Below are 121,896 nucleotides of genomic sequence, written 5' to 3' on the forward strand. Positions count from 1 at the left end.
CTAAGTAACCTGAAGTTGCTGATGTTGCATTTATTCAGAAAGAACTACGGCACAAATGTGGTTGAGAATGATTTTATACATTTACTCTCTGCTTCTGTAAAGTTTAACATAATATACTAACAAAACAAACCAGCAGTCATGTAGCACCTTAAAGACTAACAAAATAATGTATTAGGTGATGAGCTTTCATGGGGTCTGTCCTGTGAAAGCTCATCACCTAATAAATTGTTTAGTTAGTCTTTAAGGTGCAACATGACTGCTGATTTGTTTTGTTAGAATACAGACTGATATGGCTACCGCTCTGTTACTATTCATTATTTTCTAGTAGTTTGCATTAATAAACATCTGTTTGAGAGAACAAGAAAGCAGACCAGGTGACTTATTGAGTGAAGTGAAATCCTACCTGCAATATTTTATCCAGTACTCTCTAACCATACTCTTGTTCTGTGCAATAATTAATATCTGTGCCATGGTAGCTTTCTCCTGGGTATAGCAATGTGCATCCTCATTCCCTAGCAAAACAGTATTTCAGCATCATTGAGTTAATTCTCTCATGTCCTCCTTTTGTGCCTTGTTAGTTCTACAGTTACACCATACATTTCAAGTTTTTGACCAAACTTCACTGAGTATCTCTTCTCCTCACTGTCTCCTACCCCTGAACGCTGTACTTATGCTTATGAAAAAAAGTATGTTTTGCTTTTCCTGTTGCTTGTATTTTTCCCAAGTAAAATATTCAAGATTTTCCAAAGACTGTATTAGAATCCTTAAAGCTTTCAATGCAGAACTACCCCAGTTGTACTACAGGTTGAACCTCTCTAATCCAGAACTCTCTCATCCAGCAACATCTATACTCTGTCATGATTTTAGTTAGCTGGGCAACCACTTCTCATGCATGTGGCCAAGGTTCCTGTGGTCTCAGGAAGTTTGTCTACAGCCACCCGTCGTGGCTCTCAGTGTTCTGCTCTGTTATTTAGCTGTAATTTACCCCTAAATGTTTTCTAAGAGCCCAGTAAGCAGTGGAAGTGTCTGTAAAGTGCTAGACAATATTGACCTCCCATGGTCCAGCAAATTCTCCCGTTCAGCACCAGTCAGGTCCTGAGGGTGCTGGACTGGAGAGGCTTAACCAGTAGTGAGCATTTCTCCAGTTCACAAAGCCCATGTACAGTTGATTTGTTTTTTTCTGGAGCTGGTATAAGTACATGTAGGGATTACTTTAACCATGGATCTATACTGGAGGGTTTCATTTCTTCCCTGGAAAAATATTTCTTTTCTTTCCCTTTGACACCAGTCAGAACATTCTGTTCCATTGATCCCATCCAAAAACAATTAGTGACTATTTGATTCCATTTGAAATTGGGACATAAACTGATTTACCACCAGGCAATTGTTATTCTTACAACCAATTAAAATGCCCAATGAATTGATCCCTGGTTGGAAACCAAAGGTCATTCTCACACAGATGATTCAGGCAAAGTAAACCAGTTAAGAGCAGCTCAGTCCAATTTCTTTCTTGATCGATAATGATTGGGGTTTTCACCAGGGATCTGAGACTTTCAATTGATGACAGTCTGCCTTTTCTGATATTCCACATTATCTGTCTTTCTAAACTTCAGGCACTTGCCAAATTCCCAAGCAGCCAGCCCTGTGCATAAGCTCTGTCCCACAAGAACTGTGTATTTTAATATGACATGGTTTCCTTTGTCCTGGAACCAAAAACAGCTGCCCTGCTGACAAAACATATAAGACTTAATGAGGCATTTGAGGAAAGTTAATGGGGAAGGTGGCCTTCAAGGTAGAATGTTTGGTTCTTTCTTCCCCAATGGTGGTTGTAATACAGGAGTGCATCTGTTGAACTAGATTTGATCTGCAGAGCCCAGTACTATTGAATACTCCCAAAATGAAGCTCAGCAGGGAATTAAAAGATAATCGTCATTACCACTGATCTTGTAAGGCCATATTTGTCAATTCTTGCACTGACAGACCTTATTTAATGGTCAGGAAGGATTCCAACACGGCAGTGATACTGTTCTCAAAGCTTTGTGCTGGTGTATACAGGAACTGCAAGCTACTCTGGAGAACTGCAATGCAGAGCAGTAATTCGTCTCCTCTGAATGCTTTTGAAATTAAAGTAGTGGGCTGGGGGTGGAGAAGGCTGGGTTTGCTTCCTAGATCTGGCACAGACTTTGTGCTGTCTTGGGCAAGTCACATATGCTCTCCGCGCTACCATCCTCCAGCTATAAAATGAAGGTAATTGTGCTTTCCTCTCTCATAGGAGTGCTATGCAGTGCTTTATATGTAACAAAAAAAACAAAAACCAAAAAAAACAAAGAGGTGCCGGTACTCATCCCCCAGCCCAGGGCAGCCCCAGAGCTGGGAGCAGGCTGGGGTGCAGAGCCCAGCCAGAACCCGCAGCCACAGGATCCCAGGCTGGAGCGCTCTGAAAAAAAGGTGCCTGTATGCCATACGTGCAGCCAGCACAAAAAAGCACTGGTTCCGTGTAAATCTATAAATACTATGAAAGCTCTCAGGTGTTACAGTGATGGAAGCTATATGGGTAATTATGAAACAAAGATGCTCTGGGGTAATGGTTGTATTTGTTTAAAACTCTTCTGATGCATAACTTAGTTGCCAAACTGAGCCATGCTGGGCTCCTGTCTCAGTTATACTGCAGTAAGTTTGGCATAACTCCATTGATTGTAATGGAGCAACTGAGCTCAGAGGTCAGCTGCCCCTTAACACCTTTTACAGTAGAGCTAATACAAAGGGGCACAATGAAAGGCCTGGGTCCTGTTGCATAGGAACACCAGGTGAATACACAGCTGCACACTAGAACTGCTCTTGGCTACCTGATATGTGAATTCCCAATGCACTTTTTTTTTAAGGTCTGGGCTGCTACACAGGGCGTACCCTTGTTCCCCTGACACTGACTCATTGGAAGCTTAGCCACTGACTTCAATGGGACTAATGCATAGACTGAGTTTCTAAATATGGAGTTAATGGATATCAGAGTAGAAATGACCAATGAGTCCAGGTTCATCTCTGCAAGCAGTGGGACAAGTGTGTCCACACTTCAAGGGCATAAGTCCCACGTGCCTTAGAATGGAGAGAACCTTTTGCACTGTGTCTCAGTGCTAAATTGCCCATGGCATAACTTCATTGTGGCCCATGACACAGTGATTTTAAATAGCAGTACCTCAGTGCAGAAGGATGACCGCATGTCACATCTCTCTCCTCCAGAAAGCAGTCTTTAGGACAGAATCCTTCCCCTAATAGAGTAACAAGAGGGATTCACCTTGTAACTTCAAAGACCCAACACTTACTGCATATATTCCTGCCTGTAAAGGGTTTGCTCTAAGTAGGTGCATGAAATCCTAACAAGCCTCCATTTCATTTCAAGCCACAGTCTGAGTGGGGCTCTGTTTATGGCAAGTATGGCTTTAGAAGGAGTCCGTCGGTGATTAAATGTTATGCAGTAATTTTGCATCCTGTCCACCTGGAGTATAATTTTATTAGGGAATTGGCAGGCACGTTGTCTGGCTGGTACGATCTGATGCCTGCTCTTTCGGAGGCAGTTTGGTGTTCACTGTATGTTTCATCGGTAAAACAATCAGAAAGGGGAACTCTGTGTGATGGGTTTGACCTCAGAGAACCAGGATCATTTTTAGCTTAGTCTGGAACTGTTGGCCACATCCCGTCTATTAGACCCTCACAGGCAGCATGCACCATCTCTGAAACAAGGCTAGTCTTCAGTGGCATTACTTGCATTATGACAGGATTCTTTGGAACGTGCAAAAAGAGGGGCTAAGAGGGAGCAGGAGCTAATGTGATGTAGCCTTTCTCCTCTGAGAAGTAAGCCTAAACTGTGTCTTAGGTCACAAATACAATTTTGTGGTGGTTGCTATGGCAAAGAAGAAGTGAACACTATGGAATACAAGGGGTCCTGATATATGTACAACCCAGCAGGAGCAAAAGCTGCAAAAGTGGAGCACGTTCATACAGAATGTTTCAGTCCTACAAGGTGGAATAAAAGCCATCCTTCCTCCCCTGGTGGCGGCCTGACTCGGGATAATTTAAGGAAGCCAGCTGAAGAAGGGGTCTGCCCAGGGGCACATGCTCACTCTACCAATCACTGAATGATTAGTAATAGGTGAGCCAGTCCTGAAAAAGGTAGAAGTTGTCCCATGTCCAAACACTAGATCTGAACTCCTGCTTGGGGGAACTTTGGCTCTAGGACTCAGAAAGAAGCCAGATGCCAAACTGGGATCTGGAGCAGAGTGCAGCTAAACCTTGCAGAAGCCCCAGTCAACAATGTTGTGCTTGAAGTTGACCTTTAAAATAAAAGAATCCACTCTCCTCGACTTTCCTTCCCAGAGCTTTGCCTTACCTATGTCTAGAACGGGCTCTTTTCAGAATGTTTGGGAGAGGGATGTTTCTCTCCCAGCACATGTGGCTAATGCCTGAAACCTTGGGAGAGAACCTGCTGTTTCCAGCAGAATTTTTGCAGAGGCAAAGACTCTGAATTGTGCTGAGATGTTTCAGAGGAGAACCCAAACTCAGCCTGAAATCACCCTTTAGACACTTGCTTGGCTCTTGTTAATTGTATTTGGGTGTATGCTGCTAACCAGCCCAATGGTGACCCACAGAGTAAAAGATAATTGTCACGTTTAGAACCAATGGTGACATTCATCTATTGGCAATGTCCCCTTGCAATCCCTCCCTTCTGTGGGACCCTTGCAGCATCCCTTCAAGGGAAATTCCCCCTCCACAGCACCTCAGCGAGCAGCTGCAGAGTGTGTACAACCTGCCCAGCACTCTGCAAAGCGCATGGAAAGCTCAATTATTCTCTCTGTGTGGGGGATCCAAGGATCTATTCACAAATAGTCTCCTTAAGGTATTTATAGCCTCCATCACTGTAGCATCTGATTGTGTCTTTAGTCCCCACAACACCTGTCAGGTGGGGCTAGGCTCTTTCCCCTGTTTTACAGCTGGGGAATGAAGACACCGAGAGGATAAGTGACTTGTCCGAGGTCCCACTCCTTCCAGCTCCCTTGTGCCTTAGCCATTGACCCATCGTTTCTCTCTGGAGCTTTGATCTTGTCTGGGGCTGATTGTCAGTCAGCACTGGTACACATTCGTTAGCACAGAGCTCACCATTATCTGCAAATGCCATTCAGTTAAATTACAGTCAGCCGGGATAATTTTGGGCCAGTGTTCTGACAGGACCTAAAAAGCTGATTTTTTTTAATAATGATTTTGATGATGATTGGCTTTGGCCCATCTTACAGCATGAAAAAAGGTGAGCTCATTAGATTTCATTTTTCATTTGATCTGTCACTTAGTGGTGGCACCAGGGCTCGCAACAGACTTCACCAGGTCCTAGGCAATGTGTGTGGGAAGAGCGTGGCTCTGGGCCCCCTGGAAGGGGCGAGGCCTAAGGTGGAAGGGGTGGGGAAGGGGCAGCCAGTACTCAGTGCCACCCATCCTGTGCTACACAGGGCTCTGGAAACAGCTTAAAGGGTCCAGGGATCTGGCAACCACAGTAACAGCAGCCCAGAGTCCTGGGATCTTTTAAATTGCCAGGCTCCAGGGAACCTGTCCACTTTGCCCCCACTCCCATCAGCAGCCCTGGGCAGCACACTGAATGCTAGAGCCAGAGGACACTGAACGCTTATTCTCAGTTATATTTTCATATTCCATAAGCCGTGCTTGCTTGGGAGTCTTTCCTCCCCATGCCCATAGCCATGTTCACACGGCTGTGGGGCTGGATGTGAGGTGCTGTGCAGGGAGGGGGCCTTTCATCCTGTGCACTAGCTACTGTTATTTCAACACTCAGAACATAATTCCAGCATACAAGAGTTTCACCTTGAGACTGCGTCACAACCCATTAAGGCAGAGAGGAGTACAGGCCAGTGGCCTTTTCTGCACCTGGGAATAGCCCCACTTCAGCAATAGCTGTCCTGGCTCTCGCACTGAGTGCTGAGCCCTGCGTTTAAACAAGGGTGGTTAGGAGTTTGCATTGATTCAGCTGATCAGGGTTTGCTCATTACGCAGCTTGATTACCTTATCCTCAGCTTTCCACTGTTTACCCAAAGGGGAGAACAGCAAAGCAGCAACCTGGCCACGGAGTGCAGAACTGAAGCTATTCCTGTGCCTGACCCGTCTGGTTTCTGTGTCTCTGAGTAAATATGTTCACACACGCACACTCTCTCTCTCTCTCTCTCTCTCTCCTGCTGACAGCAAAAATCTTTATGCTCAAAGGGCTTGTCTTTAAGCAACTGGACCAAAGAGAGTGGATGGTAGTCAGTATTTTAAAGCAGTGTTTCGCAACCTGGGGTACATGTACCCTTGGAGGCACACCTACATCTTCAACTCATCTGGATATTTGCCCAGTTTTACAACTGGCTATGAAAAAAAAATAACGGGAAAGTCAGTACAATCTAAAAGTTCATTCAGACAATGACTTGTTTCTACTGCTTCATAAGCCTTAGGCGGAAATATAAGTGCAATATTTCTATTGCAATTCATTTATTTGCTAATAAGGTGGTAGAAAGTCAGCACGTTTTCAGTAATAATCTTCTGGGATATTTTTACATGATTTTGAAAGTTAAGCAGTTTTGAAGTGAAGTGTAACTCGGTGGTAGGTAAAACAAAGCTGACTATTGAAAAGGGTACAGTAATTTGGAAAGTTGAATGGCACTTGATTCAAAACCTCAAATTACCTTAGGACCATATTTCTCAACCAGTGCTACACATACTCTGGGGGTACTTGTAATTTTTTTAAAAAGGGGTACTTAATAAAAAAGGTTGAGAAGCACTGTTTTAAAGCACTGGATAACAGACCTGAGAACGGAGCAGATCATCTCATGTATGAGCTTAACTATAGCATTCTTATCACTTTGCAGCAGCCACCAAGAATAAAATACTTTTATGTCAGTGCACCAAGCTGAACTTTATTTAAAATTTGTTTGTTCAGGGGCTTGTAAGATCTCCACCTTTCAAAAGCCCAGTTATGCACTGAGGAGGAATATTTTTTACCCTTGGAGTGCCCTAATTATACAGAGCATTGATTTTTACAGTGCATTCATGGATTGATTGTATGGCTATGCTCCTCCCACAGGAAGCAGCTTGCACGCTAGCGCTTTTTGATCTCTCCAAAGTATTCCCTAAGGTGAATCAGTGGCTCTTGCATCTTTTTGTCTCGTACTTAACTATAAAGGAAGCTGACGATGTCTCACCACCAAAATGAGCTGTAAGAAAAATATATGAATATGATTAATTTCATCCAAAGAAATCTCTGATTGTACAGCAAAATATATGGTCTTAAAATAATGTTTCCATACAGAGCCAACCAATTTTACTAATCAGAAAAAAACACTGGATCTTTAATAAACTAGCCTAGACAGAGACAATGATACCTTAAGAAAGAGAGTGTGTGATAAAATATTTAAAAAAAAAATTGAACCATGTAACACTGAAGGTATGAGGAGAGAGAGATGATTTAAGCGGTTTTTTTTTTTTGGCTTTGGCTTTGGCTTTGGCTTTGGCTTTGGCGCAGCTGTAAAAGAAATCTTGATTATACTGGTATAAACCAGACTAAATGCTAATTTATGCTAAAGCAGAGGGTCCTTTTTAAAGATATTAGCTCCAATTTTAGGGCAACTCTGCCAAGATGGTAATGGACTAGGCACAGATTCAACATGCAGATGCAATATGACTGCATATAATATTATGAGTGACAGCTTGGCTCCCTAAGGGCCTGATCCAAACTACATAGGAGTCAAAGGAAAGATTCGGTTCCCAACAATAATGTTTCAGCAATAAGACCCAACTAAGAGGATAGCTCCTAGGGTTATGAGGGGTGAGTGCTGACATCCGTGTTGGATTCCAGTGATTCAGTATCTGCTGGCAAGTACTTTATGCAGCGTTTTGATTCCACTGTCATTGGAAGAGAAGACATAATACATTTGTCCATTGTGTTTTTTAGCTTAGACCTGTTCAGCGTTTCAATTTGGTGTGTCTTCAGCAGTAGGGGGTTGTTGATTTCAACCAAGTCCCTGAGTTTTACAGACCCAGGCCCATACATTTGTTCCATTTGTACAGCACCTAGCACAAAGGAGTCCTGATCCATGGCTGGATCTCTTAGCTGTTCCATGTCATTCAGCTTGGAAAAGTTAAACTTCTGGCAGTGAACATCAGTAAATGTTGACTTCCCTGTGCATACGCAAACTGATAAGAAAATATTTCCATCAGCAATAGCTGAAATTTACAGAGAGGCAAAATAAGAAGGGCTACTTGAGAACTTATTCATGTTTGCTTTCGAATATTGACTTAGCATATTTTGACACACGATACAGTAAATTCTTTCTCATCTGGCATTCTGTCATTTGGAGCTCTCAAATAACCAGCATTTTAACCATACATAAATTTTAGTTACGTTTTCCAAAAGTACAGTATAGTGAAAGTAAATATAAATACAGCAAATACAGTATAAGTTTACAGTGTACAGTACTACTGTTATTGGTAAATGAAATACTCTGCCTACATTTTTGTTTGTTTCTTAATATCTAATCTTGTTTTTCTTTAGTGTTCTGCATTGCGAGGTATACTGCTCTATTTTCCAGAATATCCAGCAAACTCCCAGTCTTGGGGCTGCCCAATATAAAAGAGTTTACTGTATTCACCACTGTATTTTAACTGTTGTAAAGCTGTAACTTTTTGAATTTCAGTGTAGACTGTCATTCAATAGTTGGGGTCCTAGTCATCCATTGTCTGACCCTCCAATAATTTCCTGCAACTGTGAAAATATAACTAGATAAAAACTTAGAAAGTGTAAAATCAAGATGGATATAATCTCTCAACATTATATCTAAAAACACCAGATTCAGTCCACCCTACAAATAACAAGGAACAACCTAATATCCTGCTTCCTATGTCCCTACCCTCATCACATTCCATCCCTCTTTCCCCCTTCCCTGCCAAGCAGGAAGGGAACACCCCCACCTCTGCAGAATTTTAAAGTAGGCATGAGCATTTCCCTGTATCCACCCATTTAAAATTAGAAGCAGAGTGAAAGAGAGAGAGTGGGTGAGTGAGCTCATATCTACTCTGCATCACTTCAGCATAACTGTGAGCCTGATCCAAACCCTATTGATAGCAGTGGGAGGCTTTCTCTGGGCTACAGCAGCCTTCGGATCAGGCCCCATAACTATATCCCTGCTGCATATCTTTCTAAACTCTGCATTGCAGCATTCCATTCTTTCTCCCATCATTTTCTCCAGGCATACGCTTCGGGCACTGACTTGTGTGCATTTCCGCTCTTTCTTACGTATCTGTGTGCGTGGCTTTCTTGGAGCCAGTGAGCTAAAAACTACCCACGACTGCTGGTGCATAGGATATGTTTGGACTGGCATTATTGGGGATAGCTCAGAAGATGTAATGCAGGTGAATGAGGCGAAACTAGTCTGTTTCTTACCACAAGTGTAAATTCTCACGCCTCTGTAGTGCAGTTTACCGCTCCCCATGCCATAGGCTGAAGAAAATTATCATTAATTCACCTTACATCTTTGCTGCTAGAACTAAGGGTGTGGGGGAGGTGCTGCAGCACCCCCTGACTTGAAGGAGTTTCCATTATCTACCAGATTTACAGTTTGGTTCAATGGCTGTCATCACCCCCCCACCACACATGTAGAAATTGTTCTGGCGCTCCTGAGTATATTATTGTGAAAGGTACAGTATAGCTTTGACTCATCATTAATGTTCCCTCTAATTTTTCCATCCATGTCCAGAATAAATTTTGTTAGGTGCACCAAGCTGTGCATGGATGTGCACCACCAGGAGACACACATACTGCCAGATGAGGGTGCACTCTGTTAATCAGCTGAGAGGCATTTGAATCTGTCCTGGGTGCCTGCCCGAGTGCTCAGCTTCCAGGGAACACTGCTCCCCATTTGTGTGCTATTGGAGATTGCAATGGTAAAACTCAACAAAAGCCCATTTTCCCCCCAACAAATGAGTGCTGATACTCAGATAAGTGGAAAGCAGCATTGTTCTAGCTCTGATTATAACAAGTAGCCTGCACCAATTTAGGCTTGTCTTCTTTTACAGTTTTCCTGGCCGCAGGATGCCAAAATGAATGGCCGTTGGTCCCTGGGAAGATAATATACTTCTGTGAATTTTTGTTGCCCTGTGAATTCAGTATGTTGTGTAACACTCGTGAGAGTTCTTGCTCAGTGGTGATCGGTGGATTTAGATGTTCTGCTCTCCAGTGTTATCAGTGCTAACCACAAACCAGATCCAGCTCCCACTAAATTCAGGGGTAAGACTCCTGTGTATTTCAGTGGGAGTTGGCTCAGCCCCTATGTGACCCCAAACCAAAACTGCAGATGTTGAATACCCTTGAGCTCTATATTTGCGTGGTGATTTTTTTTTAAGCTTTGGACATTATCTTTCTATCTCTAGTACAAAGGAGAAGACTTTATGAATGAGGAAGAAATGTCAGTATAAAATATATTCAAGGAAGAGGATCTCAAAGTTAGACTCTTGAGTCTGCATTTAGGCATTTAAATCAAAAAGCCAGATTTCAAAAGTGCAAGATCTCACTGTTCTCATTGGCTTTAGTATTGATCTGAGAGCTCAACGCTAGACATCCATATTTGAAAATCTCAGCACAGGTCCCTACCCTAAGCAGGTTGTAGTCTGAATCATTTGGGTGGCTAATTAAAAGCTTATCAGTGATGGAAGGTGCAGAGGTCGGCAGTTAATACCTCTTCTGAATAGGCTGAAATGACATGGGAGGTATGTTGAGCACTCTAAGCGTAGTGGGAGGGGCTACTGGACCCAGGACCCAACTGATTTCATGGGATAACAAAAGAATAAAACAGGGTGAGGGTGCAGGCTACAGGTTCAAGACAAGGGAACCAGAGGGGGACACTGAGCAGAGAACCCCGGACAGCGCCCACTGCTCCTCAAAGCCATCTAGGGCTGCTCACAGAGAAAGAGGGAAGAACTTCTCCCTGCACCCTGGTGGGCAGAATCTAGCCCTGCCCCCTCACCTGACCAGAAGGCAGTGGGAGGGCCTACCTGTATAACAGCCACAGCCAGAAGCCCAGTTGGGCCCCAGCCACTGGAGGAGCCAAGTACTGACCCTGAGCTCCCAGGCTGGGAGGCTGACCCAGACCACTGGGCTCACAGCTGCCCCCACTGAGAAGGAGCTACCTAGTTCCAAACCTAGAGGAACTTGACCAGCTACCCAGCAATGTATGATCCGAGGGGGACTTCTGGATGTGGCCCAGGGATAGGCTGGGTCAGCAAGTTGCAGTGTGGACCCTGCTGACCCCAGGGGCAGACCACTCTTTTGCTAAGAAGACCCTGGGGCTGGGCACCTGCACCCCCCCCCCCAGCCCCTCCCCTGCCACCACTAGCCTGTGGGTGACAGTCTCCCCCTCTCGCTCTTCTAAGCACATGCCTTGGTCTGCTAGCACTCTGCCTTGTGAGGACACTACCTTGGACTGTTGCTTGTTTCTTGCCTGGCCCTGAACCAGGGCCTGGGCCTACTGACTCTACCCTGAACTCTACCCTGTTTTTGTTGCATCATCCTGAACCAGAGCGTGGACCTGATGAGACCTGAGCACTGTCCTGAGCCCTAGGACTAAGTTTTGGTGGCTGACAGGTCCCATGAACCTTATGTCTTAAGCCCTTGCATTTGGAGTTGCCCCCCCGTCCTGCCCTTGCTTCATCCAAAATGGCTGCATTGCATCTGCAGCCTCTTGTGGCTCAGTTGTTCACTAATTCACAGACAGCCTTTGCCCAAAGCCTGCTCAGACTGATGCTATCATAACAGCTTGCTCATTAGGGGGAATATAAATAGTTGAAGCATCCCCTGAGAATGGATGCAGCTGGTGGAATTTCACATATTAGAGCCGCATTAATATTTATGGCAACTCTGTGTAAGTATGCAAGATATTGGCATGCCTCCATGCAAAAGTTTACACATCTGTCATTCAGGATTCTGCCTTAATATCATACACTGGTTAGTCAGCTGGAAAGGACGGATCAGGTCCCTCCGCAAACCATGTCCATAATGACAGTTTACAGTGGCCTGCTCAGCCTCGTGTTTTTGAAAGGAGAATCAAGCTAAGCAGTATAAACCAGAGATACTGTCATTAAAACTTAGGGACCTGATTCTGATCCTACTTAGGACCTGACCCTGCAAAGCACTTCAGCACGGTGCCTTTTTTGTGTTTAAAAAAAAAAGCAGGGGTTCTACTCAGCCAACTCCCCAACCCCACCCCTCAGGCAATCCCATGGCTGGGGCAGCCGAGGTACTGGTACTCAGTACCGACAAGTACTGGCACAAAAAAATAACTGCTTAAGCATATGAACAGTCATACTGAATTTGATTTTTTACAGGCTCGGCCATTGAACTGAAGCCAATGGCCCTCTTCTCATAATTCAGTTTTCAGTACTTGCTTAAATGCTGTAGTGGATCAGGGCACTACAGGGATGGTGCAGCACTGGTTTCACGAAATTAAACTGTCCCTTTTGTTCTTCCCATCCCAGTGCTGCTCTGGGGCTGCCATTGTCTGCACTGCCATGGTTTGCACTGCACTGGGTTTGGAAAGAACATGGTGGGAACCCACATAATCGGTCATCAAAGATTGTAAGTGGCCTTGGCTAGAATTCCAGTCAAGGGTTTCCCCTCAGGTTAGAGAGAGAAAGTAATGGGGCCATAAAAGCACATTCAAGTACATCTTTAAAGTTTAAAGGGAATTTAATTGCAGGATGCTGTGCCATTAGGAATGAGAATCTGCTGCAAGGCACTTCCCCAGGAAAGGAGCAAGGAGGGTCAGTCCTGCCCTGCGGCTTCAACCTTAGATATTCCTAGGAGGGACAAACTTTTGCCAGTTTGTGCTCCAACTGCACATCAGATTTTTAACTGAAAATAGTATGAGATAGTGCAGATCCTCAGCTGGTGTAACTTAGCCCAGTCTGTTGGCTTCAGGAGCAATTTGCACCAGCTGAGGATCGGCTGCTATTAATATCCAGCATTCAGGAGCTGCTATAGAAGTTTAATCTTAGAAAAACCACACTGCATTATGAGTTTCTTGCAAGTTTATAAGCACCTTAAGGATAAAGAACTTGCATTTAAATAGCTTCTTTCATTGTGAAGGATCCCAAGGCACCTTTGAAACTAACCAATATACATAGGGACTCTGCACAGTCACAACAGCCACCACGGAAAAGAAGCCGCCTCTCACATGACACACACCATGGAAAAGAAGCTTCTTCTCAAGAGGCCAGCAAGGAAAAGAAGCCACCTCTCAAGCAACACTGCACAGTGTTTTAAGACCACAGAGACTGAATAGCTTTTTATTAAAATAAACCGCATGAGGCATGCATGTAGGCAGAATATATTATCTGTGTTCAAAACTTGCACAGCTCCATAGTTCTCTGTATCTCAGCATGCTGGTTTGTGATGAGAGACTAAATATCACCCATTTTGTATGCAGCTTATGCTGTCCCTCTCTGCGCTAAGTGGAGTGCGTTCTAATTTGCATTGCAATGTGAATGAAACAGGACACACACTGTTGAAATTGAGTGTTGAATTGTGATTTACAAGGAAAGAAGTTATGAAAGTGGTTAACAGCTCCATTAAAGGAATTGTGATATTGGCACACTGGTTTTCTTTGGTCCTTTTCATAATGTTGAGTGTTAGGAGTTCAGCATGGCCAATAGTGACTGTAGATTGGCATTTTCTAGCGCATGGGGGAACAATGTAAGAGAATGAGCCTCTAAATCCTCTTCATAGTGTCAGTTCTCACTTAAAACCCAGAGCAGTCTCTAGCAGTTTCAAAGGCTTTAATGGCAATCATAACCGGCTCTGCATGTAACCAATTCACTAATGACTGCCAAACTTAGCAGAGAGTCTGAAACAATAGCTCCGAGGTGTGAATTGTATCCTGCATCTCATTGGATAGTAACTCAGAAAGTGCCCGTGATGATGCATTAAATAATCCAAAGTGTGGACAACAAATCTTGGGGGCTGCAAAGGATTGGCTGTGAGAGATAGGAGTGAAGCATAGGTATTCAGCAACAGGTGGCAGGCCAGCGGTGACTGGCTTTATTTTTCTGATGCAGGTAATGCTGCTGCAGATGGTAGTCAAGAGTCTCAGCTGTGTTCCAGAACTTCCTTTGTGATGCTGGGGTGTTATATTATCAGAGTCCATTGCAGTGGGACAAGCTCCACTTCCATTGGTTCTGGATAGTTACAGTAGGGGCTCACACCAGGATGACTAGCTAGAGCAGTAACAGAGAGGAAGCCGTGCTAGTCTATACACTATCAAAACAAAAAGCAGTCAAGTAGCACTTTAAAGACTAGCAAAATAGTTTATTAGGTGAGCTTTCGTGGGACAGACCCACTTCTTCAGACCATAGCCAGACCAGAACAGACTCAATATTTAAGACACAGAGAACCAAAAACAGTAAGCAAGAAGGACAAATCAGAAAAAGATAATCAAGGTGAGCAAATCAGAGAGTGGAGGGGTGGGGGGGAAGGTCAAGAATTAGATTGAGCCAAGTATGCAGACGAGCCCCTGTAGTGACTCAGAAAGTTCCCATCACGATTTAAACCATGTATTAATGTGCCGAATTTGAATATAAAAGCCAGCTCGGCTGCTTCTCTTTCCAGAACGGTGCGATAATTCTTCTTCAGTAACACACATACCTTTAGGTCATTGACAGAATGCCCCATTCCATTAAAATGTTGATGAACTGGTTTGTGGATCTGGAGTGTTTTGATGTCTGTTTTATGCCCATTGACCCTTTGTCTAAGGGAGTTAGAAGTCTGTCCAATATACAAAGCATCTGGGCATTGTTGGCACATGATGGCATATATGATGTTAGCAGAGGAGCATGAGAAAGTGCCCGTGATTCTGTGAGTAACCTGGTTAGGTCCAGTGATGGTATTTCCGGAGAAGATATGTGGACAAAGCTGGCAGCGGGCTTTGTTGAAGGGAAAGGTTCCAGGACTGGTGTTCCTGGGGTATAGACTGTGGCTGTTAGTGAGGATCCTCATGAGGTTGGGAGGTTGTCTGTAGGAGAGAACAGGCATGTCACCCAGGGCCTTCTGGAGTGTAGCATCCTGATTAAGGATAGGTTGTAGGTCTTTAATAATTTGTTGCAGTGGTCTGAGTTGGGGGCTGTAGGTGATGACCAGTGGTATTCTGTTCTTGGCTTTTTTGGGCCAATCTTGGAGTAGCTGGTCTCTGGGTATTCATCTGGCCCTGTCAATTTGTTTTTTTACTTCTCCTGGTGGGTAATTAAGGTTTATAAATATTTGGTAAAGTTCTTGTAGTTTTTGGTCTCTGTCAGTTGGATCAGAGCAAATGCGATTGTACCTAAGAGCTTGACTGTAAACAATGGATCTAGTCACATGTGCAGGATGGAAACTAGAAGGGTGTAGATAAGTATAGCGATCAGTAGGTTTTTGGTAGAGTGTGGTACTGATCAGGCCATCCTTGATTAGTACTGTAGTGTCCAGGAAATGTATCTCTTGCATGTTGTAATTGAGGCATAAATTGATGGTGGGGTGTAGATTGGTAAAGTCTCTGTGGAATTCTTCTAGAGCCTCTGTACCATGGGTCCAAATCATAAAGATGTCATCAATGTATCTTAAGTAGAGGAGTGGTAATAGGGGACGAGAGCTGAGGAATCGTTCCAGGTCAGCCATAAATATATTAGCATATTGTGGGGCCATGCGGGTGCCCATAGCAGTTCCACTAATCTGGAGGTATAAATTGTCCCCAAAACAGAAATGATTGTGTGTGAGAACAAAGTTACAGAGGTCAGACACCAGATTGGCTGTGGTGGCATCAGGGATGGTATTTCTGATTGCTTGTAATCCGTCTTTATGTGGAATATTAATGTACAGAGCCTCTACATCCATTGTGGCAAGGATGGCGTTATCAGGAACTTTTCCGATGTTTGGTAATTTCCTCAGGAAGTCGGTGGTATCTCGGATATAGCTGGGAGCGTTGGTGGAGCAGCCGAGCTGGCTTTTATATTCAAATTTGGCACATTAACACATGGTTTAAATCGTGATGGGAACTTTCTGAGTCACTACAGGGGCTCGTCTGCATACTTGGCTCAATCTAATTCTTGACCTTCCCCCCCACCCCTCCACTCTCTGATTTGCTCACCTTGATTATCTTTTTCTGATTTGTCCTCCTTGCTTACTGTTTTTGGTTCTCTGTGTCTTAAATATTGAGTCTGTTGTGGTCTGGCTATGGTCTGAAGAAGTGGGTCTGTCCCATGAAAGCTCACCTAATAAACTATTTTGCTAGTCTTTAAAGTGCTACTTGACTGCTTTTTGTTTTGATAGTGTATAGACTAGCATGGCTCCCTCTCTGTTACAGGTAGACTGTGAGAGCTGAGCATTCCTCTTCCATCCAGTCAATCCAGTTGGCACACCCTGGAAATTCTGGGAGCACAAGCATACTTGGCCAAACTACCCTATCCCAGAAGACAAGCTTGGTTATGACCATTTCACAGCCCACTGAGATGGAGGAGGAATATTCATGCAGCCCATACACTAGCCTGGGTTGCCCATCACTGCCCTATATTCTCTTTTGAGAAGAGACTGAGAAGAGTGCTGCTATAAAACTCTTGATGCCCTGCTGCTGTTTTCCCTCCTGTGTCTCAGACTAAATAAATGCATCTAGGGTAAGATTCTGGGCCCTGATCCTCAGCGCTGGCTGAGGAGCTCACAACTCAGTTTGGGAGGAAGGGTTTAGTCCTCTAACTTACACCGGTTGGCAATGACCTAAGGGGCCAATACAACATCTGCAGATTAATGGAGTGTATGAGTGTCCTAGCATGACACTTATATGCCATTTCTTGGTCTCTTTTCCTATATATTGACATTTTACTTCCCGAGCTAGGAACACCATCTTTAGAAGCACTTTGAACTGGCTGACCAACACAGAGCATCCTCGATGCAACAGAGGTCCAGGGCCTGGTCTTTAAGAACATAAGAACTGCCATTACTGGGTCAGACCAAAGGTCCATCTAGCCCAGCATCCCATCTGCTGACAGTAGCCAGTGCCAGGTGCCCCAGAGGAGGTGGACCAAAGACAATGATCAAGTGATTGTCTCCTGCCATCCATCTACAGCCTCTGACAAACAGAGGCCAGGGACAGCATTCCTATCCCCTGGCTAATAGCTTTTGATAGACCTAGCCTCCAAGAATTTATCTAGCTCTTCTTTGAACTCTATTGTAGTCCCGGCCTTCAGAGCCTCCTCTGGCAAGGAGTTCCACAGGTTGACTGCGCTGTGTGAAAAAGAACTTTTTTTTATTAGTTTTAAACCTGCTACCCATTGATTTCATTTGGTGTCCTCTAGTTTTTATATTATGGGAACAAGTAAATAACTTGTCTTTACTCACCCTCTCCCCACCACTCATAATTTTATATATCTCTATCATATCCCCCCTCAGTCTCCTCTTTTCTAAACTGAAAAGACCCAGTCTCTTTAGCCTCTCATCCTATGGGACCTGTTCCAAACCCCTAATTATTTTAGCTGCCCTTTTCTGAACCTTTTCTAATGCCAAAATATCTCTTTTGTGGTGAGGAGACCACATCTGTATGCACTATTCAACATGTGGGTGTACCATAGTTTTTTAAAGGGGCAGTAAGATATTCTTTGTCTTATTTTCTATCCCTTTTTTAATATTTCCTAACATCCTATTTGGCATTTTTGTTTGGTTTTGGTTTGGGGTTTTTTTTGTTTGTTTGTTTGTTTTGTTTTGTTTTTTGACTGCTGCTGCACACTGCGTGGATGTTTTCAGAGAACTATCCACAGTAACCCCAATAGCTCTTTCCTGACTAGTTGTAGCTAATTAGCCCCCATCATATTGTATGTATATTTGGGGTTATTTTTTCCAATGTGCATTACTTTACACTTATCCACATTAAATTTCATTTGCCATTTTGTTGCCCAACCACTCGGTTTGGCAAGATCTTTCTGAAGTTCTTCACAGTCTGCTTTCATCTTGACTATTTTGAACAGTTTAGTATCATCTGCAAACTTTACCACCTTACTACTTACCCCTTTGTCTAGATCATGTATGAATAATTTGAATGGGATTGGTCCTAGGTCTGACCCTTGGGGAATACAACTTGTTACCCTTCTCCATTCAGAAAATTTACCATTTGTTCCTACCTTTTGTTTCCTGTCTTTTAACCAGTTCTCAGTCCATGAAAGGATCTTCCCTCTTATCCCATGACAGCCTCATTTACACAAGAGCCTTTGGTGAGGGACTTTGTCAAAGGCTCTCTGGAAATCTAAGTATACTATATGGACTGGATCCTCCTTGTCTGCATGTTTGTTAACCCCTTCAAAGAATTCTATTAGATTAGTAAGACATGATTTTCCTTTACAGAAACCATGTTGACTTTTGCCCAGCAAATTATGTTCTCCTGCATGTCTGACAATTTTATTCTTTACTATTGTTTCAACTAATTTGCCCTGTACTGACATTAGACTTACTTTAATATACTTTGTACAGAGCTAGCATTATGAATCACACAATGGAGAAATTAAGAGTTAGATCTTGCAACGTTCATTCAAGTCAATAGTCTTTTCTCAAGCAGGCAGTGCAATTGAAATTTAGTAGAATCGCCCCCACGAGACAGGACTATTAATGTGAATATAGTTAAAAGAACTGAGACCTAGTTCTAATCTTTGGGTTTGTTGCTTTCAGTTCACTTTTGTTCATAAGATCACTTGCAACCTGCCTTCTTGTTAGTCAGTTCCAGAGAACTGGAGAAATACTGCACCATGTAGTCTATTAATGTTTGCTGGAGGTTTTAAATGAAATTGCTTTGGATGTGATGGTAGCAGAAACTGACAAGAAAAAGAAATACATTCATGCAGTTGTATTGTACTGAAGTGACTATTTGCAGAAAGTTAATTTCACCAGGTCACATGCTGAAATGTTTACAGAAAATGAACCTTTTATTTTGCTGGCACAAGTATGACACTCCAGGTGTCATTTCACCTTCCTGCAATTACAGTTCAGAAACACTGTGTGACTTCTGACCAATCACAGCTACCCAGTGTGTTTTGAATATAGAATATTAAATACCCAGAGAATTGTTTCTGAACAATACAGTTTAACAAATATTCACAGCATATTTCCAATAATGAATACACTCAAGCAACCCCCAATTTGCCTGCAGCTCTTTCACAAGCAGAAGAAAAGCCTACATTCATTGGCTAAATTATTAGCTGCAAATATTTATTCTCTCCTACAGAAACTCTTTTTCTCTAGCACAAATAGCCTTTAAAGGACAAAAAGTCAAGGAATACCTATTTCCATAAATTCTTGTCCCCTTAGGTAGTCTAGCTAGAATTAATTGATAATACATAATAGCTCATCAATGCCTTTTTATAAAAGATAAAATATGTTTCAAAGCTAATTTAGGCCGTCAGACAAATGGCTTAAAGAAGAGCTGCTGGACTGAAAAATGTCCATGTCATTCTCCACCAAATCATAGTTTCACTGCACACAGCCTCAGCCTGACATCTGAATTATGTCTTTTATTAAACATTAGTAATGGAGAACACTTAAATCATGGTTTCTCTGTAAAAGAGAGATGTGTTCAACGCAGATCTGCACATTTTAATGCCATATTTCTTCCTTTTACTCTTCTCCTAAAATAAATTTACTTACTCCACAAAAAATGTTTGGCTGAAAATCATTCATCCTTCCATGTCCACCTTATGTACCTTGTGAATAATGAGAAATGATGCAAAAATTACAATATACCAGACGTATGGAATATTTAGACATCTCTATGTTAAAGGTTATGTATACACAGCAGTGAAATTATATTTAATGATGATCATCTTTTAGAACATTGCTGTGCTGACTGAAGGCTTTGATCAGCTGCAGCCTGATTACAGTGAAGGTACAAACAATTGTCTCCACTGTTTCCATAGTTCCAAAACCTGGCCACTCGTCATGCACATAATTTGTGGCTGTGAATACTTGTGGGCACAATTTTGCACACACAGTTCTTTGCAGGTTTAATTTAGAATATTTAAGCATCCAGGTAACTGATCTGTGGTGCTTATGTGCCCCTCATTGTAGCATCTGATCACCTGGCTCGCAATCATTAATGTATACATCCTCACAGGACCCTGGTGGGATAGAGCACTGCTGTTAAAGCCATTCTACAGATGGTGAGCACAGAAGTTAAGTGGTTTGCCCAAGGTCCTGTGGCAAGGCTGGGAATGAACAGGAATTTGAATCTGAATTCAGCTAGCCACTGAACCATCCTTCTTTTTTGAACAAAAACAGTGAGAAGACCTGTGGCACCTTATAGACTAACACATATATTGGAGTATAAGCTTTCATGGGCAAAGACCCACTTCATCAGATGCTTCTGACGAAGAGGGTCTTTGCCCACAAAAGCTTATGCTCCAAAATATATGTTAGCCTATAAGGTGCCACAGGACTTCTCATTGTTTTTGCGGATATAGACTAAAATGGCTACACCTCTGATACTTGTCACCTTCCTTTTTGGCTGCACCCAGTAAATAGGCCCAGAGGTGTTAAATGAATATAGAAATAGTGTTTGTTATTATTTGCATCCATAGGCTCAAGGCTGAAAAAAATATCCAAAAGAGGCCCAGATAAGCATAAGCAGAATATTAAACCCCCAGATTGGATAGTCTCTGTTTGATTTAATATGATTAACAGTGGTTTTACTCCAGAGGGTTTAATGCGCTCCATGCAGAAAGCACACATGAGGGCTGTGCACCACTTTGGCCTTACCTCAGCACACAGAGCGGAACTCAAGTGTCTTTTAAGTGTTTCATAGGCTTGTGCTGGCCTTCTGAATAAGGGCGGCTTTCCCAGTCTGATTGCTATTGAGGGCAATAACAAAATGCCCATTGACAACAGCTGGAACAGCATCTAATGTCCACATGGTGAAGTTATAAATGCACATGTGTGTTTTCCTTTCAGGGCATGTGCAGAACCCTCAGCATTTACGCCCACCCTGCAAGGTGACCTTTTATTCCTAGGAGGGCAGCCCAAGTATTGAATCACCATCCCTCAGCTAAGAACTCTGCATAGACACTGCATTGCAGGGTCAGCATTGGGAATGATCCCATTTAAGACTGCTACTTGAATCCACCATGACCCACTGACTCCTTGACAGGAGTGCTGCCAGCTGCATTGCATTGTCACTGATTCTTGGGTACCACAGAGCATTTGCAATATTGTTGGTACCTAGCTGAGAACTCCAATGCCTCTGTTTCTAAATGGAATTATTGCTTCAGGTGCTATTAGTTGGCAAAATGCTTGCTTTTTGTAGTGACAGAGAGGTAGCCATGTTAGTCTGTATCCTAACAAACAAAAAGCAATCGTGTAGCACTTTAAAAACTAACTTCAGATCTGAAGAAGTGGGTCCACCCCACTAAAGCTCATCGCCTAATCAATAATTTTGTTAGTCTTTGAAGTGCTGCATGACTGCTTTTTTGTTTTGGTTTTAGTAGGCAAGAGCAATCTACCATTCGTACAGCACTTTATATTTCCAGAGCATTGCACAAACACAAACTGATTAATCCTCACGCCATTAGGATTTAAACCTAATTTCCCATCCCCAAAGTTCTCCCACTTACCCTCCTGCTGGCTCTTGTAAATAACACCAAGTGGACTCTCAGGGTACGTCTTCATTACCTGAAAGATAGACCCAGTCAGTCAATCTTTTGGCTTCAATTTTACATGCCTAGTGGGCGCACACAAAATCAAACTATCAGAGGTCAACAGTCGACCCCTGTACTCCTCGATCTCTTGAGGAGTAAGGGAACTCAGTGAGAGAGTTTCGTCGACCTACCTCAGTGAGGATGGCCAGGTAAGTCGATTGCAGGTAAGTCGATTGTAGGTAAGTCAATTCCAGCTATGCAATTTCCATAGCTGGAATTGCATATCTGTAGTTGACTTTAAGGTCTATGTAGACCTCGCCTGATTTTACCAAGAGAAGCCATCTTACACACCTCCAGAAATGTACCCAACATATACCCTATGCAGAGGTGAAGCATCTGAGAAAGAGCTGCTCATGGGAAATGAGGCATTTGTCTACTACTGTTGAGTCAGTTGAGTCCTGCATTAAAAATCAGCCAACTGGAATGGACAACACAACTCAGTTTCTGCTTGACTCAAAAAGCACCATACATACTTATTAGAAGAATCAATGTTCTGTTGGAATGCTACATTTAGGAGAGATCCCGCTTCTTTCCAATACAGGGCAGAAACTAACATGGAAACCAGCAATGATGAGCTACAACCGACTAAAAGAACTTTTTCTTCAGCATGTAGGAGGTGAAGGACCAGCCTGAGGGAGGAGTGCCAGGAACAATGACAGAGCACATTCTCCCACATACTGCACTGCTAACATGGCACAATAGAGGTGTGATTGGTTTTATTTTCCTGAGAGAGGCTCAGCTTTCAAAAGTCTGGTAAACATTAGACTCCAAAGTATGTTCTTTTCATCAAGCCATGGAGAAACCATGAGAGTAACACTGAGAAGCTAACTATGTGAACCATGTCCAAAAGGGGAAACAACACTCAAGGTGGCAGGGAGCTTTCTCTGTAGAAACACCAATTATGTTCCATCCAGCTAGTTCGTCCTGAAATGCCCAACACGACTAAACCAAACTTAGGATCAGGTTCTCAGCTGAGGGAAATCGGGGTAGCTCTGCCACCTTCAATGCAGATATGTTAGTTTATACACACTGAGGCTCTGGCTTCAGTGTATAGATGAACCCAGATCTGAATTCTTATAATTTGTATTTCAACATTCCCTATATGCCCTGTTCCTGGGCCAGGACCCACTTGTGCTAGACAGTATACAGACATAGAACAGTGGGACAGTCCCTGCTCCAAGATCTTACAGGTGGCTTCTGATCTGATAAGACGACCTGCTAAACTGGAATCCTAGCCATCTACCACAACAGATAAAGCATTATCGTTACAAGAAGTTTAGCGGCCAAGAAGAGGAAGAGAGCCGGACGTCTAACTTTGGAAATCAATAGTTTGATAGCTTTGGGCTACATGAATTATGACCATACCAATGAACTCTGATTTCATTTACATGTCCTCTTGAATAGCATAAATGCTTCCAAAATGAGAAGAATACCTTTAGCACATTAGCTAATAGCACAACAAGGGAAATGACTGCTGGCTGTATTCTCGGTAGGCATCTTTACATGGGAGGATGTAAACTGACTCTGAATTATTTATTGAACCAAAGACATCAAATTGGACAATTAAGCTTGAAAACTTAATTTAAGTCCCCTGAAAGGAAGGCCCTGAACCTCCTGAAAATATGTTCACCATAAAAGGCGGAGGAGCAAAACATAACAGGATCTGACACTCTCGAAGTTCAAAACAGTTCTGGGAATTCCTGAATGTCTGTTCCAGTGAAGCTTCAGGCATAATTTGGGCCTGGATGTCAGCAAGTGGAACTGAACCTGTGACCTCAGGCACTAATGCCCCATGCTTCTACCATATGAATTAAAAGCCTGCTGGTTTTCAGCTAAGGCTGTAGAGCAGAGCCCTCACTCTTCCTCATCAGGTACCTCAGTGCCTTTAGGGTTACAGTAATTAATGTAGCACTGGAATTTGGAGGATAAGAATTATCCAAGGGTTAGGACATTAGGCGAGAATTTGGTATCTGCGGCTCAGTTCCCCACCCCACCAGAGACTTCTTGTGTAACCTTAGTATCACTGGCCCAGACCTTCAAAGGTATTTAGTCATCTAAGTCCCATTCATTTAAATGGCAATGCCCCATTCTTAAATATCTTAGCAGGTGGGAGACAGAGAGACAAAATGGGGATAGTAGCACTGCTGTATCCCACAGGTGTACCATGGGGATAAACCAGTTAATGAATGTAAGATGCTTCCAATACTGTATAATTGGGGACTGTTTAAATGCCAAAGATAGAACAAGAGATCTGTTCTGAGCTAAATGCTAAAATTTTGATGTAGTCCAAACACTCACTGATTTCAGGAGAGCTTGTCTGAGTAAGACATGAGTAAAAATGGTATTGCTTGGGGTTTGGAAGCTTAATCCAACACTCACAAAGTCAAAGGGAGTCTTTCCACTAATTTCTGCAATGTTATCCCCTGAACTTCTGCTAAATTGTGCCTTCCTAACCCCAAAAGTAGTTGGATAATGAAAACTGTTGAAGGTCTAGACAATTTATTCTGTTTCATTTCCTCCACCGAGGTGTTTTATCCTCACTAATAAAAGACTAGAACTTGATCATTTTTAAAATATTGTTCCTTCTAAATCTTTATGGCTCGAAGTGGATTGAGATCATTAAAAGTTACTTTATGTGCAGTTCAATCAGTTGCAAAAGGCTGTTTCACTCACTCTGGACCCGATAAGAGGAGGTCTTCTTTCCAGAGGTAAAAGAACACAGATTAATTACTGCCTTGCTTGTTAGATGTTTTAACACAGTTATATGGTGCTTCATCAGTTGGAGCTCTCTTCCCAGATTAAAAATGATACTTCTGTGTTATTACAGAGCATCATTTGTTTTCTTTTGTTGTGCCAGGCAGTCACATGCCACTGTGATTTTACACAAAAATATGATTGATATCACCCAGAAGTAATTAGGTTTTAAAAGTCTTGATTGCAGTAGACACAAATGTTACAGCTTTATGGTGCAACTGTGTTGCTGTCACTTTTACAGCTGTTGATTCTGCAAGTATTTCATAGATCTGTCAATCGGAATAACTTAGTTGACATTGACTGGGAATATTAACCAGCGGGAAGCCCAGTCTGAACTCTTATTTCTATGGCTACTGTTGCAACTACAGCAAAAGCCCCTTCCACCCAGCATTAGTGCATCTTGTATATCACAGGTCTTCAATATATAACTATTTAAACAGACCCCGCTTAGGAGAGATCCTGGGCTGTCTTAGTCTTCAAATAACAGGGCACTCATTATTCCTTGTTCCATCTCTTAAGGGAAGAGTGATTTGTTCTTTTATTAAGTTATTTAAATATCTAACGTTGTATGTAGAAATATTGTATGTTAATGCCTGAGCAAAATGCAGTTTAGATCATTTCATTCTTGAAAGGGCAGGGAGGGTGTTATAAAGAATGATTGATATATCGAAATTCTAGTAAGAGAGAGACGCTGCATTTGGCTTCTTAACATCTCCCTTAAGTGAAAAGTTAAAAGAAAAGACTCATGTTTTTCAGTGATTCAGTTTCACAAACCTGGATTTACATTCACACACTAGTGGTGTGGAATTAGGCCACTAACATTCAAGGCAGTTCTCCTGTAACTGAGGAACTTTGGGAGCTTTTTGCTGTACAAATCAGCACTGCAATGCATGGCAATATTGAGAGGGTGAACTCCTGGCCCCAGTGAAGTGAAAAGTGCATCTCTCTTCAATTTCATTGAGGCCAGGAATTCATCCAGAGCATCGAGCGCTGATCCACATCTGACGACAGAGCTGGAGAGAAGAGCCTGACTTTAGAAGCATTTTCTTGTAGGCTGCAGCTTGAAGCTTTGTATAAAACAATCCACCTGCACTTTTAATAAGTTACCATTCCCTTGGCTGTATGTATCACCCAAGACTGGATCATAATAACAGTGTTTAATTTTCTCATAAGAATTAGTCTCATTAGATCCCCCTGCCACAACAATTGCCATATATTTAGCACTTTTGAAATTCCCAGTGTATTCCCCCTTCTCTCTCCTGATCTCAATTTTACAGGGGGGGTAACTCCATTGATTTTAATGAATTACTTCTGATTCACACCAGTGTAAGAAAGATCAGACTCCAGCTCATACTAAACATGCCTTACCTGTTTTTCCGTGCCTTCCAATTTCCCTTAAGTAAAAAAGGGCACAATACAGCATTGACTTGCACTCTGTCTAAACCCACGTCAACAGTGTTGTAAATGTGCAGAGTTTAGCCTGGCACTGTTGTTCAGGCCCCATTCTAGCTTGACTTGTAAAATCTCTTACACTTAACACCATTCTCACATTAGCTAAGAATGAAGAGTGATATGGAAGTGTGCCAGAGTTCAGGCCAGCTCATTGGAAAATCCAAATTGCTTGTAAGCGTGGGATCCCAGGAGTCTTTCTTTCATGCCACACAGACTTTGACGGACTGGACCATTCAGACAGTGATCACCCAATCAGGATTTTATTCTGGTCTGGGAGTTTCTGAACTAGACTTAAATGTGAGGGAAAGGGGTGGAAAGGAAGGACACAAAAAATAAAGCACTGCTGGAGCGATTTTTTCAGCTCAGGATAAAGGAATTACTATGACTGTGGGAGACATTGAATCCCAAATGTCTAGAATGGCACAAAGTCAAACCAGGTTGTCTGGCCCTGCATGTACATCAGGTGATTTAACTGCACAGCTGCAGGAACTGCGCGTGCAAGGAAGACAGGCAATTACATGCATTAAGTTTTGCAGCTCTTGCTATATGGTGAGAGCATCTGATCTATTTGTATTACAGCTCACAATGTCCATGTTCGGTGGTCTAATTTCAGTTCCCCCAGGGGTAATTAGTTGGGGCAGCATCCCTCTATCAGGTTATAGGTAACCTGAGGTACACAAAGTTGCTGACGTCAGGAAATAGATCTTAGGTACCTACAGTTTGGTGTTACACAGATCTAGGTCAAGGCAGGCATAAGTCATGTCAAGGCTTTATTTGGGCATTTGTTTTGGTCTGGATGAAAGGATAAGCTCTACACAGTCTTGACAGGAATACAGCTTGGGTTCTCCCGAACCAAGGAGGAATTGTGAATTCCAGAACCTGGGCCTTTTTGCAAATCCTAGTGCAAAAGTCTAAGATGCAGCAGGTTAGTTGTCTCAACTCAGTTGCCTCTTCAGAGCTCTTTATGGACATAAATGTAATTAAGGTCTAGTAGTTCTCACCATAAAAACCGAATCCTCACTGGGGGAAGAGTGTTAGGAAAAGCAGCAATATAATGATCTTGCCACAAATGCCAGCCAGGGAAATGATTATTCCTGAGAGCAGCCTCATTGAAGACAAGGTGGTGAGCCCAAGAAGAAATCACTATGTCTAGCAGTAAATGTTTGCCTAAAAGGTTTTCCTGAAAAGAAGAGTGAAGAACTTTTATCTGTGGGAACAAATGAAGGCAAGTGAAAGACATGTGCCTTGCCCTTGGAGCGTGTGGTGGTGGGTTTGGGATGGTCCTTAGTTCCTGGGGAAGTTTATTCCATGGTCTGGGAACAAACCCCAGGAAGACTCTTACTCTTGGGGGCCTGTAGGCCAGCACAACAGAGTAGCTGAAATGAAATTGACCTTTTTTTAGAGTTTGATGCAATCCTGTAGCTATCCTGGGCCTAGCCCACGGGACACTTGGAAGACAAGGATTGCAACCAAAACGAGTTTGAACAGCCATCTGTTTTGTATGGTTTGAGACACAACAAATCCTGCATCTTTGCAATGTATTAGGTTAGGTGACCCTGGCAGGCCCTTCTACCCCAGTAGTTCAATGATCCCAGGTCAATCAAGTAGAGTTGTTTTCAGGCATACTCATCTTCTGTACTGTTGCTATAATGAAGGGGGTTCTGACTTCCTGGCAATCTGGGTGAGTCTTTGGGGTTCCACTGGCATTTTTACCAGTTGTCTGTCTTCTTTTTTTTTCTGTTGATTGACTCTGGAGAATCATTTGATTGGCTCCTGATTAAAATTAGGGGCTGGCTTGGTTTACGCTTCCTTAAAAAGAGAAATCTAGACCACAAACACAGGAAGAAAAAAATTTCAATTGCCAGCAAATACACATAATTTCACTTGACCCCTGGGCTATATGAGTCATTCCTTACACTTATCATCCATTAAAGCTTATTGGAGTTCTTCCAGCTCATGGAGATACACAATTAAGAATTTCTTTAAAACCCTGAGATTCAAGGTTTTTAGGGTTAATTTACTGTAGTGTCTGTAATTCACTGTCTGGGGACATTCCAGAGGTTAGGTGACAGAACTAGCAAAGAATCTTTCCAAAACTTGCTCTACTCTCAGACAGGACACTTTGGGGATACTTGATTTACTCGGAATTGAGCTTTGTCCAATGGCGTGGATTCAGTAAAAATATTGGGGTCTAGATCCCCCACTGAAGGAAATCAACCTCACTCTTTTGATGTCCACAGTGTGATTGTGTTCACATGCTCAGCTGGTGGAAATCAACATAGTTCTACTGAAGTCAATGAAAGTGATTGGGTTAGATCAGTGCTGAGCAACCTATGAGGCATGGGCCACATGCAGCCCACTGGGGTTTCCCCTCTCTGTCCTGCCCCCCACGTGCACTTCATGCACTGGGGCACTAGAGCCCCACACTCCCTCCTCCTCCTCCTCCTTGCTCCCAGCACTTTCACAGTTCCACAGAGCTGTTCACGATGTTCCAACTGTGGGAGGGAGAGGCTGGAGCAAATCAGCAGATCTGTGGTGCTCCAAAAGTGCTGGGGGGGAGGGAGAGGAACAAGTAAGTGTGGGGCTCCGGTGCCCCAGTGCATGAGAGTCACATGGAGAAGAGAGGCAGAGGGGGTGTGCTGGTGGCAGGTGGAGCACCAGTGGGCTAACGCAGTCCACTGAGATGGAGGACTGCTCGTGCAGCCCACTCCTATTCTTGGTTGCCCATCGCTGGGTTAGCTCTTCAGCTAAAGTAATATACTCTAGCCCCATAGACTTCAATGCACTGCACTAACTCGGGATCCAGCCCTTTTTCTTCACAGAGTCTTAAAGTCAAATCCTGACTTTGGATGCATGCTCATGGGACTCTTGTTAGCATCGGTGCAGCAGAGGGCAGATACAAAAGGCAGATATTTCTGTTGTGGTTCATTTCAGTTCTCCCCTGGGAGGATGTGGTTGGGAAGTAGAACCTGATGATGGGTTGAAAATGCACTGGCAAGCAGACAAGCTTTTCCGTCAACTTTCAGTGGGTGAGTGCACTGCTAACATTCAAGGCATGTTATAGGTTGCGAACACAGGGCCCAGCCACACAGAAAATACGGCTTGCAAATACATTCTCAGCTGTGTGCCATTTAGAAAATGGAAACAGCCTTGCAATTCAGCACTGTCGCTTGATGAATTAGCTCATTATTTCTCTTGAGCCACTTATGGTTTCAGCCCCAAAGAAGAAGCCCTTCTTTGGCAGCAGGTCCTAGTGAAATCACAATCAGTCCTGATAATCAGCAGATGTTAATAGTTTGCTTTAGTTGGATTAATTAATGACTTCATCTCACATGTCATCTCCAAGGCTAGGGGAGAGATCCCAGACAGATGTGTTTTAGAAATAAATGATTTCACTAATTTAAAGAAATCACATAAATCTACAGGAAATGCGGGATGCAATCAGATGTGAAAAGAACCATAGTTTGGATGTAAATTTTAAGGTAAGAAACTCCCAAAGCTGTCATTGCAGGAGTAGCTCCATGGCCACAAGTAGCTCAGCAAAGCGTCAAACAATAAAACAATTTCCTGGAAAAGAATGTTTGGACTTTTTGTTTTTGTTTTTCATTTGAACTAATTTTAACCAGGTTTGTCCTAAGATCCTGCAAACAAGTTACGAACACAGGATTCCATAAATTAATACAACTTCTGAGTCCACTTAGTTGGAACTTTCCAAGCATTTCTTCAGATTTAGTATTTGAAAACCTGCACATCTCCAAAATTGGGCAGGTGGGTGGATGTTACATTCAACCAGCCTCAACCCTGATTAAAATTATTTGAATTTCAAAATTTCATTGAAAATAACTGACATCTTGATTTGGAAAGAAAAGAGAAGATGATTCAATAACGTTTGTAAATATTTCCCCCGCCTGCACATTTATACCTGAAAATAATTGAGCAAATGGTTTATATTTTGGAGAGACACAAATAGATGATGAGTTACAGGCCTTGTCTACACTTACCTGCATCATCAATCTACTTCAGCTATGCAAATAGAGTAATGGAAGTTGATATACCTACCACAGCATCTTGCATGTGGTAAGGTCAGCAGGTTTCCCATTGATGCCAGCAACTCTTCTCATCCTGGTGGAGTACCAGTTTTTACAGGAGTGAGCTCAGATATCGATTTATCATGTTTACAGTAGACACGATAAATCAATGGCTGGTGGATCTATAGCTGCTGGGTTGATCCATTGTGTAGTGGAGTCAAGGCCTTAGAAAGGTCAGGAGACTGCCATAAAGCATCTTTTTGGGGACAGTAACACACTGGTTTTCCTAAAGTTACACATTTTTAAGGTCAGATGGGACTACTGCAATCATCTACTTGGACTGACTGCATTGCATAGGCCTTTAGAATTTTATCCATTAATTCTTGCACAAACCCATTAACTTCCAGCTGAACTGGTGTACACTTTAGAGAGGAATCTATATTTAAGAAACTCTGTGTTGGCAAGCATTCTTTTGCATGGAAAAGGAAATAGTGAAATATTATGACTTCTTACAAAGTTAAATCTTGGATTCTTCGGATCAGTTTTGAATTAGCTGGGGGATGTGGGGCTTAGGTGTGATACAGCTGTTGAAACATTCCTCAGTGCCAATCACACACCTTGATTACTTTCATCTGTGCGGACAGTGCCGCTAGCTTAACTGGACCCAGCTTAGAAGTCCCTTTAAATTAATTTAAAGTTCTATTGCTCTTGTTAGTGCTGCAGAAGAGAACGGTGTTCCCAAATTGAGAGCAACAGTGATCTGGTCTAATCAGAGGAATGACAGAATATCGCTATATCCTACTCCAAAAAGGTCAACTCAAAGTATGAAAATTATAGGGTGAAAATCCCAAGTTCCTGATGCATATTATGTTTTCTGTTAAGATGCCTCACTTTATGCCCAAATTACATAGTCTGGTATAAGACCTACCTAACTCGCAATATGTATCATGGTTTACAAATACAGTTAGTGTGAGAAGGAACTTACAAGCAAGGCCATAGGTTTCTCATAGTCTGGAAAAAAAGATAATAACCACAGCAACTGTGCTCCAAGGCCAAGTGCACAGGCTGTAAGACAAGTCTGAGCTGCCAGGGATAAGATACCCTCCTCCCTTTCAGTATTCTCTACAAAACGTTTCCCTAGTTCACTAACCCAGGGCCCCAGATACAAGAACAATGGGTTACTAATAAGTGATGTTTGTTATGTACTCTCACTGTTTTATTTTAACTCCTTCCAATATGGACCTGTGGATCATACCAATTGAACAAAGGCATCATTACTCCAATGGATACACGAGCAGGACTGGAAACCATGTATATGTTGTTTAAACAGATGACTAAAGAAAAAACGACCTGTGTGATGTCTGAAATGTTGCATGTAAATTATGGGCAGAGTCACTGTGTAACCTTTTAGATTATTGCCTTATTGTGCTCATCATGTCTTCGTGCCAGTACCTATCGAGGGGTTTGGGACCTCTCACCCCATCATTTCTCACTGCCCATTGATATCCTATATAATCACTTGTAACCTATTGCTTGACAGTGCTTCACTGAGCCTAGCCAGACTGGCAAGGTGGCACTTCGCCAGCACTGTGTGTAATAAACCCTCCTGTTTGATGCTACATGGTGTCCAGACTTTGTACCTACACAAATAAAAGGATTTTTGAATTGATTCCACCTCAGCAGCACAGGCTGGAGGAGAACATAGACTGGGCGCTGCTGAAAGCAGAGTATTTCGGTAGGCCCATCTCTCTTCTCTATAGCCAGGACAGAGGATGAATTTCCTGCCATTGTCCCCAGCAGAGAATTAGATTAAGAACTGTTTTGCAAAAGGAGCCCCTTTGGGTCTAGAAACTGCATCTCTTGGTAATGTCCCAATCTTATTTCCAGCACAAGCCCAGTTCCCTTATTGACTATGATTGACTGCAGCATCTCTGTCCAGCAAAGTATATTCTCTTTCTAAAATGCTTTCAGCTCTGTTGCTCTACTGGTAAAATAAATCCAACCTTGTGAAATGTGCTCTTTTTTAAACAAATAGTTTAGGAGAGAGGAACTAGTAAATCTCTAATGAACTCCAACAAACTTCATTGGTGTATAACTCACTGCATGGTTAGCAGAAAAGCTTAATCCTCCTGTCCATACTTGTAACTCCCATTCATAGCAGTGGGAGTTGGGGTTACTCACGTCTCTGAACTAGTGGGAAGGTGGGAGTGGGGGGCACCTGAGGCTTGGTCTACACTTGGCAGCTAAGTTGGCTGCAGATATGCAATTCTAGCTATGACAATTGCATAGCTGGAATTGATTTATCTGCAATCAACTTACCTGGCCCCCTTCACAGAGCAAGGTTGGCCGGAGAGTTTCTCCCTGAGAGATGGAGGAGTACAGGGTTTGACTGCCAACCCCAGATGGTTTGATTTCATGTGTTTCTACCAGGTGCATGAAATCAAACTCTGGAAAATCGACCCTGACCAAGTCAATGTTCCACACAATGTAGACATGCCCACAGACTCCACATTCTACAGGCCTCATTCTCCAGTTTCTCACACGACTGTACATTGCAGGGCAATGCAGTGAAGAGCACTGCAGCCTTGTAAAACTTGTTCAGCGGTTGGAGAGTGAGGCTTGTGAATTGCCCCAGTCCTGGGCACCATTAGGGTCACTTTGTGCCAATTCACCAAACCACAGCAGTTCAAAAGCCAGTGTGGTCAGTCACTGGAGGACCACAGCTCCATAATGGAACCCCATAGTGGCATGCAGCCAGTATAACAGCTCCTCCATCACTTTCTCCTGCTGGCAGGGTGCTGTGGCAATGTGCAAAGGGTGTGGCCATGGTGTATCTGCATCCCAGCTCCTGTAATGGTCCCTTTGGCTTCTTGACAGCTAGTGTAAATTAGTGCAGCTCTCATACCACCTCTGCTGCCCTTAAGGACCCACCTAGGGAATGCAACCTGGGCTTAAAACAACCCATTTTGTGTGGGGAGCTCCTCAGCCAGGGCCAAGGATTGGGGCTTAAAAGAAAGCAAGGAACCCCCATGTGTAATGGGTGGCAGGGTGTATTCAGATTGGAAATTGAGTCAGGCTGGACCGTTTGGTTCCAGCTCTGGATTTTGACCACTCCAAAGCTCATGACCATTTGGTTCTCATGTTCCAGCTGAGCCATTTATAAAAACTGAGTCCCTTAGCAGCATCTGTATCCTTGTTTGTGCTTCAGGCCTTCTCCAGTGTCTTCGAACAATTTAAATCCCACCCTTGTGTTCAGGTTCATCTCCTTGGCCTATTTGGTAAGTGAAGGCAACTTCAGGAAGGAAGGAGTGACCCTCCTGGGGCTGGGTGCTCAGGTAAAGTTTTCAAAATGTTGGTACTTGTCCAAAGCCTTTTGGATGCAGCACACTGAAGAAGCAGGTTCTCTCCTGGGTTTCTAAGCTTTCCTGATGATGGTGGAGCTCCTTTTCTAGACACAGGGATCAGTGTTCCCTGTACTCTGAGTGCCTGTGCGGCTTCCCAGGAGAGAGTCTAATGCTGCCCAGCTGATTAGAAGAGGGCCCCCAACTAGGTCTTGTGTTTCTGTTGGTGGTGCACATTTGCACATGCCTCAGTGCAAAACAATTTTTTTTCTGCAGATGAAGGAATACGACTACAATCGTTTTGAGAAGAAGGTGCTTTCAAAATCAGGGGGCATTTCAAAAGGCCCCCCAGCTACATGGGCAGCATGCATTTTGAAAGCAGCACTTTCGAAGCTCACATGGCCGCCATTATGCTAATGAGGTGTTGTTTATTCATAGAGCACCTCATTAGCATCTGCTCAAGTGCCTCATTACTATAGCCCCACTGAAAGGGGTCAGTCAAGGCAGTCGAGCCCTGTACTCCTCAATATCAGCCTGCAACTGATACACCAACACACTTCACCGTTTTTAACTTTAATCAGGCTTATTGAACCTCAAGGGAGGGTTTGGGCTTGGTGCAAACCAGGAAAGAAGGTTTATGCTGGTTCTCATTTTACTCATTGCACTTCCCTCTGTTTTAAGCACTGATATTCCACAGGCGATATTGTTCAAAAAGGCGTCAGGTGAAAGGACAAAGTGAAAATGCTCATGTAACCCACAAGCCCCATAGGTGTGGTTCGCTGTCCCATGTAGGGGCACCCAGACCAGTTACAAAGAGAAATAATGAGTCTCCTCTACCACCTTAGCTGAGAGCCAGCTAGCTTTTAGCTCAAACCGTAGATCAAGGGTTTGCAAAGTGGGAGGCTGGCTCCCTTGGGGGACGCGTGAAATTTCCTAACGGAGGGCACAGGATGATCAGCTGCTGGATCTCAGGCTTATCCATCTCATTAAAAATGTTGAACTGTGTCACTCTTTTTATGTATGTGTATTCATATATATATACCGATTAATAATGTTTTTACATTCCACAGACTTCTTTTCTTAAACATGCTAAAAGGATTTTTTATTTATATGAGCATACTCGAAATTTCCATCTGTTTGGATTATATTCAACAGCTTTGCAGAGGCCCTGCTAATTGCAGGGATGAAAAGCAAGGCCTGACTTGAGTTTCCTCACCCCTGCTGCCGAGGCTCATGTGCTAAGCACCCGAGGTCCCAGGTTTGAGTCTGCCACCTGACAGGTGCTCCAGAAATCCCTGCCTCTTCCCATTACAAATGCAAGAACAATCTCCTATTCTCTTGAGAATTTCATTTTTCCTCTTTACTTTCGTAACACTTTAAAACAATGGTGCACTGCAACTGAATTACAAAGCAATTTCCGCAGACTCCCCATGGCATGCACATTATTAATACCAAGTGAATCCTCCAAGATTTATGTTATCGTGGTGATTCTGCATCTCGTTTATTACCTTCAGGAGATCACTTTGCACTCTGCAGTGATTTTTAAGGTAGCATGGAAATTACCATGTGAATCGTGTCTTCTAAATCAATGCAGCCTTTTCCTGCCTGACAATAAAACCCTCCTGTGCTTTTCAGTGAGATGATATTAGTTAATGCTTAATTACTATGGAATGACAGGTGATAAGGACAATAGAGTCAAATAGGTGCATTGTGATTAAAGAGCCTTCAACTGAAATAAGCCATGACACACCTCAGGCACATGTTATGGAATACACCCAGGCCTCATAGAACCAATGGGAGTTTTGCCACTGAATTCATTGGGGGCCAGGGTTTACCCTTTGTGTGCTAAAAACAGGTGAACTAACTCAACAACATTAGGATTTTGGTTTCACTGTGTTTAGCCACGTTGTTCAGGGAACTGGAAAGATGTTGTGGGGTAAGAACATTTGGCTGGAGTCAGCAGATCATGTTGCTAGCCTGCCAAATCACAGGTACAATGACATACTGCTTTTGTGAGAGATCTATGATCAATGAAGGGATCTCAGTATTTTCTGATCTGTGAGTCTGCAGTTTTTAAGACCATAACTGCCCCAGAACACTGCTGCTGGACCTCCTAATATTGTCTGACTTATTTCTTTTGCCTACAGGACTCTCCTATTACAGTCTCATAACTGAAGACTAGTCCAATGGCCCCTCTAATCTTTGCATCCCTGTGCGTATTTTTCTATACATGTGCAGAATAAATTTTATGTGCACTGAGGGGAGTGTGAAAGTGCACCACCCATAGAAACAAAAATACTAGTTTTACAGGCACTCTAGCTGGACAGCATGTGATGCTCTCCTGAGTGGCCACACAAGTGCATAGCTTGCAGGGAACTCTGCTGACTATCATTTAACATTGATTTTTAAAATACTGAATTGTAATTTGCCCTCCAGTTTTTGCAGCAGGTTCTATGTGAGTGTATCGTGAGTGACAGAACTAGGCAAATTGGCCTGGGGTTACACAGCAGTTACTTGCCTTGCATTAAGAAAGTTGCAAGGACATCTCTGAGATCGGACTGTGAAATGTGCACACAGCCTAGACAACTTAGCCTTTGACAGAGGGAGAAGTAGGTGCTGCAGTTTGCTTGGCTATGGCTACGTCTACACGTGCCCCAAACTTCAAAACGGCCATGCAAATGGCCATTTCGAAGTTTACTAATGAAGCGCTGAAATGCATATTCAGCGCTTCATTAGCATGCGGGCGGCTGCGGCACTTCGAAATTGACGCGCCTCGCCGCTGCGCATCTCGTCCCGACGGGGCTCCTTTTCGAAAGGATGCCGCCTACTTCGAAGCCGCCTTATTCCCATCAGCTCATGGGAATAAGGGGACTTCGAAGTAGGTGGGTTCCTTTCAAAAAGGAGCCCCGTCGGGACAAGACGCGCGGCGGCAAGGCGCGTTAATTTCGAAGTGCTGCGGCCGCCCGCATGCTAATGAAGCGCTGAATATGCATTTCAGCGCTTCATTGGTAAACTTCGAAATGGCCATTTGCGTGACCGTTTCGAAGTTTGGGGCACGTGTAGACACGGCCATTATATAGGATATAGACTTTCTTCCTATGCCGTGTACCATTAACCCCTGAACACCTGAGGCTCTGCTGTCTTGTTATGTGTTTCACTGTGAGCTATCAAAGTTGATGCATGCACATACCTACAATGAGATCTTTGCAGTGCTGCAAACTCCACAGTTCCATAATCCATGAGCCAAGCCCCAAGACTGGCTTTAAAATCACGTGATTCTAAAAATCCTTGCTTGTTTTCTATTTGCCCTCTTGTGTTGGAACTTTTTAGGGTTTCTATTCTCCAGTTTTTCTCCACAAATCAGGAGAACAGAAAATGAAAGCTGAGATTCTCCCATAATCGCCTGGCTCCTGGAAAGGGGGCTTCATGGGAATCTGATTGTCATGCAATAAAATCATGAATGTTGGCAACTCTCTCCTCTCTCAGGGAGACTCTTTTTCTGTTTGTTCTTGTGTTTAATTTCTGAAGCTAAAAGCAAGGTAATTCTAGTTGGAAGGATATGTCTGCTCTTTTCTGTATGGAAACCTGTGACTTCAGCAAAATGCCTGCACATGTGCCCACTTGCCTGTGCAAAAGGTTTAGTACAGGGGCATCATTATATCAGCCTTTGAAAATGTGGCAGCAACCTTATGACTAGGTCAGTAACATTTCTTCTTTCACACTCTTCCATGCACACTACATGCTTTCATACGCTGTAAGCATTCTCTCTGTATTTGCCAGACCACAGTACAGAGTTATCCTTGAACACTTTGGGCAATCCTAAATCCTGGACAGGATTTCACATATCCAGAGTGGAGCTTCTTGCTATTTCCCACGAGTTCTACCTATGCCTTCTCTGAATATCTTGTTTGTAACTGTGCTCAACTAAAGCTAAATTACAGTGGAATATAAATGAGATTCATCAAAAGACACTAAAATGACTGTAATCCAGCAGCAATGAAGGGTCCTGTGGCACCTTATAGACTAACAGAAAAGTTTAGAGCATGAGCTTTCGTGAGTTAACTCACTTCTTCAGATGCTGTAATCCAGCAGTGGCTATGAGTACTCAATCTGCTCTCAAAGACATGATGCTTAAATATGACCGATACTGAACAGAGGATATGCTCTAATTCTTGTGTGCCTCTGATGTTGCTTTCACTTCTTAAGATGTTTTATTTTAATTTCACAAGAGTTGCATATAAAATGGACCATTTCAGCATAATCTGATAGGGTTCTCTAATAACTGATGCAGCTCTTCAGTATAATGATACATTATTAAAAACAGGTGGTACCCAACTCTGGCTGTAATTATAATATTTTTAAAAAACTAGAATTGCTACGAGCAAAATTACACTTGCAGGGCAGTAAGGATTACACAAGCATTCTGTAAGGAGGTAGCCATGTAACCAAATAAATCCTCTTTCCTTAAGCCAGCTAGTTATTGTCTGTATTACTCATAAAACACATCTCACAAAAGACCCTTACTGATAAAATAATCCATCAATCTCTCCACATTTCTATTCATTTTCCGTGTGCACTGAGAGCAAATGTCATTCAAAGCATTATAGTTCTCTCAAACTATATTAAAATACATAGTTTGATGTTATATCTTTTGGAGCTTCTCTGTTCATAAATTGTCGGTGCTGATTGGAACATAAAACATGTTTTATAACATCATAAAGTCCCAGAAGATACAAGATCACTCATGTTTGCCTTTATGGCTCAATGTGTGGGATTTCTGGAAGCAAAAGCATTGTGTATTTCATAATAGTAATGGTGTGGGGTACCTTTGGAAAGGAAGCATCAGACATTTCAATAAAATATTATTACTATATTCCTTGATGAGTGCAATGTTGTTAGTACCTAGAACCCTGAAACCTTAACTTCTAGCCTGTAAACTTGTGACTTTCCCTTATAAATCAGCTTTATTTAGGAATGTAGTTATCATTTTCAGTAGCCATTGCTACTGAAAATTGTCTCCAGGAGGTGTGTGGCTGTCAGGGCGCATTAAAAAAAACTCCCCTGAGAAAAATGGGTCCTCTGAGAAATGAAGAGGCTATTTCTGGGTATTGAAAAATCCTTAATCATAAACTGAAATGCCTTCTCTTGGATCTATGACATCAGAGAATCCAAAAATATTAAGGAGACATAAGCCACAGTCCTTCAAAGGATTTAGACACCTGCTAGGACTGTGCATGTGTTAAAAGGGACTTCTGCATTCCCTTATTTTCAGGCTGTCGTTCTGACGTCTTCCAGTATTTTTAGGCAGAACAGTTTTGGTCCATGTATTACTTGAACTAGAACAGTGCCGAGCTGTCCCTGCCGTGGACAGGACCTTATTGTGCTATATTTTATACATACATGTAGCAAGAATATGCTCTGCCCTGAAGAGCTTGCAGTCTAAAGATGGGAGGGAAAACAGGCAGAGAAGAGGAGAGGTGACTTGTCCTCAGGCACACAGGCAGATCTCTCTCCCACAAGCCTATCCTTAGATCAGAATTCATTTGCTCTTTCTATTGCCAGAGAGCCTCTCTTGAGGGTGGGGAGAAGGGGCAGAGGGAGGGTGCATACAACTCAGCTCTGGCAGAGGCTAATTGTGAGTCTGTGATTTAAAACAAATGGGGCCTCTACAGCTGCCTTGTGGGACAAATACCCCCTTCTGATTTAGTGGAATTGCCATCCAGCTTGTGTTTTTCAAATGTCTGATACTGAAGACTGTGAGAGAGCCCTTAGGCTGTGTCTACATTAGGGTATTTTGGCAAAAATTGCCCACTGTTACTACCACATCAGTTCGGCTCCACTGACAGTAGCAACTATAGAAGTTTTAGCATAGGCAAGGCTCCTCTTAGCTGCTGGGGCTTTTACCACTGTGTTGCCCAACCACTCTGGAGCAACTCTGAGTGACGTGGTTAAAACTACCAACAACTCTAGGAAGGTTTTTGCTCAGTAGCTTACCCACTAGTGCTCTCAGTGGAGCTGCACCAGGGTTAGTCCTTTGCAAAGACTCTAGTGCAGACAGGGCCTTTGAGAAACCACTAGCACCTCAACAAGAACTTAAAGAGACTCCAGCCCAGGGCTGGGCAACCACAGATTCTGAGTGGGCCACATAAGTAGCCCTCCTTCATCCCAACCCACAGAGATTCACCTGTAGCCCCATATCACCCCTCCCCACATCAGGGCACAAAACCCTCACACTTACCTGCTCTAACCCTTCCTCCCTCCCATCCACCCAGCACTTTAGAAGCACCACAAATCACCTGATTTGTGCTCTGTCCCTGTTCCTCCCCCTCTCTCCCAGAACTGGAACACCATGAACAGCTAATTCGTAGCATTCCAGCTCTGGGAAGGAAGGCGAGGAGCTGGGACAAAGTGTGCATCAGCCAATTTGCAGCTCCAAAAGCCCTGGGATGGATGGGGAGGTACACAAAGTGTGGGGCTCTGGTGCTTCAGTGCACAAGAGGTAAGTGGGTGTGGGGGAAGCCAGAGGGTCCACGGGCCACAGGTGGAGCCCCCAGTGGGTGGTATGCAGCTCGCAGGGTGCAGGTTGGCCACCACTGTTGTAGCCATCCTGGTGCACACGAACTGTGGTTGGCCTCATGCATAGAAGGTTACCCAAAGAACTGGCTCAGCTGGGTCTGGTGCAGAAACAAACTGGGTCTATTGTAACATAAAGCCATCAACAACAAACCATGTAATGTCCTTGATAAATGAGCTAGGAGTTATCAGCATGCAAATACTGTGGCAGGCCAAGGCCAGAAGCAGCTCTATAAAGCAGAACAGCTCTGACTAATCAGGTATCATCACAGCAGAGTGGTAGCAGTGGGGGAAAAGGCTGCTATAAATCAAGTAAGGGCCAGGTGATCCTACTTGAGGCTGCCCCTGGCCTTCTAAAAAGCCTTCCCCAGTAGGGAGGGGAGAGAGTGGAAGAGGTGGTGTTAGGGAAAGGAGGAAAGTGAATCAGATGAGGAGAGCGTTAGCAAGTGGCAAAGAAGATCAGCCAGTGTATCAGAGACAGCAGAGGATGTGAGGTGCTCCTGTAGGGAATATTTAGCTGGAGGCTATGAAGGGCTGGTCACTCAGCCTGGTCAGGCCAAGGGACAAGCCCAACCCTGATGAGGACAAACAGGCCCCATTCTGTAGGCTGAGCGGAGGTCTGGGGCCTAGGAGTGACACTGACCTTGTCATGATACTTTCCCTCTGGGAACAGGAGTAAAGGAGCTCTGAGAAAGCCCAATCCTGGAAAATGATCAGTGGGGTATTGAGGCAAAATCAATTTAGTTAATATCACAGGAGGCCCCAGTCTGCTAGATGCTATATGTAGGCATAGTCTCAGGGAGGTAGCAGCATTAGTGTGTATCTTTGCCAAACAAAACAAGCAGTCCTGCAGCACCTTAAAGACTAACTATATTATTTATTAGGTAATGAGCTCTTGTGGGAAAGACCCTCTGCTTTGGGTTCTGGAGCAGAAGGGAGAGAACTCAGGAATCAGCTATAAAAATGAAAAACTAGGGAGGGGACAGGGAGAAATCTCTGGGCTGCACTAAGAGGCTGTGTCTACACTAGCCCCAAACTTTGAAATGGCCACGCAAATGGCCATTTCGAAGTTTACTAATGAAGCACTGAAATGCATATTCAGCGCTTCATTCGCATGCGGGTGGCTGCGGCGCTTCGAAATTGACGCGCCTCGCCGCCATGCGGCTCCTTTTCGAAAGGACCCCACCTACTTCAAAGTCCCCTTATTCCCATGAACTGATGGGAATAAGGGGACTTCGAAGTAGGCGGGGTCCTTTCGAAAAGGAGCCCCGTGGGGACGAGCCGCGTGGCGGCGACGCGCATCAATTTTGAAGTGCCGCAGCCACCTGCATGCGAATGAAGCACTGAATATGCATTTCAGCACTTCATTAGTAAACTTCAAAACGGCCATTTGTGTGGCCATTTCGAAGTTTGGGGCTAGTGTAGACGTAGCCAGAGAGATGTTACTGTCCCAAAGTGATTGTAGTGCAATAGAAAATGCAGAAGAACACAGGGAGGGGAAATGATTTGCCTGTGGCAGGCCAGGGATAGGCCAGACCCTAGGTCTGCTAGCACCCTGCTCAATGCTCCAGCCTCCAGCATGCTGTCTCTCAGCCTGGTGACTATAGGGATAGTGCCCTTGGTGATGATGGCATTAAATTGACAGCCCTGGAAACTGAAGGGCTCCTCTGCAAATGGCAGATATGTTGGGTCACTCGATGCATGTCAGGCTTTCAGTCCAGGAGCCTTTCTCAGGAAGATACCTGTAAAACAAGAGAGCCTTTTTGCTCCCTGGAGATTCCCCAGGCCTGGCATTGCCTCCCCTGCTCTGAATAAGGCACATTATGATCTATACCTGTCCCATGCTTGCATTTCACTCCCTCTCCTTGATGCTACCTGACTCCAGCGAAGTGGCTTTGCTGGCAATTTCCTGCTTCCCCGATCTCACTGAAAATGGGTGTTTCTGAAGGAGCTTTTTCTCCTGGACGAGCCAGGCTCCCTTCCTGCACTACAGCCATTCTTGCTCCAGTGTCCTTAGATTACAAACTCCCTGGGCAGAGGCTGCATCTGCCTATATGTCTGAGCAGTGCCTGGCATTGTGGGGGCCCTGGCTCTGGGCCTCTAGGCAGCGCTGCAGAATAAATATTCAGGGCTAGATTGTGCTAACCTCAGAGGAGTAAGGTAGGGTAAAACTCAGCCCATGCAGTATTGTAAGAGGATATCTGGACCACAGGCCAGATGCTCAGCTAGTATCCCTTGAAGTCAACAGAACTATTCCATTTCATGCTGTCTATCTGAGGATCTGAGTGTTGCAGTTGCTATACAGCTCTCTGACCCCCACACCCAGAGCAGATGGATGAGGAGAGGTAGGGGATGGAAAAAGGCTGGGTGACAACCCCCAAAACACCAGCCAGCCCAGCTAAGTCTGCACAGAAGGGTGTCCTAATTGCCTGCTGATGTAAGGCAAATTACAGCAAGGGAGCAGCATGGAGGGAACCGGACTTCACCGGGGTGTCTCTGAACTAGCTCGGGGGTGGTGCAGTTCATGTCCCACCCCTTGCTCAAGGCTGGCCCTGAACAAAAATTTCTAGGACCTCACAATGCATTGCCAAGGAAACAATGGGGCCTCAGATGCATTTAGCAGTAATAGATGCCCACAGGTCTCTTTTGAGAGACATGGATTTACAGCATGGGAGTTACTAGTATTTTTTCTCTGTAGTAAAATTATTCATTATTAGTATTATGGTAGCACATGGAGCCCCAATCATAGCACCATAGGACTGGAAGAGACCTCAAGCAGTCATCTGATCCACTCCCCTGCACCCACGGCAGGACTAATTATTAGCTAGACTAGACCATCCTGGATGGGTGTTTGTCTAACCTGCTCTTAAAAATCTCCAGAGATGGAGGTTCCAAGAAATCATGGAGGAGACCCACCTTGTGCGAGATGTAGGACAAACACAGAACACAAAGCCTGTCCCTGCCTTAAAACACTTGCAATCTACATAAAAGACAACACAACACAAATATTCATGACAATAATGAACATCACAGCATATTAACAGCAGGGGGAGTTTTACATGTATAAATTAGAAAGTGAACTTAAGAAGGGGTATAAGCCCTTATGCCAAGGGGCACCAGCCAAACTTTAATGGAGGGTCAGAAGAACCTTTCCTCTTGGAATGATTATGTTTTTATCCACTCCGAAGTTTGATGGACATTTCTGTGAAGCATCTTTTATTGGGCAGTCTCAGAGATAGGATACTGGACCTCATGCCTGATGGGTCTGATTCACTATAGTACTTTCTATCTAGGTAAATATTGGGAACATGATTCTAGGAATTATGCTCATCTGGCCAACGAACAGAAAAAATACCATGTGCACTATGTGTCCAACCAAAATCAGCCATCGCAGCTCAAATGTTTGAAACTCACTCATGCAGAATCTGTGGCCCAAGAGTTATTTAGAAAAATTAATCATTGTATAGCATAAAATCTTTAACTACAGGCTGAATCTCTGTAGTCCATCACTCTCTGATCTGGTAACATCCGTGGTCCAGCATGAGTCTAGTTAGCCAGAAGTCCACCTATCATGAGTATAGCCAAGTTTCCACGGTCCCAAAAAGGCTACGTCTACACTAGCCCCAAACTTCAAAATGGCCACGCAAATGGCCATTTCAAAGTTTACTAATGAAGCGCTGAAATGCATATTCAGCGCTTCATTAGCATGCGGGCGGCCACAGTGCTTCGAAATTGACGTGGCTCGCCGCTGCACGGCTCATCCCAACAAGGCTCCTTTTCGAAAGGACCCTGCCTACTTCGAAGTCCCCTTATTCCCATCTGCTCATGAGTCCCCTTATGCCCACCTGCTTTCAAAAAGGAGCCCCGTTGGGACGAGCCGTGCGTCGGTGAGCCGCATCAATTTCGAAGCGCCGCGACCGCCCGCATGCTAATGAGGCACTGAGTATGTATTTCAGCACTTCATTAGTAAACTTCAAAATGGCCATTTGCATGGCCATTTTGAAGTTTGGGGCAAGTGTAGACATGGCCAAAGTTTGTTTAGAACCTCCAACCCTGGATCTCGGTGTTCTGCACAGTTATTTAGCTGTAATTTACCCCTAAATGTCTTTTAAGAGCCCAGTAAGCAGTGGAAGTGTTGGTAATGCTGCTACATAATATTGACCTCCTGTGAGCCAGCAAATTCTCTGGTTTGGCACCAGTCAGGTCCCCAGGGTGCTGGACTAGAGAGGGTCAACCTGTAAAAGGGGGGAAAAGTGTGAACTATAAGCAGGGGAGGCTGTATTCATTGTATTGGGACTCACCTATGCAGCTCTCACCATTATTTTTAATTCCAATAATTAAATCTCAGCTGAATTTTCCCTTTTCATTGCCCTTTAACAACACTTGAGTTGGCTATTCCATTAAGACACATTTCCATAAGCGTTTTTGCATGTGTTCTTCCTACAGCATCTACTTCTGTTCATAAGTCAGGGTTCCAGCCCAGTGTCATTCTGAATTCACCAGGCATTCATTCTAATGCCACTGATCATAATGACTTCATTTTGTATTCATGGTGCATGTACTCTTCACAGATGTCCCACTGTCCTTTAACTTTAATGATTGGAGACTTGTAATATATTCCTGGAAGTAGCTATTGCTATATTTAGCGTGGTGATTTTTAGACTGTAACACTCCCCAGACCTCAAGATGATGGCAAATCCCAGGGATATTTGAACCTCGTAGAACATTGGCTTTGATAGCCACCTTAAGAACTTGGGGTCTAATCCAAAGCTCTTGAAATCAGGAAAATCTTTCAAAAATTACATCTACCTGCACTAGAAAGGGGGTGCTGCTACCTGGGACCATTATGCTCCCCCCAGACAAGCAGGTGATTCACTCCTGGGGTGGGGGATTTAGTGGTTGTGCGGATAAGTGAATTCCCCAACCACCTTGGCTGTTTTCAGAGGTAACCATGTTAATCTATGTCAGACCGTGGTCTCCGCTGGCACCTTAAAGACTAACAAGTTTATTATGGCATGAGCTTTCATGAGTGGCCACTCTCTTCATCAGGTGTAACTCACAAAAGCTTATATCCTAATAAAATTGTCAGTCTTTGCACCAGGACTACTTGGTGTTTTGGTCTTGACTGTGTTTGTCCATTTGGGACAGCCTGTCAAACTGTCCAGGTGGAAGCTAGACAGAGTGTCATGTGTCCCCATAGCCCCAAGGTGTGTGTGTGGTCTCGTCCAACACAGGAAGCCCTGTGGTATTTCTGCCCGATTACATGACCTACAAGGGCTCCATTGAAGCCTGCATACAGCCTCAGTAGACTTTTCACAGCTGGAGCAGGCACTGGAAGCCCTTCTGTTTTTGTGAAAGATGCACCTTGCCAGTAGATTATGCTGTCACTCCATTCCCGGGGTGTCCAAAAATGGCACCTTCCATGTGCACCAACTTACTCAACGCCCCAGCTGCTCACACGATCACTTGCACTGAAAATGATGACACAGAATTCTCCTGATGATCAAGTGGGTAGCCCTGGCTCAACTCTAGTACCTCACCCTGGGGATGTTACCACCTTGTGAGTCTGCAGGTGACACCGTAGGTTTGTAAAAAGCCAGATGAAAACCTGCCCTACCATCAAAAATCCCAGTAACATTTCTATGGCAGAGCTCCAGCTAGCAAAGATTTCCCTTCAGTACTGGTCATGGGGATGCCCTCAGTGAGTAGCTCTCCAGTACCATAAATGTTGCTGAAACTCAGCCAAGGTCTGGCATGCTTCTGTTTCTCGCCATGTGCTGTGGAGCTAATGCCTTGGTATTTGTATGGTTTCCTTTTTCACAGAAATCCCTGTAGTATTTCTAACCATTTAATGGTCTAGAAGGGCCTCATCAAAGCCAGGTATCGCTTAGATTGCAGATGGCTGCTGACATGATATAATCCACCCAAACAGGCAGGCCGTTAAAGGTCAGAGTCCCACTTCACTTTTGTTATTAGCTTTGAAGTTGGTAAAATGCTGAATTCTCTCTCTCTCTCTTCTTTTCCTTTGGAAGGAGAAAAGACACTATTTACTGCCAGGCTTTTCATCAACATAATTGGTAGCTTCTTTAGGGTCTCTCCTGCTCTAAAAACTGCTGTAAATCAGCTGTACAAAGCCCAGTCTTTGAAAAAGTCAGGGGAGGAAGAAGAACACAAGCAACAGTTTTCAGGAGAGGGGCATTGTCTACTCCAGATGTGTGCGGAAGGCGGACAGGGCCAGGCTGTTCTCATTCTCTGTTCACCTATGCGTGTTACTGGATCCAGAGACGGGAGGACGCTGTTGTCGATAACAATCCTGTCGGCATCAGCAATATCTGTACTACCACCACACGAGGCTGATGAGGCCAGGAGACATCTGTGATCTGCGCTGGCAGGGAGTTCACTGCCAAGGGTAGAGCATCAGCTCTGTTTGTTGCTTTCATTAGTAGGGCTGTAGCAATTCCAGACTCTTCCTCTGGCGGAAGCAATGGCCGGGATGCTGCCCCTGTATGTGAAGTGAGTGTGCCTGGTGGCTTTCCCAGGAGCCATCAAACCCTGGGGCTTGAATTATTAAAATACGACACACAAGAGACCCCAGGGCAATCTGAAAGCAAAATGAGTTCAAATTACCTCCACTTCGATGGTAAGTACTTGACAGCAGCGACTGTCCCTTTGGGTTTGTTTTCTCGACACCCAGCACAACCCAGGGTGGCAGGTTTGCAAAAATTTTGGTGGTGCCCAAAATACCCAGTGCCTGCACCCTTCCCCCCCACCCGACTCTCTAAGCCTCTGAGAGGGAGCTTGGGTGGGGGAGGGGTGCAGTCAGGTTGTCACTAGGGGGACACAGGGCTGATGGCAAACCCCACCACCACCACCACCACCACCACAGGCCCTGTCCTACCCGCATGTGAAGCAGTGCACAGCCTTCCCCCTCCTTCCCCTCTGCTGCAGGGGCACACGTACTGGCTGCTGGGGCAAGCAAGTGTCCAGAAGCTGCTCTAACCCAGCTGTGCTACAGGCAAGCCCCCCAGGATGTTTTAATCTCTTGGGAGCTGCAGGGGTTGGGGAACTTGTGGGGGGCAGGAGTGCAGGCAGGTGGAGGCAGGCGTGAGTGCTGACAGAGGCCAGCCCCAGATCAGGAGTATGCCTGGTGCCAGGGCTCCATGGGCCCATATATCTTGCTTCCTGAAGGCACAACAGGGCTCTGATCACAGACGGGTGCACCTAAATGTTATTGTAATGCAAATAGGGAGGACAATGCAAGGCCCAATCCTGCAAACACTTTTGCACATGCTTAAACATAAGCATGGAAGTAGTCTGAGTGAATTGAAGTTCAGCATGGATGTGTTTACAGGACTGGGACCCAGGTATTTTCAGGCAGCTGTCCACATCTGAACCCTAGTAATATAATATAATGCACCCCAACTGACAGCCAGATTGCTTAGGACATGCCCCCAAGCCTCATGGGCCACAGCCAAAGCATTGAGTTCAGTGTCAACGTCTGTTCCTTTTTAAATTCTGCTGGGTGGGAACGTACAAGATGAACAAGTTTGCAGAACTTTCTGCTGTGTAAAATTTCACCTGATTTGATGAAAGTTCCAGCTAATTTCTCATATAGCCCTTGGATGATGGATAAATGTCACAAGCATTCCTGAGTAAGTGTTTTTCTCCGTAAATTAGCCTAGGAAGGCTGGTTCAGGCTGCTCATTCTCTTGACTGCTACCTGTAAGCCCTTGCTTCCCAGTCGGACAGGACACAGACCACCAAGCTCAGACACCGTTCAGTGTGAACAAGACTTGCTGACTTTTCTGTGATCTCAAGGGAATGTTGAACTACCTCCTGGGATGCACTGGGCTGAATTCTGTTCAGACACCCATCCCAACCCATTGACTTCAGGGAGGCTGATGGGAGATCTTAGAAGAACTTGGGCTGTGGCCTTTTTTGCAATTTTTTTTCTTTTTCAAACACTCCCAGAAGGATCATTTTCCTGTGTGTGGTGCAGGGGTATTGTTGTTACTGACTATTAGTTCCTGTGATCATCCTTGTTAAGGAAGAACATTATGTGCTTGACCCCGAGAGGTGCTGAGCAGTCCTCTCCTATCCCACAGAACATGTAAGCACTATTCTCTTGAAAGCATGTGGGCCATCTCATTGACTTCCGTATTCTAGCAGGGCCGGTTGGCTTCCAGAGAACTACTGAGAGGATTAAAATTAAGCAAGTGTTTAATTGCTGCACTAGATCAGGACTTTCTTTCAAAGCTGTGTGGCAGCCTTTCTGATTTTTAGACAGGCACGTTTTTTCCCCTAGCCGGTGCAGTAATCCAGTCTTCAATCCCAGCAGTGTTTAAGCTTTGCCTGAAGATGGCACTAAAGAATGCCTGTGACTCTGAAGCAGAGCTGAATCAGGGTCACAGCCGCAATTGCAGTTCTAGTCATACAGCACCTTCTGGCCAATAATCACAGTTCCTCTGACTCATAAAAAATGCATGTCCTTTCGCATTTGGCTACTGGATTCAGGTTTCCTGGGGATTAAACAGCAGAGGTCACTAGCAGCCTCGCAAAAAGCTAGCCTGGGTGTTCTTAGGAAAGGGCTTTTCTTCCTGTCTATCTACACAGATCGGCAGGTCCAAATTGCCCTCTTGCTTTCCAAGATTACAGCTTTAATCCATGCGGTTCCTGAGATTAAGTACAAATCTTTTCCCCATAGTTTCTCCCTCTCTGTTAACCCCACCATCTAGGACTGAAGGCTTGGCTTTGAAATATTGAAATAAATGGGGAACACCTTTCAAAAACCAGAAGGTGTTGGGGTGTTGGTAATTTTCCCCCTTGCAGCTCCATATAAAATAACACAAACAGGTTAACAAATTCCTCCTCCTTGCCATAGTCCCTGCCGCTCTTCTCTGGGGCCGGACCTCAAACCAGATTCTCCCATCTGGGAAATGTCAAACCTTAATCATGAAGATAATCACAAGGATACCTGGAGCCAGGGGCGGGGACAGCATGGCCTGTGGTGTTTACAGAGACACTTTCTTTTTAATTCATATTGGGCTTAACGGTTAGTGTCAGGAGAATTCCTGGGATCGGGGCCAGAATGCAGGCAGACGGGGAGGGGAGAGTCAATGCCAGGAAAAGCTCAGGAGGTGATTTACACACAAGAGCTAAGCCCAAGTTCCCGTGTGAGGGAGGCCAATGTTTGCTGAGCGCTAGCGCCCCAAAAGTAGAGGTGAGGGAAAAATCCATGATACCTTTATGCAGTGTACAGGGAAACTACATGTTGCCAGAGAATCATGTCAACATCTTCGTCTCTGTTTTCCACCCAAGCTGAAGATATTGTTAGGAGAATAAAGACTGGGAGTGTAGAAGAGGAAAATTAGGTCAATTAAAGGTAAATTAAAACCAGCCATGCAATTACTTGAATTATTGCTGAGCAAAAAAAGGAATTCCTCATCTTAATCGGTCCTCACCTCTGCCAGCATTAGTGTGTACAGGGAATCACTGCAGTGGCTCTGTAGAGGTGTAAACATATACCATAACCCTCGATTTAGTGGACTAATGGGGGGAGGGGTGTCCATTACTGCCAAAAGTCCTTTAAATACACATTGTTCTACTGTATGATGATGCACTGACGCTCCCAGCCCATCTCTCACACCTGTCCTCTTCCCTTCCCCCCTCCTGCCCCATTCTTCCCCTCACACCTCCATCTCCCTCTCCCAATTACTAGGAGAGGAGCTGCACGCTGGCCTGGCTCCTTCCACCTCCAATGGCTCTCAGCCCACTCAGCGCTGCAGCTCCTCCGGCCTAAGCAGCCCCAGCCACTCCAGCAGCTCCCCCAGCCCTTGTGGCTCCAGTGGGAGCAGTGGCTCAGGTGAGTCACCAACATTTATTTGAGGGGGGCTGGCAGACAATGTCCATTATTTCTGAATTCTGCTCAATCGGGGTCCGTTGAGTCGAGGGTTTACTGCACCTTATACCTCTGCAATTCCACACCCTCCATAGAAGACATTCAGTGTCCCCATATGGGAGGCAGAAACTGCTTCTTTTCTGTGACTGTCTGGTGGAGTTAGAAATAGAGGCCATGATTCCTGGCTTTCCCTTGCCTGCTCTAATCAGCAGGGTGCTACGCGTCTTGCGATGCTTCTGCTCAGAGTTCTAGGGGCTTTTGTGGAAGGGCGCTTTGCAAGGGCCATGCTGTAGCCTGCTCTTAAAAGGGAGATGTGCAAAAGGGAAACCACCGGAGAACCAAAGCATGCTGGGAGAAAGTTATTACAGCCTTCGCTTGGCAGTGACTTGACACCACCTCTGTTCATCCAGGGTTTCGCCCTCTCTTGGTGTAACATTACATACACAGCATCCTTATTTATGATTCCATCCTGGAGAACCAAACTTTTCTGAACTGTTACATAGAAAGGTGTTTTTATGACAGGAGTAACTGAACACAATGGGGGGTAAGCATAAACTGAAGTCTAAAACAGAGTGTGTGTTTGTGGTATACTGGCGGGTTTCCCAAAGTGGATAAGATGTGAACTCTGATACATTTGTTCCACAGGGTAATGTTTGGGACTCAGCTCTCCCTCCAATGCGAAATTCAGCACCAGCTCCTAAGCTGGATCGGGCCTTCCCCAGCATTCAGGGTTGTTGTGACTTCATGGCTACGTCTACACGTGCACCCAACTTCGAAATAGCTTATTTCGATGTTGCGACATCGAAATAGGCTATTTCGATGAATAACGTCTACACGTCCTCCAGGGCTGGCAACGTCGATGTTCAACTTCGACGTTGCTCAGCCCAACATCGAAATAGGCACAGCGAGGGAACGTCTACACGCCAAAGTAGCACACATCGAAATAAGGGAGCCAGGCACAGCTGCAGACAGGGTCACGGGGCGGACTCAACAGCAAGTCGCTCCCTTAAAGGGCCCCTCCCAGACACACTTTCATTAAACAGTGCAAGATACACAGAGCCAACAACTAGTTGCAGACCCTGTATATGCAGCACGGACCCCCAGCTGCAGCAGCAGCAGCCAGAAGCCCTGGGCTAAGGGCTGCTGCCCACGGTGACCACAGAGCCCCGCAAGGGCTGGAGAGAGAGTATCTCTCAACCCCCCAGCTGATGGCCGCCATGGAGGACCCCGCTATTTCGATGTTGCGGGACGCGGATCGTCTACACGTCCCTACTTCGATGTTGAACGTCGAAGTAGGGCGCTATTCCCATCCCCTCATGGGGTTAGCGACTTCGACGTCTCGCCGCCTTACGTCGATTTCAACTTCGAAATAGCGCCCAACACGTGTAGACATGACGAGCGCTATTTCGAAGTTACTGCCGCTACTTCGAAGTAGCGTGCACGTGTAGACGCAGCCGATGTGTCCACAAGCGTAACAAACCCAGGAATTATGTTCACATCAGAACTTCCCTCCAGTTTTGAAGGGCTGGTTTCCACTCTCCAGTTTGGTCTGGGAGAGTGACCAACAGAGCTATGAATTCCTATCTGAACTTCTCCTAAGTGTTCGCTCTGCAGTTCAGACCCATTTCTATGGCCCAAGCCTGATTCCCTGCAAGTTAAGGAAGTTTTGACTTGAACTCTCAAGCCCCTAGTTTGAATAAGTCTAAATTCCAGGCATTTCCTAACTCTTGTCATCCGACTGTGCATCATTCACAAGCTTCCTAAAGTTTCCCCGTCATTCCTGGCAGTTGGAAACTCTTTGGATCTTCCTTTTGTTTACAATGAGTAATGGGAAGGAGTTAACAGAGGTTCCAGAGGGAAAGGTCAGCGCAGTTCAAGAAGCATTAGGAAGCGCTTCTCAGGCCTGCTTTGATCTGTGGAGGATTTAATCGGTCAATAAGGCTGCCTCAGAGCCACATCTAGGGAAGCAGCAGCAGTGCCCAGATGCCCTATTCTTGGAGCCACTTGAAGGGATCTTGTCTGTGTCCCTGGCCCCACTCCACCAGTACAAGTCACTTGGGGTTTATGGCTAGAAGGAGAGTGAGTCAACAGCCTCAGTAACTGGTAGTACCATGCACGGCCCCACATTGGACTCCACGCTGAGTGTTTGTAATTGCTGAGGCAGACGCTTTGCTCCTGCCACGTCCGTGGCATTACAGTAAAAGTTTACAAAGGGCTGCGGCTTAATCATGAGCTTGTGAAAACACCCTGCTGGGCTCCTCTGCCCCACAGTTCAAAGTCTGATGTGTGCGCGCAGACTGATCCCTGTATTTATGTAACTGCCGTTCCGCGGCAAGGCGTCATTTCTCGTGGGTCTCGTTTATCAGAAACAAGATAAATGGGGTGAAAACAAAAATATGGCGCGAGCAAAGGAGCTTGGTGTGTTAACCTCCAAGTCTGTGGAGCTAATGGAGCCCTATGTGCTCTGATGGAGCTGAATTTGTCCCATTAGCGTCCAATAGGCAGGAGGAGGTGTTTAAAAATCCTCTTCTGTAATGTGACTCCATTGGAACTGGATGGCATGGGGGCTTCAGCATTTAGAACCAAAGGTCTTCCTTCTCTTTTGACATCAATGGCACACTCTGGATCAGACTTGTAAGTGCCGAGCACCCACAGCTTGGTCCAGATTTTCAAAAGTATTCAGATCTCAAACAAGGGCCGGATTTTCACTGTGCCACCTGTGGCCTAGATTTTTAAAAACCAGCCCCTTACTTCCCTCTGTAAACAAGAACTGAGCAGCTGTGAAAATTTGTGACTGTTGTGCTTGCTGATTCCCTCTGAAAATTCTGTTCAGTAGCATAAAAAAAATCTCATGTCCTAGGTCTGATTCCATCTTCTGCCTTTGTTTTCTGAAGGAATTCCTTTGGTAAGCCGGCTCATGACGGAATCTTTCAATTTCACAGTTACCACATTACAATCACTTCTTTCTCAGCCTGGTTTAAATCACTGACTATTAAATCATTGCACATTCTGTTCTGTAAGGTAGGGAAGGTGCATGTCGATAAATATCTTTTTGTTTTTCATGTCTGAATGTTATTTCAATTAACTCAACATGTCCATGTTGGTGCTCTGTCATTCCTTTTCATTTTCAATAATTGTGACTGTGTGCTCACTTGGGCATTGTGTTTCAGATTCACTTAAATCATCTGAGCTCAAAATTACAGCCGCAGAACTGTGAGGCAGCAGAATGTCTGGTCCTTACGGAAACTGACTGGAAGAGACAGAAAAAGGAGGCGGAAGGAAACTTTATACTGCAGGCATTGAACCAAACCTTACACTGATTTACCCCATTTCAGTAAGAGAAAACAGAATCTGACCCTAACTGCTTGTTTGCATGTGAAAGTTATTCCAGAATAAAATCGGTATAAATTTCAAGGGGCATAGCTATCACAGAATATCTCCATCTATAGCTGCTCTTCTTCCAAAATAAGTCTGCCTCTTACTGGTGTAACTTCCAACTATAGCAGAATAGCTCCAGATGGCAGAGAAACAATCAAAATTAACTTTAAAAGGCCAGGGTAAATCTTGTGCCCATTAAAGTTACCCACAAGGTATATGTTAGGCTTGCAATAGGAAAGAGGTTTAATTCCATCAATTTTCTTTTTCTGGCTGTACATCCTCCTGCTTTGCCCTCTCTTTATTTAGTATGGGCCTCTGTTGTGGGGAGGGATAGCTCAATGGTTTGAGCATTGGCTGGCTAAACTCAGGGCTGTGAGCTCAGTCACTGAGGAGGCCATTTAGGGGTTTGGGGCAAATAGGTTAAAAAATTTTTTGTCAGAGATGGTGCTTGGTCCTGCCAAGAGAGCCGGGGACTGGACTCAATGACCTCCCAAGGCTCCTTCCAACTCTTTGAGATGTGTGTCTCATAAAACCTACAACTTTTCTCATGCCTCCCCCCAATGTACACACACACACACACACGCCACTGAGCTACCTTCCAAATCCTACCTGGACCCATAATCTCTCCCTTCTCTTCATCTCGCTCTCTCCCTCTGCTATTATTTATCTTGTTACTTACATGTGGGGTGACTGCTTTTATTAATCACTTTACACATGCTCGGTTACCTCCCCTATTAGACACTCAGGAGATTTCCAGATGAGACAAAGAATCAAAATGAACTGGCTGATTTTGGGGACTAGTAATGGGACACTGAAGCCTGTCAGTTATTGGTTTGAATGCAGTCCAGATCTCTAGGGAGTGAATGGGACCATATGACCTTTTCTGTGGTCTGTGTGAAATGTGCCCTCTTCACAAAACTACAACTACATATGGGTCCCCTTCACTACAATCTCTTCAGGGAAGCCAAGACTGGAATAGGCCTGGAAAGCAAAATACTTTCTCCCCCTTGGAGGTTCAAAAGGAGTTTGTGGCATACTGAAGAGGAAGCTAAAATAAGTGTTTTCTTGTTGTTGTTTTTTCTCCTCTCTTCATTAACCATGTCCTAGGTTCTGAATCTGTTTTTAAAAAGGAAGTGCATAGTTTTTTCCAAAGCCCTAATTCTTCCCAGAAACACAAGCTTGCCTACTGTTCAGTGCTGAGGCAGCATGTGGAAATGGTGTTGCAAGGAGCAAAGAGTTTATGTATGAGAAAGGCAAGGAAAAGGCTGGAGTCCCATTCCAAATAGCCACCATCAGCCTCTCCATGGCTGCAACAGAGAATCTTAGTTATACTTTGTCAGGAAAAAGGACATATGAGCCTGAGGTGGGGACGAATCAGAAAACACTGCTCAGTCATCATGTTCTCTTTTTCAAAACACCAGGGGAGTGGCTGGGAATCAAACTAGCCCACATATTGAGACAGTCAAAGGAACTCTTCTGGATATTGCATGTCACTAGGAGCCTATGGCCATGTCTACACTACAAAAATAACTTCAATGTAACAGACTTTGAATTTGAGTGTCTACACACACCCTGCAGTAAGAACTTCGAAATAAGGGGAAATGTGTGTAGACTCTCTGCAAGCTACTTCAAAGCAGCACCTAACTTCGAAGTTAATTTTGAGGTTAGTTCCTAGTGTAGAACCACCCAATGTGAATATTGTTTCCTTGGTTGTTAATTCAGCCACCCAGGGATGATGCAGCAGACCAGTAGCTCTCAAAAGGCCCCACAATGCAGAATAGCAGCACTCCTGTTTTCCCCATGTTTAAAGTGCCTGGTTTCTGATCATTATCCTCCGGTCATTGGCTTCCATTGCACGTCCCCATACAGTTACAAAACAAAAAGGCAGTCCTGTAGCACTTTGAAGACCAACAAAATACTTTATTTGGTGACCATGAAAGCTCATCACCTAATAAATGATTTTGTTAGTCTTAAAAGTGCTCCAGGACTGCTTTTGTAGTTTTGTGAAGATACAAACTAACACGGCTACCTCTCTGTGACTACTCCCTATAAAGCTAGTGAGAGTTACCTGTGAAAACTGGGTAAGGGGAGAGGAAAAAGTCTGCTAAAGCAAATCCAAACATCTGTTCTATAAGACAATGTCATAGAATTATAGGGTCGGAAGAGACCTCAGGAGGTCATCAAGTCCACTGAAAGCAAGACCAATCCCAACTAAATCATCCCAGCCAGGGCTTTACCACCAGTAACCCTTTCTCACATGACCATCTGCACTCAGAAAGGAGACCCACAGGTTCCCAAGGTGAGACATGTAATATATCGGCAAATCATATAAATATAGGCATCTCAGCTCCAAGGTTCTAGTCCAAGGACATGGAATTATTTAGAGAGATAAGCACCAAAAAAGTTCATTAACCATAGAGGGCAGTATTTATCTGAAGAGGGCAAAACCAATAGAGAAAATACAGTAGACTGGCAGAGTAAATACTTCATGCTGTGTTTCCATTAACTGTAAATTCCCTTTGCAAATTATCCCTGGGGTGCTTTTTTTTTTTCCTTGCACTTGGTGCCATTGTTGCTTTGAGAGACTTTGCAATCCTTATCTTGATTCAAAATGTTAAACTCCTTGAGTCAACGGATCCTAATGTTTCAGTTTGTTGTTTCAGCGATTTATCAGCGCAATGGGAGTCAGAATAAGACATTCTTTGGAAAAGTTTGCTTGACACATTAAAAAGGCAAGCCTATGTTGGAAGGTATGAATGAGATTTTTGAAACGAATGCCGAAGTCGTACAAAAGACAGAGTGTCATTTTCCTGAAGCAGGTTTTTTTTTACAGGTAAAAAATACAACAAATACCCTTGTTGCTATAAAATTGTTTTATCTTGAGTCTTCTATACCATAAATAAGACATTTCTAAATGTGATTGGTTATGCATGTAGAAAAGACATTTATAATAAACAAATTATTGCATGGAAGCAATTTTGTATTATATTATCTTCCAGGTGTTTTTGTGCATTTATTTGTTACTGATTTTAAACCTTTTTGTGTATTGGTTTTATTGTTGTTTATTTTATGGCACAACACATACAATATAAAAATGCCTGTTCCTGCGAAAAGATTAAATATTGGACTAGGATACTGGGTTCAATTCCTGGTCTACCACCAATCTGGATTCAGTCCCTTCTCTGTTACAAGTTACTTGAGTGACTTTGAGAAATCTGCGTAACTTCTCTTTGCCTCAGTTCCCCATCTGTAAAATGGGGATAAATGGTACTACTTCTGTCTGTTGAGTCTAGTTAATTTGTAAACTATATGGGGCAGAGAATCTCTTACTGTCTGTTTTATAAAGTGCCCAACGTAATGAGGCCCTGATCTCAATTCAGGCCCGCTGGTGCTTCTGTAATACGAATAATAGTATTCTCATCTTTCCATATACTAGGCAGGCTAGAATGACTGAAGGGAATTTTGGACTACGTTTCTGATGTTCAGTTATTTGGTTATGTTGACAGTTTTCCAGCTCTTGTGGTTCTATCACAAATATTGCAATATTGTTTTTTTCTTATATTCCCCATACAGCTTCTGAAGTTATGTTATGAAATGAGAATTGCTTTCTTTTTTTAAAAGGAGGGGTTAACATGTCTTATGGCAAAGAAAATCTTGACCCTAAAGATTCAAACATGTGAAGACAATTAAAAGGAACACGAAATATATCTTTTAAAACAGGCTCTTGTGATTTTAAGACAGTCTCCTAATTGTGAGGGCCAAATTCGTGTGGCTTTTTTTATGCTCACCGTTGGCAAAACTATGTTGATAGTTATAAATGCAACAATCCAACTGCATTTAAATGTGCCAGCTCTGCCCTTCTTCTTACTTCACCGAAAGAGGTAAATTCACAGCAGCCTGCAGAGGGAACCCCTTTAACAGCAATGAATGAATGCATTTATGCAGCCATCTCAATTCAGTCCTTTCCAACACACGAAGTTTCCTACAATGCATGGCTCAGATTAAAGAGTTAAGAGTTTCTACAATTGACAGACTAACATAACAGCTCTGGGGAAAGACATGTCAAGCATTCCTTTGCCAGAGGAAGAGTGTGAGGAGATGTGTGTTTGGAGGGAGGAGGATTAAGGATGGGGAACAGAAGAGCCCCTGCTGTATCCATACTAAACCTAGAAGAGTTTTGGATGGTCCCATGTCTGCCAGTGCTTGTGTGCCACTACAGTCTAAAGATGTGGATTGCCTGTGATCCAAATTGATTTGATACATACTAAGTGCTCCAAGCAAAATGGTCTCTGTCTATCTACCATGACGGGGGAAATCCTTCTTGTCTTCAAAGCTGAGCCTCCACTGACAAACGGAACCCAATCCAGATACAAATTCTGTCTTTGCACGGGGCTCTACCTGTGTGCCCTGGAGTGAGTTACCTAGCCTCTTTGTGCCTTGCTCTTTGTAAAATGGGAATAAAAGACTTCCTTCCCTTGCTGGTGTACAGCTAATGATACTGGTGCACTCAGATGCTAGTAATGGGATCCATGTAGGTACCACTTTTAGGCTGCATCTACACTAGCACTCCTCTTTCTAAAGAGGCATGCAAAGGAAGGAATCAAAAAATGCAAATGAGGCACAGATTTACATATCTAGCAACTCATTTGCATATTATTTCAAAAGAGCTTCTTTCAAAAGAAGAAAAGCAGTGTAGACATGGCTTTTTCGAAAGTAATCCCCATCTTCAAAAGAAACCTTCTTCCAAAAAAGAAATAGGAAGAAGGATTCTTTCAAAGATGGGAATTACTTTCAAAAGAGCCATGTCTTCAATGCTTGTCTTCTTTCCAAAGAAGCTCTTTGGAAAGAAGAATATGCAAATGAGGTGCCAGATATGTAAATATGTACCTTATTTACATTTTTAATTTCCTTCATTTGCATGCCTCTTTCAACAGAGGAATGCTAGTGTAGATGTAGATATATCTACATAGCAGCCTAATTTCAAAATAAGTTCTTCCAGAAGAGCTATTCCAGAATAGTTTATTTCAAAATAACACTGCGACACACAAAAATGCATTTCAAAATAGCACTTAGCTATTTCCAAATACTGCATGTACACTGGACACAGTATGTCTTATTTCAAAATGGGCTCTATTTCTTGTCTTAACAGCCCCTATTTTGAAACACCCATTTCAAAAGAGGCACTATTTCTCATAGAATGAGGTTTGCCAATTTCAAAATAAGCCAGCCGCTATTGCAAAATTATTTCAAAATAGTGGTTGCATTGTGTAGACACCGGGATAGTTATGTCAAAACAACAGCTGTGTAGAACTACTCTTGGATACAGTTTAAATGAGGTTTGCCCTGCCACGTTCATTATTGAGGTTTGCCCTGCAACAAAGTTCATTGTTGTCCCTGATAAATTCCTGAGGGACGTATTGGCTGGACACAATGGCCTTTCTCTGCACAGAAAGTGCTGGAGTTATGCTGTCCCTCCCTACTCACAACAACTGGACTCCTCATGCCCAGCAACGTTTGTTGTGTGACCTGCCAAGATGGGGGTCAGGTGGAGGTCACTCCAAAGGAGAGAAAGCAGCCATTGCCTCTGTGCTTATCAGCTGCATCCCCGTGTGTAGAGACACTCAGGTCAGTGTAGGGAAGGTGGCTGTCAAGGATAGGCCTGATAGGGTCACAGTTGGGTTACCAGTTACTAGTGGCTGTGTTGATAGAACACATTTTCAGTGCTGGTGAATCACATTAATACTTGAGCCTCAACTCCCCAAGTGAAACAATTTTATTATAAGACCAGGTAGTAAAAATTAAGTACATGTCCTAAGTTACAATGGGATTTATCCAACAGGTGTTACAGAAACATACATGCTCATTGTGTCCAATGCAGAATTGGCAACCCTAAGGAAGCCCCTCACAGTCAGTAAATAAGGCTCTGACCCTGCAAACATGTATGAATGGGCTTAACTTTATTCATCTGAGCAATCCATTAACTACCCATACGTTTAAAATTATGTATAACCCTGATTAGCAAAGCGTTTAAGCATGTGCTTAACCTCAAGAGTGTGATTAGTCCCATTGATTTCAATCAGCTCACTCCTGAGCTTATAGTTAAGTATGTGCTTTTCTGGATCAGGACCCAGCTTAATAAGTGTTTACAAGGTCAAAGACAAACTCATTGCTCAGAACACCATACAAACCCTTCCAAAGGAAAGGGTGCTATATTATATCAACAAACGAGACTCTCACACTACAAATACTGAAAATTCAGTTCCACCTAGAATCGAAGAGGGAAATCAGCCTAGCAACTGTATGAAATATTGTATTAAATAAATACCCTGCAGTAAGGCTAATCTGTCAGGTGCAGTTTCTTGGCAATTTACCATTAAATGCCACCTTTTTACTAATTCTTTAAAGTTAATGCCATGCAATTCCCACCTAATCTTCTGCTAGCTAAAAGGTATAACTTTTTAAAAAGTCTTTAAATTTCCCTACACCCCACAACTACCCTGAGACTAGAAAAGGTGTATTTTGGTAGGAGATGTACAGGTGGCTTTCCAAGACTTCTGGATCAGGACCTCTGTGTTTTTATTTAGTTTAGCTGATCAAACCTCAGAGTAAAAACAGAGGGGAACAGATGTTCCATTGTAAATATTTGTCCTAGTGTTACCAGAGTAAAGTTTCATGTACTGTACACTTGAGACCACCTCTCACAGCTCTGCCTCCTTCTGTGGTGTGGGCAAAATCCACCAGTAAGAAGAGATTGCACAAAACCTCCTGAACCAGGAAATCCCTGCAGTTCCCCTGTATGGATATAGGGATCCCTGTGCTCTTCTGTGAAGCTGGGAAATGGGCTATCTACCAGCTCTGAATATATGGGCATGGAGCGGAGCAGTGATGTGGACTATGAAAGAGCCTGATGATCTGCCCATACGCAGATCCTCTAGCCAAGAACTCCCTCTAGAAGTGCTGCAGCCCTATGGAATTCCCTTCCCTGTAGTGGCAGTGGTATTACATGTGAATAGGATGGAATGAGCCCTGTGTGTTCAGTTCTAAAGATGCTGCCATCTGTGCTATAAATAAGGGTGCAAATAACATTTTGGGCCCAGAGTCAGTAACTGTGCATGGAAAATGTTGCCCCCAGAGGACTACTGAGAAGTTTATGCTAGGGGATCTGGCTGGACTTTTGTTTTATTCTGTGCTTCTGGGTTACATCTATGAGGAGAAGATGGAAAAAAAGCAAAAACTGTTAAATCTCGTCCCAGAACTAAATACTATCCTACTCTTTCCCCTGATTTTTTTAGGTTAGGAATCCAGCCTGTCTTTTCCTGTCTATTATCATCCTACAACAAAATCCTTCACTGAAGTCAATGGCAAAATTCCTATTGACTTCAGTGGAGCCAGGATTTCACTCCTGCTGGGTAACTGATAACCCTGTCTAAACACTACTTTGATAGCTTTCTTAGTATACTCTCCTTTTCCCCAGAAGGCCTGTTCCCTAATTTATAAACAAATAGAGAGCTCTGATCTGAAGCATATTGAAGTCTATATGTTTTCCCACATATTTTAGTAAGGGCATAACCACCTGCCATGAAAATAAAAGCACAGGTTTATCTTTCGCATGGGGAAGAAGGAAGCTGTGTTAATGTGCATTTTTATTAATGTTATTGCTCTCAAGAGTGAGTGAAGAATAATAGTACTGGCTAGAGCCAGGTGTCACGTAGATATCAGTATTTTATGGTAAACATTGCCAGAATCCTGAGGAATGTTAAGGTGACAGAGGTATGGTAATGCACTGATTTTTCATTGCTAGGTCTGCCCAGTTCTACACTATTGTTTGGGAGATTGGCAGAGAGGATCACAAAATCATACCTCCAAAAATATTGTAGTTCCAAAAATGCTGAGGTGTCACAGTTGTGACCTCTACAGCTTCATTTGTCTGGGATGTGATATTTACACAAACCATGCAACTGTGCATGCAAATACAGTTTGAATCTCTCTAATTTGGCACCCTCAGAAAAGAAACAGTGGTGAAACAAAGAATTTTGCCAAACCATGGCAAGAAACCAAGAAGGCTAATGGCATCTTGGGGTGCACTAGGAGGAGCATTTCCAGCAGATCTAGAGAAGTTATTATTCCCCTCTATTTGGCACTAGTGAGGCCATATCTGGGGTAGTTCATCCAGTTCTAGGGTGCCCAGTACAGAAAAGCTGTGGATGCCCTGGAGTGGGTTCAGTGGAGGGCAACGAAAGTGATGAGGGGGCTGGAGCACATGACCTATGTGGGGAAGCTGAGGGATTTGGACTTCTTCAGTTTGCAGAAGAGAAGAACGAGGCGAGGGGTGATTTGATAGCAGCCTTCAATTTCCTGAAAGGAGGCTCTAAAGAGGAGGAAGAGAGGCTGTTCTCAGTAGTGACAGAAGGCAGAACAAGGAGCAACGGTCTCAAGTTACAGAGGGGGAGGCCTAGGTTGAATAGTAGGAAAAACTATTTCACCAGGAGGGTGGTGAAGCACTGGAATGCATTACTGAGAGAGGAGGTAGAAGCTCCATCCCTAGAGGTTTTTCAAGTCCTGGCTTGACAAAGTCCTATCTGGGATGATTTATTTAGGGTTGATCCTGCTGTTGGCAGGGGGCTGGACTCGACCTCCTGAGGTCCCTTCCAGTCCTAGGATTCTTGGATTCATTAGAGGTCAATATTGTCTAGCAGCATTACCAACACTTCCACTGCTTATTGGGCTCTTAGAAAACATTTAGGTGTAAATTAGAGCTAAATAACAGCACAGAACACTGACAGCCAGGACTGGTGGCTGAAAACAAACTTAATGGGATGGCGAAAAACTTTGCCACACCCATGATAAGTGGAAATCCCTCTTACTAAAATCATGCCAGACCACGGATGTTTCCAGACCAGAGAGTGCCAGACTAGAGAGGTTCAACCTGTACTTAATCTGCATGTTAGAATGCTGAACTATCTTAACACTTCCAAAAGAAAAAGACCCTCATGCTGCTAAGGTAATGATTATAATGGGCCAAAGGCCACAATCCTTACTCAGTCAAGACTCCCACTAAGTTCAGTAGGGAATTCTGCCTGAAGTCTGTTGGTATGATATGGCCTGGAGTAAGACCATGGAGTCAGACCCTTGAATATTACAGTGATAGTACTGGTGCTTGTGCTAAATTACAAAAGCAATAAGACCCCCACATTGTTACTGGTTGGAGCTGTTAAAAACGCAATGCATCATATCTTAAATTGTACTCAACTGCCTAAAGCACTTTATAGTCATTTTTTTTTGCTGCTTTCTTTGATAGTAACTCTGTTTTTTCTTGTTCCTAAAGATTCAAACTAGTTCACAATCCAGAAAGCTGGGTTATTCTATTGCTCTGAAATAAACGGATCAGGCACATTGAAATTTCCATTTCAGATCACACCATTGATTCATCTTCTATAGTCCATGATCCTCTCACCCATTGCGGCTGACACCAGATGCTTTAGAGAAAGATGTGAGACACTCCTATTGGACAATGATGGAATATCCTGCCCAGAGGGAAAATTTCTTCCTAATCTCAGACAGCTGAGAACTGATAGAGAGGATTCTAGCTATTTGTACCCTTGAATAGTTCCGATTCTAGGTATTTGTACCCTTGAATAGTCTGCTTGGTTTACTCCCTGTTTCCATTAACATTGCACATGAGTGCAGGACGATCTTTAAATATCTCACTGCACCCCCAGTGGTGCTGGCACTATTTTTAGTATGAGGGTCATAGAATCATAGGGTTGGAAGCAACCTTCAAGAGATCATCAGGCCCAGCTCTTGCTCGAAGTAGGACCAATCCCAACTAAATCATCCCAGTCAGGGCTTTGTCAAGCTGGGGCTTAAAAACCTCTAGAGATGCTGATTCCACCAGATGTGCTCCCGTCCAGTGTTCCATGTAAACTGAGCACTTGACTGGCCACAGAGGAGACATTCAAATGCCACTCAGCTGATTAGCAGAGTACCCACTGCCAGCAGAATGGGTTTCTACTGGTGGGACACATCACACATGCCTAGTTACACAAAACAAAGTGTATCCACACATGCACAGAAAAATTAGAGGGAACACCGGTCAGTAGATGCCAGATCTCCTGAGTCTAATTATAGTGCTATATCCTCTGGACAACACGGATGCGGATAATTCATGTTATGCAAATGTATTGACAGTACATAGAGCGTAATGAAGACAACTGGTCAAACACTGTTCAGGGAAGCAATTTTTCATTAGAAAATGCAGTTTCATTGAAATCAAAATGTTTTGTGGGAAATTGAGGGGGATGAAATTTCTCTCAGGTTTGTCCACAGGAAAAAGAAAACCACTGCAAACTGGGGTGTGACTCTAGCTCATGCCAGCTTGGCGTGATCGAACTGTACATATGCCGCAAGGCTGACAGCCCTCACAGACCCTGGGGCAAGGTGAGAGGGGGCCCAGTTCCACACCCCCAAAAGAGCAGTATTGGAAGTTAGGACAGTCAGACTGCAGCACCCCCACCCCCACCCACCACAGCCACATAGAGCAGCACTGCTGCAGCACTTTAAAGGGGCCCAGAGTGCCTGAAATTGATATTAGAAATATGATGAATAAATCTATTCCATAGAATCACAGAATTCCTAGAATCATAGAATTCTAGGGCTGGAAGGGACCTCAGGAGGTCATCGACTCCAGCCCCCTGTCTAAAGCAGGATCAACCCCAAGTAAATCATCCCAGCCAGGACTTTGTCAAACTAGGACTTAAAAACCTCTAGGGATGGAGATTCCATCACCTCTCTAGGTAACGCATTCCAGTGCTTCACCAGCCTCCTGGTGAAATAGTTTTTCCTAATATCTAACCTAGACCTCCCGCTCTGTAATTACAGAGCATTGCTCCTTGATCTGCCATCTGTCACCACTGTGAGCAGTCTCTCTCCATCCTCTTTTTAGAGCCTCCTTTCAGGAAGTTGAAGGCTGCTATCAAATAGCCCCTCAGTCTTCTAATCTGCAAACTAAATAAGTCCAAATCCCTGAGGCTCTCCTCACAGGTCATGTGCTCCAGCCCCTTAATCATTTTCTTTGCCCTCCATTGAACCCACTCCAAAGTGTCCACATCCTTTCTGTACTGGGGGACCCAGAACTGGATGCAATACTCTTGACTGCACATGCTCTACACTGACTGGCTCAGCTTGTGCCTACCCTACACTGATAGGTGTGGGTAACTTGTTGAACCCCATTCGTGATGGGGATCGGGGATTGCAGTTATTCCCCATGAATGGATGCCTGGGGCTGCACGCTACACTACACTGTTTATATATCTAGCTGTGCTATTTAAGGCCATTAGCAGTACTCAGGGACAGAATGGCACATAGACAAGACAATGACTTGTGAACAGACTTGTTATTTTTTCCTGTGAGCCTGTACTATGACCCTACAAACACATGTGACCATTCCTCTTGGCTCTGGAATCCATCTTGAATTCTGTACTTTTCCATGGGAGTGTGGTGGATTGAACACAGGCTTCCCACCCTAGGGAAATTATTTACATGGGAAGGGGACATACACAGTGGTTGTCTTCAGCTGGCTTTGGAGACTGGTCCCCAACCTAAGAGGATGCATGAAAACACCTGGAAACAAAAGAACTCTAAAAACAGGGAAGGAAATGAGCTGCTGGACCCAGGTCAGAAAGAACTGTTCTGGCATGAGAAGGACTTTGCCTGCAATAAGAACTAGGTAAGAAATTATATTTGTAACAGACCTCTTAGGCTACATCTACACAAGAAGCTTCTGTCAACAGAAATCACGGTCAGAAGGGATTTCCCAGCAAAACTTCTGTTGACAGATCACATTTGTTCATAAAAGCAGATCATATGAAGGCAGACTGAAAGAACTGGGCTTGTTTGGTTTAGAAAAGAGAAGACTTAGAGGGGACATGATAGAAGCTTTCAAGTACGTTAAAGAGAGTTGCAAGGAGGAAGAAGAAAAATTGTTCTCCTTGGCCTCTGAGGATAGGACAAGAAGCAATGGGCTTAAACTGCAGCAAGAGAGGTTTAGATTAGATATTAGGAAAAAATTCCTAACTGTCAGGGTGGTTAAACACTGGAATAAATTACCTCGAGAGGCTGTGGAATCTCCATCACTGGAGATTTTTAAGAACAGGTTACATAGATACCTATTGGGGATAATCTAGATGGTGCTTGGTCCTGCCAAGAGAGCAGGGACTGGACCTGATGACCTCCCAAGGTCCCTTCCAGATCTAGTGTTCTATGATTCTATGAAAGAGCAATCTACTCTGTCAGCAGAGAGCAGCCAGACTGCCCAGCCCTCTCTCCACAGAACGGCTGACCCGAAGCTCTGCAAACAGGGCTGCCCGGTGAACTGGAAGCCCTGTCTGTCGACAAAGGGCCCCAGAGCATTTACACAGCTGTTTTGTTGACAGAACGCTTTCAAGAGAGGGGTTATACCTGAACGGCAAGAGGTGTAATGCTGCCAGCGTATGTGCCAGGTTTTGTTGACAAACCGTCAATAAAGTGCATTTGGTGTGTAGACACTCTGTGGTTTTTTCCCAACAAAAGCCCAGTTTTGCCAGGAAAATCTTCTCATGTACGTGTACCCTCAGTGTGTTAGGCTGAGGGAGCATGTTTGGTTTTCTTTTGCTTTCTTGTTTTGCTTACTTGGATCTGCTCTCACTTAAAACCCCTTAAATCCTACTTTTTATACTTAATACAATGACTGTAGTTTTTCATTAAACCTGTGTACATAACTGTTATGTGGGGGGACAGTAGCTGTGCCTCTCTCTCTTTCTTTGATATGGCAGATGAACAACTTATGAGCTCACTCTGTATAAACTTTATGCATGGTGAGATGGATTTATTTGGGGTTTTGGTCCCCCCTGGGCTGCTGTGTCAAGTCACAGTAACTGAACCTTCCTCGAGATGAGCTGCTGTGTCTGTGTTGTGCCACTGTGGGCTGTGACCCCCAACTCTGTGCCTTTTCTGGGGGAGACGGGGGGGATCTGGCTCAACAGGACAGACTGATGGGGCACTCCAGAGGGCAGATAGGTAAACTCAGAGATATGACCAGCTCATCAGGAGACAGTCGCAAGGGGATCTCTGTGATCCAACCTGTCATACTAGTCATCTCTGAAACAGGACGAAATGAAAGCACATCAGAGTGCTAATGAGCATCATCAGAGAGCACATGAAATGTTAAAAGGCAAAGGGCTAGACTTACACAGCAAAACCTCTACAATCACCCAATGCACTTGCACCAGAGGCAATGTTCCTTGTAAACTGAGTGCTTGAGTGGCTGTTCAGGAGAGATTCAGATGTCACCCAGCTGATTAGGAGAGGGCCTAGAGACAGCACCATGTGTTTCTATTGGTGGTGCACATCCGCCCATGTTTTGGTGCACATGACAAAATTTATTCTACCCAGGGATGGAAAAAATTAGAGGGAACACTGACCAGAGGACTTCTGTCCTAGTGCCTGGAGGTCGTTTACAACCCCAGCATGCTGCTCTGAAGACATCAGAAGATTCTTCCCTCTTTTAGAAGAGTTCTTGGCACTGTACTATTTCAGGGTCTGGGGGTGAACAATTCCAACTCCACCATGTTAAATCACTGTTTGAACTGGACCTTGGATATTCACAATGGTGTCTAGAAGCAACGAAATGGCTAAGCCACCATTACTTTGCAGATTGCTTCAGAGCTGAAGCAGGACAATCCATCCGCTTCACATTGTGTATCTAGTACTACTTTGTGCTCTTTGCTCTTTGGTAGAGTGTTTTCCTCTTTGCTCCTCTGGCTGGAGAATTAGTCCAGGTCACCAGGTGTGATTTCCACTTATGTTATCTATACAGCTGGCTACTTCCCAATTCTCAAAGCTCCATGTATCTGGAGTAGAGCCAAGGAGGAGACTAGACATGTGCACCCCGCCAAGCCGAGACCACAGAAATTGTGCACTCCCTCCTGAGGCCAGGAGATGAAGTGAGACATGACAACCACCCACCAACGCTTTGAGACTTATTTGCCAGTGCACAAAAAGAGGGCCAAACTAGCACCTGGTACCTCACTGCCAGCCAAAGGTAGTGGGTGGTGCATCTCCAGTCACTGGTGCTGTATTTATGAATCTCTGGGGGATGCAGGTCATTGGGACAGGCATGCCCCTAATGCTCTAGGGATTGTCTTTTAATGAGGCTCTACTATGCCTACTGGGGAATGTCCAGAGGGCCAAAAGAAACATGTATCTTCTCATCCCTGCCCAGGTCTCACTAGCTCCTTCTCTGCAGAGTGCTAAATGCACCAAGCCTGCTAGCACTGGTCAGAGAAATAGAGGAAAAGTTAGAAGCAGCCAAGTCCCCCTGCCATGTGAAAATATGGATCCAGCCCAACAGTTGTACCCAAGAGTGAGGGGGGAAAAAGCCCAACTGTTGCTTCTTGGCCTGGTTTTAAATAACTCCTGCTAGATGAAGCTCTGGCCATCAGTCACACCCTCTGACATCAGTGGAGTTGCCCATTTATAACTGACAGAGAGATTTAGCGTTTGTGGTGAAATTCACCCCCATGCAAAGAGCTCAGCAGCTGTAGGCACCACCTGAACCCTAAAGACATGGCTTGAGTAACAAAGGCAAGGCCTGGTTTATGCCAGGTTCATGGGACTGAATGCCCCCTTCCCAATCTGGAGCAGCCTGCATATGCTCAGAGGGTATCTCTGGATGTGCTAACTGCATGTGATGGCAAATGCCAGAAGATACCATTTAACTTTCAAACCTTTTTAGATTTGTTTAACCAAATCAGGTTGTCTCAAACTCAGCTGAGATGCAGCTCCTCACTGAAGACTATTGGCATGTCAACCTTCAGCTTGCAAACATCAGCCATTTTGTATTTAATCCAATAATTTAATTTATTTTTTATTTAATCCAATACTTTAATTCAATTTAATCCATAAACAAGAGAAGGTGGGAGAGGTGGATTTTTTTTAACAGGTAGTTTTTTTTTTTGTTTGTTTTCATTCTCCTATGCCGGAGGAACAGCGATGTGATTTTCCTCATGCTCTGCAGAAATAGGGGATGGGATATTCAAAAAGGCTCAACTTCACCATGGCTCTCCTCCCAGTGAAATCAGTGATAAAACTCCCTTTCACTTAAGTCAGAGCAGAGTTAAACCAATGCTGAACACTTGTGACAATCCCAACTATTCAGCTTTTGACAGAGCAACCAAGCACAGAACATTTAATCTGAAAAGGAGGGTATATTCGGCCACAAACTGAACCCAAATTCTGCAACAAGGGCCCTAGAATCTACAGGCCTCTGTCAGAAAGTATGAAAATTCCGTGGCAGTTGCAGATAAATTTTCAAAATTGAAGATTTTATTCAATTAAAATTGAAAATGGATAACACAGCCAACGAGGGAGTCACGTCACTATTTTTCTGTTATAGTCTATTTATTTTACTGTTCTCTTCATGTTTTCTGTGTGTTGATTGCCATCCTTAGCTATCAGAGCTAACCAGCAACAGGTGAATGAAGCCATTCACATACGTTCAGGAGTATTATATCCATTTCTCTGTAAAGTTAATAAGCTAAAACTATATTTATATTTCTACTCCAAGATTCTTAATATTATCTACTAAACTATGGTAGTCAGAAACCGTTTTGTTTTGTTTAATGGAAGTAGAAATTCTATAGTGAAGTGTGAATACTGTGATGTGTGAATGCGCTCATTTCACAAATCATAGAATGTCTGGAGTCCTGCTTCTGAGATGTGGAAGCTGGGAATTATGTCTAAAACTAGCATTTCATCCCCTTAAAGTCTATTTGTACTCCTGCTTCCGTGTCTTACTAAAGATGTGAGTGTTCTGAGCTTTCTCTAGCTCCTAAAAGCTCTGGAATCCAGACAAAATGATCATATTGGCCTCCAAAGGGAAATATTTAACCCAGAGATGTCAATGGAATATAGAAATGATGGTGAAAATCCCAGAAGCCTGCCTTGTTTTTGTCTTCCTCCTTTCATCTCTTACTTTAGGTCGTGCCATCACTTACATGCTTCAACCCAAACAGGCAATCACTGAGTTAAGAACCTCCAGTTCAAAGTGAACCATAAACCTTCGTCTATAAGATAAATCATACAAATTACTTTACAGAAATAAATAGAACATTTGGGAAAGAGGTTATCTGGTTGCCTTCGGTTTACATCTCTAATGACTGTAAGTTCACAAATGCATTCTGTCAAGAATATAAACATTAGTTTTATTATACCAAGTGCAGATATTTATTACCAACAGGTACTGTGTGGCTTGTTGGTTTAGAGGAAAATATTAGACTGTGGGCAAGAATGTACCTAAGATTAAATTGTCTGGGCACAGCATTTGTAACTGTGCAGACAATTCTTTTGAAAGTTGACCATTTTGATAAGAATTAGTGATTAATGTATGCAATATAGTAAAGAAAGGGGGAATGTGCCCCTTTACTTGTGTGAGTAATCCTTACCCCTATAAGTAGAGACACTGAATGCACATATAAGGCAGCATTACTCACCTAAGTAAGCATCTTTCAAAACCCTTGAATTGAGCATCTCAGTTACTGCTAGCACACAGATCAGCACGCTTACATTTCTGTTATATAGTATGTTTCTGAGCAGTCTAATAGGTCAAGTCTACATGAATAGGGAAGGTTGAATTAAGATATGCAACTTAATACCTTAATTTGGACTTCCACACCATCTCCACTGTGGGAGGTTAATGGGAGCAAACACTCTGGTTAACTTCCCTTACTCCCAGCAAGGAGTCAATTTTCCATATAGTGAAGACATACTCTTCCTCAGCATCAGATTCTGATAGCCTTGTTGATACTCTACTGTCCTTCTCTCATCCCTGAGCCAGTCCATTAAAATCAGTGGACTGATCATTCCATTATTTATTTTGGGGAGGTCCACAAGCATCCTGCAGGGCCACATGTGCACTGTGATTTCAACAATCACGACTCCAGTGTGAGAAACAGGATAACATATTGCATTTCCTGCTCGTGCATGTTTTTCTAAGCTCTTTGGAGACTGCAGTTGCAGTCGGGGATCATTTGTTTCCTTCCCATGCTAATCACGGGGACTCCGCTCTGTCTCTCTGTGTTATGTCTGTGAAAGCAGTGACAAGGAAGGCACAACACAGACAAAGCCATTTAAGCCTAGATATGTTTACAGGCTTGTTTGTCGGAAGCTGGTATATGAACCCTCTGCCCACAGCCAAGCTGAGCAAATCAAAGGGCAGAATATAGTCGAAATTCCAAAGCACTAGCTAACTCTGCCAAAACATTGCTCTTAGGCAAGGCCAGAACCAGTGCAGCTATGAGAAAGTCTCTGATACAGTGGTTCTTAACCTGGGGTGCACACACCCCCTGGGGGAGCATGATGCCCTTTTTAGGGGTATGAGACATGCCAGATTATTTAGAAGGTAAATCATCAAAAACACAAATTAAGCACAGGCACTTAAGTACAACTACTTTGTTTCATCAAACCTATGTATTTATTAACATTATACATTTTTAACAATTACTGTAATATACAAACAAAAAAATTTACTTTCAGGTTTTTAAGTTAATTGTAGTGAAATTATCTCAGTACAAAATACAGTGTACAGCCATGTTGTGGGATATTTTTCACACATGAACAGATGATGATGTGGCAGCGCAGTGGCTTTGTTAGAATTCTGTTAGTGCCTCGGTTACAGGTTATTTCCACAGCAAAACTCTGCAATATCTCTGGGTAGTGCTTGCGTATTTTTGTATGCCTACTGTACTATTGTTTGTGGTGAGTAATAACATAAAACTATTTTGCATATATTTAATATGCATTTAAAAGTGTATAGGCCCCCCCATCTCCAGTTTTGATTTTTTCTAAGGGGTGTGAGAACACATTTTGGGAACCAAAGGCTGCAGTAAAGGTTAAGAACCACTGTTCTGATAGAACCCAATGCACACTGCAAATTTCACCTCCTAAAATAATTTCAAATGTCTCAAAGTTCGAGAGTATTCAGAACAAAGGGAGGATTTTTGTTTTGTTTCAGCTCCATATCCTTTTCTTTGGCAGGAGTATATGAGAACTGTTATTCAGCCGGCCCACCACGTACTTCCATGGCTCAGTTTAGGAGACCCTGTACACTGTCAATCCTGGATTTAGGATCCAGATCAAAAGCCTGTTGTCACCTTTCTTAGGAATGCTGCTAACTGAGAACTAACCAGAATCTAGTTAAAGTATATTTAGGTTTCATGGAATTTAATTTTTTGTATAATTTTGATGGTAAATTTCAATTACTATTTTTAATCATGTTGAGATTCAAAATGTTAAAGCTTCACACCTGTTACAACACAAATTGTCAACATCACATATTAAAATATGTAAAGTAGCTATCCTTAAATCCAACTGTAAAAGGTTCTCAGGAAGCATTTTTCTTTCTTTGTTTTTCAGTAAATTTATATTGTAATGAATGGAAATATTTTTTCATTGTCGGTGTGTTTCTGGCAAAATTGACCTTTCCTGACATTTACTGATAAAAATGTTAATCCTTCCAACTCTAAATCTATTTATTTCTAGATTTTAGCTAGTATTTCAAAGCGGGTTTTGACTTCCGGTGCTTCAGTTTGAAGGGCCCGAATAACAAAGAGCTAAAAATATGAATACACCAGTTCCATCTTTAACATACCCCTGTTCAAATTTCAGTAACCATTTAATTTCTTGTGAGAGGTAGGGCAGGCCTACACTTCAGGCACAGGTCAATCTAAATTACACTATTTGAGTTACATAAAGGTCCACGTTGCACCGTGTCTACAGAAAAAGCTCTCCCATTTACTCCTCTTAGTCTTCCCACTCTGGTGGAGTACTGGAATCTATGGGAGAACGATCAGCAGTTGATTTAGAATGTCTATTTTAGACACACTAAATCGACCCCCCCAGATTGATCGCTGGCCCACCGATCCTGTTCACAGTAAAAACATGCTTGTAGTTGATGAAGAGCACAGGAGAAGCAGGCTGTACTGAGGTTTCCTTCATCTGAGTATTCTTAATGAAGTGCATACTCGTCATTCTCTGTAGGTTATGCTGTTCCCATATGTTTTAATTTTAAAAGAAATGTTGCACTGATGTAAAAATCTATACTTTGCATGAGCAGTTTTTCTAAATGATAAATTCATTATTGCCTGTATTAAAACTGACACTTCTTAAAATGCCCTTTAGATCTATCCTGGATTAATAAAGTATGTGGATTTCTGTGTGGAAGATTACTCTTCACCGAAATCTACAATCTTTTGTGTCATGAATAAGATACAAGTGTGCCTGGCATATACCTGAAGAAGACCTCTGTGTCAGATCAAAAGCTTGTCTCTTCCACCAACAGAAATCTGTCTGGTAAAAGATGTTACCTCATCCACCTTGTGTCTCTGGATTATACCTGTCAGAATAAAGGGCAGGCTCAATGATGCATTAAAAAGGGGATAACTCAGTGGTTTGAGCATTAGCCATTTGAGCAGGAGGTCATTTAGGGATTGGGGCAAATAAATGGTGCTTTCTCCTGCTAAGAGAGCAGGGGACTGGACTAGATGACCTCCCAAGGTTCCTTCCGCTTCTAGGAGATATGTGTGTGTGTGTGTGTGTGTGTGTGTGTGTGTACAAAAACAAAACTTAACTAAGGTGGATATTTTAATACTGTAGTTTATATAATGCACAAACCGTCTACATGGCAAGTTTCCTGAATGATAAATTGAAATCAAGCATCCAATAACAATAATAATGTAAAGCAATTTGTGAAACTGCTTCCTAAGAGCACCTTGGTTAGTTTCCAAAGAAAATAGATGTCAAAAAAATTCCAAATCTTACACGGCTTCATTGAGGTTGGCCAGCTCAGAGCTTTTGTAGATAGAATTTTCCCTAAATCTCTGTAAGGAAAACAAGCCTAAGCAAAGCGCTGAGCACCTTCAGTCCTTAATGACCTCTTTGGGATTTATAGATTTCTGATCAGATCTCCTATGGAACACAAACTGAGGTATTTCACCACATATTTCTTGCACCAATAAATGGGAGTTAAGGGTACTCAGTAACTCCCCATAAAGGCTCAGCATCTTGCAGAATCAGGACCCTATTTTGCATATTGTTTTTAAAATATGTAAATAATAAAAGACAGAGATACAGGTCTTGAAGTCCTTATTCAAGCTAAGGTCCTACACTGGATTCAATAATGTAAGGACTGCAGAAGTAAATGGATGGTCTGAAGTTTAGGGCTAATTCTTCCTTGCTTCACTCATACGATCGCCCCCAGTGATGGAGATAGGAGTGGGTCCTGAGAATGCTTCCTCACATGAGTAATCATTACTTGCCCAAGTAAGACATTGGATGGATGTTTTCTCTGAACATTACACCCACTTCTATGAGCAATGTGCAGGATTCAGCCCTTGGTCCTTAATCTTCCCAGTGAGAACACTACGCACAAGATGTAGCAACAAACCAGATTTAGTTCAAGGTTAGTCTCAAGAACCCTTATCTGATCCCTGACAGTAATTTATCACCCAGAACCCATCATTAGTGTCAAGCTGTTTTATTACCCACTAACTTAACACTGTTTTACCAAGAGTCAAGTGTGATGTCACTCATGTTAAAGTAATTTACAGCTAATAGATCTGAGGACCAAGTAAATGTTAACCTGCTGGGTTCTTTTCATACTGGCTGCTAGAAGTTCTTTTAAATTCTACCCAGTAGGCAAATTAAATAACATCAAGATAGGACTGATAATAATAACAACAAAATACATAGCACAAAATCCTTAAGTATTCTTGGAGTAGATCTTTTAACTTTAAATATAAAATTTCATCCACAGCATATTTTGCAAAGCTGAACTAGCTAGGAAGGCCTAGGAGACAGTAATAAATATTCTGCAATATGTGACAGGAAATTTGTTAATGCTCTGACCATGTAGCCAGCTTCTGCACATCAGCAGAGATAAAATCCCTGGTTGTGTTTTGATCATGTCTTCTCCTCCAAAACTTACATATTTTAGTTCATTAGGACCAGGATACATATTTAATGGCCTTGAATTCTCTTGCCATTTTGGAAGTTAAGAAAAATTACAAGAGACTTTCAAGCCATATTTTGTTGCAATAACTGCAGTCTGTTTCTGTTATATATGAACATAGTTTTCATTTTCAGTTTTCTTTGTCTCTCAGACCAATTCTGTGAAGTCTTAGGGTCATCCTCAGTGCAGGCTGTGTTTATAATAGAATACATTTCCCATTTTCAAGCACTTTTTGTCTTTTCGAATGAAATCTCTTGATGACGTCTCTAGGATCCCTATTTTCTGCCTTCTAGACATTCAGAGATAATCCTGATTAATGTATATATAATCTGAGCTGTGCGGGATGGGAAATTACACTTTCAGGATAAGAGTAAAGCCTTTCCTATCCATTAGAAACATAGTAAATAACTAAATCTGCTATTATTTTCCCCTGAAAGTTCTTAAACTCCAGGTCACTTCTATGTTGACTTGCAAAAGGAACATAAGAACATAAGAACGGCCATACTGGGTCAGACCAAAGGTCCCTCTAGCCCAGTATCCTGTCTGCCAACCGTAGCCAATGCCTGGTGCCCCAGGGGAGGTGAACTGAAGACAATGATCAAGCAATTTGTCTCCTGCCATCCATCTCCCGCCTTCGACAAAGGGCTAGGCACCATATCTTACCCCTTGCTAATGGCCACCTATGGCCCTAACCTCCAAATATTTATCCAGCTCTTTCTTAAACTCTGTTAGAGTCCTGGCCTTCACAGCGTCCTCTGGTAAGGAGTTCCACAGGTTGACTGTGCACTGTGTGAAGAAAAACTTTCTTTTATTAGTTTTGAACCTGCTACCCACTAATTTCATTTGGTGTCCTCTAGTTCTTATATTATGGGAACAAGTAAATAACTTTTCTGTATTCACTTTCTCCACACCATTCATGATTTTATATACCTCTATCATATCGCCCTCAGTCTCCTCTTTTCTAGACTGAAAAGTCCCAGTCTCTCTAGCCTCTCTTCATATGGGACCCGTTCCAAACCCTTAATCATTTTAGTTGCCCTTTTCTGAACCTTTTCTAATGCCAATATATCTTTTTTGAGGTGAGGAGACCACATCTGCACGCAGTACTCAAGATGTGGGCATACCATAGTTTTATATAGGGGAAGTAAGATATTCTTTGTCTTATTTTCTATCCCTTTTTTAATTATTCCTAACATCCTATTTGCTTTACTGACTGCCGCTGCACACTGCGTGGATGTTTTCAGAGAACTATCCACTACAATTCCAAGATCCCTTTCCTGATCTGTTGTAGCTAAATTTGCCCCCATCATATTATGTGTACAATTAGGGTTATTTTTCCCAATGTGCATTACCTTACACTTACCCACATTAAATTTAATTTGCCATTTTGCTGCCCAATCACTCAGTTTGCTGAGATCTTTTTGAAGTTCTTCACAGTCTGCCTTGGTTTTGACTGTCCTGAACAGTTTGGTGTCATTTGCAAACTTTGCCACCTCACTGCTTACCCCTTTCTCTAGATCATTGACAAATAAGTTGAACAAGATTGGTCCCAAGACTGACCCTTGGGGAACACCACTAGTTACCCCCTTCCATTGTGAAAATTTACCATTTATTCCAACCCTTTGTTACCAGAAGTCTTGGCCCTCCCAGACATTGCAGAAAAGCCCTAGTTAGGGAAGGTCTTTAAAGATTAAAATTTAACTGTTCTTGGAATCTCAGGTAAATATCTTGCTCTGACAACACACCTGGACTGTAAATCATTGCAACATCACTTTTGTCAGCCCCCCGTCAATAACTGTCCTGGGCTGCAAATTCTGTTTGATCAGCAAGCTCTTAAAACACTATTTATTGGTGACCTCAACTTCAACTCCCCGTAATGATTGTATGCAGATTAGCATATGGTTCTGGCATAGGTGACCCCAACACCAGGCTGTTAGAAATGATTGGCCTATAAAAACTTGAGCTCAAGATTTTTGTGTACCTGGGTTGAGGTTTTGGCAGCTGAAAACAAAACCTGGTCCAGTTGAAATGGGATGGAACAAACAGGTTTATAAACTTTCTTTTCCTTAATGGTGAAACAAATTATGGTCTTCTCCTACAAACACTTCGGCTTGGTCTACACTAGACCTTACAGTCAACTACAGATACACATTCTAGCTATGGCAATTGCGTGGCTAGAATGAACATATCCGCAGTGAACAGTAAGGTCTGTCCTCGCCGAAGGAGGTCAAGAGCAGCATAGGAGGAGTACAGCGGGTCGACTGCTGACCCAAGGAAGATCCATTTCATGTGTCTTTACCAGACACACAAAATCAAACTGCAGAAGATCAACCGTGAACAAGTCGGTTTCCCAGTAAGTATAGACAAGCCCTTCAATGCATGCATGGCTTTACTCATACGAGTAATTTCACTAGTTCTTAATGACACATGACTCTTTCCACTTTGGCTCTGTGGGGTTGCAAGAGGGAGTGATTGGATGTTAAAAATTGTTCATTAAGGGTCAGCTCCTGGCCCTGCCTGCACAGCCATAGAGATGATGCTGGCCACTGAATTAGTGATTCCACTAGATGTGGAGGAAGCGGGATTTAGGGACAGTCACCTAAGGCAGGGGTAAGCAAAAGTTCTAGGCCAGGCCCCACTTTTCATTCTTGCAATTAGCAGGGCTCCCCAGCTGCCTAAAGTCATCCACACCCACTGAAATGTTGGTTATGTTCATATGAAAAAAACAAAAAAAAAAACTTTTTGTGTGTGGAAGAAAATGAGTACATAGAATATAAAAATGTTATTAATCGATACTCAAATGTGACTACACATACATAAAACAGTAACATATTTCAACATTTTAATTAGATGGATGAGCTGAGACCCAGCACACACCCCTTATGAAATGTTCTACACCCAGCTTTGTGCACACCTGTCCTAAGACATGTGCCCACCTTGTGGCCCATAAGGCTCAGCTCCATGGCAAGTGTGTGCATGTCAGCCTGCAGGGATGCCATAGGGCTCTGCTGTTTAGCTTTCTTTCCAGCCTCTTCCCAACTGTAGGCAGTTGAGTTAGATCCATGTGGGCGACTGCAGCTTCACGGTCACAGTAACAATCATGGAGCAAGCACCTCTCTGGCCTGGAGGAAGATTCCTTCCCCTGTGCACAAGCCAGGCTAGGATCTGGATTTGGTCCTATAAACAGATGTCTTAACCTTGTCCAGTGAAGCCATTGTTAAGTCAAAATAATTTCATTCTGTCCCAAGTTCTCAAGCACCCACACACACATTAGCATCTGCCATGCAGTGAGTGCTGTTTGGCCTCAGTGAGCTATTTAATACAGTTTGCTACTCTGAATGGGTAAACGTTCTGTTAATTAGCTGTGGTTGCCATAGCACAGAGGCCTAGGGGTGCATGAGCAGTAGAAAGACATTTGTCATTTTTAAGATAGGCGACTGGGCTTTTCTTCAGTGAGGATTCTCATCCTGTTATAATAAATATTTATTACATAGCGATAGTACTGTAGTTGCACTTAGACTTTCCAGCTGAGCCCAGAGCCCCACTGTAAAAGGGTGTGCTGGACAACTACTATGAGAGACAGCCCCTGACTTGAAGAACTTACAACATAAGAGATGAAAGTTGTGGCATAATCGTGCCCCAGATAGGTGAGGTGACTTGACTGAGGTCACACAGTGAATCAGTAGCAGAACTGTGAATAAATTCTCAGATGTGCTCAACCCCAGTCCAATGCTGTATCCACTGCTTCTAGATATCAAATGTATTAGAGGATTAAAATGTCATTACTTTATCTTGTTTGGCTAGTTTATCTAAACAAGGTAAATTCTGCTTTGTGTCTGGCCCTGAAAGGCTTCATCCACTAGAATAGAAATCACTTTCAGAATGTACTTAGCACCATGCAAGCCTTGTGCACATTTACAGCCAGCTGCCCATATTCTCCAATCACTCATACTTTTGATGCTCTACTGAAGCCAACTGGATGGCATCAGGGTAGAGGTGAGAAGAATGTGGCTCTTTAACTGTTTGCATTTGTTTTAGGGTCTTTGTGTCCTGCATAATCTCACCACTTCCCTGTCCTTTAAATTTGCCTCCCCTGATGACACACACAATAGCAGTGAGTCACCCTGTCACAGCCTGCTTGTGTCCTTCTGAATGGAAAGGGCTAGGCAGGAACTCCCCTCAGAGCACATCACCATGGCCTGGTCATTTAGGGAATATCTTATGTTACTCAGCAGTCATCTGGCTTCATCTTATTGGTGTTCCCAGGTCTTTCACATTGTGGAAGCAAATGGAGCAGCATGCAGAAGTGAACCAAGGTCTCCTACAGGACCATAAGCGGCATTATCAGACCAGACCAGTTTCTTCCTATACACACTTATGTCTTATGTGACGCACACTTATGGTGACCCCAAATACTGCAGTCACGTAGTGAAACTCTACTGGTAGTGAACTATGATGAAAATCCAAGCTTGTTTCAAGGCACAATGCACCGAGTTCAGTTCCATCTATGGTGAACTTCCTACTGTGGGCTCCAGTTCTTCAAAGGTACATGTTTATTTTGCACATTCCTAATTTGTGCCTATCCAATACTCAGAGCAGATGCACCAGTTGGGAGATTGTGCACACTTGTGTATGCATGTGTACGGAATCCTCTGGCAGTGTGCTTTTCAGGTCCTCCTTCAGTCTTATTGCCATAGGTTATGAGTTGTTACAGTTGCCAACTCTAGGGTCATGTCTCATCTTTAACTTAATATGGAGCAGCTCAAACTTTCATCCTGGAGTGTGATGGGTTGGGTCACAGAGGTCCCCCTGGGACTGTCACCCCTTAAGCTGATCAGATGTCTAAGCCTACCTGCCTGCCCTCTCAGGCACTCTGCCATCCTATTCTTCTGGACCAGAAGTTCTGGCTCCTCCAGCAAAGGCAAAGAGGTGGGGTAACAACCCCTCTCCCCCAGTAGAGTAACACAGATGCTGATGACAGTTGTGGGAGGGCTCAGCTATACGGATTCAACAGCATCCAGGAGCATGCCCTCAAAAGGGACCAAACTTCCCTCCCCTAAAATCCATCTTACTTAGCTCATAAATTCATTCTCCGTATCAATGAAAAAGAGAGATGCGCAGTGGTTGCTCTTCCCCAAACCCACCACACACACACACACACACACACACACACACACACACACAGATAATTACTTATACGGAGTTTGATAATATACAGAAGTGGTTTTATTAAGTATAAAAAGTAGAATTTAAGTAACTGCAGGCAAAAACACAGATCAAAGCAAGTTATTAAACCAAAATTAACAATACACACCACTTAAGGTTAATAAACTGTGACTATGTCTACACTAGAGTTTTGTAGACATAACTCAGGAGCACCTGCACACAAAATGCATTTTGTTTGCAGAAACTGTCGACAAAAAAACCTGTACAGATGCTCCGGGGAGCCCTTTTGTCATCAAAGTGGGTCAAAGTATCAATTCACTTTTATGTGTAGATGTGATCTGTTGACAGAAGTTTTGTCTGAACATCTCTTCTGACAGTAACTTCTGTAGACAAATGTTTCTAGTGTAGACATAGCCTAAGAGAAATTGTTACAAACCATAATTCTTACCCTAGTCCTTATTTCAGATAAATTCCTTTAAGTCAGAGCTGATCTTTTCTGTGACTTGGATCTAATGGCTTCATGCGTCCTTAGAGTTCTTTGTTTTCAGTTTTCTTTGTCTGTATCCTCTAAGCGTGGGTGATGCAGTATCAAAAGCCAGCTGAAGATAACATTGATTGTTTCCCATTCCTTAAATAGAATTTGCTCAGGGTGGGAACCCTTTGTTTAACTCTCCCCATGGAAAAATACCAGATCCAAGCTGGATTCCAGCACCAGCGGGCATGCTCATGTAACTTCTGATAGGCAGACTTGAACCTGGGACCTATGGAGCTTATTGCATAGGCCTCTGCTGCATGAACTAAAAGCTAGTTCTCAGCCACAGCTGTAGAGGACTCTCACTCTTTCTCTCTGTTAAGTGGTCTAAGTGCCACAACATGGGAGAGTGAACCACACCCAGCAAGCATGTGGATTACAGTCACATGTAGGACCAACCACAGTTCTAGCTTACAGGAAAAACAAAGTCATTCTCAGATTGCTGCCTTGAGCACCAAGCCATTAAGCCCTTTAAGCACTATTCATGACTCTCTCACTAGAACGTCTAGATTAATAAATAGGTTTAAACTTAATCTTCTAACTTCCCATAGAAGAATGCTACGTACACACAAATAGAACATACATATTCTCAGGATCACAGGGTCTTGAATGACAGGTTATTCAATCTATTTTGCATAAAGTAAATTCGAGTCATGCATATTCATGTTCAAAAAACCTATTTCCACAAAAGTATGGAGGCAAAGTGTCCCATGGAGGTCCCCTTTTCAATACTCCAGTAAGTCAGCCAGAGAGTCAGTCACGTGCATAAACCTTGGATGGACATGAACACAGTTTTGTGTGTGTGTGCTTGAGAACTTGGAACAGAATGAAATTATTTTCACTAAACAATGGCTTCACTAGACAAGCATTAAGACAGCACATTGCATGATGACGTACTCCTCTGAATAGCCAGAGCTACTTAGATGACCAGTAGATGGAATAGCCACCCGACTGTTCTCACTGCCCATGAATGTGTTCAAATTCCTTGAGGCTATGCCTTTCTGCCAACGAAGGTGGAAAACACAGCCAGGGAGACTGAGATGTTGAAGACAGACTGAAAAATGAGGTTAGACCAGGTGAGAAATGCTGCCAAAGAGTTGCAGTGGGGCAATAATAACAACTTAGAGACCTTGTTGATGTGTGTGCCGGACAAAGCCAGAGGAGCTGAGATGGGTTGGAGAGACTGATAAATAAAACCATTTGTCTGGCAATGGAGGTAAGGGAGTGAAGGCAGCAAAACATGTTACTTGTGGAGGTGTAAAAATCATCTGGCAAAGCAAGCTACATTTAGCTACATTGCGGGGTGGGGGCTACACTGCTTATGTATCACTATCTTACTCAGGAGCCATCATAGTGCCACTTCTCCATCATGGGAAATTATTTCTATCAATGTAAAATAAAAGAGGAGAAAAAAGCAGGCTGGAAACTAGCCCATGGTAAAGACGTCGCTGAAATTCATGACTGGCAGAGCTTCGTGAGCATCAGCGGACATACGCCAGATTTGAAGTCAGCCTGTGTGTGTTTCTGGGTGTGCACACATGGAAGGTCAGTGCTTTGAGTCAATAAGTTCTCTTAGGAATGAGTGTGTGAAATGCTTTAGACGCTGAATGGACATTACTATAACACCTGACAGGCTTTTTAATGTGAAAATGTGTGTGTCCAGCGACCCAGCAGTTAAAATGTTGTTCTGAAGAAAGTGATAATGAAAATGTCACTTGGGGAGTGGACTTAATTTCTCTTTCTGCATCTTCAGGGTCATGTCTGCTTAGTTTATGGATGCAAATCAGTTGCTGCAACTCTCAGCAGCACAGTCACCATAAATTTGGAAGATGATTTAGACTAAATAAGCGGCCCAGGTTTGTACGGACTTTAAGCCCAGAGTGGCTTATCCCTCTGAGTGTTCTGAGTTATAACCCAGGCTCCAGCTTAATTTGGGCTGGAATCTGTCCACTTCACACTGCAGATGCAGACACTCGAGTGCTGACAGTCCTCCGGTGCCTTCCCACAAGTCCCCTCAAAAGACAGACAGATTCACTGAAATTGATACGATTGCCTTGGAGAGAATCCTAGAGCAAAGATTCACAACCAGGGATACAAGTGTACCCATTGGGATACTCGAGGGGTCTGCTAAGAGGTACTCAACTAAGTTAGATCAGTGTTTCTTGACCTATGGCTTGCAGCCCTCAGGGAAGACATGGGGTGGGCTTCGGAGGGTTGCAAAAGCAAGGAAATAGCAAGAAGGGCAAATGTGGGGAGATCCATGCCATACACCCCTCCCCCAAAGCTAAGCTACATGCTTTTCAGCCCTACCAGCAGTACTTGGGCTACTGTTCATTCCCTCTGGGGTACTTGGATTTGGCCACTGTTGAAAGATAGGACACTGGGCTAGAGGGACCTCTGATCTGACCCAGTATGGCTGTTTTTATGTTCTTATGTGAAGGGCAGAGACATGAGGTAAACAGTCTACCCAGAGATTTCCATGTTCCCCGTCTTGCCAAGCCCAAGCCTCCCAATCATAAGATCTTTTAAAAAATAACATATAGCCCACTTCATCAGCAGATCTCAGAGTCCTTTGCAGAGAAGCCTGTATGATTATTCACATTTTACAGGTAGAGAAAATGAGGATGAAATAGGTGGAGCCACCCAAAGCCACCCTGCCCGAGGGGCAGAGATGATTTGGAGCACCTGGTCTGGTGACAACCACTAATTTACCCTGCTTGTTTGAGGTCTTAAAATTTGCCTTCTAGTTTCTGAGCCTGAGTCACACTCTCAAGCTGTTCTCTGGTTAGGGCTAGAAACTTACCTTTGTTTCCATGGAAGCTGGGAGTCTGGAATAACCACAGGACTGAGGCGTTAAGAAAAAAAATCACAAGCTGCATGGTAGGATGGCTGAGAATCAGCAAATGAGTCCTGTCCCCAAGATGCTGGGAGAGGAGAAACAGCTGATAGATTCTCCGTAGAGGCTCAACATTGTGCACAGTTTGACCCAAGCAGTTCAAGAAACTGATCCTGCTGCAGTGAAGTCAACAGGAGTTCTGCCATTAATTACAAAGAGGGCGCAAATGGGCCTTGGCCCTGCGAGGATTTAAATACATGAAAGCTCAATAGGACCTTTCTCTTGTAGCTAATAGAACTCCCAGGTAGAAGGGCTTGCAGGATCGGGGCCTTAGGGGCATAGCAACTAATAGCTCAGAAGCTCAAGTACTATTTTTTGGAGCTGCATCATGGTACCAGCTTCCCAGCTGGGGCAAAAAGGAGAAAGGCCCTTGGCATGTCTCCTCGGGCCATGTACTAACAATGTTACATCATGACTTAGGTGGCTTGAAGCCCTGCTCTCTCCCCTCACCCCCGCCCCACTGAACAATGGCTAACTGTTCTTTTTCCATCTATAAATTTGTCTGAGTTAACAGTTCCCAAGATCTGGCAGCAAGCTGGAGCTGGGAGTGAGCTGAGAGATAGGAGAGTGACAGTCTGAAATGAAACACAGAACGGCGGGGCCTGCAGCCGTCAGACAGGAGCCTGGCGCTCTCCCTTAAAGATTACGCAGACTCCTTCGCCGGAGCCCTCCGCATTCCCCAAAATCCTAGCAACAAAGTGCTGTCTCTCAGCCTCCCATGAATCATGTGAATTTAACCTTTCACCTGGCCACAAGGAGGTTCATATACCAAAATAGCCTCGTATTCCCCCTACTTCATTTCATTTATTGCCTTTCGGGCGGGGGAGGCAACTCGGCAGGGTAGAAACCAAATGTTAGTGGAATGGCAATAAAAGTGAACTAAGCATTCGGCCGCAACTCCCTGCCTTGCTGGGCTGGGCTGTGCCTGGCAGATCCTGAGCACCAGTCCAGGGACCCAGCAGAGACAAGTCTGCTCTTTTCCACTGTTAGCATGAAATATTCCCCCTTCCCCCATACATGCATGTGCACACGCGCACACACACACACACACACACACACACAGACTGAATGGCATAGAGTGAGCAGGTGAAGAGGAGGGAGTTGAAAGTAGGACCCCTGGATTCTATTTCTAGCTTTCTTGGTAAATTGCTATGCCCCTAAGGCCCCGACCCTGCAAGCCCTTCTATTTAGGAGTTCTATTCGCCACAAGAGAAGGTCCAACTGAGGTTTCACATGGCTAAATGCTTGCAGGGCCAAGGCCCACTTGTACGCCCTTTGTAATTACTGGAAGAATTCCTACTGACTTCACTGCAGCAGGATCAGTTTCTCAAACTGCCTGCACCACACCAGGCACAATGTCGAGCATCTACTGAGAAGAGCTGCATGCCCATGTCTCCCAGTGACTTTGCTTAGAGTTGAGGGGCTCAACAGCTCTCGGGGTCAAATTGGCCTGACCCGTAAAATGGGAGTGATAAATTTCACCTTTCTGTATCTCAGTTTTTCCCAGCTGGAACGTGGGTACAAAGATATTTACCCATCTCCTTGGGAGAACGGAAAGTTAAATTAATGTTCGCAACATTCTTTGAGACTATGGGATGCAAATCAGCAAGGACAAGTGCAGGCTTATTACCCCCACTTATTTTATTATACAGGCTGAATCTCTCTAATCCAAAACTCTTTCCTGTAGCAACATCCATAATCAGGCATGATTTTGGTTAGCCGGATGACCACTTATCATGGGTCATCCAGCTAACTAAAATATCTGTTAGTCTATAAGGTGCCACAAGACTTCTTGTTCTCGCAGCTACAGACTAACAGGGCTACCTTTCTGACACATCATGGATGTGACCAAGTTACCTGTGGTCCCATAAAGTTTGTTTCCAGCCAGCAGTCCTGACTCTCAGTGTTCTGTGCTGTTGTTTAGTTGTAATTTACCCTAAATGTCTTCTAAGAGCCCAGTAAGCAGTTGGGAGTGTTGGCCTCTCATGGTCCAGCATATTCTGTCCTTCCTCACCCCTGAGGTCTCAAGGGTGCGGGACTAGAGAGGTTCAATCTGTATTCCTTTGATAATGATACTAGCCGGTGCCCATTCTGCTCAGACCCCATCCCATCTTCCAACAGATTCATGCAACTCCTTTGCTGTGACGGTCCCTTTCTGGTATTCACTCCTGGGTGGGCAAAGCTGCCTTTGAACTCTCCAACACACTCTTTATACACAAAATTGTTCAAGGCAGTGAGAAGCAGAGCTCGGGGTTAAAAGGCCCCAGTAGGGCTGTGCCTTCTGCAAGGCAAAGCGCAAACCCGCGGTCACTTGCAGACCATTTCTCCCCTATAAATTGCTTGGCAGAAATGCTGAACCCCTGGAGCTGTGCCCAAGCGCCCCCTGGGGGGTACGGTCCGTGCCCGGGCTGAGGCGGTGGCGCTCTGGGATCAGCCCGTTTCCCCCTCTGCCTTTGGAGAGCCGCTGCTCCAGGTAAGCCCGGCTGGGAACTCACGCGAGGGAAAAAGGCGTCTTAAAACCACCCCCCGCCCTCCCGGCACACACGCGCGTTCAACCCCCGGAGCCGCCGCTGCCTGCGCGGAGCAGAAGATAAACATCCCCCCGAGGCGCGTGGTTTGTTTAACCCTTTCCACCGGTGCCTCCCAAGTGGTCCCCATCTCCTGCCCACAACCCCATCCTCGCCTCTCAGCTCCGGCCCTAGGCCCCCCTTCCCGCCTGTGCTCTGCCAGCCGGGCTCGCCTTCCTCCCGCGTGGGACCTGCGCGAACTCGGCCCCCTGCAATCGCCGCGCTGCGGAAAAGGCCAGGGAGTCAGGTAGAGGGGCAGCGGGTCCTCCGGGGCTCTCCCCGAGGGGGGCGGGAGTTTGGGCGCTGCTCGGGGACTGGAGGTGAAATGCGCCCTGCCCTGTACACTGGGACCGGGCCGGGAGCTGCGCTGGGCTCCTTCCCCCTCGGCGCGCGGCGGGGCCGGGCCGGGCACGGGTGGGAAATTGCGGGCAGCCTCCAGCCATGTTCCCGGGTGGTGTCCGCTTCGTTCACGCGGGAAGCGAGCGGGGGCCCTGCTGGTGGCTTGGAAAGCCTGTGGGGACGTGTGCCGTCTGTCCTAGGGCCCGGCAGCCTGCAGGGCACAGGCAGGTTGCATTCGGGGGTGGGCTCGGGTTTGGGTAGGAGGGAGCCGGGAGGACATTGCGGGGGGCGATCGCCCGGGATCCGGGTGCGCCTGGTCAGCTCCGCACCTCGCCCCGTTCCCACGCGTGGCAGAGGGGATCGTGGTCCGGAGCGGACGGGTGGGACGGGTCCGCCTGGCTCCGCGCGGGGCCCTTTGTGCGTTCCTTGGGCACCTGCCAGGAGTGGCCGGGGTCGGGGTGGGCGCACTCCGCTCGGCCAGGGCTGGGGCGCTCCGAGGTCACCCTGGAGGGTTTGCGTCCGCCGGGGAGGGACCCCGCTGTCTTCCCCTTACACCTGAGCTGGAAGCAACGGCCCCTGTTCCCCATGACCGCCCTCCCGCCAGTGCGCCCCTTTCCCGGGCAAGGCACGGCCCAAAGAGAAGGGGGCCGGGGGGCTACTCGCCAGGGCCTGGGAGCGCCGCTCGGTCCGTCCCAGAGCCCTGCAACACCCCCACCCGAAACCTCCCTCTGCCCTGGCCCCGAGCCGAGCCGGGCCGGGTTGGCCTCCGAGCAGCAGCGAAGTCAGGAATTGCCCTCGAGGCCGGGGTGTTTTCCCCGCGGCTGGCCTGGCGCTGGCGCAGGGGCGTGGATGTTCCCTCTTCGCAGGTCGGCCTGGGACCCTCCCCCCGCACTGAAGGACCCCCCCCCCCATCCACAACCCCGCCGTCTGGGGGCTCCGATCCCTCCGCGGGGCTGGGGGGTGCCCCGTTGAATTCCGCGCGGCTCTGCCCCCTGGCAGCCTGCGAGGCGGTGCCCCCGCCCCGGGGTATTACACGCGCAACACGGTCCTGGGAAGATCGCGGCCCTTGCAGGCCCCGATCCTGCGCTCCTTCGCCCAGCGCCCCGCCGGCCGCTTGGACAGCGGTGACAGGGGCATTGCGGTGACCTCCAAAGCGCACAGCCTGCGGGGCCACGGAGGCCCAGCCCTCCCTCCGGATCACCCAGCGGGAAGAACCGGCTGCCAGATGCAAACCACGGGCCCGATCCCAGCTCCAGCCGCGCGAAGGGCGCAGCGCTGCAGCCAGGCCCCGGGCCTTGTTCCGACCCCACTTCCGCGGTCACCCGGCTGCCCCGAGCGTCCGGCCCGGGGCCGCACACTTGGCCCGGGGGGAGGGGCTTTCCCGGGGTTCTTTGCCCCTCCCCACAGCCCAGAAGCTGCTTCCTCCGGGCTCGGGAAGGCACAAGGCTGGCAGGAGGGTGGGAGTCCTCAGTCTCCTGCCCCTCCCGGAGCTAACCCCTTAGCTGCCCTCCGAGGGTGGGCTCCAGCCTGCGCCTTTCGTCGCCGGAGTGGCCAGCGCAGGAGCGGGGAGAAAGCCCCTTGCATGGGCCCAGGGCAGCACCTGGGGGCCCGCTGGAAGAGCGGCTCGGGGAAGGGTCCGGGGTCGGGTGTGTGCCCGGGGATCCCAGCCCAGCCAGGGTCGGCAACAGGAGAAAGCGTGTGGGCCTCGGACAGACACACCGAAAGACCAACCTCGCGGGTGGCAGCGGAGTGATTTCCGCTGGGTGGGAGCCAAGTGGCCCGGCACTGGGCAGCGGGGTTTCCAGCAGAGCCAGGCAGGAGCCTGGGATGGAGGAGCGTCTGAGTGGGACCATTGGGTCCTCGGGCTCGGGCTGCACTGCAGGGCTTGTCTGCCTGGGAAGTCAGTTAGTTCTGCACAGAGCTGCACGCTGCCAGGGCATTGCCAAACCGAGCAGCTCACACGAGGGAGCCCAGTGGCCAAACAGGAGCGGGGATGAGAGGCCTCCCTGGAGGCCAATGTAATTACCTCGGCTTAGTGCGCCCTGGTCACAGTTACACGAGGGAGTTTTGTAGACAAAACTGCGCAGTGTCAACACACAAAATGCATCTTGTCAACAAAAGCTGTTGACAAACCAGCCGTGTGGGTGCTTCTGGGGCCCTTCTCTGGGCAGAGCAGACAAACGATGGAGCCGCGTGAGTGCGTAGCCGCCATCTGCCAGCAGAGGTTCTGGTGGAACGTCTCTTCCAACAGTGACGTCTGTAGATAGGTCGCCGTGGTGGAAACATGGCCACTGACCAGCTTCCAAACTGAACGGAGGTGGGGGCGGGGGCGCTGAACTGGTTCCTCGTGGCGGAGTTACTGTGGCCAGATAAATGCGCTGATGTTCCGGAATGACAACCTTTGCAGTGGGGACAAGCAAGAGAAAGAGTTTTGCATCTGAGCGAGCTGGTCTTTGCCCAGGAAAGCTTGTGTCTGGTGTGTGGGTTAGTCCAGAAAGTGCCACAAGACTTCTTGTTGTGTTTTCCGGGGGTGGGGAAGCAACTAACCCTTCTCTTTTCCTCTCCCAGAGCTACCGGGGTGACAGCAAGGAGCGGGTGGAGAGAGAGAGGGCCCATGGTCCCGCTTTCCTCTCCTGGAACTGTGCCCTACCTTCCCACCCCACCCCACCCCACCCACCACTTCGCTTTTAATCACCTCTTTCGACACAACTTTGATCGGGCGCCTGTGGCCAGGGCCGCTGCTGCAGCCGTCTGGAGGGACTGGGGAATAAATCGGGATAACTTAAACTCTTGGGTGATGGTGGGGCTGAAAGGAGCCTGGTTACTGCATGTGTGAGTGTGTATCCCTGCCTGGGGAGTTATATGTCTCTGTACCTATTAGTAAAACGCTATGTAAGATTTCCTTTAGCTTATCTATCTATGTATCTACCAAAGCCTATATTGTATATATTGACACCTCTTTCCCCTCCTGTATGGACACATATGTGCGTGCGGGTGTTTTGATACTATTTTACAATCATGCGCATCTCAAGAGAAATCTTTCCGAACGATTTTAAATTAAAATGCGCCCACGTCATATTTTCAGTTGTATGAGTAAAATCCGAAAACGGGGGTTGTTTTCCGCCGTCTGCGGCGCGCTCGCTTTTCCCCGCTTGGACCGCAAGGGCTAGTGGAAGGGCATTTTCAAAGGCGTTTAAGAAGCGTCGCTCGGCCGAGGAACGCGCATCGCCGATCTGGAGCCCCTCTGAGCTGCTCTTCTCGAACTGCTCGTCTGCGTGCGGAAAATAGACTGTACATTGCAGAACCTTCTGGGAATGGGCTCGAATATGACCAGGAAATAAATACACAAGTTTAGCCGGTGGCATCGGGTGGCTCCGTGGCGAACCGCCCGCGCTCTGACACACGTTGATTTTAACGGGAGACTTTCCCTGCCTCCAACCTTTCTGTCTGGTTACCAAGCGAGAAGTAACGCTCAGCCCACCTGGAGAAGCCAGGTCCGGCTCTTACTTTCCTGCTGTCTTGCGTGGAGCTCTTCTCTCGCTGCTAACAACAGCATTTAACCCCCCGCCTAGTCATGCCTTGTGCTCGTAGGACGTTAGCACTCGGTGCCAACGCAGGAACGGCACAGACTAGAGCGGGGGCCCGATCCTGCGGGCAGTGCGTTGCCTCCCCCGGTAGTGAGCGGGTGCTGTGGAGGGGCACAGCCCGCGGGATCGGCTCCCCGTTTCCCCGGGAAGCAGCGGACAGCGCGGGGTGAAGCGGGAGTTTTTTCCCATTTGCGCAGAAGCGGGGAGAGGCTGAGGCAGATCCCAGGCCTACGGGGCGATCGCTGGGCCGTGGCAAGGGAGGAATTTCACGGGGCTCCCGAGGCGATCGCTGCGGGCTCGCGCAGGGAACCCGGCTGAGAACTCGCCCGGCCGGGGACCCCAAGAAGGGGACTTTCATCGCACCGATCGCGGGCGGCCGGCTGCAAAGGCTGCAAGAAAACTCGGGCTCCTTCCTCGCACCCGTCGCCTGTCCCGTGCGAGCCGGATCGCGCCCGCCGTGGCCCCCCAGGGCCATACCCGAGCTGTGGCTTTGAACGGAAGAACGGCCGCTCGTCTGGGAGGGGCAGCCCTGCTCGGCTGCAGGCCGGGAGCACGGTACAGCCTGACACCCGGGGCGATCGGCCTGCGTGGGTTAGACCCACTTCCTCAGATGCTCGGAGCCCGCTTTCCTCCCCCGCCACCTGCACCCCGGGCTCCCGACATCTGCTCCCGTCTGAAAAACACGGAGAAGTGGCTCTGCCCACGGACTCCTGAGAAAGAAACCTGCAGGCGCTAAGGTGCGACGGCCCGGCTGGTTCTTCGAACTGCCGAACAGGGCCGGCTCAAGGGTCCATCAAACAGGGGCAGATCAAAGGTCCATCAGACTTAATGCCCTGTCCTCAGTGCCTGGGCGCCACCCAAATCCTCCAATGATTAGAACAGGGACAGAGGGAGCCACGCTCGCCCGCACTCCCGCAAACCAGAGCAGCAGGACGGCAGCACGTGGAGGACGACCAGAAGGGCTGGTCAGCTGAGGAGCTTTCGTGGGACGGACCCGCTTCTTCAGGACACTCCTGAACCAGCGGCGGAGCCGGTGCAAGGCAGAGCGACGTTACGTCTATAAGCAGTGGAAGGGAAGCCGAGCGCGTCTGTATCTTCCCAGCCAGCGAGCAGCCCGGTGGCACCTTCTGGACTATGAGCCCCCGTGGGCACAGCCCCGCTTGGTCAGAGCCCAGGTCTTTGCCCACGGACGCTTGTGCTCCAGCCCCTCCAAGGTGCCGCGTTACGTCGGTATTTGTTTACGCGAGAGCTGCGCCGCGCGCGGGAGGGTGGCAGGAAACCCGGCTCGGTTGTGTATTCAGCAGCAAGTTTTCCGGGTGGGTTTGGGCTTTTGCCGGACAATAGGAGCTCCCCGCGCTTTTCACCTCTCCCAGGCAGCGGCCCCTTGAACAACACCTGCCTGAGACGTAGCAGAGGGGCCGCCGAGCTCGTCTACACTACAGCACAACTCTACCGCTGCAACCCCCTCCTTCGTAAGAAGGACCCGGCAATACGAATCAGCCCGGGGCTTGTCACTTAGGGCTCGGGTCTGCCTTTGGTTCCCCGCTCCCGGCTGGGGAGCAGTTCGGCCGGGCAGCTTCGAGAAGTAGCCTCCAGGAGTCTGGCTTCTCACCGCTTCGCCCCGCAGGAGCCGCGGGTAAAACATGGCCCCGTGGGATTTCCGTTCACTCGCCGGGCTGAGGGCGGCTGCGGACCAGGTGGTAGGTCCGTGCCCCCCCCACCACTTTTCGTTGTGTTGTTATGACAATAAAAGCTGGAGCTCGCTGTTAACTGCGGGGTCACTTCACGGCTGCCCCCGAGCCAGGGGGCCCCCTTAGCCCGGCAGGGACGGGGCAGATGGTTCTCCCGCTCGGTGCTGCACGGGGGGCTCTTAACAGCAGCTTCGCCGTGTGTGGGGGGGGGGAATAATCTCCCCTCTGACCCCGGACGAGCAGGACGCGGGCAGGGAACGGAGCGCGCGGGGTCGGCTCCCTGCAGGGAGAAGCCGCTTCGCCCCAGCCGCCCGCTCCGTGCTAGCTGCGGGATTCAGCAGCGATTCCCTCCCCGCGGGTGCACCTTAGCCCGGCGGCTCAGACCGCTCTCCCCAGGGCAGCGCAGGTCCCGCCACCAGCGGGGGCTCCGCGGGGAAACCAACGCCTGCAACAAATGGCCCTCGTGCGGTTCCTGGGCCCAGCCGCTCCCCGCTCCCCGCCCCCCCGGCCATGGAGGCGGCTTTCGGGAGCGACCCAATCCTGGGAGGACACAGGGGCCTCCCTAGCCCGGCGCGTCACGTGACCCGGCCCATACAATTGCCCCGCTGGGAAGGGAAGGCCGCCACTCGGGCTCCGGGATGGGCCGAGCGAGGAGCCAGTGACGGCAGACCCGGGCGCTGGGGCCGAGCCAAGGCGGGGGGGCTGCAGTCTGGGGAGGGGGGGGCTGCAGCCTGGGGGGGGGGCCAGCCCCGCTCGGTGCTGGGATTCCCCCCAGGATTTGGGATTCAGTGGCCGCTTCGTCCCCCCCCCGCGCGTCCCCCCCGTCCCCCCACCGCGCTCCTTCCCCGCCGCGATGTAAGTACTTCTCCGCGCCGGGCTGGGCTGGGCTGGGCGGGCCGGGAGCTGGGCGGTAACCCGCCGCGCTGCAAGGCGTCGCTAGCCGGGCTGGCCCGGGCTGCGGTGTGCTCAGCCGCGCTTGGCAGGGGGGCCCGGGGCAGGACTGCTTGGCTTCTTGTCCAGGCAGCAGCGCAATCGATCGGAAGGGGACTCTGCCCTCCGGGCGCGCCGGCCGGGGATCGGTGCCGGCTCGGCTCACCCGGGCACGCGAGCGCCGAGCCGGTTCAAACCCCCCAGACCCAGTCCTGGGTTCCTGACCGCTTAAACTCACAGGGGAAATTACAGGGTTGTGGGGCGGCGGGTGGCCGCGGCGGGTCTTGTGTCGGCTGCGCTGTGGTGCCGCTTTTCGGCGAGTGGCTTTCGAAAAGTGTCTCTTGGGTTTGTGCTGCTTGGGAGGGACTTTTCCCACTGCAACAAGCACCGTAACAAGGCAAAAAGTACCCAAGCCCCCGCTACGGTAAAATCTTAAATCCTTAAAACGACTTCGAGGATTTTATTTGCCCAAATCAATGTTGTAAAGTGGGGGGGAGCAAATCGCGTTAGAATTCGGTCACATTCAGGCGGAAAGCAGAACACTTGCGAGAGACTCTTTCGAAACAATCTCTTGGTACCAAAAGTTGGGGGCGTTTGTTTCAAACGCGGAAAGGCGCCCGTTCAAAACACTTTCCTTTCATCTGGCGCCTCACTGTAACCGGGAGACTCAGAGCTGCGTTTCTGCAGACTGATACTCCCTTAGCAAAATCCAAAATACATATTATCCGCTGTACACCAACTGTTCGTGTCATTAATACTTTGCAGATTTCAGTACACACGATGTTAAATATAAACACGCGTAGCTCTGTTATCATTGTAATGTACGCGGGCGGGTACGCGTTATAACGGTCCGTGCAGTATAATTACACCCTGTTGCCGTATTGCACAGTGCAACACACAAGATGTGTTCCACAGTATATTTCTGCGCACTCTCCGGAGTTTTCTCTCGCTACTGAGTTATTATGGGTAATACCGGCAAAGCGAACACCTCAAAGGGGAATCGGCTCTGGACTAAGCAGCTGTAGCTGGCAATAGCCCGACCCTTTCACTCTGGCCCGGGGCTTCTAGCCACGCAGTCGCTTTTCCTCCTATCTGAGCCGCGCTTCCTTGGGCTGGAGACGTGCGAAAAGCCGCCTCTGGCCGCCGGGTGGAAGGCGCTGCTGGGACCCCACGCGGGCTGGGCAGGTTCGCTGTGCCACACAAAGCCGCTAGCCGTCTGCTTGCCTGTTGCAGGTGCCTGGCTCTGTTCCTGACCTGAGCCCGAACATCGGGAGCCCGCCAGCTGCAGGGAAGCAGCCCCGCCGCACGTGCTCTGCGCCTCGGACTCTTGCAGCGTCACTGCCCCCGGAACCTTCCGGCCAGCTGAGCCGCCGCCGCCGCCGCGCTGCCCCGGCCCGCGCCTTGGAGGATATAACATGTATCAGAGTTTAGCCCTCGCCCCCAGCCACGGGCAATCGGCTTATTCCCACGACTCCAGCAATTTCCTGCACTCCTCGGCCAGCTCCCCGGTGTACGTGCCCACCACCCGCGTGCCCTCCATGCTGCAGAGCCTGCCCTACCTGCCGGGCTGCGAGCCTGCCCACCAGAGCCACCCCTTGGGCAACCACCCTGGCTGGGCGCAGAGCGGCGGCGAGGCGGCGGCCTACAACCAGAGCAGCCAGCACCCGCCTTCGGGCTTCCCCTACTCGCACAGCCCGCCGCTCAGCAGCCCGGCCGGCCGGGAGGGAGCCTACCAGAGCCCGCTGCTCCTGGGCAGCGGCGGCCGGGAGCAGTACAGCAACGCCTTGGTGCGCTCGGTCAATGGCTCCTACTCCAGCCCCTACCCGGCCTACGTGAGCCCGGAGATGCCGCCCTCCTGGGGCGCGGGACACTTCGAGAGCAGCGTGCTGCACAGTCTGCAAAGCAGGCCGGCCGCCTTGCCCGGCAGGAGAGCCACCTTCGGTAGGTGACCAGACCTGTCCCCGCGGGGCCGCCCCACTGCGCCGCCGAGCCCAGCCAGGCTGAACCGCGCGCGGGTCCCTGCCCTGGAGCGCTCGGGTCTGGAGGCCCTTGGGTGGGGCTAGCGCTGATTAAGTGCCAGTGATTTGCACGGCACAGACTCCTCTAGGAACACTGGGGGGCCGGGGAAGGGCAGGGGGGAATTAGGGAGGGAACTAGGAGAGGGGATGGACCCCCCCCCCATCCATTGCACATGTCCTGGAGGCGACTTCCCCGCGGGACACCCCGGGAGAAATGGGAGCGGGGCCTGAGCTGTGTCCCACTGGAGCCAACAGGCGCTTCAAGGGACAGCAGGATTCCCTGCTAGGAGCCTCCTGGCAACTGCCCCCGCGTTAGCGCTGCGCCCGGTTCCTGGGGATGGGCCCATGGGGGGTATGAACCAGGAGAATCTCAGTCCCTGCGTGACCCTGAAGGCCCAGAGCCGCCCGCATCTCTACCCCTGTCCAGGAAGGGCCCAGTGATAACAGCCCCGCTGTCCCCCCGCAGCAGCTGGGCCGCCCCACGTGCAGGCCCGTAGGCGTGGGGTGATGTGTGTGTATAGCACAGCCCGGACCCGTAACGCGTTAAAAGGGCAAGTGATTTCCCCGGAGGACAGAAAACTGGCGGCTGTTAAAGGCCTTGCCCTCCCCCCGCCGCGAGCTCTCCTTCCTACAATGTCGACTTTGTGCCTTTCTCTCAATACTTGCCCTTGTGTTTAAATCAGGAGGGCAGATTTATAGCCCCTCGCCTTTTAAGTAATTTATTGTGGTAAATTAGTTTATATTTGAACAGACTCTCGGGCTCCTAATTCGCCTTCACCCAAACAATTCCCCAGTTGCATCCATCGGCGGCCCCGGGGGAGCCAGGGAAATGTAGCCAGGCGCTGAACAATAAACCCCACTTCGGCTCGTTTTCATCCACACCAAGAGCTCCCTTTAAATCAAGTTCCCAGCAAACGGGCCGGCTTCCCTCCTCCTCCCCCGGCCCTTCCCGGGCTGCTCAATAACTAGGAGCGGCTCTGGTTTATAACTCGCGCGGCTTTGGCTATTCTTCTCCTGCGATGATGTTTGGAAAAGCACTTCAAAATCCACTTAAGGCTCGCCTCCTTCTGAGCCTCTTCTCTGGGTTGAAGCGCGTTCTCTTATCTCCCGGGGAGAACAAAGTAAAGGAGGGGAAAACGCCTCCACTCCGGGTTTCTGACCAGCTATTTTATTTTTATTTTCCAAATTGCATTGCCTGCTTTCTTCTGTTGTACTTTGAACAGCTGATTGCTTATGATTTCTGGGGGTTCTTCGTCTTTGTCCGGGACTTTTGGTCTCTTTTCCCCGGTGTCTAACTGTGTGTGAGGCTCTAACTCTTGAATGATCCAGAGGCAAACCCTGATTTCAGGTAGAAAGCTGCCCCGTTTACAACCCTCCCGCCACGCTCTGTTGCGGATTCCCTGCGAATCATTTCTCCCTGCCACGCGTTTTGTATTTTATGGGCCTTCCTAAACTGAGAGCTCAAGTATTTCTTTTTGCCCTTCGGGTGATGTGAGCGAAGGTAGAAAGTCTTCACACCCCAGCGAAACGCCCAAACTTTCCTTTTTAAAGGATCGTTTCTAAGTTCAAAGAAGGTTAAACCTAGAGTGCATTTTTATTTGGAAAGAAAACAGGCGATGATTCAAACCAGGAACAGTTTCTTCCAGATGGGGGGGGGAGGAGGAGAAAGTTATTTCAGGGGGAAAATGAGGCTTTAAATCAGCTCAGTCTAAGACTGAACTAATAGGGGTTGTTCTGTATCGCCGGTTTGTAAAAATAATTTAGGCAGAAATATAGCTGGGAGATACACCCAGCTAATCAGACCAACCAAAAGTTTCACTTTCCCTTCTGATTTCTGGAAGTGGGAGGGTCAGATCTGACGCCGAAATGTCCGGCTCAGTGCCTCACCAATCTATCACACTGGGGACTGAGATGCGGAAAATATACATGTGTCCCTATGTGCAAAATCCGTGCGCGTTTAACCTCAGGTGCGCGCCTATGCGGCTGTCCCTGCGCGCGCGCACACTGCGCGTTTCTTTTGTGTTCCGCGCTCTACACAGAGGCCATATGGACTCCAGCGGCTGGGGGGATCGCGCCGTGGCTCTGTAATACACCGAGAGGCGAGTGTCTCCCACGTTTCCCCCGCGATGGCCCTGGGAGCTGTGAGATGACTCGACTCAGCTGCTCCCTCTCCCCTCCCCCCGGGAGTCTGTCATTTGTCAGCTGGGAGCTCGAGGGGTGATTGATACCCAGTGGGCAGCATCCCCCGAAGTTGTACATCAGCCTGAGACATTCCACCGGGCCTTCCCCAGCCTGCTTGTCGCCACCAGTCAGCAACCAACACCCGCTGATTGAAATCAGGGAAGTCTCCCAGCCCCCCCCCCCCACCCTTTTATCATCTTACAATAACATCGGAGCCATCATTTATTTTTTACTACCGAGCGGGGCTGCCCCCCACCGCCCCTGCGCTCCAGCCCCGGGCGCAGCGGTTGGGGGCTGCCCCCCGGGAAGTGAGATCCCATCCGGCTCGGTGGTGAGCATTTCAGCTCGGCCCCTGGATGCTGCCTGGCGATTAAGTACAAAAGAAAACAGGGCAGAGAGACCGGGCGTCTTTCCCTTCCGCCAGGCCCTGCAGGCGCTCGGCGCTGCCAGAAGCGGGCCTGGGAGGCACGTCCCTGGTCAGCTGCTCAGCCATGGAGAGACCAGGGTCCGCACCGTGAAGTCCTGGGGAAGAGGCTCAGTCCCTCTGCGGGCCGAGGGTCGGGCCCTGGAGACGGGAGGGGAGTGGGACCAGCAGCGGACGCTCCCCTCGGCTTGCAAGGGGCCGAGCCCTGCCCTGCGGAGAAAGAGCTGGGTGCCCGGGGCCTTCCGGCGGCGGGGAGCTGGTGGCAGGATGGGAGACCCTGCCGGGAGGGAGCGATCCGGCCAGGCTGTCTGCCCCCAGCTCGGCTTCCGCAGGGCTCCCCGCGGCGGGGCCCGGAGCCCTCGTACCGGCCGGGCCCCATCCGCCTCTTTCCGCCTGTGGTTTATTCCTCACGGGGCGCAGCCAGCGCAGGGAGGCCAGGAGCCCTGCTCGGCGCCCCTGGCCTGACTCCCCCGGGGCCAGGGCTTCCCGCGGGGCTGCTGCCCGGCGATCGGGGGTTCCTCCCAGGACTCCCCAGGTTGCCCCCTCACCTGGGCGCTCAGCCCCTTCCCAGGTGGGGTCCCCCGGCCCCGCGCCGCCGCCCTGGCAGCCTAGCGTCCCCCCGGTCCCGGCAGCTGGGCTGTCCCTCCCAGGAGCGGGCCGAGGAAGCCGGATACCTGGCCCGGCCGAGGCCGCAGCGGGTTCTCCGGCGGCAGAGAAGCCGGACTCGGCTGCACCCGGCGCCTGCTGTCCGGGGCCGTTTCCCCCTGCAAAGCAACTCTTAGGGCACGTCGAGGCTAAATGGGGCGGCACTGCAGGGCAAATCCCCCAGCACCTGCCTGTAGGGGGCTGAGAACGGGGGGTGGAAGCGGGGACAAGACAGACACGACCCCCCCATAGATTAACCTCAGCTCATTCTTTAGGTTTTAACATCCCTTTATTAGTCGCGGCGCCCGATGTCGTAGCACTGACAATACTTTGAAGAGAAGAATGGCCCTGGCGCGTTCCTTTTGTCCCATCCAAGCCCATTGTTTCCACACAAGGGAGTTCTGGAGCCTGCGGGGGGCCCTCACGCCTGCGGGGCCCTGGGGCTTCTGCCCCTCTTGCTAATGGGCCACAGTTTGAATGCGCAGCGCCGAGCAGTTTTCCGTCCAGCCCCCGCCCAGCGCTGTCCGTGCGCACAGGGCCGGGCCTGAGATGTGTCTTCCCGGGAGGGGGGATCTGCCCAGCTGGAGTCACTGGAGACCCCCTTGGCCCGTGTCCCTAACCTGCCTCCTGTGTCCCTTTCAGAGTACCTGGAAGAATTTCCCGGGGACGGCCGGGAGTGCGTGAACTGCGGGGCCATGTCCACCCCGCTGTGGAGGAAGGACGGCACCGGGCACTACCTGTGCAACGCCTGCGGGCTGTACCACAAAATGAACGGCATCAACCGGCCGCTCATCAAGCCGCAGAAGAGGCTGGTAAGGCCGGATCCTCCCTGCCAAGCGCATGGGAGGGCGGGGGGGGGGCGAGGGGACCCCGGCTCTGGGGGGCAGCGGCGCGGGGCTGCTGCTTCCGGGGCTTGCAGAGTTCGGGGCTGCGCTGCCCTCCCTGCGGTGGGTCCGGGCGATCGAGCCCGCGGGGCGGTGCTGGTCGTGCTCATGAAGCCGCCAGCGGCTGTTCGGCGATGTGACCCCAGCCCGCGCCCACCCCTCGCTGCGCTGCGCCCCCGGGAAGGCGCGGGGACGTTTTCCAACCTGCTCCTCCGGCGCAGTTTTGCAAGAAAAGAAACTCGCTGGCCGCGGGCTGAAGTGTCTAAGGGATTTATCTGGAAGGGTAGAAAGTGACAAGCCAAGGAACCAAACCCCCCTACAGAGCTGTAGGTCTCCTGGCGGATGATTCAGAGTAGAGTTGAGTGTCCCTCAAATCTTTTCCCAAAGAGAAATCCAGTTGCTTACCCCAAACTCAATCTTAAACCCCTTCGTGTTTTTACACCAGAGTGCAGGGGTATAAGCACCTCCCGGAAATCCGGGCAGCCTGCACTGAGAGCAAGGCAGGATGAAGTTCACATGGCCAGCTAGGGATTCTCCAGTCCCCTTTCCTCTCCCTCTATTTGCCTGTCAAAACAAAAAGCAGTCAAGTAGCACTTTAAAGACTAGATAGATGGTCTGAAGATGTGGGCCTGTTCCACCAAAGCTCACCTAATAAATTATTTTGCTAGACTTTAAAGCGCTACTTGACTGCTTTTTGTTTTGATAGTATATAAACACAGCTCCCTCTCTGTTTCTATTCGCCTGGTATGTCAAATAAAGTACAAGTATGTGAAGGGTAGCAGAGTTAGTCTGTACCTTCAATAACAACAAGAAGTCCTGTGGCACCTTATAGACTGACAGATACTTTGGAACCTAAGCTTTCCTGGGCAAAAACCTGTTTCATCAGATAAGGAAGTGAGTGTTTGGCCAGGAAAGCTTAGCCTCCAAAATACCTGTAAATAAAGGACAGGGGTTCTTGCCTGGCTGGGGAAAAAATCTTTAGTGTGGGGGCTGTGTAAAACAGAATCCATGGAGAAAAACTGTTCTGTCCCCGTTTTTTTTTGTTTGTTTGTTTGTTTTGTTTTAACATGACTACCTTTTCATTAGCCTAGAACTGGCCCTTTTCTAAATATTTTATATCCCTGACATCAACAAAAAATCAGGGTTTAAATTAAGGGAAAGTTATTCCATGTTCATTTGGTATACTTTTGACATTGCTCTTTAAAAAATAAAAAAGACAGAAAAAAAAGAGCCTAATTGAGATTTTAATATACCTGGCCAGTAAAGACAATTTTATACACCAGTGAATATTGTATGTTAATAGTGTAGGAGAAGTGAATCTGCTTTACATGTCACTAATAAAGTTATCTTTCCAAAGTTTTGCCCCTGAAATTTCCTGTTATTTCCTAGCTCCCCAAAAACATAGATGGCTGCCAAAGAAAGATTAACATGATGTGTAGAGTGTATGACTGCCCTTCTGTTGGGTTTTTGATCAGTTGGAGCGTATTTGACGAGGATCAGTACATGCATGCATTTTTTGTAAGCAATAGACAACTAAGAATTTCATTCAGTTAGGCTCTAAATTTGAAATAAGATATGCAATTTGCGCTATGCTAGCTGAGTATTCTATTTCAATTATTTTTTTCAAAATAGGCTATTTCTGCATTTGATGCTGTTTACACAGCACCGAATGTCCAAATATGGTGGTATTTCGAGGCATCCCTTACTCCTCCTGCAATGAGGTGTTCAGGGATGCCAAAATACCCCACATGTTATTTCAAAACATTTCAAAATAAGGGGTGCATTTCACAGATGCAGAGTTGCTATTTTGGGATACCTCAGTATCCTGAAATAGCTCTGCAGAGTAGACATAGAAAATAAAAAATAGGTATGGATTGGAATAAAGATTTTTAAAATGAGGTTACTGCCAAGGGACTGTATTTACATTTAAATGGTAACATGAGTGATACCTATTAGGACTGTTTAGTTTCTTAGCTCACTGTTTTGCTGGAATTCACAGCTCCAAACATATTGTTGGTTGCAGGCTGATCGCTAAAAAATGTGTACGGACACTGAGGATATTTTTAATAGTGCTCTCAAATAAGAAAGTCCTTGTTCTGTGCATGGAGCGTTAAGTAAGCGTTCATATTACCTTTCCAAAGTTCCTTGTGCATTTCTGGGTGTGCCAAAGTTTTCCCATGTAGCAGCCCCAAGAGATAGGTTAGAGTTCTCCCCTGTAGGGCATACAGTTACAGCGCTGAAGTCAGTGAGTGTCATGACTGAGAGAAAGATGATCAGAAATCCCAGAGCTAGGAGGAACTATTTTTCAAGCCAGCACCATAAAAAATATGGGAAGTCAAATGTTTTTACCTGATGCCTTGGGTCCTTGTACAAAGCCAGGAACCGCTCTGCTGGATCATGTGGCTGAGGGTTGTTTAAATGAGCCAGCTGAAAAAATGCAAATAGGGAGTTGTTAGTGATGTACGTGCCTGTCCTTGTGAAAACCTTGACCAAAATGAAAGCTTTGTCTGTTGGGCCCTAGCTATTTTTGTGTTTAATGGAGGGGCTGCTCCTGCAATTCTTATTCAGTGGACTAGCCCCTTTGAAAGGCTACGGGCTGGGCTCAAGGATAAAATAACTAAGAATCTCAGTTTAGGGCCAGAGCCAACTCCCATTAAAGTCCATCTGGCCTTCAATAACAATTACTCTTCATTGTGTAAATGCCCTCAGGACTGTAGACAATTTAATGCCATGCAATTAAACAATATTTTCAAAAATATGCCTTACAATTTCCAACTATTTAGATAATCTCAGACCAATTGAATAGGCACAGTATTAATTTATGGCAACATGCATCTAATTTAGCAATCTAGATTGTATCTCTATCAATCTAGATAGATAGTTTATCTATTTACTAAAATTCATGTTATCACCTCTTTCTGGCTTACTTTTTAGAGTGGGGTGAATATGGGCAACAAAGGAACAGGGACTTTGCCTTTTTCCCACTGAAGTCAATGAGAGCTCTGTCACTGGTTTAAATGGGAACAGAAATGTCTTTGCTAAATAAATTCTATAGGGTGGAACCACATACAGCCACTGACGCATCTCTGGCTGTCAGAGATGAGTTAAGGTCACTGTGTTCATAATTAGTTACCTGTATCTTTTCAGATTAAAATATTAATCTTGCAGGTGGTATATGCAGGATTCCATCCAAACTGGGTCTCATTGCAAGGGAGAGGTGGGTCTTTTTCATGCAAATCCCTATTTAGATATTTGAATCTAGTTGTAAAAAGTTTCATGTTTTCATCTTGCATTGGCTGGTAAAGGAGCTCAGGGTTCAGTCTCTCAAGCTCTTAATCCATCAAACCCTCCCACCAAAATTAAGGATTCTCACACCACTTAAAATGTTTAGGGGAGCCCTTAGTGAAATAAAGGGTTAGCTGGAAATAGATTTCTTTGCTACCATTCAGGGTCTACATGAATGCTAATGTAAAATCCCTAGTTTTTACTTGTATTCCTCCAAAGCGGCAAAGACGTTTGCACAGGTTAACTACGTGAGTACATAATCTGTGCATGTGTGTGAAGTAACACATGTGTAAGTATGTGCAGAATTAGGGTTTAACAAATAAATAATTTGGTAAAGACCTGGCATTTTGGGATTGAAGACACTGTTATAGATACAATGTAATGATAGGAATAGGATACTACAGTCCTTACACGGGTAAAATGGGCAGCTTTACACCAGAAATTTACAGGTTCAGATCCATGTAGCTCAGTGATTGCTGAGGAACTCATTTTCCTTTGCATGATGATAAATCTTACCCAGGTCGCTATGCAATGAGGTGTTCAGGGCTTTGGTTTCTAACAAACATTTCTGTGAATAAATACAGTCTTTGTGCAGCATTTCTGCTTAGGGGAGCTTCAGTATAAGATGCCTGCTTTCTATCATATTGCCATTGAAACTTTAGTTTACAAGTTGTCTAGGCAAATGTGATTTTTTAAAAGTTAAAATATCTTAGAAGTGTTGTGCACATTTTAATAAGATTTTTAATGGATTCCAACTTCGTATTGTAACCAATTAAGAAAAGCAACTGTTTTTAAAAGTAATTTTACCATCAATCTTTCTGTGCTTTGCTTTCTGGTATTTATTGATATCTTCAAAGTTAGTCACTGGAAATAGTCAAGATGCTTGTTTTTGAAGGAGGAGTTGGGCAAGAACTGTATTTTTCATTGCACAGAAAATCCCATGATTTCAATTCTTCCTATTACAAAAAGGAACAACCTCCAACCCCAAAAAAGAAATTTTCCATTAAATGAAATTTTAAAAGTAATCATTTCCAGGGAATGGAGATTTTTTTAATACCAATGAACAATTCTTTCTGCTTTTGCATTTTTACATTATCTATAACATCAAAACGAAATGTAGTTGCAGAACAAGAAAACGAAAATGTTGCATTCTCAAAATGAAACATTTTGATATTATCATAATGTACCATCCCATTATTTTAAAACCAAATTTCATTGAAATCCATGTTTCCATGGAACATTTTGCTTTCAGTGAATCAGCTTTTCCTGATGGAAAAATGTTCCTCAATAATTTCTGATCAACTGTAACTTGAACAGAGTCTGTATATGGGAGTAATTCTGATCTAAGTTACACTGATGTAAATCCAGAGCAACTCAACTGATTTTGAATATCTTACATTTATTGAGAGAAATGTGTGACAAAAAATAAACAGGACCATATTCTGATCTAAATGACGCTGGTTTTGTAACTGACTTCAAAGTGTGCCACTATGTTTCTCAGAGTTCTTTCAACACATTTAGCAGATGAATGGAAACAAATAAGTTGCACCATTATTAAGGGTGCTTGGGGTTAAGGAAGCTTAACTCACTTACCTTCCCGTGTCTGTACTGTGTTCAGGCTGCCTAATGAAATCATGGGTATTTTCTATTCTAAATAGGGGTGAGGCGTGATCTGTGCTCATCCCACCTTTTTGACCTAGTCAAAAATTTTCTGATGGAAAACACTGATTCAACAAATTCTAAAACATTTCATGAGAAGGATTTTAATTACATTGATACTATAAGGAGCTATCAAAATGCTGTAATTTGGCAATAATATGCATATATGCAGAGTTGCAATGATAAAGTAAAAAAAATGGATCTTATCAAAACTGAAAAGCTCCAATAAGGATGTAATGAATATCCCAGAATGTTCTGTGACATGAACATTCAGAGATGTAGAATCTTTGTTCTGATCTGAGACAGAACCAGATGTGAAAACCCCTGGATTTCCCATGGGATAGAAATTCAATTTTTAAACCAACTCTCTCTGTAAGAGGAAAAGTGATCAAGTTAGGGATTGTTTCAGAGAACAGTCCCACTTATTGCATATTCTGAGCTCAAACAACAGCTCCGTGACAGCCATTTGATACAGTACCTACAGTATTTACTTACCATGCCCATTAGCTCCTAACTGTTAGGCAGTTATTTCTGGAAAACAAAACAAGCAGTCCTATAGCACCTTAAAGACTTAAGAATTTTATTTATTAGCTAATGAGCTTTCATGACTAAGATGCACTTTTACAGACTCTTCAGGTTATTTCTGGTGGTGTCTCCAAACTGGGAAGTGCAAAGTATTTGCATAAGTATATATTCCAAGCTCCAGGCTTTGCTGCAGGACCAGCTGGGATATTCTGCTAAGTTTTTTTGTGTAAAAATATTAGGATTTACTTATTGTTGGGACTTTCCTGGTACAGGCTGCCGCCTAGCACCGGGGAATCGTTGCTGACTAAATATATTTAATTCCCAGTCTTCCGAGACATAGAAGCTAGGACTGACAAATGGAACTAATCCAACATTTAGACAAACCCCTTCATGCCTGTGGGACCCTTCTTCTGACCAGTCCCAAAGCTCAAGCTGCAGAGGTCTAGGGCAGTGTGGAAAGGTGACAAGGTATGCGTCTTAAAAAAAGAGTTTCTGGTACTCATCCCCCATCTGTGGTGGGGAATCCTGCAGCCCCGCAGCTGGAAGTCGGCTTGGGCACAAAGTTCAGCTGGCAGCCCACAGGCCCCCCAGCTAGGACACTCTGAAAAGGTGTACACAGTACTGGCACAAAAAAAAGCACTGTTTTTTTGTATAGCATGCACACAGCTCCTCTCCCTTGTTCCTACCTCCCACAGACTCTATCAGACACACACAGGCAGAGCCTCTCCTATTTAATGAGTGCAGACTGGGCTGTTAGGGCAGGATTCACGGCCATGTGAAGGATTTTCTCGGACTGGGGCAGGCCATGGTAGGACTCGGTTTTACACAGACAGGGCCTGATTTGGCATCCATTGAAGTCAATGCCAAAGTTCTTTCTGATCTGAGTGTTGAAGGATCAAGCTCCTACTGAAGTGAAATTCGTGCCTCTCTCTGAAGTTACAGACACTTGAAAACACGAGAGGCTCCTTCCAGCTGCTCTTTTCCTGCAGTCATTCCTAGTGCATAACTCCAGCTGAAGTCCGCAGGAATCTTGGCTGAGCAAGGAGGCTAGTACAGATTGATATCATTTGACTTTGTCAGGAAAATAAATGGTCGGGCCTGATATATTAACATTTTAATTGAGCCCCTGGGCTCTCCCAGAAGGCTAGCCATGCGTAGCAACTATTTTTCATAATTTAGAAACGATTATTCACATGTGATTCAGTGCTGCGAACGGGAAAGCACAAACGTAGGACCAGCTCCAGTGAGCAGCGTAATGTAGGCAGATGTCGTCCCATCCAGGAGGCCCATGAACCAATGTATCTGGTGGCAGGATCTAGGTTCCATCTACGGAAGTTCACAACCCACATGTACAATTCCCTTTAAGTGTGAGTCCACTGGATGGTGCTTTGGGCCTCAGGAGGAGATTTTCGGAAAAGCTCCACTCCCTTTTAGGTGCTGGAAGGGACCACATTTTCTGGAGAATTCAGTGCAGCAGGTACTCAGTGCCTTTTTGAAAATCAAGTCATTAATATCGCAATGAGAACTGAGTGGCCCAAGTGCTGGAAAAACTAGCCCTTAATATCAAGGCTTTTAGGGTCACACTGGCATTTTTCTACTGGCAATTGAGCGCACTTGGACTTTTCTTTATTCCTCATAGATATATAAAAAACCCAGCTGGTCTGATGATTTGAAACCCATGTGACTGGCCCATCCTGGCTTTCTGCTGCAGGTACAAAATCCAGCCACCAAAGGGAGAAACGGCAGCCAGCCAACAGGGAACAGGCTAGTCTCTAGTTTCCATAAGCAGGATCATTTGATGAAAGAATACAGGGCCCAGATCTGCTCCCATTCAGTCCGTTCTAAAACTCCTAGGCTGTGTCTAGACTAGCCCCAGCTCCGAAGGGGGCATGGTAAGTAGGGTCCTGGGAGATTACTAATGCAGCACAGCGGTGCATATGCAGCACTTCATTAGGCTAACTCTCCCCCACGGCAACTTCGAACTTCCTCAAAATTTTGAGGAGTAAAGGCACTTAGAAGGAGCACAGGCACTTTGAGGTGCCCATGCTGACCTGCGGCTGCGCGCAAGCCGGCACTTCGAAGTTTCACACTTCGAATTTGCTGCGGGGGAGATTTAGCCTAATGAAGTGTTGCATATACACCGCAGCACTTCTTTAGTAATCTCCCAACACCTTAAGTACCATGCTCCCTTCAAAGTTGAGAGCTTATCTAGACACACCCCTATTGTCTTTAGAGGAGTCAGGATAAAGTCCAAGGAGCAAGGCAGAAGAGGGAGGGCAAAGGGGGGGGTGAAACTGACGTTGAGCTGCACCCCACTTCTAAGGGGATGTCTGCACTCGAGCCACTTCAGTGGCACAGTTATGGCACTGCAGCTGTGCCACTGTAGCATGGACACTTCCTATATTGATGGAAAGCTATTTCCTGTCTATGTAGGTAATCCCCCTCTCCAAGAGGAAGTAGCTAGGTCAGCTAAAGAATTATTCCATCAGCCTAGCTGGGTCTACACAGAGGATTGGATCAAACTGTATTACACAGCAGGGCACAATACTTTTCTCAGTCTGAGCAACACAGCTTGGCTGATCGAGTTTTTAAGAGTAAATCACGTCATAGTGGCCCAGTGCTGCCATCCCTGTGCAACAAACCTTTCACTGAAATGAGTGTTGCAGAAATGGGTCCTGAGCAATTATTAACATAAGTGAGGCCTTATTAGTTACCCAAAGTTGAATAAAGGGAGCGGTGGTGAGCTCTGAATGCACTCCAGAGAAAGGATCCATTTGTTCTGTCCTGTTTATTCCTATTGTTTTCCCTTTCTTCCTCTTTAAAGTCTTAACAGACTGGGTTGGTGTGGGCATAGTTATTACTTAGTTAACTTTGAAATATCTGAGCTGAACAAATTCTACACGGATTAATTTTTAAGGTACATGATGTCATCCTAAGTACGATTTTCCCCTGCCGTACATAAAACCAGGTTTACATTCCCAAAGGAAGAAAAAAAAAGCCACATTTCAGTGTTTGCTTTGATTTTTCAAAGTCCTAGATTTAAAAAAAAAATGTTTTCTGCACAGAATTTTTCTGTGAGGTACCCCTGCATGTAACCATTAGTAGCTTGGTTGGTAGTAAAAGGGTGCTGTTCTTGAACCAGTGAATTCAATGGGACATTAAAGTCTCTTTAAGATGAGGAACCTTTGATTTGTACTCCTCTACCCTGCATAAAACATATATACTTTGTAATTAGGTGATGTTCTATTATCTTTATGTTATGAGCTTCATTCTGTAACCAGCCTAGGCAGATGCTTCAATATATATTATTTTGCCTGCCAGATATGCAGCGTTTACTATGCAAAGTTCCAATAAAACAAAAAAGATTTGAGTCCTACCAGGGCCAGCCCCAGCCAGAGAAAATTCTTCACATGTCCATGAACCCTGCTTTAATATCCCCTGAGAAAGGGAACACTAGAGATTTCGATATGATTTTGCATAGTACAGCAGGAATGATACTTAGCAGGTCTTTACACCGTAATATAGTTAAATATAAAAAGATACGGTAAATAAGAACAGTACAGTTGCTAGTCCAGTTTGCAAGAAATGAAAAGATTCTGTAAGCAGCACAGTCAGCAGTTTTGCGACGTACTTTTTTATCTGTGAAATGATCAGAACACAATCCTATTGATTTCCATAGAAAGCTGTATTTGCGGGGGGGTGAGATGGAATTTGTTTTTATGAAGAGCCTTTCATAGGCAAGGTATCCTGAAGCTCTTTATAAAATAGTAAGTTAGCATCTGATCTGTAAAATGCATGTAACTGTACATATGCGAGTGCTCCCATTGATTTTAATGGGATGGCTTATGCATATAAAGTTGAGCTCATAAGTGATGCTGTCCCACAGCTAAGAGCAGCTCAGAGTCCTGGCTCAAGCCAAAGCCCTGGAATCCCTGAAGCAGGATCCTCTTTCCAACAGGGCACTATCCTGCCAAGTACTCTGAGCCCGTGAAACACCTCTGAGACCCCTCAGCAGACAGGCTGGGTGCAGGCCACTAGTACAGTTTCAGGTCAAATAAAACTATTGGCAAATCCCAGTCCAATTTGGCAGGCCTGCTGACAGGAATTCTAGGCCCCAGGACAGCAGTCAATACCATGCCCCCCCAACAGAGCCACATGCCAGGGAAACCCACCTCACAATCAGATGGCCCTGGTGAAGGTGCCCCTCCCATCTGTCTCTGCCACCACCATCACCCCTGCACAGCTCTGGCCCCAGCAGTCCTGTGCCCAGTCCCTCTCTGCCCCCTCCCTAGCACTTCTGTGCCTGCCCTTTCTGCTTCTTTCTCCCAGATTTCCCTGCCTACCTCTGCCTTCCCCCAACTTTTCCCTTCTCAGCCTTGTTCCCCCACCCACCTCAGCCCTCACTCCCTGCAGTCCTGTGCCTGGCTCTACCCTAACAGCCTGGCTCCCTACTTCTCTTTCCAGCCAGCTCCCTCCTCCATTCCCAGCTTGGCTTTCCCCTCCCCGCTCACTCACTTGGTTACTCCCTTCAGGCTCCCACTCCTGCCCTGCATCTCCAAGGCTCCCCTTAGTCACACTGCTACAACAGCACTATTTAAAAGTACCTGGGAGTGACAGTCTGAGGCTCCCTTAAATCCACCAGGCCCAATGCAGTTGCCCCCTTTATCTTCTCTGTTGGCAGGCCTGCAATTTGATGAACAATTCTCCCCCTGCCCCCCTTGAAAGAAAAAAAAGAAAGAAAGAAAAAAAGAGGCTTTCCCAGAAAAATTTTTGTTTTGGCATTTTCACAATAAAACATTATGACAGTTTGTTTAGAAATGTAGCTAGATTTAGTTAGTTAGTTATTTTCAGAATGGCTAAAGAAACCCCAAACTAAACAAAACAAAATGGCAAAATGGGGAAAAATTGGTTACAGTCAAAAGAAACAAATCATTTTTCTGATTCTTTTTGGTTCAGCTGCCAAACCAAAAAAAAAAAAATCAGTCATCCACTTGCTCTACTCTTGGTTCTTATTCAGTGAAAATTGTTCAGGTTGCATATTGCAAATCTGGTACTCTCTCATCCGGCAGGACCAGGGATGTTCCAGGAGGAGAGAGTACCAGGCCAGTGCAAGAGAGCCAGTAGAGTTGAGAGTGGAGTCCCTGCTTCTCTGGTGGCAGCATGGGGGCCAGAGCTGCCTCCTGCCCCACAGCAACTTGAAGGCCAAGAGCTGGAGCCCCTGGGAGCCTGGGCTGAGGCTGAGGTCCTGAGATAGGGAGACTGGAGGCTGGGGCAGTAGCAGCCCCCACACACTGGGCTGTCTGAGTGCAGAAGCCTTGGACCTCCACTTGTTCTGCAAATTCTCTTTTTCAGGACCCGTCAGGTAAGAATAAGGGAGGTGCAACCTGTACTCCTAATTTGATGATTGGGCCCTTCTTGATGATCAACTGTTGTCAAAATTACTAAGGTGTTAGCTCTTTTTTAAAGGAAGACATAGAACTTTCCACTGCAGGTGTGACACATAAAAATACTGCACTAACTGCAGCACCTCATGAAATAATCTCTGTAGAGCATGAACATCTGGGTGGGTGTGTTCCTTGCCAGCTATTGCATTATTAGCAAAAAAGCAAAGAACAGGGAAGGAATGAACATTACAAAAATGATCTTCTAATAAGAACAATGTTCTCATGAAAATCAGTAACATCAATCATATTCTGAGCTAAGGAAGCAGGTTCATTTAATAGAGGGGTTTCAGAAAGGGGAAATTTTATTAAATTATAACAAATATAATAAACTTTATTATAGCCCCTTACTTAGCCTCTGCAAGAGATGCAGCAAGGACTGTCACTCTCATGTGGGTCTTCATAGTCACAGTAGTCGCTGTAAATGAAGTCCTCAGTTGAAACTATAAAGGGCGCGATCCATAGTCTATGCAGACTGAAGGATGCCTACTGCTACTACTACTAGCTACAGTTACACTACCGCGATCTGTTGACAGAAGTCACTGTCGGAAGAGATTTCCTGACAAAACTTCTATCAACAGAGTGCAGACACACACAAAAGCCAATTGGAAAGGTGCTCGACTCTTGTCGAGAGAGTAACCAGGCAGTCAGGCCCCTCTGTCAACAAACAGGGTCCTAAAAGCACAGCACACAAGGCTGCCCATTGTTCTGGATGCCCTGTGTGTCGAGAGAAAGCCCTCCAGAGCATCCACATAGCTTTTTTGTTGACAGTCTGTGGAAAACAGTGTTATGCCTCATGGCTGAGAGGCAAGTGCTGAGTTCTGTTGGCAAACTGTCAACAAAATACATTTTGTGTGTGGATGTTCCACCAGTTTTGTCATCAAAACTGGGGTTTTCTCGGCAACACACACCACTGTAACTGTAGTCTCTGTCCCTTGTGTCTGGATTTGTTTGTATGGTTTCATGAGCCATCACAGCAATCCAGATTTCAGAGGTTTCACAAAGGGTCATTTGACCCAGAAGAAAAATTTGCCCATCATGTGCAAACTGTCTAATTACCTCATTCCCTGACATTCACACCACTCTAAAGTAGCCACAAGTTTTGCTGGGTTTTAATGAGAAGTTTTGGGGATTTGAAGGTATTTTCTAGGAAACGCCTCTCGTTACATTGCCATGTGCAAAAATGAAACTGGGTCTCTGATGGCTTTGTGGTTTTCTGTAACCACTCTGTGCCACAGAGGGACCTTCCTGGGAGAATTCAGAGTTTCTTTAGCCAGTAGCTCTGTCAGACCTTCATGTAGCTAACTTTAGCCCATGTTTTATTAAATATGTTCAGGCGGATGATTCCAAGCGCTTATCAGCAGCAGTTGGCTGTCAAGTGCAGCCCATGAAGGGCTTTTGTTTAAGTGTACGCTACATTTATATAAATAAACCCTGGAGTCCAATGTTGAAGTCAACAACTTCCTAAGCAAGGTCAGAATGCTACAACGGCAGACTTGGATAGGGGCGGGGTAGTCCAGGAAAGCTCTCTTTTAAGTAAACTGCAGGGGGAAATTAGCAACAACATATTGTACCTTTGTCCTTCAGTGAGCAAAAGTAGCTTTGGCTATGTCTTTCTTGCTGTGGTGGAAAGCTACCACAATGGGCAACTTCAGAGAATGTTTAAAGTTTTAAGATGCAGTGTTTTGGTAACCCTGAGTCTGATCACACTCCCAGTGACTTCCCTTGCAGAAGGAGGTGAGCCCATGGTCTGTAAACTGCCTTTGAAACAGAAATTTATTCAAATGGTCTGTTAGTTGGGTTTGAAATGCTGTCAGTTATAGGTCCCTCTCTCTTCTGTCGCAGTTCTGTGATCAATTCAAAGATGACAGAATAGGAAGTGGAATGGAGGATGTGCGGTCTCTATTCCCAGCTCAGCTGCTAACTTCAGACTTGTCTACACTTTAGGCCACATGAGAGGGTGAAAATTTTAGTCTGTTCTAGGGTATCAGACACGAAATGGCCCACGTGGACCCTGCTGTTGTGCACTCACAAAGTACAGTATGAAATGGGACCACGTTGAGATGCACCAGGGAAATGTTACTGCACACCAGCAAGTTCCACCAAGGCTATTTAGTAATAAAGCCCACCTAATAAACTATTTTGCTAGTCTTTAAAGTGCTACTTGATTGCTTTTTGTTTTGCGAGGCTATTTAATGTGCAACACCCTAGCACCAACTACACTTTACGCCCAGGGGGTGTGGATTAGAGTGCTGTGTAGACAAACTCTTTGTGTGTGACCTTGGAGGAAACATTTGATCTACCCTGCGCCTCAGTTCTCCTTTTGTTTAGTGGAAACAGCACTTTCCTCTCTTGCAGTGGTGGGGAGAGAATAAAACCAGTTAGGGATGTGAGGGTCTCAAATCCATGGGGGGTGAAGGCTACAGAAGTACCTCGAGTGGAACACCACTTTGGTACCCCACTTCATTTTGGAATTCAATGGTCAGGGGCCCAGTTTCACCAAGTGTGACCCCATCTCAGGAGACCTACTTGACCATCCCAGATGGCCAGTCCACTCCCTCAGGTAGTACTGATCCTGGTAATCCTTGGGGTGGGACTTTCCAGCACTGGTTTCACTCGACACCCAGTCAGTGGTAGAAGTCCCTTACCTTTAACAGGGATAGACGGGCCAAAACCAAGCACTCTGAGAGCCCTCCCCTTAATATCAGAAGTGGTCTTTAGCACTGTGAGTAATCTAGGCCCACCAACTGGGTGAGCAAGGCAGGGCAGGGACATTCTTTGGGGCCCTGTGCAGTACTATTAAACTGGTGCCCCTATGCCCAATAGCAGCCCGAGGGATGATGACTTTTCAGAGATGTGATTTTATAATCTACAGCAACATACAAATGAAAAATTTTAAAGCAACTTTTAACCTCGGGTCCTAGGGACCAACACAGTATATTCAGAAACTGACCCCTAGTGCCTGGATTTGACACATGCCGGTTAAATGGCTTCATTAGCACTTGAATGGCTCTTTTACAGGTTCAATGTGCTGCTAATCTGCCTGACAGGCCTTTTCACTTTTAGGTTAACTAGATCCTCTCTGGAGGAAACAGAGCCACAGAACAGGGATAGCAAGTGGCAGGTTGGTGCACATTGAGAACTAGCGGTATCTCGAATGTTCAGATGCCCTACACAGCTGTATATTCTGTGTATGGGTAAGGATGGTGCTGCAAAGGGGGCAGTTGCCCTAGTGCCTGGTGATTCAAAGAGGCCCAAGACCTCCAGCCCCAGGTCCCTTAGAATGACCATCAGGAGTGTGGCTCCTAACATGCTATGTGGCTCTGAGGGCCGGGGGGTGGGGACAGAGAAAGCGTGCTACAGTCTGGGTGGTACTGAGTGCTGGCTGCCCTACCCCTGCACCTTCACCCTGAGGCCTCTCTGTTCCATCAGTGAACAAAGTGCCTACCCCCCTGCAAACACACTGTGCCCTGGGGCCCACAGTGACTGTTAGCTCCTCCCAGTAATCTCACTGGGTTGCTGTACATGCTGCTTCCACAGCACTACAACCAGTGAGCCTGTGCAAGCTCAAGATGTCATCGTCGGACATGACGGAGTACCTACAAAAAATGATGATAGGAATGTTTGGACTGTTTGCAGGAGGGTTGCACCAATTCTGCAAGGTGCTGATCTCCTTCTATCTGACTTAGTTAGCTGAGGATGCTCAGCTCCACACAAGATATGAGCCATGCAAATGGTGCCCAATGGAGGCATATCTGTGGGCAGGATTCTTCCCAGGGTAGATATACCAGAGCAGAAATTGCTAGGGAAGGATTCTGAACACAGTCTGATGCTTCCCTGTGCAAAAGTGATCAGCTTGCATTGCAGGTTTATAGTTTGATGGTTACTTTTGGAAAGATAAATAATCACTAAAGTAATATAATTATATTATCTGCAACATGTTGCTGAAGCTGTATCACTTCGCAACCCATAAATCAAAGGGCATTCCATCACTTTGCCCCACCTGTCTTCTGAAGCTCAAACCTGATCTTTACTTAACAACTAACCTTGTAAAACATTTCATTACTTTTTTAATTCCTTCTACCTTCACCTAATTTATCACAGCGCTTGGTAATGCTACAAAGCCATAATGGAAAAAAAACAAAACAGCCTTGAAATTCTTTGTTCCTTGCATCACCTAACATCTGTCTCTGTGATGAGTTGACATTTTGGTCTCTGGGCTGAAGAATATCAGACACCTGCATGTGGCACCAAAATCTTTCCATTTAGCAACGTCTCCTGTTCAAATAGTTTGAATGCCCAGCACTAAGAGGCATTCAGATGAGACACTTGGAAGCTGACAAGCTAAAACCTTGTGTTGAGAGTGCTGAATTTCCCATTGCCTGAGAACACAGCCTGCTGCCTCTCCAAAGTGCTCCTGCTTCCCGCTAAAGAAACATTAGCTTTGGGACCCATCTTGCAGTCAAGGCACCCACAAAAACTAGAATTAAATAGTGTTTTGGAAGCGTTTTAGGATCTTTAGATGAAAGATGTGAGATGCAAAGAATCCGTCTTTTTATGAAATCTCCCAAGCCCAAACAATCTGGTCCCCATTAACTTTAACAGCTCATTTAAGTGGACAGCATTTTTTTATGGAGTTTGCAAAATTTCTGCTTTCAAAACTAGGATAATAATTCTTCTAAAAACTTTCTCCCTCTGAGTGGATCACTTGGAAATTATTGCACCATATTATGAACTATTATTTCTTGGAACGTACTTATTTAACATTCGTGGATGGGATTAAAGGGATGTTTGCCAGGTTTATCAAGAATGTTTGCAAAAGAGGGTGAGCTCACTAGGCTGCTATTTCTTTTATGTGATGTCTGTTATCTTGTGCATTTAGTCCACGTTTTTCCTTGTCCAGGAAATCACTTTAATTTGAATTTTTTCCTTTTCCCCCGTCCTGCAAACTCTTGATTTTTCTTTTCTTTTCTTTTCACATGTGTGGGCTTTTTTCTAGTCTTCATCGAGACGTGCTGGTCTTTGTTGCACTAACTGTCACACAACCAATACTACTCTTTGGAGACGGAATGCCGAGGGAGAGCCTGTCTGCAATGCCTGTGGATTATACATGAAACTCCACGGGGTAAGGTGCTCATTTATCCTGTTTAGGAAACAGCAAGGCTGACAGCCACCAGGGGCCCTGGGGCAAGGTTGGGGTGGGGCAGCTCCACACCCCAGAAGGGAAGGGGACAAGTATGGAAGGGGTAAGGTCCAGGACATTCAGCCCTCAGCACTGTGGTGCTGTCCCCCACCACTCCCTCACAGACACTTGCCATGACACTTCAAGGGGCCTGGAGATCTGGCCACTGTCGCTGCCCACAGCCGGAGCTCTGGGCCTCTTTGAATCGCCAGGCCTGGGGGCAAATACTCCCTTTGCATCCCCCCTCATCAGTGGGCCTGCTAAGAAACTATTTTGTCTTTAATCATTTCCCCCCATAAATATCCTGTGTTCATGTCCTATTGGAAGGGGCAGCTTTACCCAGTCCAGGGCCTGGAAAGAATTTAGAACATTTCTAAAGGGATGATCTAAGGTTTGAAAAACAGCTTAGAGTGAGAGACTTAAGAAACACAATCTGTTTTATTTATCAAGTAGAAAGTTAAGAGATGATTTTATCATGATCAATAAGAACATCCACAGGGAAGACATTTTTGATAATAGATGAATTTAGCAGAACAAGGCATAACGAAATTTGGTAGTTAAAAGTGGAAGCTAAATCAATTCCGACTGGAAATAACGTGCTCATGTGTGACAGAGATGGTAATTAACGCGTGGAACAATTTATATGAGGATGTGATGGAATCTCCATCACGTGCAGCCTTTAATTCCAGGTTTGCTATCTTTCTAAAAGATCTGCCACATGCCAAACAGAAGTTATGGGCCTCATGCAGAAATCACTGGGTCAGGTTCTAACCTGCGTGATGCAGGAGCTCAGAGTAGGTGGTTCTAAGCAGATTCTTCTGGCCTTAAAATCTATTAATTTTAAAGACAGGAATGCTTAGGGTTACCATTAAAGAGGACACCCCTGAGAGAGAGTGTATCTATCAGTAGCTACGAACTCATGATGTACTATATATACTGTAACACATTATTAGCATGTGAATAGGTAGCTACTGATACAGATACACTCTCTCTCAGGGGTATCCTCTTGTTTAAAAGGTTAGATATGGCAACCCTAGTAATGCGTCTTTTTATTCTCTGTGGCACCCCTATATGATTCTGCTTCTGCTAACATGTTAATATGAATTTAGTGGATAAGACAGATATGCGATTGCAAACCTGGAGTTCCCTGTTTCTGTAGAAAAGGTACTTCCAAAGGAGAAGCAGGACTAACTTCCCCAGACCAGGACTATGCATCTGCCTGGACCTGGAAGAGTAGTTCTAGTGGGGACAAGATGCCATTCAGTTCTTGGTTTCTATCAAGGAGAGCAGTTAGTGTCAAGCTGTGAAGGTAGTTTGATGATATTTATCCACTCTGGGCTGGAACCACCAGTGACTTTTCTGTAGGCCGCAAAGCAGACTTTGTGCTTCAGCCTGATCTAATCTGAGCCAGTGCCTTCTAGAGGTTAAAGTCTCCTTATCCCATGACCACTCCTTCTGAGCCATCCCATGCCACAAACCCTGGGGTAATTTAATAAGACAGAGCTGCGAAGGTCAAAAATAAATCAGGAAAAGGAAAATAGGAAATAATGGAAAAAAACAAATTTGTAAAAGCCTCAATTGTTTAGCCTTATACATCTTAAAGCCAAGGCCTAGTGTGGAAAAAAATAGCACTTAGTGAAGGTCAAGGACTTCGCACAAGCTACAATATGTAAATATAAGAGGACGCCTGCAATAGAGTGAAGTACAGTACAGAATTAATTATATTCCAAACTTTGTGGGTGTCAAGGTGCCACGGCCTCTGGCAATGAAAAAGGAAAGCATCCAGACCAGGAAAAGGAAACCGAAGAACATTACCAAAGGCAAAACCTCAACAGGTATGGTTCTTTCATAATTCCTCCCAATGGCTTGGATCACAAGCAGAGCCCCGTGTTCGCACTGATTCTTCAGCTATGAAATTAGCTAAAAAAAAGAATTCCTGCTGTAGAATATGTTTGCAGAATCTAATCTTTCCTACAAGAAAAAAGATTGTCATTTAGTCTTCTTCTCATTGGGGTGCTTTTAAACACGTTGGTGATTTCAATGGTATTAGGTATTAAACTGCTAGATATCATAGAAGAAACATGCAGACACTCTCCATTGCTGTAGGATGGATGGAGTATATAAGGGAGAGTGCAGTAGGGCACTGGATATTGTCGAGTTGCTGGTGCAGAAGGAGCAAGGAAAGGTTAAGAGAGGATTTAAAAAATTCCTCTCAGAAGCACTTGAGCGAGATCTTGTCAATTTCGCATTGCTGCTGTATTGCTATAGGCTTGTACACCTGGGTGGGCAAAGGATTCCTCAACAGCCACTTCAGGGCAGGCTAAGCAGTAAGGGTGTAACTGGCATAAAGTGGGATGGCGGGGGCTGGGATTGCTGTAGCTGGTCTGCTGAGCGAGTGAGGGGATTCCCTCTTAGTACACCACCCTGTGACCCTCTTTAATACACTCCTCTGCCACCCTCTTGCTGGTTTCAAAGCAGCGCTGATGGACTCTGAAAGAATTCCAGCCCTTTTCAGTCAATTGCATGAAAGCCATGATGTATGGCTTATAGCTTGCTAGGTGTTCCTCCTCCCTCCCAGGTACCTATAGCATGTCACTTACCCATCCATTTTGCTTTTGCTATGTTAACTTGAGAAACAAGCACACGAAAGCACTGTCCTGCCACAATAATGCCACAAGAGAGACAATTCTCCCCCACCCCCAAAATACAGGGAACTATTAACATATAAATGACTTTCTCTGAGGACTGCCTTATGTATATGCTCCTTTATCAACTTGTCACCTCTGTCTTTCAGGGTCTACAACCTCAGCCACTAACTCCCCTTCTTCCATCACAAACTCAGACAGCACCGTCACTTTAAAAACTGAACCCAACGTGACAGCACAGTACCCAGGACAAACCATAGTGTCAGTCTCCCAGGTAAAGCTTGTCAAAAGAAAGCTATTTGTATTTGTGTGCAATGATTTTTTTTTCCCCTTGAATAGCTGGTACAATTGCTGGTAGCTATCACAGGCCAGTTTAATAATTCAGTTCTCCTCTCCACTTCTCAACTTTGTCTTCTAAACACCACCGTTGCTCAGGGAACTATTAAGCACAGGTATAAAGGGTTGCCCCAAGCTTTATAGTTTGCACAGAGTCCAGTTCCACCCTTCTTCAGAATACACAGCTTCAGCTCTCATTGGTGGCAGCTACAAGGCTTTAGGTGACTTGATTCTGATCTTGCTCTGTTGTGAATCAGGAACAACACAAAGGAGTCAATGGCCTTACAGTGTTGTAAAACCAGTGTAAGTCAGATGGGGAACTTGCAGAGTTCTTTACAGCTTTTTAGTTAGGCAGGTATAGACTCACCTGTACGGAGTTTTCTTCATTGTTCTGTTGGCAATTGGTGGTGTATTTAGAACTCAAAAAACTGCAGGGCAAACAGTGTTCCCTCGAGATCAATGGGGCTATGTTTACACTACGAGATAATATTGATTTTAAGTCATTTAGCCCAATTTTACCAAGTGCCTGTCTTCACTGTCAGTTCCAGTAGTTCAATTTATGGAGCACTAAAATCGACAAATAGGATGTTAGGAATTATTAAAAAAGGGATAGAAAATAAGCCAAAGAATATCATACTTACCCTATATAAAACTATGGTACGCCCACATCTTGAGTACTACGTGCAGATGTGGTCTCCTCACCTCAAAAAAGATATACTGGCATTAGAAAAAGTTCAGAAAAGGGCAACTAAAATGATTAAGGGTTTGGAAAGGGTCCCATATGAGGAGAGGCTAGAGAGACTGCGACTTTTCAGTCTAGAAAAGAGGAGATTGAGGGGTGATATGATAGAAGTATATAAAATCATGAATGGTGTGGAGAAAGTGAATATTGAAAAGTTATTTACTTGTGCCCATAATATAAGAACTAGAGGACACAAAATGAAATTAATGGGTAGTAGGTTCAAAACTAATAAAAGAAAATTTTTCTTCACACAGCGCACAGTCAACCTGTGGAACTCCTTGCCGGAGGAGGCTGTGAAGGCCAGCACTCTAACAGAGTTTAAAATAGAGCTTGATAAATTTTTGGAGGTTAGGTCCATAAATGGCTATTAGCCAAGGGTAAAGTATGGTGCCCCTAGCCTTTAGTCAAAGGCTGGAGACAGATGGCAGGAGACAAATCGCTTGATCATTGTCTTCGGTTCACCTCCTCTGGGGCATCTGGCACTGGCCACTGTCGGCAGACAGGATACTGGGCTGGATGGACCTTTGGTCTGACCCAGTATGGCCGTTCTTATGTTCTTATGACATAATATTGCTATCATAATATCGTAGTAACCTGTGGGTATAGTGTTCAGTTTGAATTTAAAATTCCGAATGAAGGGTAGTGAGTAAGTGCCACCTCCTTAAATCAAATTCCTTAGCCTCCAGAGATGTCCTGTCTGAGCCCCACAATTCCCCACAGTTCTCCGCTCTGGCCTCTTCCATCTCCACTACTCTGAGGTGCCGAGGAATTAGGCAACAGGATGAGCATTTCAGTTCAGCACCTGGAAGGCTGTTGCGGTAGGGTCATAAGAGGCTGAACAAGTGAAAATAGCCAGAATGCTACGGGGCTCAGGGAACTGGAGGATGGGTTTACACTGTAGCAACAGTTGATTTTGGTGACTTGTGCGTGGCAGCAATAAGTCAATGTTGTGGGGAGTATGTGGGAAAATGAGGCTGCTCAAAATCAAATGGATAAAACCCAGTGTTAATAAATCAATTGTAATAAAATCCATTTGAGCTCATAGTGTAGACACAGCCTAGGTGTCAGAGCCATTTCCTGCCTTATGAGTTTGTCTGGATGGGTTGCACTGCGTGTGTGGATTAGTGCTTTGTTTCTCTGGTGGAAGAGATGGCTCTACATCAAAATGCTGCATCTGTGCATCATCTGTATATTGGACTAACCAAGTCCCCTTGATCTGAGCATATCTGAATTTAAGGGAAGCTCCATATGAGATCCCCGCTGCAAGGCTTGGTGCCCTCTATAGCACCTAGCAGAGGTTCTTGGTTGTCATTGATACGTGGTGCTATGGTTATAAAAGGCATATGTGTGGCCAGAAATCTCCAAACTGAACACATTCAGTCAGTTAGTCAATCATTCAGTAGAGACAGGTATGGCCCAAGTTCTTCCAGACAGCTCTGCTAAGAAGTCTTAACCTAAAATGAAGCAACCCTCCTGTCTAATTGTAGAGTTGTCATGAGCATACAATTCTGGCTAGGTCTAATTGATCACATTTATCATCTGTCATATTCATGCTATTAAATTATGACTAATCTGACTATTGTTTTCCTTCATATGCGGTATGAATAATGGGTTTACATGACAGCCCCTTAATTCAAGAATGCCTCACTGTCAGCTCAATAACTGAGGTTTTCCATAGTGCCTAAATCCTGAATTCCCATTACATTCCAATGGAGGTCATACTCCCAACTCCCTTAGGTCTCTGGAAATCCCATCGTAAGTGGTTAGCTAGATAGTTGTAGAACTCAATAATTGCATTATTGTTCAAAGACAAATAAAAATAAATAAAAGTAAATGCTAACTCAATTTTGCAACTGCTGATTTAAATGTATAGTAAAATACATATGAGGCTTTATAATCATTTCTCTTTTCTCACACTCTTCCTAGGCTCAAAGCCAGTCCAGTGACACACTGGCCAGTGGCCATTCTGAGTTCAAATTTGAACCTGAGGATTTCGCCTTCACTTCTACTGCCATGACTCAACAGTCAGGACTAAACGTCCCCCTGCGTCAGGACTCTTGGTGTGCACTGGCATTGGCTTAGAATTGGGGCTTCCAACAAAACTTTTGGACCAGCCTTTCTACCCTCCCACCAATGGATAACAGGCAAAAAGAATGGCTTGGGTATGAAAGGTTTTGCGTAGTCAGTCTGTGAATCTCTGTTCAAAGACAGATTTCCTTGGGCGGCTGTGAGTGAAAGCTTAGGAAATGTTGGCTGTACTTCGCTTAGTTCACTCTTCCTGACTGACTGGTACTCGCCCCCTAAAAGCTTTTACTCTACAGATGTGGAAAGCAAAACAAATGGGGACGTCTCGCTTTTCATGAGGAATCCTTTACCTTCCTGAAGCAAAACAAATAAATACATCCCAGAATCTTATGTTTATTCACGATTATTTCTCCTTTCTCTGTCACTTATCTGTGCAATTTCTTCCACTTTCCAATAAAGACTGTGAGAATACAGCACCAAGTAACTTAATTCTTCTAACACAGAAAGTGGGTTTGTTTCCTTCCTTATGTTTACTGGCCAGGGCAGGAAAGGAAAAAGCGGCCCTGTTGTTTTACACATATAGGCTGCATCTATACTACATTTCCCCTTTGGAAGGGGAATGCAAATGAAGCCAATTAGAAGGGTAAATGAGATGCTGATTTGCATATCAAGTGCCTTATTTGCATAATGGTAGCCACTTGGCATTCTGGAAGTGCTGTTTTCAGAAAAAAAATGAGCAGTGTAGACTCCTCATGTTTTGCTCATATTTTTTGGGAAGAAGGGTTCTTTTGAAAACGGGGTTTATTTCTGAATGAGCCACATCTGCACTGCTTGTTTTTTTCCTGAAAATAGCACTCCCAGAACACTGAGTGGCCACCATTATGCAAATGAGGTGCACAATATGTAAATCAGCACCTCATTTGCATTTCCTATTGGCTGCATTTGCATTCCTCTTCCAAAAGAGGAATGTAGTGTAGATGCAGCCATACCATTTTATATTAAACACAATCATCTCTATAAAGTGTTAGTTTCTGAAGCATTTAGCCTCCTGACCCTGAATGCAGGAGTCACCCATGAGATAAACACGTTGCTCTTCTGGTTCTAGCGCCAAAGAAAATTTCTTTTGTCTTTTTAGGCACACCACATGACAAAAATGGTCAACAAAGATTCTGATAACAATAAAAAATTTTTGAAATGTCATTTTTCTTTTGGATTGTTGTGTTGTTGTTTCTGCTATTGCCAATGCTGAGCATTCAAAAATCAGAAGCAGTGGCCCCAAAAATCATGAGGTCTGCTTAAATTCATACCTTTTATTTTTTAAACGGATGTATGATTCTTTTTGCGCCTTCTGGTGTTGGAATGTTTAGGGTTCACATTTTCAAGCCTTTCTCGAAGTACAGGCATGGCTTACAGACTCCTGCATCCAAGAACTCAGAGCTGGGTCTTGAATCTGGGAACTGATTCTGTTAAAGGGCAGCCTGTCCTACCGCTGGTCTGTTTTCAGTGCACATCTTGAGTCATAATTTCTTACTTTAGGGAGAAAATACATTGTTCTTTCTCTTAGTCCTGCCAACAATGGAGAACAATGCAGTTACAGGAGCAGGAGCTGGATTTTGATCTGGCTCATGCATCAACATGGACTTGTTAACTTAAGGGCTGATCCTACGCCCACTGACGTAAAAGAAAGACCACCTTGGATATCAATGGAAAGACTTTCCGTTGGCTTGCATGAGCTTCCAGATCAGTTCCTTAAATCACGTGGTCTTAATGTATTCCCCTTAACTGTGCCACAATGAGCAGAGACAAATTGCCATGAACCCGTTGATGTGGCTTCCTGGAGGCAGTAGGCTGCTGCATAGTGACAGTCATCCCAGTGCATCACCTGCCCTTGCCATCTACAGCTGTCCTGCAAGAGCAGCCTCTGCGAGGCCCAATGGAGAGGTGGGAGGGGACCATCACTC

The 121,896-nt window shown here is 45.6% G+C and overlaps 1 protein-coding gene and 1 long non-coding RNA gene across 2 annotated transcripts; one reads left to right on the forward strand and one right to left on the reverse strand.

Annotated features, from left to right (window-relative positions):
• Positions 1 to 6,998: 6,998 nt before the first annotated feature.
• On the reverse strand, positions 6,999 to 90,535 carry LOC142022319 (uncharacterized). The gene is made up of 4 exons (XR_012647928.1): positions 87,467 to 90,535; positions 21,688 to 21,745; positions 19,730 to 19,785; positions 6,999 to 7,247 (listed from the first exon to the last, which is right to left on the reverse strand). It is a non-coding gene; the product is annotated as an uncharacterized LOC142022319 (long non-coding RNA).
• Positions 90,536 to 91,636: 1,101 nt separating this feature from the next.
• GATA5 (GATA binding protein 5) lies at positions 91,637 to 121,135 on the forward strand. The gene is made up of 7 exons (XM_075012043.1): positions 91,637 to 91,868; positions 93,177 to 93,884; positions 97,854 to 98,023; positions 114,005 to 114,130; positions 115,935 to 116,022; positions 116,982 to 117,106; positions 119,837 to 121,135. Exons 2-7 carry the CDS (start codon positions 93,359 to 93,361, stop codon positions 119,990 to 119,992), a joined length of 1,191 nt encoding a protein of 396 aa, XP_074868144.1. The 5' UTR covers positions 91,637 to 91,868; positions 93,177 to 93,358; the 3' UTR covers positions 119,993 to 121,135.
• The last annotated feature ends 761 nt before the right edge of the window (positions 121,136 to 121,896 follow it).

Source organism: Carettochelys insculpta, chromosome 17, assembly GCF_033958435.1.
Source record: "Carettochelys insculpta isolate YL-2023 chromosome 17, ASM3395843v1, whole genome shotgun sequence".
In the NCBI taxonomy this organism is placed as follows: Eukaryota; Metazoa; Chordata; order Testudines; family Carettochelyidae; genus Carettochelys; species Carettochelys insculpta.

Bases quoted from the DNA above. Each gene is read 5' to 3' on its own strand.
- GATA5 (XM_075012043.1), top strand. From the start codon at position 93,359: ATGTATCAGAGTTTAGCCCTCGCCCCCAGCCACGGGCAATCGGCTTAT. The intron at 98,024-114,004 runs GTAAGGCCGGAT...GCTTTTTTCTAG, and splicing joins TCAAGCCGCAGAAGAGGCTG to TCTTCATCGAGACGTGCTGG. The intron at 114,131-115,934 runs GTAAGGTGCTCA...GTGGGTGTCAAG, and splicing joins TATACATGAAACTCCACGGG to GTGCCACGGCCTCTGGCAAT.